This window comes from Electrophorus electricus, chromosome 20, assembly GCF_041902795.1.
Source record: "Electrophorus electricus isolate QZ-2024a chromosome 20, ASM4190279v1, whole genome shotgun sequence".
Classification (NCBI taxonomy): domain Eukaryota; kingdom Metazoa; phylum Chordata; class Actinopteri; order Gymnotiformes; family Gymnotidae; genus Electrophorus; species Electrophorus electricus.
Window position 1 is genome coordinate 7,558,543 of NC_137516.1, and position 108,284 is coordinate 7,666,826.

The 108,284-nt window shown below is 43.0% G+C and overlaps 4 protein-coding genes and 1 long non-coding RNA gene across 11 annotated transcripts in view; 3 read left to right on the plus strand and 2 right to left on the minus strand.

The window, feature by feature from the left end:
- gabrd (gamma-aminobutyric acid type A receptor subunit delta) overlaps positions 1–6,768 on the minus strand; it is a 17,705-nt gene extending 10,937 nt beyond the window's left edge. For 2 of the 4 annotated variants that reach the window (XM_081703394.1, XM_081703392.1), the window contains exon 1: positions 6,370–6,392. Coding sequence is in view for 2 of the 4 variants with exons in the window: in XM_081703393.1 (XP_081559519.1) it covers positions 6,370–6,434 (65 nt within the window). In the remaining 2 variants the exon portion in view is untranslated. Of the gene's footprint in view, positions 1–6,369 lie in introns of all 4 variants that reach the window. The other 2 variants (XM_081703393.1, XM_035536391.2) reach the window with 2 other exon arrangements.
- Positions 6,769–9,776: 3,008 nt separating this feature from the next.
- cfap74 (cilia and flagella associated protein 74) lies at positions 9,777–59,193 on the plus strand. 2 transcript variants are annotated; one of them, XM_035536523.2, is made up of 40 exons: positions 9,777–9,890; positions 10,370–10,465; positions 10,612–10,696; positions 10,784–10,951; positions 12,013–12,111; positions 12,203–12,307; positions 12,714–12,887; positions 13,342–13,452; positions 13,545–13,647; positions 13,829–13,986; positions 14,105–14,315; positions 15,267–15,437; positions 25,411–25,578; positions 25,685–25,803; positions 28,904–28,970; positions 31,824–31,913; positions 32,052–32,228; positions 32,448–32,514; positions 32,694–32,827; positions 33,614–33,736; positions 33,823–33,944; positions 38,062–38,190; positions 43,027–43,114; positions 44,738–44,911; positions 48,327–48,460; positions 49,612–49,888; positions 50,177–50,338; positions 51,208–51,368; positions 51,476–51,610; positions 52,129–52,238; positions 52,354–52,409; positions 52,647–52,766; positions 53,204–53,359; positions 53,913–54,021; positions 55,717–55,871; positions 56,050–56,188; positions 56,898–57,025; positions 57,245–57,379; positions 58,297–58,403; positions 58,692–59,193. In XM_035536523.2, exons 2-40 carry the CDS (start codon positions 10,381–10,383, stop codon positions 58,774–58,776), a joined length of 5,097 nt encoding a protein of 1,698 aa, XP_035392416.1. In that variant the 5' UTR covers positions 9,777–9,890; positions 10,370–10,380; the 3' UTR covers positions 58,777–59,193. The 2 variants fall into 2 exon arrangements, 1 of the variants encoding a protein (XP_035392416.1); XR_014118870.1 differs by lacking the exons at positions 9,777–9,890; positions 10,370–10,465; positions 10,612–10,696; ... (4 more) ...; positions 13,342–13,452; positions 13,545–13,647 and having other exon boundaries at positions 13,834–13,986; positions 56,898–57,116.
- A 4,839-nt stretch (positions 59,194–64,032) lies between these two features.
- gnb1a (guanine nucleotide binding protein (G protein), beta polypeptide 1a) lies at positions 64,033–91,260 on the plus strand. 2 transcript variants are annotated; one of them, XM_027015012.3, is made up of 11 exons: positions 64,033–64,415; positions 79,878–79,990; positions 80,792–80,830; positions 80,954–81,060; positions 82,771–82,834; positions 83,173–83,335; positions 83,967–84,033; positions 84,522–84,723; positions 84,829–85,045; positions 86,136–86,251; positions 89,170–91,260. In XM_027015012.3, the coding sequence occupies exons 2-10, from the start codon at positions 79,934–79,936 to the stop codon at positions 86,240–86,242; spliced, it is 1,023 nt and encodes a 340-aa protein (XP_026870813.1). In that variant the 5' UTR covers positions 64,033–64,415; positions 79,878–79,933; the 3' UTR covers positions 86,243–86,251; positions 89,170–91,260. The 2 variants fall into 2 exon arrangements, with proteins under 2 accessions (XP_026870813.1, XP_081559337.1); XM_081703211.1 differs by lacking the exon at positions 64,033–64,415 and adding an exon at positions 78,148–78,366.
- A 357-nt stretch (positions 91,261–91,617) lies between these two features.
- On the plus strand, positions 91,618–102,456 carry LOC145652582 (uncharacterized). Its single transcript, XR_014118809.1, has 3 exons — positions 91,618–92,912; positions 94,579–94,737; positions 101,694–102,456. It is a non-coding gene; the product is annotated as an uncharacterized LOC145652582 (long non-coding RNA).
- Positions 96,125–106,946, minus strand: dcp1a (decapping mRNA 1A). 2 transcript variants are annotated; one of them, XM_027015013.3, is made up of 10 exons: positions 106,513–106,929; positions 105,944–105,984; positions 105,659–105,786; positions 102,371–102,437; positions 101,030–101,159; positions 100,666–100,776; positions 99,887–100,393; positions 99,711–99,764; positions 98,152–98,361; positions 96,125–97,984 (listed from the first exon to the last, which is right to left on the minus strand). In XM_027015013.3, exons 1-10 carry the CDS (start codon positions 106,660–106,662, stop codon positions 97,904–97,906), a joined length of 1,479 nt encoding a protein of 492 aa, XP_026870814.2. In that variant the 5' UTR covers positions 106,663–106,929; the 3' UTR covers positions 96,125–97,903. The 2 variants fall into 2 exon arrangements, with proteins under 2 accessions (XP_026870814.2, XP_026870815.3); XM_027015014.3 differs by lacking the exon at positions 96,125–97,984 and adding an exon at positions 99,504–99,589 and having other exon boundaries at positions 98,219–98,361; positions 106,513–106,946.
- Between the last annotated feature and the right edge of the window lie 1,338 nt (positions 106,947–108,284).

Below are 108,284 nucleotides of genomic sequence, written 5' to 3' on the forward strand. Positions count from 1 at the left end.
CCATGCAAAACAATTGTGTTCACAGGACTACCGAACAGTTCTCATGGGTATGCTGGACAATAGCACTAATGCTACAACTAATGAATTAGTGCTGTCGTCTTGTTAATAGATCTTGAGTCTTAAACAATTTATGTCTAAAGTTTTAACTGAAAAATTAACTTCAGTTAATTCAAATAATTGATCAGCTTGTACTGCTCTAATTTTTGGTTCTAGGAAATTGATAGGAACAACACATTTATAGCATCTTATGCACAAACAAAGACCAGCCTAAACATCTGGACTCTGGTTATACCGTCCAAAAGGTTATTCATAATGTCTTAGACCCTTGCCTTTAACACAAATAATGTATTTGTTTGGATTTAATCATGCCCCCCCCCCAACACCACTAACTGGCCACAGGGGGGCAGTGTTTATCCAGAAGGCCAACATGCTGAGCTTGAACATTCTATCTTGGGGAATAGTCATCTCAGCTACCTGTCTTTATGAGAATGTTAACTTGCCTCTCAAGAGCAAATGGACACAGACAGACTCACATAAAAATACAATTAGAAGAGAAGTAAGTACAACAAGCCATTACAACCACAAAACTGTAAGAATGGTTAGAGAGGTGTGTAGTGTTGACATCTCTCTGCCCTTACAAAATGTTTATAAGTCTAATATTTGATTCTAAGCTCAGTAGTTGTAAAGGTTCAAATACTGTTACTGTACAATTGCCTTACATAAATATCCACATTTATATGCATTTTACTACTATAATAAATATAAGTATTGGAAAGGTTATGGTAAAATAAATGTTGCCAGAATTCACTTATATAAACTTGGCCTGAATCTTTATAAATAAATGAGTAAACCACTGCAAAGTATAAATTCACTTTACTGGCAATAGTGTGAATAACATTTGAACATTCAGAGCTTATCTTGCACTACTGCTTACTAGCTAGAGTAAGGCTTAGGCATCATTACAGAAAGGCCCAGAACAAAATACAGGTTCTGGTACAACACAGCTGTTACCAGTGCAATTTCCCAAGATTCTACCGGTTCCACAGGGGGTCAAGGCTGAGGCAAGCGACCACACCTGGTCTCAAACTTCGCTCTCTATGTGTCCCTCACACATCTATGTGTCACTCACACCCACGGCCCTCACCAGGAGTTTGCACCGGGCTTCACACCATCCCCTCACACACAGCAGTATTGGGCGGTGGTGGTGGTGGGGGGGGGGGTTCATTTAAACTTGGGCGTGCTCCAAATGGCCTCTTATGACCATCCAACCTCTGACACCATTTGTAGGAAAGGCTGAGGACAACAGCCACACCCAGGTGCTGCAGGCGGTAAACATGTGCTCTGACCTCCAGACCAAAGAACCCGCTCCCTGGTACAGCAGCCAGAACACACGTTCTATCCTCCTGAGTGACAGTCTCACAGCACCTTTTTCTTGTGCATATTTTAACAAGGTGTTTATTTTGACCCTGCTAAAGTAACTGAAGTCTTAATGAATTCAGTTATTTAAAATGAAATTACCTGTGAATTATGAATAAGCAGTGAGATACTATACAATTCTGTTACTGGGGCAAACAGTGGTTCATGTGCTGCAATTTTAAATTATGGGTTGTATAAGACTTCTAAAAAGTGATTAAAATCAGCATGCTTTTTTTAAAAATCAGGTTGCATTTGCATCTATTTACATCTTAGAGCTCTGAGACCTCAATTACCAATATGATTGAATTTCGATACTGAGATGATCCATGTTGTCTTTTTTTTTGGCCAGAGTTCTTCTGAAAGGTTTTTGCTAAGGAGCACTCAATAAAGAGATTGACATGGGAACATAGGATATTGACTCAACATAGGAGCACACAGAAGAATTTATGAGCACCAACTTGAACTTGCCATTCTATTCACAGTGCAGAGAGATAACTATGATTTATTCAGACTATATTGAAAACTGAATCCAATTGCACCAATGCAGTAATTAACCAGCATTCACCTAGAGTACAAAAATTATAGTCAAATGTAATTTTGATTCACACTGAACAGTCCAATCCAGGGTTACTGCGTATACACACTTAGTAGCTTTTGTAACATTTATTAATGTTTCCATATTAATATTACTTGTAATATATTCATTCAGACTAACATATAGGTAGGAAAGCTAACTATTTTCGTGTTCCGTAAACTAACGTATTGGCACTCACATTGGCTTTCGTTTTTATCTAGCATTTATATATGTTACATAACGTACACATTGCTCAATGCACCGAGAACTCTATCCAGTTTTCTTGCCGTGCCCTGCACTTAAAGTTCATCGCTGAACACTTTTGTATTGAGGCTCAGTGCACAGCGTTAGACGGTTCAGGTAAGAACCCGTTGTCGCGCGCGCGTTCCTCGAAGGGCATTTTTTGAAAAGGGAGCGAGTGCGAGCGTTCCCGTCTGCTGCTGTAAATTATCAATAGCTGCCGCAATGTGTGCAGCACAGCACGCCTAAGCTCTCTTCAACATTAGCTAGTTAAGCTATTCATTTAGAGTTTATTCAGGGATTGTATCTGGAGACAAACGTTTTGGTCCATCAAGTGATATGTGGGTGGGGGAAATTTTATATATATATATATATATATGTGTGTGTGTGTGTGTGTGTGTGTGTGAATTCCCTGCCCAAACAAGGCCACACTGAAGGGGATCATAAGAATGATGTACTTATGATTTTAATGATCATTACCCTACAATTCATAACTTGCTCATATATGTCGTTAGTTATCATTATTGTAGTTATAGTTATAAGTATCAAAACATTTACCAAATCTAAGGTCACGTATAAGTTTGAAAACTGCAACATGATTGTTGAGGATCCCACAGAGACCCTGTTTGAGAAAACCAAATCAGCACCGTGGTTTCCAGGTAAGAGGAGAAGACGTCGTAAAATGCTAATGCAGCCGCTTCTGTGATTGGCCCCGCGGGACTCGCTAAACGTCTGGATTCACTGCTCAGCCTCACTCTCTAGAAACCAATCAAAGTTAATTTCCTCCCGACGCCCTTGGCCCTTACCCCTTTTATAACTGTTCATTTCTATAGCTTCCCTCCGGGCTGCGTCGCCTCGCCGTCTCCTTAATGGCAGACTTTGCGCAGCGCGCGAGTGCAAAACGACAGCGGAGACACGCGAGCGCGTGCGAAGGCGGCAGTTAAGAGCGCCACAGTTAATCCGATCAAACGTGATCAGCTGCACACATTTAATTAGTGTTTGAGGGCAGAAGCGCGGCAGCACAAACACGTGACAAAGCCGTCATGTTTGATTTTAAACAACAAAACAGACTGGGGAAAGTGTAAGCAAAACAAAACACTTCAAAACATAGACACGACTTAAATGCAACTACGAGTTTAACTGTGCCTTGCCTGGATTCGTTCAATCATGGCTTGAACCTTTGGATTATCTCTTTACTAGGGTGCCAAACCGTTGTGGATCCTAAAAATGTCTCATTCTACTCGACGTGTAGGCCTATGCCATGTGCTTGAACAGATAATCTAACACACAACCTGAATTTTATACCATAGTGAAGGCCCCCAGACCTGAAGGGGTATGTTGCCCTTCTATGACAATGCTGTAAAACCCCTTGTTGTGAAAGACCGATGCCATAAAGAAACCAATTAAAATCCTCTTCAGTGATATAGGCTAATAGCTGCAAAAGATATAGCCATTTTGGCTAATGACGGACTTGCATTCTGAAAACATATCAAAAAGGTCATCATCAAAGCAAGGAAAGGTATGATCTTGAAGGACCAGTAAGAGCCAATCTTGTAAGATCCAGTAAGGGCCAAATAATGTAAACTGAAGGGGCTTCTACAAATGGCTACGTGGCCACTCTTTGTGTGGCAGCGTGGGAGTTTCAAGGTAGCTGAAGTAGGCTAACATCACTTATGTGGGTCAGGCAGCTCTAAATTCAGTATCATTTTGCCGCTCACAACTATCGTTTTGGGACAAGGGATAAGGAAAATGGGCTATTTGCAGCGCTGACAAATCTATGTTTGCTCCTCAAAAATAAGCAGGAAAAGACTGTTCTGATGTCAGTATGACATAAGGTAAAATTACCCAGCAGGTAATACCCCCCCCCCCCCTTATATTTTAAACTCCATGACCTTTGCTTGAACTCTCAGAAAACAGGTGGAGAAAGCTTTAAAAAACCCAAAAAGTTACACGGAATATCTTTCCATCCTTTCAGCAGTTCAGCTCTGAATCCAAAATCCACTACAATTCTGTTCCTGTAGCCATGTCTACGATTGGTCCTGATATGTCGCAACACTCCGACCAAGGCAAAGCTGTTAAGCATGTGAATAAATGTGTGCTGTTAAAATAGGTAGCGTGGGCTGTAGGTGATGATGTGTACACAGAAGAAATGAACCACTAAATGGTATTATAGACATCAAATCTGCAAAGGTAGAAGGCGGCATTAGGGGGAAACACAAAGTGACATTTCTTTTATCATTTCTATCCCAGTGACTATGAGCTGTAGGACTGGATCTGCTTGGGGGTCTAGATCACAGCAGTATTTGGGCCTAAACTAATCACCATTAGTCAGAGACTCTCATCTGGTACTCAGATCAGTCATTTGTATGAGATTTTAGAAAGTTAATTTTATATAACAATAACGTAGGCCTGATATGTAAACTTGCAGCATACTGGTGCACTAAATATGACGCAGGTCAGCGTGTGTGTGTGTGTGTGTGTGTGTGTGTGTGTGTGTGTGTGTGTGTGTGTGTGTGTGTGTGTGTGTGTGTGTGTGTGTGTGAGAGAGAGAGTGTACCGAAGCAGCATTAAAACATATAGGCCGCGCTTCCTGTAAAACCTTCAGATCGGCTTCCGTGCTGCAGGTTAATTGAAAAGCTGTTAACTGCAGCTTCTGTACACATGGTAACACCGGCTGCTTTCGCACTTTCCTGGCAAGTGTCGAGTCGCACGAAAACGGGAGAGGAAGAGAAAAGAAGAGCGGAGATTTATTTAAAAAAAAAACAAAAAAAACCCTACATATCCGCCAAAAATAAATCACTCGCACACCGGAACGGGGACATAGAAATTAAAATGTGTCAGCGCCAAACACGAAAGGCGAAATACTGTGAAACCGCGCATCGGATATATCTTTAATATCTTCGCCAAATGTGCAGTTTCTGCGTAAGATCGCAAGGGTTCATTGTCTACGACCGAGCTTACTCAATCACATTTATCAGCCGTATGTCAAACAGTATTGTTTCATTTGCATAGCTCCAAATACCTTTGACAGATAATATATAATTTTGGAATCATCTGAATTTAAACGACACTTATGGTAAAATCGAATAATGGAATCGATTCCAATGTGAGGTAAAGACCTTCATAAATGACTGCATTAGCCTAATTAAAGCTTTGTTTGATGATTTGTTGCATTGGCATGAAACATGCTATACGCCTGATCCAGCAATGGTATTACACACTGAATGAACAATGTCCAATTAACACCAGCAGTAATGAGTCAACTTTTACAGTGTTTATCTATGTCCAGCTGGACTTTATAAACACTAGATGCTCATTCCAACACTGCGGACATTGCTGTGTAAACTGTTAGCAGTGAGCAAATGAGGCTATATTATCTCTTTTTGACGATTCAGCACAAAAAAAGCCCGATCTTGACAAAATGGCGTATCATTCTCCATTCTGTAGTTCTGCTGTGGGCCTGATAAAACAAAACAAAACAAAACAAAACGTGTCAACCCACATGGAGCCTATAGTTGTCACTGCTGAAGTGGATTTCCCCAACTCTTCTCATTGTTACAAACAAGCGCGATTCCTCTGCTGCTGGCTGTCATCTTCACTCTCAGAACATGCAGCGACTGGATTTCCAGGACAATATCTTCGTATAGATATTGTGGCGAAAAAAAAAAACTGTTTCATAGCCTATGCATTAAGAACTAACTGAACTATAACAATGCTGAGAACTGGTGAGGTTTATTTGTTGTTTTGTTTTTTGTTTTTGTTTTTTACCGTAAACGATTGTTGATACTGTAAAACTGTGTATCTAACTCGCTTCTTTACTGAGACTGGAATGATCCAGAGTAGATAATCTAGGTTACGGTGGTGTGCATTCCCCTTACCGTATTCTTTCATGTGCAACTCCATGACTCGTGTGAATACAAGAGTTAAATGTTTCTAGGGTAAAGTATATTACATGCCGTAGACACGAGGATCTCAAGGCGTATGTACATTACAACATAAAACTTAGCAGCTCAAACGACACCCGTAAAACAAACGACCTGAAATGTGCCATGCAGTCTGTCTTGGTTTGGGGAGCGCATATCTGAGCCGGTCCGCGTCCGCTCGCCCGAACAGGTGCAATGCAGCGCGCGCAGCCTTACCTGGCGAACTGGGTCTCCCCGATGAGAAGCGAGAAGACTCTCAAAAATAAAGTGAACATTTCCATTTTGGGAAAATGTGAATCCCTGGTTTCTGTTAAGACGGGAGGTTAAGTAAGCGTTGACTCTACGGTCCTATGTGGTAATGTGGCAATTGCGGAAAGTAAACAGCAAGGCGATACATGTTTCAGTCGGATATCCGTCCCCGTCCTGTCCCAACTCGGTGCTCGTGAAGCGCCTCAACCTCAGTGTAAACTCTAGCGGACGATGCGCTCGCTCTCTCTCTCTCTCTCTCTCTCTCTCTCTCTCTCTCTCTCTCTCTCCCCTCCCTCTCTAAGCACAATGACTAGCCGTAATCCCCTCCTGCTTGCTTAGAGAACAACGTCAGGTTAAATCGGCCACGCATGAAAAGCGCGTATTGCATAGGCTCCGGAACGATTTATAGAAGAACATCCCGGGCTCTTATGTAATAGTAAGCTCCCTTGCCAACCCCCCCCCCCCCCCCCCAGCCATCGCAGAACTTAATTTTTATTTCGGAGATAAGTGGGCACAGGGATCACTCGGTACATGGAACATATTTTTAGACTTTCAGCTTTATGTTTCACAGTTTAAGCCTAGGTTTTCGCGACATGTTTACCTCCTAAATAAGCAGCAGAGCCACAACAGAACAAAGTTGCCGCAACCAGCGATGCAAAAACACGGCCAACACCGACATAGCTGTATGCAAACACGAACTAGCGCACATACGCATATAGTTCAACTTTCCCTGGTCGGAGGGCGGAGAAGCTCTGAAATACATGGAGCTGCACAGCAAGTGCAATGAAGAGCCATTGCAGAAAGGCGCTGATTTGATGTGCGTGCGGCGAGAGCCAAAGGGGTCGGTTTAAGTGGGGTGCATGTGAAGAGTAAGTAGCGCAGCTGTTAGGAAGCCGCCAGCCCTTAGACAAAATCCCTCTTCCGCTGAATATCGTTTCAGTGCCGTTTGCGCAGAACGACCGAACGCAGACTGTGCATTCGTTGGTGTGGCTTTCCCTGCTGAGTTCCACCGTATTTGTATTGTGAGTACTATTTACATATTAGTAAAAAAAAAAAAAAAAAAAAAAAAAAAAAAAAAAGGATGGTGTGTGGTCTTAGTATTTAAGACACTGACCCAAGGGTCCCACGTTACTGCACAGAGTAGTGTCTTGACATATCTAGAGCAATCAGGAAAAACATTAAACAGTGTAGTACCGTTTGAGATCTGCATAAGCACGTTATGTTAAACCAGACGCCCTCTGTGGTTTACCTCTGAGAAAGGTATCATGGATGGAAAAACAACCAAGTTACTATTTCAGTGGCCTTTAGGATATTAGGATATTTAACTTATTCATGCTCTTTCAGGAATTTTCTATACAATAAAGGCACCCATGCCACCACACACACACACACACACACACACACACACACACACACACAAACACACACACGACAAATCTTATGACAAACTTGCATAGAAAGGGTCTTCATGAGCTACATTTATAGGGCTGTTGATACCACAGAATTAGGGCGCTTTCCCATACGACCTGTTTCCAGGTGAAATGAAACCAAAGCCTGGCGTATACGAAACGCTGAGCTCAGTGGTCAGGATCGTGGCCCACAGAACCATGCATACGAAACGCTGAGCTCAGTGGTCAGGATCGTGGCCCACAGAACCATGCACATTACATTAGAACTGGGAACGAGCCATGCAGACCGCTTGTGATCTAATTTTGTGTTGCTGCTCATTCTAATTGCACCTTTGTAAATCAGTCTTCAGAGCATCTGAAGAGCATCTGCCAAGAGATTAATGTAAATGTAAATATTTAATCTGGGATGCTAATCCAGCCAAACTATAGAGCCACCCATAGTCGTAATGTACACTGGGTACGCTGGGGACATGTCCCCACCACTTTCTGAAACGGCTTATTTTGTCCCCACCACTTTCTGAAAGTGTACTCTGAAAATATCGCTTCCTATACAAGCGGTCTTTGCTTCACTTAAGTAACCATTCGAATTTGCTTGTTTGGACGAAAGTATCGAAAAGTGTCACGTCCCCAATGACAGAATATTTGCCGATCAAATAAACGCGTAACAGCTAACATTTCTTGAAACAAAACAAATGATTTTTAACCAAAAATAAACATAAAACAATTATACTACAAATAGGAATGACAAGTGTGTCCATAAAACCTTTCTTGAGCCTAGCGCTGATTACCGTTCAGTGAACGCGTTTGATTTCTTAAAGGGGTCCCAAATTTGAGGGGCAGCTGAATTGAATATATCACAGTTCTTTACCCCAGCACTTTTCAAAGCAAAGTTACTCCCACTGAGCCATCACAACGTGCAGGGAGCAGTCAGCTATTAAAATCTGTGTCACTGTTGTTCTCCGGAGGTTTGCAAGCTTTGCAGCGTTACTACCTGCCCTGGTTTCTACATCTCTCCAAGGGAAGAGTGGCTTCTACATCTCTCCCAAGGAGGAGAATTTCCACAGCTGAGGAGTCTTGTCGCTTTAGGACGCTACACGCAAGTCTATCTGGCAACTGTAACAGTGCGTGCGATGCGATGGTCCGTGGTTTCTGGTGCGAACGCTGTTTTTAAAGAGCTTTTTTTTTTTTTAAATTAAAAAATAGTGACGCCTCTCGATTTGAACCCGAAAAGAACAAGCAAACATGCAATCGAGAGATATGATACAATCTTTGTCAGAATATTCAGTCTTTTCCATTGTGTAATTTAGAATCCTGCTGATGGAAGAAGATCTTTATCATTTTGTCAAATAACAGAATAAGCATTAATTTGCCGGTCTTTTTACTTCTATCTGATAGCACAAGCTGAGCCTAGTTTCTCCTTAACTAAATGGAAAACAATGTATTTTTCTCATTCTCTAGCCCATACTAGTCCACTACCCATAAAATATATGAAAACATTACCCATAAAACTGTAATTCATCTTATGAAACGACGCAAGCCGTTTCTTTGCCTCATGAAAGCATTTATAAAGACACTTCATTTATGGATATTGACTCACATACCCAGAATCCAGTTAACAGTTAACTTGCCTATTGCATCCCATTATGCAAAGGACCTCAAAAGGTCTTTATAAAGCCCATGCGGGTCCTTACACAGCATATTTTTCTTACTTTCCTTCTCTGTACGACTTTGACTCTTTCCCAGTAACTTATTTTTCATATGTCCCCTTCACACACTTTGAATATTGGCAATCGACGCTTAGGCTACAGAGCTGTTAGATGATGTCAGTATACAATGCATGATGCTAATTCGATTAAGCTTATTTGTTTGAAATATGACATATGAGAAACGTAATTGCAAAAAGGTTTTGTGTCTCCTCGTGACAGTTTTCATATGCATGAATTTACAGCGAAGGCTGCACAGAGCTCGCTGATGTGCTGCTGTCCCGCGTGGTCGCTGAGAGTAGCGGTGTCTATGGAAACCAAGCAAACACACTGGAGCTGGGCAGAAAAGGAACGACGGCAGTGAGAACTAGTGCAGGTAAAGTTAATAAGAAAACGTCAGCTAGCCAGTAACGAGAGAAAGGTAGCCGTCGATAACGGACTATTGTTAATTTTACAGCTACGTTAAGGCAGCTCGCAAGCTAAGCCTGTCACAGTTGTAGCTCGCTGTCTCATTAACAGCCCGTTAACGTTATTGGACTCATGGGTAACATAGAGACCACAGACTGTATATAAAAGTATTTACAGTATATGCAAGTATATACACTGTGTATATACAGTCAATGGCCAAGACTCTTAACAAATGACACGGGTAACCGCAGATAGTTTGCAACAGTATGATAGATAGTTTGATGGAGATGGCGTTAGCTTGCTGTCAGTAGCTAGACACTAAGCTGGTTGCCATCTAAAGTTAATATTAAAAGTGTTACGAACTGACTGGTTTTGTATTTAGCTAATATTACAGGAGCTAACAGAGCCACCATTGGTTATCAGTATCTGGAAATTCTGTATTTCCAGTCGAAATCACTATGGAGGACAATATCTCTGAGGATTTTCAAGAAACATCAGTATCAGCAACTAAACACAATTTGTTGGATACTCCACCAAATATAGGTATGGAGGGTTAATGTATATATGAAGAATCTAGCTATATATATATATATATATATATATATATATATATATATATATATATATATATATATATATATATATATATATATATATATATATATATATATATATGCCTTCCACTTTAGAAGAAGATGGAACTGGGGAACAGACTTCCAAGGATGAAGATGGCTTTCCTCTGGATTCTTCTGTGGATTTTGAGATCCTAGAATGGTGGGTCTCCTCTTTCTCTTGCCTTGTATAAAAATATCCAGCAGCATATAAATGGTATGTTTTTATGACACACTGGCTTTCTGTCAGGGAAGTGAATGAGCCAGGAGATATGGAGGTTGACGGGGTAGAGAGAGGCTATGTTGATAGGGGAGAGAGAGGCTTCGTTGACAGCACACGGATGTTCATGCTGAGAAAGAACCTGGATGAGCTGGACAGCTTTTACAAGCAGAAGGAGCTCAATGTGCTAAAGGCCAGGTCTGTAAACACACCCACCTGCCAACACACACATGCACACACACACACACACACACACACACACACACACACACACACACACACACACACACACACACACACACACACACACACACACATACACACACACACACACACACACAGAGTCAGAGCATCATTTCTGTGACCCTGCAACCCCTCTTCCCACTCACACTAAAGACAGTTTTTGCTTTATTCAGTGGATGTTTTTAAAACTATGCTCTCAAGCCAAAATTAAAACCACACACCAAAACAAAACCTTATATCACCTGACATAATGTGTTTCCATATGCTTTTCTAGCCTTTAGCACAAGCTCTGGAGAAGCTGTTAGGTGGGTGGACGCAGCAACTCTGAGGTCACATTGTATTTGAATAGTGGTGTGGAACAAATATGCTGTCAGAATTCCGAAACATGCTGGCATGAGACACATGGAGCTGAATGCAGGCAGATGAGCTGGGTTTATCTACTGAATTTTATTTATCATCCTTAGCCTTCAGTGTTCTATCAAGGATACACTTGGATCTTTCTAGAACAGATATTCACCATTTTTGTACATCGCTACCCATATTTCCACATTAAGAAACATTTATTTTTTCACTTTTAGTGTTTTCAGGTATCCTTTGTTGGGTATTTTTGGTGGTTCTTTAGACTTATGTTTTTAAGTACACAGAGTTGAACTTTCTAGAACAGGTTCTAAAATCCACCGTTTACATTTCTCACATCACTTAGATAAAAGAACACTTAAGTCCTTCTAACTGTGCCAACATCCCTTCAGCATCTTTAAGGGATCTGTGTTTAGGCTTTTTACCTTAACAACTAGAACTTCACAATATTCAGTTTTATATAACTGGGGAAAGAAAATGCTGCATTTTCAGTCTCTTCTCTAAATGCATGTTACCCTCTGTGTTGAGCAGAGGTATGATTAATTTTTTGCTCTCCCACGGCTGCTGCTGAAAGAAGCTCTCGAAACTCTCTTGAAACCAATTTGCAGACCATTTCCATCACTAACCAGCTTCCCTTCTTCTCAACTGTGCTTTTGTAGGGAGGAGCTTAAGGTCTGCCGCCTCCACCTGGCCGGGATGGAGAGCGAGAGAGATGCCTTAGAAAAGGACCTAGAGAGTGAGAAGCAGCTTGAGAACAGGTGTGAATGCGAGAGGAGAGCCTCACAGTGGAGGCGGTGGGAATTATGGAGTACGTTGTCTCATCCCTGGTCTGTGTTCTGTTCTGCTCAGTGTGGCCCTGCCCCGCTTACGGGCCCGGCATGAGCTCCTGTGCGTGGAGCTCCAATCAGAGGAGCAGCTGGAGGCACATCTAGTCATGGTCTTGCAGGAGCATGAGTGAGTCCCACACCTTGGCGCTGGCCCCACCTTCAGAGGTTTAGCAGCTCAAGCACTGTCTGCTAATGTTACCAAACTTCATATTTCTTGTCTTTAGCCTATGGGGCCTAATCGCATGTCATCAATTTCAGAGTAAAAATAGTCAAATCCTCACTCTCAGTCATCCAACACTGACTTGTGTTCTATTTTTTTCTTTCCCTCCTTCGTAAGGCAGTATTTCAAAGCTGACTAATCAAAGGTCATTTCATACTCACTGGGCCTTTTCTTTGTTGTGAATCATGTTGTTATTGTAGTCCTCCAGCATTCGCTGCAAAAGACTCACTGTCCACTGAGAGAAGGTGCCATAACTGCTTGGCCACAGACATTCTTTCTTGTACTGTTGTACATCTTGGACTCGTTTGTACAGGCTAGAGCTGTGTCAGGTGGAGGTGGAACTGGGCCGGTTCCTCAGCCTGCGCCGGGAGCTGGAGCAGATGGAGAAGTGCTTCCAGGTGGATAAACAGGAACAGCACAATCAAAGAGTCCAGCGGGAGAAGGATGTCGCCAGGGGAGCCCGACGCAAAGCACTACATGCTAAAAAGTAGTTGCAGAACAAAAATGTCTCACCACATCAGATGTAGCTTCGCACGAAGGGAGTCACATGTTATTAAATACTGATATTAGCTTTCATTTAAAAGGAAACCACTTTTTCTTGTATCTACACTGAGTCTGATTGATTATCTTTTTTTTTTACACAGACCTGAAGGAGCTAAACATATTGTATATTATAGGATTTACACAGTACATTTTTTAATTACACAGTAGAGCTGCATTACATGTTCTACATTATTTTATGACTTGTGTCATTTTATTCTTAAAGCCATTTAACAGCTAGCATAATTTTATTTTACAATTGCTCCCATTTTCTACATCTTTACGTATTTTTGTCATATTTTAATTAAGATTAGATTTTTTCAATCAATAGATTATTTAGCTTTAAGGACTCATCTTTGACCATAAATAAAATATAAGATGGAACAGTAATTGTGTCCCAGGGAACAGGAAAAGGCTCTGGGCGAGCAGGCGTTTCTTGACCAGAACAGACGCGCTCAGGCTAAAGCCGGCCAAAAGAAAGCAGTGTTCTTCCTCAAACAGACTCTCAACAGGTGATCTAAACACATGCCCGTTTGTCACAGTTTTCATGCATTCACACTGGAGTCCTATCTGCCGTGTGCTTATTTGTGTGTGTGTGTTGAAGGATGCGTCAGAAAGAAGCCGAAAGAGAGGCGAGGAGGAAGGAGCTGATGAAGAGGAGGATGGAGGCAGCAGCATCGCTGAAGGCCAATATGGCAGCCATTCAGGCAAGCTATGGTGTAACTGTGGTTTCTCACTTTTAACCAAGATGAGCATGAGCATCTCAAGAGTTCCCATCAAAATAAGGAGTGAAAACAGATATACGTTAAAGAGTCGTAACAATTCCAACGAAGCTCTTCCGAAGTCTCATGAAGCCCACAGCTAAAACCCATATGTCTTCCTGTCTAGGAAACCATGCATTTGAGACAGGCCAAAGAGAAGGCCCGCTTGCAGAAGCAGAGAGAGGATGAGGAGCGTTGGAGGGAGTCGCTGTGTGAGGCTGGGTTAAACAGCACTAAACTCATGTACCAGCGCAAAGCCCAGGAGTGCCTACGCAGGAAGCAAGAGTAGGACTTCTCAAAGATCTGTGCAGGCCTCAAAGCAAATTCTCCACTGACTTCAAATCTCCCATCATGTCTCGCAGGAAAGCTGTGTTAATGGAACTTTTTTTTCCCGGATCCACAGGGAACTCCAGGAGATACAGAAAGCCAGGCGCGTGGAAATTGTCTCCAAGCTGCTCCTGGAGGAGGAGCAGAAGGAGCGGCTGGAGAGAAGCCGAGCGCTCCTTTTCCCCTCAACGCTGCCACATGCGGCCCAGGGCGCAGATCTGAAACGACGGGAAAGGAGGCTGATGAAGAGCCTGCTGACTCCATCACCACCACCAGCAGAGAGAAAGGTACAGGCAAGCCATTAGCGCAAGGCTATGTGAGTGCTACAGGGCTCTGTATAAGGTCCAGTTAGCATTTACCTTCAGGTCTAACTCACATTACTCTTTCAACGGTAATTATTGTGGTTGACAGTAATAATGTATTAATCTGTGATCGATTAGGTGTGTGTTGTGGTCTGTACCACATATTCCAGTTCAGCAGCAGACTGTAATTAGACAGTGTACATTTCATTGTGGCACTGTTCTTGACTGAAATGCAATGCTGTGTATCGTGTTTTGTTTTGGCATGTTCACAGCAGCAGTGGAATACTGCTGAGTTGAGTTGATTGCAATTCAAGGTGGATAAATCAATGTTAAATCAATGCAATGGATCTTTTACTTTTCATTTTGGCATGATTGCTGCCTGTCGCTGTTTAAACGCAATCTCACGTGTGGCTTTTTCGCTGTGTTTATTGTAATGAATGCATTTCACGGAGGCATATATGCTTGAAATGGAAAGCAATATAGCTGTACCTTGATTACATTTCAAGGCGGACTGTATTCATTTCTGACACAAATTCAGTGGTTGGTTTGCTTTTCATTCTGCCACTTATTCTGCATGTTGCTATTGAAAAGGAAGGCCATGTGTGTGTTGCATTTTATGTTTTTATGATTTATGATTGTATGTCAAGGATTTCTCTCCGTGTATCACACAGTAGCATGCTAATAGGGTTTACAGTATTTTGTTGTTACATGTGAAGTACCTCTTGGAACTGGATTGTAACTCACTTACTCACTTACTCATTCACTGAAATATTTACTTAAAAATGTTTACTTCAATTCATTAATAACTTTTATTAAAAACAACATACCCACATCCATAATCTGTTAGTAAAGTTGCCAAATGCAGGTAATAACGCTTAATAACAATGCTTCAGGTGTACTTGATGTTTACAGCCTCTCTTCCTCGCGGTGGTCTAGGTAATTCAGGAGGTGCGCCCAACCAGACGCCATGCATCTTCTTCTGCCAGCTCCAGAATTGACATCAGCTCCTCTTTGGACTCAGCGGCTGAGGAGAGAGGGGGCGAGCCCCAGCGCCTGGTCCAGCCTGAGTTCACTGGCCTCTGGGAGCGCAAGCACAGCGGTTACACAGTAACATGCCATATCACCACACAAGCCCAGTCGCTTACATCATATCATGTACATTCACACTAGCTCACATTTGGACGTAGCAAATCCGATGAGATCACAATATAGGATGCCTTTTATCAGTGCAGTTGATGTTGAAAGTTAGCAACAGTACAAAATTAAATACACTGGGCCCAGATGATTGGAAAATGATTTGATTGATACAAGAAAGGGTAAGTTGAGCAAACAGACAAGAAGAGTTGAGGGTTCCCCTCAGTTCCAGAAGACCCAAAGCAGGCACTTTCGCTCTCTCTTTCTCTCTCTCTCTCTCTCTCTGCCCTGCCCAAAGCCACAGATCTACACTGACACACATCGCTTCTCATTTTGCTGTTCCTGGTGAAGCTTCAGACCAAGTGTCACACATGTCAGATTCAGTCTGCGTGCAGCCTGCCACGTGAAAGCCGTTCAGTGCTGCTGTGTGTTAACCACAGAGCACTGTGTCCAGGCTGTGCGGGCCCTATTGAGAGGCCAGCGTCTGCTAGCATAACCAGTAGCAAGAGTTGAGCTGTTGTTTTAATAGTTGGTGTAGAAAGATAGAAATAATATTCAACTTGATTATTACTGTGAATTGTCCCATTGGTACAAGTTCCTGTAGTGTTTGTTTAATCTTAACCTTATCATACAATCCCAAAATTGCTGAAACAATGGGCTAGCAACAGAACTCTGTGCTGGTGTAGTAAAAATTTTATGTAGTATTAGTTTTGATGCACGTGTTGCTGCATTGTCCTAATGTCACTATGTGTCTTGGTTCTAATGTAGTTTGCCACGCTCCAGCACACAGCACTCATTAGAGGGCAATAAACCCGCCTCTTTTGGCCTCGCTTCTCAAACGTGAACTTTATTGCACCTTTTTTGCAAGGATTTATTACAATAAAGTGACATTCCACAGCCACATTCATTTCCTTTTGAAGTGGAAGCCATTTTCTGCATTGCCTCAAAAACACAAATTCGTGCGTCACTCTGTAATGGGATATGAGTTTTGCCTTCTCTCTCATTTCAGTTAATCGAAGATGACAGTTTGGTATTTCCACATTTAAGGTAGCAAACATTCGCTCTCTTGAAGGAAGGGCCTCAGGATTGGCACTAGACACTTATGCATATGCATATTTTTCACCACCCTGCTAAAAAGATCTGAATATATTATGATTCCATATATTACAAGCTCATTACACTTTTAAATGCCTCTTAAGATATACATCCTCACTCAAGTATGAACCTCTATGAAACTTTTTTTTTGTGCACTCAAGCTGCAGAGACTTACGAGAGGGCAAAGTGTTTTTATGCTGACTGACAGTTGTCAAGGGATTACAGCATATTCATCTTTTAAGAAAGGAATTATGTAAGATTTTTTTTAGGTGCTTGGTTCACGGATTAAGACATGGCATTTAATAGTTAAATGCTTCAGCCTGCGTTTCTGCATGTTTTTTTAAACGTGTTCATGTCAGAGGAGCTCTCCCAGGGTCCCGTCAGCCAGGGCTTTTGGCCGTAGTCTCGCTGGGTAGTAAGGAAGGATGTCTTAGCTTTGACTCTGAGTCAGTGCGGCAAGGACGGTGGGCAATCAAGGGCATCTGTGGGGTAACAGAATTAAGCAGCTGGTGCACATGCTCCCAGCATTTTTCCCCCAATCCCCAGTGCCATTGTACGAGCAACAGCTAAAAACAAACAAATAAAAAAACAAAACAGTGACAAGAACAGAAAATTGTGGTTGGGAAGGAATGAGGAGAGATGGTGTAGGTGGGAACTGTCTAACACTGGGGAGAAAGTGTTGGTGCCATCTAAAGAAAATCCAGGCTTTTTGACACTTTCTGATTATTTTCAACAAAACGTGACAAAGCATTACATTTTGCTTGTATATCAGGGAGACCAAAGTAATGTTCTCCAGAAGTGTAAAACTCTTGGTTGTGCCCAGGGACATCACTAGACATTTATGAACTGGGGTGGGGGGGTGGCTAAGCTTCTATTAGGGGGGTCTTGGGATAAGCCAAGCCTATCTGGAGAAAATGACTCATACCTCTCTTCAGAGTTTTAGGCACGTATCTTAGATGTCTTAGATGCTAAGAGGTACAGATCAAGCAAAAATACAGGCAATGTTACGGGAAGTAGCTGGTCTTAAATATGTTAATCAAACACACAGAACATAAACTGGTACAATCACATTTGCCTTTGCTCTGTAGCTACATTCATGTTTACTCAATATATACTTAATTTTGGTTAAATGTCAACTTGCTGATTTCAGTTAACAGTGGAGTATAGCTTTTTAAATCTAATTTCTCAGCTGACTAAAATTTTTGCTCAGTTCTGCATGTCAGACATGTGAGTGTGTTTTCCATGGAAAATATTTTGAATAAATATTGGTTGAATAATCATAATATTGGCATTTACAGTTACAGCGTTTAGCAGACGTTCTTATGCATAGCGATTTGCTTTGCAAATCGTTTTCGTGCTTTGTCGTTTACTTATAGAATTTTATAACAATTTCATAATGACATCTTAGATATATTGTCTATATTTAAGTTGTTTTCACTTGCAAATATATGCAGTGCACGCATTTGGGCTTTTAAGGTAATTAAAGGCCGATGACTACTATGTGAGTGGGAATATGAAAGAATATCTTCTGTCTTTGATTGTGGCAAATTGGTCTATGATTCAGCAGCTCTAGTATTTTGTCCTCAGTTGATATGTCTGCTAGGCCCTGATGCCATCATTTTACATAACTAGGAGTGCAGCCAGAGCAGTTCCCTCAAAGACCTTTCACAAGGGCAGCTACTCACAGCTATGGTTAGGTCAGCTTGGATGGCTGTCTTTAGACAGCGAAACATCTGGAGGTTGTGCACAGCTAACATTTATTGTGGCAGACATCCAGATTGCCACAATAGAACATTGGGCTAGAACATTTTTGGCCACCAGCACCTCTTCTGTTTTGAGACCAATGCTGTAAAGCACTACAAGTTCAGTTAAATAGAATTCACTCAAGAATAGCCCTGAATTGGGGCTGAATGACTGAACACCTTCTAGTGGGCTTGTGTCTACACCTGAAAATGGCTGTTCAAGCTCACATTGCATCCTGTCCAAGCACTAAGCATCTTGCCCAAAGCAGCAGCTCGGTTTTCAAGGTTCTTGAGTTGTTGGTGTTTCTAAGACAAAATCATCCATTTTTCTCTTTTTATGCCTCTTATAGCATCTGGTTCTGGGATATTGTGAGTGTGACACATGGCCTTGGTTCTGTCACACAGCTCTGAGACACTTCTCAGTGTGTCACGTACAGCTTGTTTGCAGATAAAAGCTTCTTCCAGATCTAATGTCTCTTTCTGTAGGACCTTATGAAATCCCTCGGTTGAAAAAAGTTGAGACTGAAACCTTGGTAGCAAATGCACCTTAGAGACCTTGAGCTTAATTCTCAGACCAACAGCTATGGGTGATCCAATGGCAGGCAGACATTCCAAAATGGCAGGAAAAGTGTCAAAAACTACATTAATAGATTGCAGCTAGCATGCCCAGCGAGCTGTCTGAAAGTTGTGCAAGTTCAGCTGGCGTCAATCCAACTTTGGACTGAGCTTCATTGAACTTGGGGTTGTTAACCAGGGAGGTGCTGAAAAAAGGAACAGACACTTTACAACAATTTGAAAAGCTCTGCAGTATCTGAAACAGCCCTGCAAGTATTGCACAACACCAACTTCAGCTCATGAGGGTAACAATGCAGCTAAATGGCCTCTAAACAGAGTGCTCCGCAATGTGCTGACGCACCCGCAGTGGACCAACTCAGAACGGCTACACCGTCTTATGTTTGTGCTAGCCATTGTAGCGCTGTTAGACCTGCTGAAGGTGACGTTGAAGCTTCTGCTGCAACTCAGTTGCTATAGACCACACATCAGATTGAGGTGACTGTCCCGATTCCCTTCTCTCGGATATCTCACTTGTATGTGCAGATGCTATAATCTGAGTGATATTCCCATGACTGCCAGTTGCCTGGTAGCTATCATAGTCTTTATGTGTTTGTGACATTTCCTGCTTTCCAAAAATAAACAATTTAAATTTTTACAGCTATTAGTGACCAAAGCATCATGGTTTATGCTTTTGCCACACACTTTACACAGAAATCAGAAAGCAGTGTTCTATCAAACTGCATCAAAGCAGCAGTGCACAAATGCCCTGTTATTTGTACAAAAATACCCAGCTTTACACGTCTGGGCCCACTGGCGTTGTCACTTACATCATCTCTGGAACTTGTAGAAGGAGGAGCTGCCTGCTCTCTCGCTTTCTCTCACTGGGGCTGTTTGCTCTTTCTCCGGATTATCCATCTCTGTCTCACCTCACCCTCTCTCACTCATACAGCTCACGTGTGGACCATTTTCTCTGTCTGCCTCTCCTTCTGCCTGACCCCTTAAGATGAGGTCAGACATTTTATAGTGATTAAATGAGTGAAAATCCGAAGCCCTCTTCATTCTTGCTAAATCAGCTGGTTAGTGGATTTCTAATTTAGATGTAAAAATCATCATGAAATACGATATTTAACATTTAAAACTAAAAACGTCAAATGGAGTTTATGCCTAGTATGAGTAAAAGGCTTATGTAATCAGATTCACTATCTGGTTTAAACAGTGCCCACTCGCGTTCTTCTTGACCACCAACCTCCACCAAACCTTCTTATTCAGCCTTGTCAGAGTCTGTTTCATCTTTTTCTCCCTTTTTTGTTTTTAGTAACACATAGTTTCATCAAACACGATTCAGTTTGCTAAAATGTATTATTTAAACTGTAAAAATCCTCCCACCAAATGGGCTTTTGGAAGCACTGCTTGCTTTACACAAAATTATAAAATTGCATTATAATCAACTATTAATTAACTGTAAGCAGATATCTAGAAAATATACAGTCATACATTCAAGAATGAACAAGCCATCCATTCATACCTGCCATAAATACTGCAGTGTTTAATGCAGAAACCATTTTTAAATAGTTACTTTAGCGTTTGTTCATCAGTCATCAGGGTCCCTGTGATATCTTAATGATATTTTCACCAGTGTGTCAAGGACATTTAATTTAAAGCTTATAACAGACGTTAAAATTATGGATTTTCTTTGGTGTCATGTTGAAGTTTCACAGTCTGGTTGACTGTTTTAGCAAAGCAATGCTGAGAAATAGCTAACAGTGTCACACGCCACCAAAACATTTAATGCTTTCAGACTCAAACTGTGTTTTCAGGTTTCTGGGCCGCTGTAGGGTGCCAGCACTCCCCCCACGTCCAAGTGTCCCTTTATCTCATTATATTGTGAATTTGAAGACACGATGGAATGGTTTAATAGATAGAGTGAATGAGAAGAACTATTGATGATTCAACTAATAAGGCATGTTAATTTTGGAGCTGCTAATCAAAATTGGGATGGGGCTAAAACAAGCCTAATATCACCCAAGTACAAGCCTAATGTGACTGGTTATGCATATAACTACTGTTTCCAAAAGAAGAGAAATGAAGTACAACACATGTGGTATGGGATGTCACTCCCTTGTGTGTATGGCTGACGAGACCTTTATTCACACCTGTATGGCAGATGGTGCTTCATGATGAGGGTGTGACTCTGCCCACAGGTTTGTAACCCTTCGTTACAAGCATCTCTCCCCAGTTCCAGATACCACTCTTCACTGAGCTCAACGGTAAGGCGAGGCACCCTTTGTTGGACCTCGTTCCTCTTCTTCAGGGAACAGTTGGAATATCCATAACCCTACGTTTCCTTTCAGCTGATTCACTCGGTACAACACATGTAGTATGGACACATATTCTGGCCCTGCCCAGCTGACAACCAATTGGTTAGAGCCTGCACATTACTGTCTCCCTAACTCTGAAGAGACAAAAGATTGAGCTACTGAAAGAACTGCAATGTCCAAATAATAAAAGCAGACAAATGTGTGTGCTGGAGGGAACAGATACACAAAAGTCTCTTATAGAGACACCCTTAAAGGAAAAATGTCTCCTACAGAAACACCCTTAAAAAAGGCCCACGCCACAGTCATTCATCTTGTGGAACGGGTCCGTACTCGTTCAGGCAACTCCAGAACCTTGCTGTAAGCCAATGAAATAGTTTCCAGATCCCAGTGAGAGAAGCACTGCTTAGACATTGGCCTGCCATGGGCTGGTTTGTCAAACCAAACAAACAGCTGGTCACATATTTGGAAATCTTTGGTACAATTTATAATATTATATTACATTTATTATTGTATGCAGTGCCTGCATAGGACAGAGAATGTGCTGCCTCTGGTGTTCATAACATTCAATTGGAGGTGGAGAGAAAGAAAACAGGTCAAAAGATAGAAAGCTATATGTCAGGTCAAAAGCTAGAGAGACATGAGCTTTGGCATGTATGCTGCATTACTCTTTAGCGTAGCCTTAGAATTGCCTGGTGCAAACTGTTTACATGATGGGATGCACTGACAGTGCTTGGAGATTGCCCACTCGCTTTGCAGAAGCCAAGGCTAAGAGCAGGGCCTTCTTATATGAGCCTAATCTCATATCATCTGACTCCAGAGGCTCAAAAGGAGCATCACATATAGCCTCAAGGACAACAGACAAATGGGGACAGCAGGTCTTGAAATAGACCTCAAATGCCGCTTACCCCGCAGGAAGCGTATGGCAAGAGGATATACTCCTGGTGGAACTCCGCCGAAACCAATATGGCAAGCTGTTATAGCTGCAAAATGCACATTTACCATTGAAAATAAGCATGTTTGCTCTAATAATTCCGGAAGGCATGATAAATGTCCATTATAGAACCCTGGAAGGGAATCAATTTTTTTCCTGATACCAGTGTTCAAATGCATGCCATTTATATGCATATAAGCCCCTAGTAGAAGTGGCTCTTGCATTTTGAGTGGTAGAAACAATATTAGATGGCAAGCCAGCAGCCATTAGATTGGACCTCTCAATGGGTAAGAATAGGACACCATAGCTCTGTTTGATAATGCACTGTTTCTCCTGAGACAGGAGGTCCCTGTGAAGCAGGAGAGCCTAAGCATCACATTCTTGGAAGCTGATTATTTCTGCTCACTACAGTTTTGTAAGCCAGTGGGGAACCACAAGCATCAGTAGGCCCTCCTGACATAGCCCCATCCTATCCGAGAGGCGTCTGTCCACACCACCTGGTGACCCAGAACTGTAATGTACACATTAAAAATAGACCTAATGATATGACCACTGTCATCAGTGCCATTACTCCCAACAGGTTGAGCGTCTTACAAAAATGTAGACTGCATCTTAATCAAAACTGTGTGATGCAGTTGCAAATGCAGACACTCTGCATTCCAACAGAACTTGGAAGAGAGCACATTTCCAACCCCAGAAACGGTCGTTTTGGACAGGGAGTTTGAGAAGTCTTTTTTATTGATTGAGGAACCCAAGCACTGCATGTTTGTCAGTACAGCACCTGTTCTTACCTAAGCTTCCTCACTTGACTGAGACATTATATCCAGATCATGTGGGTCAGCACACATATATCTCAACCGTGGAGGGGAGTAAGAGCCACTCCCACTCTTCCAGAAAGTGCTAGGGAAAGCTAGGAAAAGGACATATTGCTTAATAAAAAATTCATAGGCTACACCCTCAAATGCAAATCTTAGAAATTGTCTGTGATGCAGATGAGGTCCTAAGTGGAAATATGCATCTATAAGATCTATCCAAGTAAACCAACCAAGTGTAGGAACTGACCAAGCAAGTTTGCAGTTGTTATTGCATTCGCCAACCATATTTTGTTTTGAGAAACATAAGACAACTTTACAACAGCACTTTCTGCAAATGTATGTCTTTCCATGCACCCAGACTGGGGACAACCATGAAATGGAGTTTTAAGTTGGAACTGCCTCCCACTCCCACGTACTGCCCCTGGCTTTGGCGATGCTTGTGCTTTGAAAAAACAAGTGCTTTGAGAACTGTATTGGGATAAAAAGTGTCATTTTTGGACATGGCGCCGAAACAAGAGAAACATGACACCTCTTGCCTCCTACTTGACATGAGACTGTGGTTTCCTCAAGCCACTGGTGCCTCCTGACAGCAATGTGTTAAGATAGTAGGAATTTTTCCTCATCACTGGGGCTTAAGTTTCACTTTACACCTGTGCAGAAAAGAAAACAAAGCTTCTACTTATTTCTTTCTGAGATCAAATTTGTCTTGAATGGCCTCGAGTGACTGACCAAATAACCCTGCTGAGCAGAGTGGCTTGTCCCAGTAATTCACCCAGTCTCTGACATATGGGGTTAGCCAACACCATAACTGCCATCCCTCTGCACAATTCAGTTGAGGACGTGATCCAAAGTAATTCTGATCTTGCTAACGAGAACAGTCAATGGATTCCTTTCAGGTAGTATTCCTCCCATCTCAGCTAAACAGATCACCTGGTACATCTGCATTTTCTCCAGCTGAGAAAAGGAGAATTGGCAATCTTTCAAAGGGAGTAAAGTTGGTCTTGCAACTCCTTAGCTTAGTGAGAGAGCAAGGTAAGAAGCCATGGGGGGTTTAGCAATCTTGCCCCATCTAGATCAAAGAACTTTGTATAACTTGACACCATAGTTTGAGTTGACAGCGGTTTAGCCTAGGATGATGTTAAATCGGTTATAAAATCTGGGAACGAACCTCGGAGGGATGACTAACCTGCCGCTCATCCTGGTCATCCTGGTTCGGGTTGACTGCCAGAGCTGACAGCAGCATGCACAAGCATCAGGTTACACCAAAGCCCTCCTGGCATGGATGATTTCCAAGCATGCCAAGTTCTTCTTGGGAAGAGCAAACACACAGCTCTGAGGATGTACGATTCACTAAGAAGAGGTTGCTTGCAAGCTAATTATAGATAGCCGTTAGCAAAGGTAAACAAGCTAGCTCAGAGACTTGCATATGAAACATTTAAACAGCATTCCATGGGGAGACAACTCATGGAGCTACGAAAGCCAACATTTAAGCAATTAAGATAGATGTGAGGCGCTCTTAGCAAAAGAACTGGGGAGACATGCTTGTGACCAAGGGTTATAAGCATGAGGCATTTGCCATGAAGCATCATGTCCCTTACAGGTGTGAATAAAGGGGTCTTTAATCAGTCACAAGAGGGCATGATATTCCAGACTACATGAGTTGAACCGAGTGAATCAACTGAAAGAGAACAGACAGGTATGCTTTTCTGCTGTCTCTAAGTCCTACCTACCTGCCAATAACATTGAAGTTCTGTACTGACATTGTAATTCTTTGCTTCCTTATAATCAGTACTGTACTTTCTCAGAGATCTTATAAAGTACCTGGTGTTAAATGTTCCCCTAAGGTAGTTAATTGGTATTACCTGCTATGTCTATTGTCCTGCCCAAATTTGGCATGTTTTAGATGTGAAGTGCCTCATGAAACTTAATTGTAACTATCACACTCACACAAGGTGGTGGTGTCACAGTGGTGCTTTGCATCAATGACACTGTGTCCATATTTTTAATATAATCTATTTTAAAATAATAATAATAATAATAATAATAATACATTTAATTCATATAACACTCTGATTTACTGTATCTAAACACATTACTCATAGAATGTACCATTACACAAAGAAAAAATACCCAATGCTCAAAATGTATACCAAACAATTATTTGTCATTTATCAGTTGAAGACTATTTGCAAAAACAGTTGGATGGACAAAATGACTTTGAATGAGAGTTTTCCCTGAATACCATTTTAGTTGAACTTATTCATGTTTCAGGAAAGAAGACATGACATAATCCTATACAATAGCTAATGTAATCATCTATTAGCTATCCAAGTTACTGTTTTGATTAGAATGGTTGTAACTTATTCAGAAGAACAGAACATATAATAGAATTAGATCAATAAACCCATACACCACACAAATCACTGAACGGTAAGTTAAGTAGATCCTTTATAATTTATGTATTTATTTTTACAAATCCGAAAATTTCAGAACATACCAGATGAGGATGAAGATGGTCCTCTTAAAGCATCTTCTTTGAAATCCACAAAGATGGGCCTGACTCAAAATCTGGCCTCAAAACCAGCCAAAATACCTACAGCTGGCAAAGAGCTGAAACATCCACCATTTGTCAGCAAACCAGAAATTGTCCTCTTTAAGGTAGGCGCTGCGTGACAGGCCTTATTTAAACTTTCCTCAAGCATACAATAATTGTAAGCTTCTATATGTGTATCTTGAATAAATAGGAAACCGTTCTGTATTGCAGGACTTTGATCTTGGAAGGACATACAAGAAGAAGGTTGTTCTTACTAATGTCTGCCACACCACTAACTACTGCAGATTTCTGGGAGTTTCTCAGAACCTATTCGATTTCTTATCAGTAAGGTGAGCAAAAGAAATAAAATTGTACAGTAAGTCAGATAATCGCCTAATCATTACATAAAGACCAAACATATGTTCACCACCTTCTTCAGATGTTGACTATCAGTGCAAAAAAGCGAAAAAGGCAGAGCGTTTAGGTGATTTTATGGTCACACTGCTTAGAAAAAATGAGAACTGTGTCACATATAGATAAAAACACCCTGGATTTGGGTTTCTTCCACCCTGGAGTGTGATTGACACTATTTGTAGGCATGTTGGGATTTTGAATACTTTGCACTGTTGAAGTTTATTATTCTTGGACATTATTCATACCTGGCTGTCAGGTTTGGTGTTTATGTAATCTGAATCGGTCTGTACTCATGTGGAAGTGAGCAGTGGTAGTAAGATTCTGAACACTCTGCTCTGCTTGCCATATGTCTGTGCCTCCTTTGACGCCCCCAGAATTTCTAAAAATGGCTCGTGCTCTCTCACTCTCTATCTATGTCTCCTTCCATCTTTCTCTCTCCCTGTTTTTTTTGCTTTATGCCAGAGCCCCTTCTCCTGGGTCTCAGTGTCATATACATTTACACACACAGACACACACACACACACACACACGCAGACACTGTGCACGAACAGCTTGCTGTCTCAGTCCACCACACACAGGAAATGGGTTGATGGCACACAAACTCTGATTTTTTTATTTAGCTATATTTATCTGTTTTGGATCTTGATGACAAATGTTTCCATCTTCCCAGCATGCATAGCTCACTTCCTCTGCTACATCATCTGTCTAATTCATTGCAGCTTCCATAAGAACATTACATTCGTAATTTTCACATTTTCAAAGCTTTCTTCCACATTCAAATCAACATTCAGATCTAAATACTGGATTTCTCCATTAATTACATTTGGTATTTTTACAAAGTATCCAAAAACTCAAGTACTCATAAACAATTTATACAATCCTATAATCAGAAAACTGATGCTATGTTAAGGATATGTAATAAATATGTACTCTATAGTAAAGGACATTGCAGTGTAGCTTTAAATAGAATCCACTGCACCTAAAACAGAATTATTTCACATTTCATAGAACTTTGACAGATAATGTCATGAAATTCATTATGGACTGTCCCAAGGTCTCTTTTAATATTGTAATAACTGAACAGTGGACATTACAGAGCAAAGCAAAAGCCATTTCTGAACCTTCAGGCTGGGAGTGAGGTAGTTGATCTCTTTTAACTGAACTCATTATCTTACGCTCACCTGGGATAGATTAGTCATATTTAAGAAGTCTGGCCCTGCGATGTGGTGGCCTAATTTAATTTTGGGGAGACAGACTATTGGCACAACCTGCGTAATGCTGGAAAAAAGACTGAAAGACAAAAGTAGATAAATAGCACCATATAGTAAATTATTTAATTTCTGTGTAATGCTGCTTTTTAACCCCAAACCTGTTCCCTTATTTAAATTGCAGATGCATTTTTGAAAGCATCATGTAGAATGCCCAATTCCCAAAATCTATATATGCACAATGGAACCAATGGCAGCTTTAACACCACATAGTCAAACAGTCTTGAAGCTAATGAGTTTTAGGAGTGTCAGGCTAGTGTTTTCCCATAGTACTTTAGGAGGCTTTAACACACGACGTAGACGATAACTGTGGCACTCACACATAACATTAAAGATGAACATGAATACACACTTAACATCTATTTTTCCATATTCCTAAATATAAATTGTAGGTAGTACTGCAATATATAAAATATTTATGACAAATATATTACAGGCATGATTGCAACACAGTGCAGTAGAGGCAAAAGGTAACTGAAATACATTCTACTCCACTGTATCAACAGAGAAATATCCAGTCAATCACCTGATGTATCAAGGTTGGGCCCGTGTCCTAAGGGGGCATTCCTTCTCCACACATTGGCCTTCCATTTCTCTTTGTTCTTCGGTTTCCATTCGACTCCCTGACTTTGTTTTAGAGAAGCCCGCAGAGGCGTAAGACTAACAAGAGCACGTGGAGAGTTGCTAATGTGTTTAAGCAGCATAACTGTCAAAATATTGATGAGCACACAAACATTTGTAAGAGGTGGGTGAGAGGCAGTTACGGAACACCGTTAGGAGTGCTGATGTATGTCCCGAAAATTCAGAGTTAAATAGTGAGAGGCAAAATGAGAGAAAAAAGAGGGGCAAAAATAAGCATAATGAAGCCTGGGGGAAAATCTGCTGCAGGCAGATGGTGCTTTTATGATACGTGCTGGTGATGGTGCTTTTTTTGGAAAAAAAAAGTCTAGATGCCTGTCTGTCCGTACTTATCGGGTGTCCGTGTGTCCATCCGTCTGTGTGCTTTGCTGCTTACTGGCACTTCGCCATGTGGTGTCGATTGCCTTGTGTTTCGAAAGCTGAGACTCAACCAACAGCTTCTGTTGGGCAAAACCTCCCTTTCATCCAGTTGTATTTCGAAATGTCTGCTGTTCAGTTCCTGTTCTTTTAAGAATCCAGCAAAACCATGTGAATCCAGCAAAACCATGTACCTTATAATGTGCCATATGTACTTTGGTAATCTGTTTCTTTAAAAATACATGATATATTTATCAATTGTTGGATAATTGTTGTGCTAGGGATATGCAATCATATTGGAGTTGATGGAGTTTAAAGATTTGAAACAGGTAGAGGGATGTGGAATGGGAATCATTGAAAATGTGTAGTTCACTTGTGGCAACTGTGATGGCCCGAGAGCCGCAGGGCACGGCGCAGGACGCACAGACTCCCTCAACTTTGACAGACGTTTATTAACGCACAACGCAGACGACAACAGTGGCACTCACACATAGAAAACACATAAATACTTCTCTGAATAACAGATTTCAATTTTTATTTTAATTAAGTTTCAAAACTTTGGAAACATATTCACTTCATCATTGTGGGTGATATTCAAGTTCGATTGCTAAAAGTGGCAATTATATCAGTTCAGCATCAATCCCACAACGCATACGCAACAAGTCAACAGGACTGAATACTTTCTGAATCCGGTGCAGGTTAACATAGACAGTCTCTACCAACATTCAGGGAGTTGTGTATAACCTATCGCTAATCTCTGTTCTCAATTCAGTTTCATGCCACCTGGACCCATATCTGCAGGAATGTCATGTGAACTGGAGGCTGTTTTTAGACCTTTGGTAAGTTTTTCTTATGCTTATTTGCAAAGCAAGTTACAGGAAAACACTGCTTCATCTTCACGGGCTTCTCTTGCTAGTTGTAGACTGGCTGTCACAGACTTCTATTACCCAACTTTTTTTTGGCCCTGACTACTGTTGATCATCAGGGTAAAGGACCACAGATCACAGTTGTGCCAGTTCTTCATCGCAATTCAGTTTATACAAGCTATAAATACTTTCGCTTTATCAAACTGTCATTGTGAATTCTTATCATTTGCAGGTGTGCATTTCTCAGCAGATCCTCTAGTCACACTTGTCATTAGTTTTGGATAGTCTATGATGGCTGGTTTCACTAATGATTCATGGACTGTGGTTTTGGACTTATTTTCCTGATTTTCTATTATTGAAAATACTTGCACATATATCCAGTGCAATTAAAACTAGCATCATCATCATAAATTATTGTCATCTCATGCAGGAAGTTCGATTCAGTCATGTGTGTTAAAGCAGAAATTTCACGGTCGTAAATTTTGGATCAGCGGGTCGTAACTGAGATGATCCCTGAGATTATGTCCATAAACACTTGTCTTGGGAAAATCCAACAATGCCTTATGCCCATTTTTAAAAATCAGGCGTAGAACGACTTTAGCTCTCTTACCTGAAATCGCTCTCCCTCTTTGTAATTCATATGAATTTTTGTGCATCTTACTTAAGTGTCCCTTAAAACATTTTATGCATTCAGGCATAGAAATAGTGTACTCAGATTAACCATCGTGAGCAGGGTGTAAACAAAGGCAAGGAAATAACCAAAACAAACAAACACAAAAAACACCTGGAGCGACTGCCAGGAAAACAAGCAGGGAAGCTAAGGTCAGACTGCGACATGCAAAATAACACGTAAACCAGTGGGGTGGTGGTGGTGGAGTATTTTAAGCAGTGAACAGTTTCACATTTAGATTTATAGTCAACCCATAATGACATAAAAAGCACACGTTTACACGCCGTTACACCGTTCAAAAAGATTAAACTGTAGTCGCACTGGGACGCAATTTATGGCTAAATTCACCTGTGCAGTATTTTTCATGCTGTCACTTATGCAGTGTCAAAGGGTGGCTGAACACAATTGGAGGAGAGTGTTAACTGCCCAGTTCTTAAACATGACCTAACAGATGTCCGATTGACTAGGCTTTCCTTCATATCCAGAGAAGAGGATCAGTTATGCATTCAGCTCTGGTCCTCTTGGTTGGACTCTAGCATAGCTTTTCTTGCTCTATACCATACAATGCTTTTCCTTACCTGAATTGATTCAGGTATACCTGAGCAGAGAGAGCAAATGTGTGTTTTGAATCTAGAAGTGCTTATTAGCCAATCGTTCAAAATCCATCCAATCAATTCTGACTCTGATTTGGGAGCTTGTAAAGTGTGGAAATTGTGTCAAATTAGGCTACCTCAGCACTGGTCCAAGATGCAAAATGGTCAATGCTATCCAGCCGAGTGAGAGTAGTAGATGCCGGTGAATCAGAAGTGTCCCTGTGTACACATCCTTCAGCTGATGTCAGAAGGTGCAGCTGTGTACGGGTTCTCACAGTTGGGAAGAGCTCAGAGTTAAACCTCCCTCCTGGTGACTCACTTCTGAGCTGGAGCTGGAAAGTTTGGTTGTGATCACAATGGATGAGACTCACAGACCACCATGGTCTGAGCAGTCCTCCACATGGGTGCCATTTGGACCTTTGACAGTTGAAGGCAGCGCAACTGCCATCCCATGTTGGTCTTTTTAGTCTAGAGCTCACACGAAGAGACGTTTCCGACTGAATAAAGCTGGATGCTTCCCTCTGTGAGCTCTTGTGTGAAGCAGTAGAAAAGTTCCCTCGCATGCTCCTCTGACATCTTCTGATAACCTCAGTCCTGCTGTCAAAGCAAAGCACGGTCAGGGTTGTCGTGCTGGGATGTCATCCTGCAAGTGCAAAGCTAAATCTTTCACCCCAAACTGAACCTGTGAAATTTGGGATTTCACTTGTGGTTGCTGAATTGCATGCAAAATAAATAAATAAATAAATGCTCTCCACCATGGCACTATGCCAAGTGCCAGAGTACTATCCAAAAAAGCCCCAGCAAATTAAGATTTAAAGTTTGCAGCTATAGGATCTAAAAGCTGTTTCCTGGCAACACGAGCTACTTTTCTAATAACTACTTGCTTCTCTCTGTCCCTGCTATTTCAGCTTACTGTCACCAGGGGCCAGGGCGTGGTGCTTCATGTAGTGTGTGCACATGTACTTTTATTTCATTCGGGTTCCTTGTACCATCAGATTACTTTGCCACGGTTGCCAGTGCTGTACTCCACTTCAGCTGCTTTTGACTCGAGGGGTGTCTTTTCTTCCAATATCCAACTGGGTATTTCATGAACCCTTGTAGCACATCCAAGCCCTCTACATTAATATTATCCAAAACAACAGCTGAGAGAATGTTTAGTTTTGCATGAGAATGCAGCTCTGAGGCACGTCATATGTATATGTGGAATAAAAGTGTTATGAGCTCTCAGTGATTGCCTGATACTTTCCACTGAGTAAAGATGAGCCTCCCTAAGGTGGTCAATCACAGATTAAGGCTGGATTGCCTTCAGTCTTACAAATCAGGGCAAAGCAGAGCTTCCCATTTGCTGGGGGGAAAAAAAAGCTGAAACTGGAAGAAGAAACTGGACATTTTTGACATTCTGTCTGCATCTACGATATTAACTAGAAATGAGAAATTAAAGAGAAAAAGGACAAGTTAATAAGTGTATGTATAGAAATACAATTTCCATACTGTTTACAAAATATACTGGTACTGGGAATCCTTTCCACACATGTATCATTTCTTCTTTTCCTTTCCTTTCAGCTCAATGAGGATTTGGATGGTCGCATCCAGTTTCAATCAGCTAACGGCCCTTTTTATGTGATTGTCAAGTGCAGAAGGAAAAGATGTGAGGTGAGAACTGATGTGCTACTATTCATATTAATATTATATTCTTAATATATATCACAAACAAGAATTTCTTCTGCGGTGGGCGATGTCGAGACTTTCTCTGGAATTGTTGTCTCTTTCTTTTGTCAATGTTTTCCCCAGATGGTTGTTGATAGTAGCCTCATTGACTTTGGCACGCATGTGGTCGGGCAGACAATTTCACGGGTAATCAGCCTGACCAACAGGGGGGCCTTGGGAACTTGCTATGCACTATCTTCCCTCTCAAGCGATTGCCCTCAACTCCACCATCTATCCCAGCATTCCTGCGTTAGCACACATGTAAGTCTAAACTGAGCACTACCTTTTCTAATCTACTAAATCAACTAAGACAACAAGCACTTTAGTCGAGCATTTATCCCATCGATGTTGCCGTGGGGCTTCAGTTAGCACGGTGGTATTTTGGAAGGTGGCACCGATGAGGTGTTAGATGGATTAACTTAATCAGTATGCGTTTCAGTTTACGTTCCTAAATAGTTAAAACAGTACATTTATATTTAGGTACCTGATGAGAGCAGCATTGGTGTTGTGAATCTCACCCCAGAAGTTGTTCAACAAGAGCGAGAAGGTATTGAGCACAAGTTGTAAAGTAAAAGTAAAGTAAAATCAGGTATACTCAATATAAGCATTAGGTTACGTTTTGGTTCACTTCAACCTTTTTTCTGAGGCTGTTGCCAAGCAAAACAGAATTTAAAAGATGGCCGTAACGTTTAGAGGTCTTCAGTTGTGACTAATTGTTGATTTTAGGCACATCTCCTGCCAGCCGTGACAAGTCTTTAAGTTTTGAGGCGACAGGAGGTGACCAGGTTTCAGGAAACACCGGTTCAGAGGAGAGCAGGGTCACACTGGACGTCCAGGCCACTGAAATCAGTATCAGGGCAGTAAGTAGCCAATGTTCATTTGAATAGAACTCTTCCTCGAACACTTTTACTGAGCACTTAACAACAGTTACATCCATGAATACTTTGTTGAAGTTACCAGAAAATGCTTTCACGGCGTGTAGTGTCCGAAATTCCAAGTGTAGAGAACTGTCTTGAAAGAACATGTCTTCAGAAAGGTTTATGGTATTCTCATTCATAAAGGTTGACATTTCCCTAGCTCTCACACACCGCAAATAAGAAATGGAATATTGTGGGTGTATGATAACGTATAGTAATGGTGAAAGCACACCATGCATTTTGGTCCTATCTCCCATGTCCCTAATATCACTCTGCTGGTTGTTTGCCCTGCTGGTGGATTGGGAAGCTTCCCAGTTCTGTACTGTCATAGGTCCATTAAACCCTGCTTAACATCACCTGCACAAGGGACAATAATCTTGGCCAATTGCAGAAAATTGCTGGCATGATTTACTTGGTGATATATAGCATTTGACTAGTCTGAAAAAAATAACTTGATTGAAATTCTGACCAGGGAAGATTAGCATGTGCTTTCATTGTATGGGCTGGCTTTCAGACATTACACGTTTTATTGTCTGAACTACCATGTATAGAAGAGAAATATTGTTTCTTCTTTTTCATCTTTTCTGGCATCTTCTACCCTTTTTCTAGATTGGTCAACAGTGTCAGGTGTTCTATAAGGAGTCCTGTAGTTGAATCAATGTAGGGAAAACGTATTTGAGCAGATGTTGCCATGTCAGCAGAATATTTCTGCTTTCGTCTTCCCCTCAGGCACTTGAGGGCGAGGTGGGCCCGTTTGCGAGCGTCAAACTGCCCGTGGTTTTCACACCGACCCTCCCCGGGGAAACCAGGCTGGATGTCCGGATCACCTTCTCTCAGTCGGACTGTCAGGCGGTATGCAGCATTGCGTGACCAGGAGCCTTTGGCTTTGACATTGCCCACTGTGCAACGGCCACACTTGTGCTTTCTGGAACACGCAGATGGTGGTGTCGGTCCGCGGCGTGGCTGAGAGCACTCCCGTGTGGGTCGCCGAGCCGAGCGTGGACCTGAGGATCTGCGTCTATGACCATCTTTATCAAGACAGCATTGAAGTTCAAAGCAGGTGAGCCTGTCCATTAGCCAAAGCATTCTGAGCATTCTGCATCATAATTTATCGCAATAATCATGACATATTGACACCCCCCCACACACACACACACCTCAATCCCACTTGTGTCCTTTTTTATACTATGTTGGGGTGTGTGTGTGTGTGTGTGTGTGTGCGTGTGTATGCCTTTTCCTTGGACACAAGCTATCATACTTACAGATTGCCCATGATATATTTATTCTCACCGTCACACCATAGTGCTGGTCTTACTGTAAAACAGAAATACACCTTGTATGTCTGTGCACGCGTTCCTGAATACATGCGTGCAATGATGAAGGTATTCAAACTACAGGGGAGGAACTCAGCTCTGCTACAAGATGCAAAAACAGTTGACATGTAGGTCTCTGCTGACTAAATCCAGCTCAAAATAATCCTATGCTCCTGTCTCTTCTGCCTAGCAGTCCAGCTCTCCCACACTCAATGACAGACCAACACCTACACTCTCCATTACATACATGCATGTAGACACAGAGCTATGCACACAAACAAAAACCAGCTCACCGGGGTGATTAATATCCTTTAGAAGCCTTTGTTCCATAACAGCTCACTCAAGCACACTCACACACACACACACACACTCATATATACACACACAGGCAACCACTTCCTCATTGCTCTTTCTATGAGCTGCATACTGCTTCTGAATTTGGGATGCAGGATTCCTAATATAGAGGCATTAAAAAAAAACAAAAAAAACCCTGAAAGTCCTCCAAGTCTTCCTCTCAGTGCTGCCGCCACACTATGTGGGTTGACAGCAGTAGTTTTTTACACAGTACAATATAAGCGTAGAGGTGGTACACTGAAATAGTGGAACAATAATATGGGTGGACTTTTTGGGAGAGCATGAAGGCGTTCCAGAACTCACACACAAGTACACACACGCATGGGTGCACACGCAGGCACACACACGCTAACCGTAGGGACACACACCACGTCTGCCATCTGGACCTGCCAGGCATCGAAAGTGACACCGCTGCCAGAGCTAGGGGGGCCTCGGCCAGTGAGGGAAATGAGAGGCATTAGCGCACTAGGGGTGGAGGGCCAGAGGGGGCGCCATTGCACACCTTCCTCTCCAGTGGGTTTGAAGGCCTTTGCAGCTTATTCCGTCCAACACCAACCTGCGGGGTCTGTTTGTAACTTTCTGATATGGACTCCTACTTACTGGCTGGGGAGGAGGGGTGTGCTTTCATGTTATTTTATATTACACATGCAGCCCAAGCAAAAATGTCTGTATTGATGTTCCCTAATATACATATTTACCAATCTTTTTAAAGTCCATTTAAAAATCTAAATGTATTTTTCAGGTTTATTGATAATTATTAATTTGCTATGGCCACCGCCATGGAAATCAAGATGACGCTCTCTTAGCTAGCTGACTTTCTCTTTTCTGTGAACAGCACTGCTGAATCTCATTAAAGATTCCATTCACAGTTGGTAAAGACTGGTTGAAACCTGCTGATTAAACATTTGTCCAAGAACAGTAGCTGGGCACTGTGTCAAATGAGATAAAATGAGCTTACCCAAATGAGTTCATGCAGCTCTTTGTACCACAGCTGATTTGCTGCAGTACATCATAATTACAAAATGTCCGTGAATGGGATTAAATGGGAAGTGTTAGCTATAGACCGCCATTTGTTTTAATGTTCATCTCTCAAATGGTATCAAACTTTGTAATATGATCATCTGCAGATCTTTCTAAGATATTACTGGCAAAAAATAAGGCTCTGATCTGATTTTGACTTGTTTGTTGGATGATCTTCTTGAAGATGGCAGTTGCAGGCTATGGGGGGTAAGCTGCAGAAGGCTGGGCTGGGGCGCCTCTTCCTCGGGTGGTGCTTACATCACGGCTTCCTCGTCTGAGGCAGCAAGGAAGCCAGAACAGGTCTGCCGGCATGAGATGGCGGCAGTACTGACATCCCCGGCGAGCATCGGGGAACCGTCCGTGCCTCTCGGGAGAACTCCGGGACTTCCTTGCTTACATGTCGATCTTCGGAACGGTCCAAGCCCCCAGCGAGCTCCGGGGAACACCGTTCTCACACAAGCCAGGCAAATGACTCCGTTGGAAGGGGGGAGAAGAGCCGACACAGCATGCAGACGAAAAAGGAGACAAAACAAAAAGGAGACTGCCGTTTCTAAAAATGGTCGTGAGGGTAGAATGTGCAGGAAGGGAAAGGAAGCAAAAGCGAATCCCCAACTGAAGAGTTCAACGAGACTAATGGAACGAAACCGAACTTAAACGGGCATTAACCACAATTAAAGAAAGCCAACATAACTTAATGATCCACATCGGTCATACAGACAGAAACAGCTTATAAAGGAAAGAACATAGTGGCATGATAACACACAGGTCATGCAGTGACTGAAGCAAAACGTGCACTACCTGAGTGGGTTGTGGCAATAAACCGAAACAGAAAATCCGCAACAGAAAATGAAACATAAACAAAAGCCACGTGGAACACCACCACGGGTTGACAGAGGCTGTTGGCACGTGGGGGGGGCTTAATTTCTCAGCATTTTGTTTAGATACTGTAAACTTAAACAGTTTCTCTAAAGATGGGGCCTGTTAGCCTAGACAAACAGCTACAGTCTTTGATGTTAGCAGGGTAGAAATGTTTGTCTGTTTAGATGTTGATATCAAAAGCATAGCTTTCCAGCCAGGATTTTTTTCACAGTTTTGTGAAAGGTAATTATTAGTTTCATTCGAAGCCTGTTCTGAAATCATAGGGGAAAAATGGCAGCGAGCTTTCGTTAAAATAAGCGGCATTAGTGAGTGAAGTCTCTCGGAAGTTGAGACACGGTCCATGGACCAGCACTGCCCTTGCCTGCAACCTACACCATCTGTTGAGCCTTTCACTATGTGGGTCACATTACTAAAGGCTGCAAAATGAGGTGCTGACAGAATAGTGCAATGTCAGGGAATTTCTGGCTTGTCATTGTCTCCCGCTCCCTTAAGGGACGGCCGAGGTGCATGGCTTGAAGGACGCTGAACAGGGACTAAATCACGTATTCACTGTACATGTGCAACACCCTCATCGGAAAGTTGAATATTCCTAAACGTGTATCTAGACAAGAACAGTGAGCTGAGCTGAGCCAGCGTGCTATGTACTGACACTACACAGTTTAACTACTAATTTAACAAACTGTATTCACCCTTTCTAGCATGTCCTGTCAGTAATGTAGGAGTACCATAGCTGTCTTTATTAAAGCCTACTCAATAAAGTACCATGAAAACCTTTCATGGAAGCTGAGAAATTACCACGCAACCGTTCAGGGTGAGTCATAGAGAGCTGAAAGCCCTTGGCATTGTGCTCGGAGTTGTAGGCGTGCGTAGTCGGAATTCTGCGGAGAGTTCCCGGGATGCAACACCATTTATAGCCCCTCGATCTGGAAGTTCCATGCTGCAAGGCGGAACCTGCCTCTCAGATTCCTCCTAAAAACTAGGTCACCTCGATAGTGCTGATGATGGGGACCGTTTCACATTTCGGGGGTCATTAAAATGTATAGAACAATCAGATGATAACCGAGTTCCCTCGCTGAGTGCGCACATCTTTGTGGATGTTCAGCTCGCTAGAAGCAATGTGTGTATTTCTGTTTCTGTATTTCATTACCCAGGTACAGGCATAATTATACTTTTGATATATTCCACACAGAAACAACTGGGGCAAGTATTGCATATTACAAATTAGTGGGCATAAAATGTGAAGTTATAAAGTAAAAGTTTGCCAGGCGTGCTCTTGGTTGTATTCTCAATCGTCAACCATGTAACGGGCTGAAACTATCAATAAGCAATGTGGAAAGCTCGTTGCAATTCTGCTGCTATAAGGCTCAAGGCTGAGTCTTGCTTTGGGTGCAGGTCCAGTTGCATTAGTAGCATAACGCAGATCACCATGTGCTGGTGCCTGACACCCCTGGGCTTGGCTGCGCAGAGCAGACCCAGCAGGGGAGGTCAGCTGTGTGGTCACCTCCTGCAGCGTGTGGCCCTGGCCACTTCTGTGCCTGGCAGTTCAGTTGATTATTATAAGGCAAGTTTCATTTGTTTGTGTGTGTGTGTGGGTGTGTTGGTGTGTTTCAGAGCCAGCACAGCTCTTAGACTGACCTTCGAGGTGTGTAAGGAGCTGAAGAACCACATGGACATCCTGCCTAAGACCGGCTACATCCAGGCCAAGTCGAAATTCCAGGCCCAGCTCAAGTTTCTGCCCAGGTAGCATCAAATTCCAGGCAAAACAGCGTAAGGTGGATACATGGAAGCACTGTTGCACAGTCAGCGTCGAGTGCCATTCTTTTTTTATCTTTTTTTCCCCTTTTTTTGGAAACAGTCACACTGAAAAATGAGGCAAGCGTTCATATGCAGGCTTGTGCCAGATTGGACTGGACTTGTCAAGTACCGCTTCTTTGAATTTTATTTGATGGGTTTGCAATTTAATATATGTGGCATTCACTCATATTCTTGACAGAGACGTTACTCAAGCAGTATTTTACCAGATAAGAAACACACCAATAAGGAGCTTTGGAAAATAATTAAAAATGAAACATATTTCCCCTAAAACAGTTACAGCTTATAAGAGAAAGATTTAATAACTTTGAGGGGCTTAAATTTGAATTAACCTGCAAGATATTTATAATAGCTATAATATTTATATGAACTGCCCCACTCAAGAACAGCCCACAATTAGCCCTTGAAGGCGAGTACGAAAAGTGTCCTTTATCATGGACCCAAACTGGTAACAAAAGCTTTGAGGGCCAATGGTATGGCCGTTGACAAAATTTGGTGCATCTGATCATGGCCGGTGGGCGGATCTAGTGGAAAAATGGAACTTTGGTAATCTGCTTTGGTGAATCAGAGGGGTTTAAAAACATAGAATGTCATTTTTGTTGACTCACCCCCACTCCATTCTCTCTCTCTCTCTCTCTCTCTCTCTCTCTCCCTCTCTCTCTCTCTCTCTCTCCCTCTCTCTCTCTCTCTCTCTCTCTCTCCCTCTCCCTCTCCCTCTCTCTCTCCCTCTCCCTCTCCCTCTCTCTCTCCCTCTCCCTCTCCCTCTCTCTCTCTCTCTCCCTCTCTCTCTCTCTCTCTCTCTCTCCCTCTCTCTCTCTCTCTCTCTCTCTCTCTCTCCCTCTCTCCCTCTCTCTCCCTCTCTCTCTCCCTCTCTCTCTCTCTCTCTCTCTCTCCCTCTCTCTCCCTCTCTCTCTCCCTCTCTCTCTCCCTCTCTCCCTCTCTCTCTCTCTCTCTCTCTCTCTCTTATCTTTCCCTCCTCGCTCCTCTCCTCTGGTGCTCTGAGCCGAGCCGCCGGTTTGCTTTGACTCGCTCGATTGCTTATATAACCTACTGTAGGGTTCTCATTTTCACTGTGACCTTTTTTTTTTTTCCTTTTTTTGGGGGACAAATTTTTTTTTCTTCTCCTCCATTTATCAGTGTTGGCCTGTTATTAGGCACCAGCTCAATAAACGATACTAATGTAAACTGCAAAGGGTCCCGCTTTAGCCTGAGTTTTGTAAAATGGTGGCGTTCTTTTGTCTGGAGTTTTTTATGACCGTGGAGTCGATGAATAATTCCTGGAACCCTGCTGCTTACGCGCTCAGCCAGAATCAGCGTCAGATTCGATTTCCTTTTTTATTCTGTGGTGTCTCTCACCATTATTTCTGTGTCCTGTCGGAAAGTGGAGATAGAACGGACTGATTTTATGCTTCTCTTTGTCTGTCTACTGCCCGAACACACACACACACACACACACACACACACACACACACACACACACACACACACATAACTCCAATGGAAGCAGATACAGCTTGCCTAACCTCTACACACTGGAAATGCTGACACCTATACTGAATTAGCTACATGGACTATATATGATGTATTAAAGCACAGACTGGCCCACCCCTCTCTGGGTTGGTTCTGTAATTCCGCGCAGGGAGTTTTCCCTTGCCACTGTTGCCCTAGGCTTGCTCATTAAGGATATGGACCCAAACATTTGTAAAGTTGCTTTGTGAAAACATGTGTTGTAAAGCACTATATAAATACATTTGTGACTCTGACTCACACACACACACACACACACAGACACACACACACAAACACTCTCACTCTTACACGCACACACAGCCTATTTAGATATTTATATGTACAAAATAATTTTTACAATTGTTTTTATTTATTTTTTATACTTACTCCTTCTAAAGTATTGGAGGAAGTGTATTGTAAAATACACCTGGGTGTTTTTATGGAAGATTATGTTGCCTGGATCATATGGTTTATTTAAATTTTTAAAAAGATTTGTAGGCTGGATTGTCTGGGTGGATGGTTCAATTATAGCTAGTAATTACCAATACGTGAAAATCAAAATATATAATGGAAAGATAATGAAATTAAATATAATGAAAATTGTTATGTTTCATTTCAACCTGATATCGATCTCTTCTACTATTTTTTATGTCCTGTCCCAGGTTTTGTTTTTCTTTATGTGATGAGGAAAACTTATTTTGTCTAATTAATTTGTCTTGTTTTTTTCATAATGACTGTTTTAAAGGACTAGTCCAATAAGAAAACAAAAGATAATTTTCCTCCCATTTCCTACTTAACTCAAAAACAATAATTTGGCCAAGATACGGATGGTATCCAATTTTTCTTCTTTAGTGTTGCCATACTGCTACAAGGCTAATGTAGCTAGCAAGTAATGAAAGTTTATGGCCACCTGTTAGGCTCATGCAAACCCAGATCTGTTCTGAGTTGTTAGGTCATCTCAAGTAGACTTTCCTACCTGATTTCTGACAGTGATAGCTGTAATAAATAAATAAATAAATGAATGAATGAATGAATGAATGAATGAATGAATGAATGAATGAATGAAATGCCCGAGAGCAAGGTGGGACTAACGGCGTCCAAGACATTTCCTTTTCACTGCAAGTGAAAGAGCTTTAGCTTCTTTGTCCTCTAGTGAATCAGAGTGGGAGGAGAGGGAGGCTTCACGGTGGAGCCTCAGTGGTCGAGCATATGGCAGATTGTGAACAGTCTCGTCACTTTGCTTGAAACCAAGGCACATAAGAAAAAAAGTGCCAACATCACCGGATAAGATGGGCCCTTAGATCAGTCTTCAGGTACATGGATTAGGTCTAGGCAGTACATTTCTTTTCATTTATTTACTTTTGGAAGCGTTGAATAATATTATTTATTTGGGTAGTCGCACGGGTCGCTTTCGTGTCACAAGCCAGAACCGAGCTATAAGCAATGTTCTAACAGATGGACCGTGTGCCGTCCCGCGGGGCTTTTCCACAGCGCCGTGCCAAGCTAATTCAGGAACGCCGCTCCCACCGAGACTCCATTAGCCGAGCACAAGCGATTCCTTAAATAAATCACCGCCCGGGCGGGATTGATAAAACGACTCTGGACCCGTCACGTGGTAGCCCGGACGAGGCAAACGTCCTAAGGACCCTGTAAGAGGCCGTCGTTAAGCTATGGCTTAGGGTAACAAGCTCATAATAAGTCCCATTCGCGTTCGACAAAGGCCAGTTTCAGCACTGCCACTGTCGGCTAACTTTTCTTTCCTGCTATTTTGATTTGGACACCTATAGAGCCATGGCGTGCTTTTTTTTTTTTTATCGTGCTGCTCATTACCCGGCGGTGGAGTTCGCTTTCTCATCCTCTCGTGGCAAACTGCTGTGCGGCCACATATTAGTGGTGTACCGCCAGCCCGTCGGGACGCAGTAGTAGTTTGCTTGCATTAAGCAGTGCTGGGGAGAGAGTTCTAGAGCCCTTATAAGTTTCAGTCCCTGCCTAACGGGCCCAACTGCGGCAAGGCCCCATTACCGCAGGTTGGGTTGCTGCGGCAAGGCCCCATTACCGCGGGTTGGGTTGCTGCGGCAAGGCCCCATTACCGCGGGTTGGGTTGCTGCGGCAAGGCCCCATTACCGCGGGTTGGGTTGCTGCGACATCAGAGGATCCACGCTAGGTTCTAAATGCCAGAGCGCACACGATACATCTAAAGGTTTATTTTTAGAAAAAAAAAGTTGAATTCGACACTGCAAAACGGTTTTGCACAAACATGCTTGTTATAGTTTATTGTGTCATTTCCCAGTAGGTCTTGTGTATTTAAAAGAGATTCACAGCATTTAGAATCACCAACCTAATGACCTGCAAAACAAATCCTTCCACAAATAATAAGATGGGGGGGGGGGGGATTCTAAGCCAATTATTTCTTTATGAAACTGGCTGCAAAAAGCGTTCCTGTTTACGTCAAGACTTTGCATCTTGAATGGAAAATTAGGAATAGTAATACAAGTAATACAGCTGTTTCTGAAGCAGTGTCTGTGTGTGCCATTAAATTTGAACTCAATATGATTTTAGTTCAGGGCTGTCCCAGAGCATAGCATATTTGCATAGTGTCAAAGCACAAAGTTGCACTGCAGAATTAGGAGCTACAGTGTTGATTTTTAGTCCAGTTAGACACAAGACAATTCTGTAAGACCTAATTCAGCACTAGAGTTTTTTTCTGTGTTACATAATATGATGTTTGACTGCACGTTGCTCTCTGAATTCCACTGTTCTGCACCCTGCACCCGGAATCACCATGGTTACTGTGTTCTCGTTTGGTAGTGCCATTGGCCGCATGAAACGACTAATACAACTCATCTTTCTGTCTCTCTTTCTCTCTATCCCTTGCTTTCTGTTTCTCTCTATCCGTGCTTTCTCTATCTCACTCTCTTTCTCTGCATTAAGCCTGACTAGTCCTCTTTAATATTAGTGGAAGGGCACTTTAATGTTCTTGCAGGCTTTATGCTTAAGTGGTTTGCTCTGTGAGTTTCAATTATAAAGAAAAAAAAATCTGTGTAGACATGGACAAGCATTGATTTCTCATATATCTTCCATGGATGCATTGCCATTAAATAGTCATTTATAAAATGTCTCAAGGACCTTGAGCTTGAAAGAAGCATAATAGCCTTGTTGAGTTTTTCTTCTTCCTGTCTTCATATTTCCTTCAGTACGCTGATACAAGGGAATGTTTATTTTGCCTTATTTTGTCCTATGTGTCCCTTTTGACAGACGGAGCCTTCCAGGGGATGCCAAGTCCTTTTTTGACCAGGACACTGGAGTCTTGGAAGTTCCTCTTGCTGTACAGGTGGCTGATCAAGTAGGTGCCTTTCAGACGCTCCCCAGATAAGTCCAAAATAGCTTGCGGACTGGTTTTCCCTCTTCCTCTGCTCCGTCACTAATCACTTCCTTCTCCATGCCAGGTTTTCTTTGCCTGCTTTCACGCCACAACTCTTAAAGGAGTACTTTACTCAGAAATTCTAATGCTTCTACCAATGAGGGAAAGCCAATATGCATCCAATTAGCATTATGCAAATTATATTATGCTATGTTGGGCTTACTAGGTTCCATTTACTCTAAGCTGTGTTTGTATTTAATGTATGTGAATGCTACAGTTACTCTGCCAAACCCAAAGGCTAGGAGCTTAGTGTTTGCACAGTAAGCTTTAATGATCTAAAAGTTCTTATTAATATGAAATAAAATATGTTTTAGACCTTTTTGTCCTATGTAGCTTCAAGGTCTAAGAGAAAAGCTACCAAAAATGTATACCTAAAGCATCCAATTTAAAATACGTAGCATCAGTGTAAATTGAATTCCTGAATAACACAAGATGTTTATGTAGCTTATTTCAAGATGCTCTAGTCCCCTTGAGGAACAAACTGGGCTTTGCCACGCTGGATTCCTCTGATAAGAGAGCAGGTTTATTTGTGGTGCGTGGCAAGTGTGTTCGGCAGCGCTTGGCTTATCTGCAGCCGCACATTGAGCAGTGGGTGGCTGGGCGGGGGTTCAGGGAGAGTGCAGGGCGGGATCCTATAATCTGCCGAACTGGATGCCGGTTCATTTTCCCATTCCAAAGCCCGGCCCCCTCCCCTTGCCTCCCAGCCTGCGTACGGGGGAGAGCAGGATCTCGCCCCATCCGCTTGTCCCCTCCCCCGGCCCGATACGTCCGCCAAGCCAGGAGCCGTGCCGAGCTCAAACCTGTGCCCCGGGCCAGAGTGCTGGCGTGAGGCGTCGTCCTGCCACAACCCCCCACCATACCTACCACCAACATCCTCCGTCACACTCATCAAACGCAAACATCGTTTGATTAGACACATGTGTGCACGAACCAACGCCCTACAGCTGAGCATCCTGGTGAAGCCTGTGATCCAGGTCAAAGCTCCCAGGGCCCTAATCTACCTTCTTGCCTTTCAGCACTGGAGACTCAAAATAACACACCTAAATGCACACACATGTTCACACACACACAATCTGTCACTAAGCCAAAGTACTTTCATGGACTCCAAATCCTTTCTGGCTGGATTCCATATTACAGAAACATACACAAAGGAGAAACACACACACACACGCGCACACACTCTCATACATGCACACACTCTCTCACACACAGCTTCACATACTCTCCTTTCTCACCTTGTTCACCACCTACCTGAAACTGTAAATCGCCAGCTCTGTGTGTGTAAACAAGGTCATTTATGTCAAAGTCTTATAGAAACAAAAGCCAACAATTTCAAAAGCAGCCTTTTACTATAAGATTATTTACACATTTTGCATCAAAACATTTTTGGAGTCCTTTTTTTCCGTATTGGCAGATGGTGTCAGTGTGCATCTGTGGCTCATTTTTGAATAGACCCGTTTCATTTCTCATTTGTAACGTGACATTGAACAGGACATTTCCGGCACACTAACGACCCTCATGGCTAATTAGGACCGTTTCCATCAGGCAAAGCCAGTGTGGGTCACGGTCCACGCGGTTGTCACCACCTCTGATCTGGAGTTCCACCACTCCGAGGTGGATTTTGGCCACTGCTCTGTCTTCGAGTCTGTCAAGGCCAGCGTGCGACTCACCAACCGCTCCTTGCTGCCCCAGGACTTCGGCTTTGTGGGGGTCCCCAAGGTGAGTGTAGTATGGTGTGCCAGTCAAGGGCCTGAGTGAAGCTCTGTTTTATGCATTCACTTGGCAGTGATTTATGTGGTGGACATTCCACAGTAATAAAAGGAAATGAAGGCAATGTTTGAGAAATAGTCAAACTGTCCTTTTAAACTAGCAGCCCCTTGCTTTCAACAGAGCCCCAAAAGTAAGGCATTTGGTTAGCAAGTTGGCATTGTTCCTCATCAGCAGGATATCATCATATGTCATCACACTTTTTTCTGACTTGGGCTTCACGACTTATTAATTCAAATATGATTTTTTTTTTTTAATATGATTATGATTATCTTCTTGTATAAAAACCCGTATACGATCATATTTAGCGACTATAAACACATTTATATCATCACTGAAAAGAAAAAACCTCAACCAGGGCCACTCTTGAGTGATTAGTATCCAGCATGATGCAACATATGTGACTGACATATGTTTGTGCTCCCCGTGTTAAAACATGTCATTTAGAGTTAAAGTCAAGACAGGGTGAGAGGACACATCTTTTCAGACACAGTGGAGCATTAGACTGACGCACACAACGACAGCACACTACTACGCCAGGCACTGAATGGGATGAGTATGACTAATATAAAATCAGGTGTGATTAGTCACATTATGAGAGTTTTCCCACGTGCTCTATTAGCAATTTTCAGTACTTTCTGCCCCGTTTATTTCGATTCTGAAAGATCATCTGAGAACTGTTGTCAGATCTATATTCCTCAATCTTCAAAAAATAAATGCTGATGATTCTGAGTACTGGCCGTAGTCTTCTTCAGTTCTACTGTTGTTTTGTCAAAGCCATGTCCAGACCCCCTGTAGTTGTTTGCGCAGATAGTGACACGCCTGTTTTTACTGACAGGATGGCATGAAGGCTTTACTAACGTGATGTGTATTGCGTGAGCTCACTGTTGTTATTTCTCGGTCTCTGAAATTTACATGAAATGCAGTACTTTTGAGACGTTTTTGTGAATTAATGATTTCCTGATGAGCTGATATCAATGTATTACTGATGACACAGTTCTACTATAATAATTCTCTTGGTTCTGTTGGTGATAGTACTAAAAACATTTTTCCAATAATGTATTAAAGTTAAGAAATAAAATATTTACATTGTTAAACAAGTATTTTGATAGTATGATTGATGTGAATAGCATACTTGTAACTATTATGCTGTTATCCATTTCATATACTTTAAACGTAAAATGGATCCCTTAATTTTCCCTGGCTAATATCATGAGTATAGAAACATTATTATTTACTAGGGATGTAAACTCTAGGATTCACCATAATATAATTTTGATTTTTAAGGCAATGATATGAAATATTGTACAAACAGCATCATGTCACATTCACCAGTTTTCTCATTTAAAATTTTTTTTCTTAGCTAAGGCCAAAATTTGTGTGGTCCAGTCCTGCTGAATAAGTTTTTTGGGTTTTTTTTTATAACTGTTCCACAAAGAAAAATAATATGGACTAATGGATTGTACTTATTTCATTATCTTCTACAAAATCTGAGTTTGAATATAGAAATTACACTTGATATATGCTAAATATGTTGCAGTTATAGACAGAACTATTTCACTTTATACTCTGCTATCCTGCCCTGGCTAACTAAATCACACCAGCCATGTGCCACCTTACGTTTTTTAAACTAACTTCAGGTCAAACCACATCTTCATTTCTGTTACCAATAAAAGCTGATCTTTGTGTTACAATCCATTTGGGAAACCCAATCCAGAGCTGTTTACAGCAGTCGAGACAATTTAGTGAACTTACATGCGTTTGATGAATCTTACATGACAGTCACACAATCTAATAAAAGTACAAGAAATTGAGTGTAACGATACAAACATGTTTTTGTATGAGGCCCATGTCACGGTGACCGCCCCATGCTGGTAGTCGCCAGCAGGCGGCAGCAGTGAGCATGTGGCGTTTAGTGATGTTTTGGCCGTCACTTATTCTTGTCTTTACTTAAGCCACACCTACTTCAGGTGGTGGGCGTTAAACCTTATTGTCCACGCCACCTGGGGGTTGTTATGTCGTTATTTTTGTCCCTTTATAACCCCGTTTTGCGTTCGTGACCGGTGTCTTCGTTGTATGTTACTTTGGTTTCGTTTTTTCGGCGTTCGTTTTTTTATGGTGGGCTTCGTTTTCGTTAAACGCTTCGGTTGCAGACTCGCGTTTTCTTCCTCTTCCTGCACATGACAGCCCAGTGATTCTGGAATCTTCTGCAATATACAAGTTTTTACGATATACAGCAACACGATTCTTGTCATTGTAATCGTAATATACGATTGATATGATAAACACAGCTCAATAAGACGATCACCTTTCATCTTTAACCGTAAAACAATGTGAAAGTATTGTATTTTTTAAAGTTTGTACGTTGTAGTTTAATGACCGATGAATGTATAAACACTATCAACAGAATTACACAGCCTTTAAAATTGATGCATAAATCAAAATCAATGTAATGTCTTAGAAATACTGTAATAATGTAACAATGAATCCTTACTTTGTGCATTTTATGCAGATACCAGTCAGAATGCTTCAAGTAGGCTGTTTGAATATGAAAGAAAATAACATATGCAATATTATGCAACAACTATCTAGCATTGTACCTATTACTGCTTCTGCACAGTTTCAAAAATGAATGCTTTGTCTAATGAATGACAAGCAAGTAAGCCAGCTTGCTTGGCTGAAATCTTTCGTCAGGTGTTCTCACAAAGTGCACGTTGCCCCAAAAGTCCCATCTATGAGAAACTGGGTCACAGGGCAGCAGGTGTGCAAAGAGCCCTGAGGAAGCAAGTCCTTCACACTGAGCCAGAATGGCAGTCGAATGGCATTTTTATGCTGTATGAACCCCAACCTTACCAAACACTTCCTGTAAAAAGAGAAGAAGTGCTCGGTAAAGGTCGTTGGTGTGATACACGGCCACAGGCTTTTTTGGAAACAGACCTGCTCCGCCAGCAATGTAGATGTTGGGTCGTGCTTTGCACCCTGGGTGGCCATGGTGCCCGACAGGGGGAAAGTCCTTTGGTCCGTAACCTGGCTGCTTTGGGGAAGGTCCACAGGATCCAAAGGAGTAGGCTGGAATAGTATCCTTGTCCTTCCAGCTCATAGGCCCCCAGTGAGGAGTTCTTCAGTCTTGGTAAAGTTCTGAGGGACAAATGGCCTCTTTTGTCCAACGCCAATATAGGCCTAATCCATGTCCACTAACGACCTTCATGGCTAATTTCCTGGGTTACTAAAGGAAACCAGGCCTTTAGCATTCTATCGTGTCTTTTAGGACATTGATCAAACATGCCATGTTCACGCCTGCAATGTGTACAGGATTTGTGCATTACAGGGCATTAGCAAATGCCACTATTTACCTTCTCCCCTGTAGTTCATTGATGTGCAACCTAACGATGGCTTTGGGACCCTGCTCCCACACCAGACGCTGGACATTGATCTGATCTTCAGTGCTTCAAAGGCTGGTGAATATAACTTCCAGCTCACGTGCAAGTCTGGTACTAACAGGTAAGGCATAACAGGTAATCTGCACTATCAGTGCAGATAGTGCAGAATCAAACTGCCATCTTTTTGAAGATTCTGCATGTTTACATTTTCCCTCTGCAATATACTTTATATCTTAGTCACTGGCCAACATGTCACCATTCTGTTATTGTTGCTTCCAGTTTTGTTTTTGTTTGTTTGTTCGTTCATTCATTTGTTTATTCATTCATTCAATTTAGTCTATAGCCCCAATCCGTTTATAATGGTCCGAGGTAAAGCCCCAAAATATGATGACTGTGCAGATATCAAAATTTAAATATACTCCATAATATTATATACAATATATTAATATATATCCTAAAATTTAAATATATACCTATATATAATATATTTAATATGTCCCAAATATGCTTCAGTGTATTCTTCATGCATTACATTTTGCATGCGTATAATTGATGTGTACAAATGCATTGGCTATACTAACAAAATAAGGGTGATCATGTGGGCTCACAATAGGCCTCTGTATATAAACATCAGTGGCTAAACGGAGTCAAAGCACTGGTCTTTCTTTGTTATTCCTATTCGGCCATGCTGCAATCCTGGCATGGATAGGTAGGGTAAGAACACGATCTAATCTCATTTCCGACAGTTTCCCAGATCACCGTGTTCCCTTTTTATTTCCTCTCCTGTTTTCTCTTTCTGTTTTATTCATGCATTATCGTTGACAAAGCCGTTCTCTGGTAAATGTGAACCTGCTGAGTTGCTGTGAGCGACTGGTATGCAAAGCAATTCACACAAGCAAATTCCATTTAAGAATTCAGCACGAGCTGAACAGCTACTGGGGTGTTGAAACACTGGGTGAGAAATGGCAACACATTAATACATAGGTATTAATGCATTTAATTTTGGCCAGCAATGTTACATATGACAAATGTTAATGACTGACTATAATTTATTTGTTTTTTAAAACTATCATTCTTTTTAACCATTACCATTAGCAACTTGATTTTTTTAGCAACATTTGGAAGAACAAGGATGAACTTATCATATAGTCATCCGATTATTTAGCAAATATTTTGTTCGTTTGTCATTGATCTTTTTTGATAGAACATCTTGGAAGACTGCGCATGCACTCGCATGCCGTCACTGACCAAATCCGTGTCCTTCCTACCCAGAGACTTCCTGCTGGCTTGTCGCGCCGTTGGCGTGCGCCCTTCGCTGGAGCTCTCCGCTTCGCTGGTGCGCTTCAGGGCGACGGCGGTGGGAGATCGCTCCGTGGCCGTTCTGTACGTGTCGAACACCCGCGCCAGCCGGAACGAGCTTTCTCGCAGGGGGCCAAGGGTCGGCGAGGGCCCTGCAGCTCCTGTGGTTCCTAGGCTGTTCTCATTCACCCCACCAGAAAATTCGGGCATAACGGTGACCCCCGCCAGGGGGCACCTGCTGCCTGGCCAGGTAGAGGCCGCTTAGGCAGAGCCAGTTATATGTGCCCACACCCATATCTGCAAGTAACTTAACTACATTGTGACCAAAGCTTCAGATTTAACATGCTTTTAAGCAGCTCATTTATTTCTGTCTTTAATTACATAAATACATGACCGTCTTAATAATACAATAGATAATTAATAGATACTTAATTATTAATAATATTTAATAATGTTTATGCTCAGATTAGGTTTAGGGCTTGTCAGTTTGTGTCCTCCAGTCGGGTTTTGACCCTGAGAAAGTTAATGCCTTCCACAGAAGTGTCTGGTCCAGGTCACTTTCAGCCCGTCACTGTCTGACGACGCCATCAGGACGGAGGCCATGCGGCTCGCGCACCGTAACGCGGAGCGGCGCGCGCAGGTGCTCCAGAAAGCCGAATCTGAGTCTGGCACTGGAAAAGATGCGGAAGCAGAGATACCGGTATGAATTTTGCACTTTACGCACACTAAACTAAATACGCACACTAAACAAAATACGGCTAAATACTTATTGAAAATGAGCCCTTATTGTGAACCAATTTGATCACACCTTTTCCAGGTGATTGAGATCATCTGAAAAGACTTGTTACCTGCAGGTGGAACAAATTAGGGTTGAAACTCTGGCCCTGCAGGTCGGCAGAGGGCTGTTGACTGCTGTTCTAAGGCTTGTTCCCCTTTCTTGCCCTAAGCAAGTGTACATTTTTATGATGTTGTCAGAGGGCAGGTGAAAAGCATGTAAGTGTTCAAGGCTTCGGAGGGTTGAGAGCAGGATTGGGACGTTTTATGCCTCACATCCCTTCACCTTAAACGTCACTGCTGATCAACCGTGGATTTACTGTATTTTGCCACCATGCTGGGATTAACTGTCCCTACTGTTTTTGCTGTGTCGCTCTAAGGACACAAATAGACTGGATAAATCTGACTGTGAATTCCCTTCTTTCATGCAAAGTGATGCCTAAACATCTGCACTGTTTTTCTGTTTAACATTAACCTTAACATTAAACCAAAAAACAGGCTTATTCTCCACACTTATTAAAGCAAGTACCCCGTTGGGGAAAGTTTTAAAAATAGGACACCCTTCTGTGTTGCACACCTAAGCAGGCACATGCAAACGAGGTATGCAAGTGTGAGTAATGGGACGGAATCTAAATAAATATGTAGGCAAATTTAAGTGGTTCCAGTGCACGAAGCTACTTCATCCAGCTACTGTCAAGCACCACAAACGAAAACAGAATAACTTTTTTCACCGTAACAGCCTGGCTCTAACTTAAGTGTGATGCGTCTCCACCCCGCTTCTCACTGTGCCTTCAGATGAAAAAAGAACCGCTGCAAGACCCCAGGAAGGAGAAAAAACCCACCCTGAATGGAGGCTCGGCCAGGCCGGCGGTGAAGGAGAGGCCCAGCAAGGCGTCCCTTGCCCCCCGGGGCGGTAGTCCCTTCCGGCCACCTGACCCGGAAGACGTCCTCGAGGGGTCGGTGTCTGGGAACAACCCGCGGTATGGCCGCCTCTGGACAGGGGTGTGAGATCGGGCAGTGCGTAACTGAAAAGCACGGGTGTCTTGCTCTTTATTCTCCCCAGCTCTGACGACTACGCCCACGGCAGGGCCTCCCTCCTCCGCTCGTTCAAAGACCACGTCAGCCGCTACGTCGTGCCGTGCCACGTGTCTGATGCGGACATCGCGCAGCCGAAGGGGTCCGAGGTCCCCACGTGCAGGTAATGCTCCCACCACTGCAGAGAGATAGAATCAGCTATTGGCCAGAAAGTTTAAAAAAGAGACGAAGCTTCTGAGTGTTCTCTGAATAACCATATGTTCAGAGAGTGTGTTTTTAATTCTGTTTCCTGCACAGATTTGGTTTGATTTCAAATTAACATCTCTTACATTTATGGCATTTAGCTAATCTGTTTATCCAAAGCAACTTACAATTATGACCTAGTACATTTTGAGCAACTGAGGTTAAGAGCCATGCTTAGGGGCCCAACAGGAATGACTTGGAAACGGTGGGGCTTGAACCGGCAATCTTCTGATTACTAGTCCAGTAGGTTCTAATATGCCTTCTTATAACATCGTCAAGTATTTTACTTTTATCTATAAGCATCACAATAAAAACCAGTCACACACATTCCTTCTGCTTTTCCTGGGACCGCAGTCAGTGAAATTTAAAGAATACAATCCTGATCTCAGCACGTTAGCGGCCCAGGCTAAACTAACCAATGAGAAGCCTTCTCTCCAGCCCCTACAACACGCTCTACCTGGAACTGCACTGCCCAGCCATCAGGCCCAAGCTGGTGGTGATCTCTGACAGCGGGCGCACTACCGTCAACTTCAGCCAGGTGGCAGTAGGTAATGCACTGGCAAGATTTGCCTCTGCACAGGTTATTGGTTATTAATGTGTTCCTCCCGCTTGCCTTACCTTCTCTTGGAATGACCTGCGGTTGGATGGTTTGCAATGCTGCAGGTCAGAAGGTTTTGAAGAATGTGACGATCCAGAACATTTCATCAGAGCTTGTGAAGGTATCCTTCTCAAACAAAGCATCTGCCAGTTTCCTGTGTTAAAGTTATCATTGTTTATTATTATTGGTAGTAGTATGGTTGTTTGGTTTTTGCCTTTACTCTATTCAGAATTACTACTGTAACTCTCTTTTTTTTCTTCTCGTTGTATTAACCGCATTCTTGTTGTATTACGTGAGATACGGCACCGTATCTCTTCTTTGGTATTTGAGAGGCGTCAGTACTTAACTCGGGCTGCAGCTGAAGTCTTCCTTGCTAGACCTGAACGGACCGTTCTCCGTGCTGAACGTCTTGAGAGCGGTGAGGCCTGGGGACACCCACACACTACTACTGGCCTTCATGCCAGCCCTGGCCAAAAAAGTGAGTGGTACTGCCCCAGTTGGCGTGGAGTGCTTAGGGCAAAAAACAAACATGAATTGCGCAGATTTGATTCCTGATGTCTTGTGTTGAATGTTGCGTTGTCAGGAGTATCTTAGTGTTGGCTCTGTTGATTGCTTTGTGTCAGTTACACATCTATGAAGTATTTTAGGAATGGCAGCCTCCTCTAATGAGATTTACATATACGGTATTTAGCATGCTCTTGTCCAGAGCCACATACAATAGTCTCCATGTAAGATTTCATGTCTCCATGTACATAAGTGGGGTGACATTGTTTTCTTGGAAGGTGTGAATAGAAGGAAAGTAATCCATATTACAGCTGGAGATTTGCTAACCAGAGAGGTTTTGTGTGTGTGTGTGTATATGTGTGGTGTATATGTGTGTGTGTGTGTGTGTGTGGTGCATGTGTGCTGGGTCAGTACCGAGAGAACCTGGAGGTGAGCTGCAGCCAGACGGCCGTGGAGCTGACACTGTGCGGTGAGGGCGTGGCCCCGCTCGTCACCTGTTCGCTCGAGGGCCAGGTCACGAACTTCGGCCACGTGCTGGAGAGAGAGAGCGCCACCCAGTGGTTCACGGTAATGCCACAACCTGCTTGAGCACCTGCTGTCACGCGCATGCTACGGAACCACACTCCGCATCGATTGTAACGACAGAGTAATCAGGAGGAGAGACGTCTAAAATCTCCCTGAGAGGTCTCCTTCAGTCTCCTTACTTAAATATTATCGCTGGTCATTCACCACTGATCAGTTCAATGACAAATGGGTCATTTATTACGACTGGCCATCTAAAAAAGCGAAAAACAAAACTAAAACAAACAACAAACATCCGGCTTGCTTGAACAGTAGCTAAAACGCATCGCTCCCATTCTCATCATCCTAATTTCCTCATCCCTTCAGTTCTGTGGTGAAAGAGGAAAGTCAATGCGAACACGTTTGCTCAATTGTTCGATGTGAACAAACGTAAGACATGAGTGTGTTCACAATGGCAGAGCTTGGATGACAACATATGAAAGAGTTTTCTATGGATATTAGTCAGTGGTAAGAGTGGCATCATATCTTTAACTTTTATCCTTCATTGTTTCTCTCTCTCTCTCTCTCTCTCTCTCTCTCTCTCTCTACTGATGTACAGCTGCAGAACTCCTCCTCTCTGCGTGTGCAGTTCAGGGTGGTTTTGGGCAGCTCACGCGATCACAGCCCCAAACGCTCGTGCTACGCCTTCATGTCCGCCAGCCCCGCGGGTGAGGCGGTGCAGACGGGCGCCCGCACACCCACAGAAACTCACACCTGCCAAGACGTGCTGCTGTTTAGACAGCTGCCGGCATGTGCTTCACACAGCCCCGAAAAACCCAAACGCACTCGGGAAGACGGCTCGTTCCTGCCGGCGTGCTTTCTTCTCGGCACAGGCTTTAAGGACGCACTTTATGTTGTAGTCGAATTCTAGAACGTAAGCCCAGTTTTGCCAAATCAGCTGTCACCAGATAAAACCTGAACAACCGCTTGGACTCGTCATGGGGGACATAGAATGAAGAACACCTTTTTCCTGCCATTTTTAATTTTCAGTTATTTTTTTTTTTTTACTAAATGAACTATTTTTGAACAGCCCCTGGCATGCGTGCGTGTGTGTTCTATTACTTTGGAGTATTTTTCAGACTTTCCCTATTTTAGGAGATTTCCTCTATTTTAGATGAGCACAATTACTACCACAAATTGTCAGTGCTTTGGCACCATATTTAGTAATGATAAAGAGGGCTGTATCAGAATTCTGCACTTGAAGACTCCTTATGTAGAATTTAGAATTGACTGATCTTGGAGCCTGGAGGCTGTTGGTTATTTCAGTGGCAGTTTCTCTGGGTGTTTTTCCATCCTGAAGAGCAGTTACTTTCCTCTTTACTTTTCATCTTAGACAGTCTTCACATTTGTTAGGCTGTGTGTTGAGCCCTTGCAGAATTAGTAAAGTAAGTCATTGGGTATAAGGGCTATGGAATCAACTGTAACATTTAACATCTTAAAATCATTTAATCCAGCGATTTTCATCTCAGTCTTACCATTTCTGCTGGGTAATACCAACACTGAAAGCTTTTCATGTACGTGTGACTGGCAGCTGAACATGTTCCGTCAATATAGGATTAGAAAACCGCCGGTAATATTGGACGGCGTGGTCCGTATTTTTTGGATAATCCATCTTTCTGTCTTTCTGTAGCAATGGCTAAGCGTGGAATGAAAGCAGGGAGATTGCAGTCTGTTCGCTTCACCACTAGGGGGCAGCGTGTATCCGTTGTTTCAACCTCCGGCGACACGAATATGCTCGACCCGATTGCTGTCTGTAGATGTTTGGTCACGAATGCGTTCCCTCGCCACTTCGCCTCCTCTCCTCGTCGACTAGTTACCCCAGGGAAAGACAGAGAGGGCAACAACCTGACACTGGCGCGATCATCACCTACACGTGATCTAAGATCAACTCGCCGTGTTGCCAGGCAAAAAAATTAAGTGTAGACACAAGCTGATTTAACAAAATAACGTATACGTTCGCTGTCGGAGCAGCGTTTTCCAAGATGGAAATATTCCCAGGTCACAAGGAGACGTAGGGCGGGAGTCAGATCTCGGTGCAGATCTCATCTTGTCCTGCGTAACACGTTTAAGGCGTGTTTTCTTGGCGTATGCCTCCGAGACCCTGGATGTATTTCGGGCATCCTTGGACTGGCCCGTTTTCCGAACAGTGCCGTTGCTCCTGCAGTCGTGCGGGCTTTTGGAGTGCGAACGGAACCTGTGTTATAACTTCAAAAATATATAATCTAGTCCCAGCTAGATTTGAATGTGCAAATTCACTATATCACATTATCCTGTTGGTCTGTCCATGCCGAGGCCGGTGTTAAGGCAGTTCGGGGCTACACGAATGGGGCCCTAATCATCTTCTGTTCCAACCCAACTTCCAGGCACGCAGAACTACAACGGCCAACGCGTGTTCAGTGTGTCACCGACAGAGGGCGCCATTGGCCCCGGAAAAACTCAGGACATCGCCGTGACATTCCAGCCAGACCACGAGAGTCGTCATTACCAGGACACACTCCGAGTGCAACTCATGAATGAAGTGAGATCGCTTTGAACGGCCTGCAGCAAACCTGTTCATAAGTCTTTTAAAAACATAAACAGTATTATGCAACAGGAAGAAAAGATGCATCGCTGTTGATTGAGTGACATGTTACAGGCTTATATAGATATTTAGACGCGTGTGTTTTTGTTTTTTGTTTTTATTTGTGTCTCTGCAGCAGACGGTGTGCGTGGTGGAGTTGCGGGGCGCAGCACGGAGGCACACCGTGTTTGTGTGCGGTGGGGATGCATTAGATGTGTGTGCTGAATCGCTCCTCCCTCGCCACATATATAACACAGGGATGGCAGCTCCTGCAGGTGCACTTTCTGACCTGCCGGCCGTCTCTTAGCACTGCTCACACAGTTATGCACAGTGTTCTCATTTGTCTCATCTTTTCCATTTTATATAATATTAGAAATTTTTTTTTCTATTATATTTGAGTATTTTGCGCTGTACTTTACCAGTTCTTCTGAGTGTAAATATATATTAGGGGAGTATTTTTAATCCTGTATTATATTTTATGTTTTGCGCTGCTAATTTCATTGGGTCTTTTGGGAACTTCAGAGTCTTTTCTGATATGCTCCTCTCTTCGAGCTTCATATTTAGAGCTTCAAGTGCAGAATAAGCTTTGGAGGATTCAGTCTCCCTGTAGTTAGTCAGAATAAGGGTTTATGCCATAATCCTGTATCTGACAAGTTAAGGAAACATCCACTAGCATGGTGTATGACCTGGAAAAAAATATTACTTAAAATACTTGCACGGCCATATTAAAATGAAAGTTAATTAATGTGGTTTGAGATATAACAACCAAAGATATGTAACTGATTGCCTTCAGTTCTGTTGTATGTTGTGTTGTATTTTAGTCTTAAAGTATTTTGTGTTTACACTTGAAGTCATTAATGCTTGAATTATACTCTAAATATATACTAAAGTGTTAGAGGTCTACTTAACCCCTTTTTTTTTTTTTTTTTTTTTGGCTGACACTTTTACACACACACGCGCGCGTGCGCGCACACACACACACAGAGGTTGAGAAGCGGCCCACCCCGCTGTTGCTGACTCTGAGGAGTGTGTACTGTGAGGGCAGAATGGCAACAGCAGTCCGGGAGTTAGAGGTGGGCTGCATCCGTAGCACACAGCCCGCTGCTAAGAAGGTAAAGATCTGCAGACGTACTGCACGCGTGCCACAGCAAACAACTTCAGCCTGTCACAGGTTCTCAAAGTTACGATGCACAAGAATTAAAGGTAGGGTGTTTGTTTGTTTATTGATGTTCTGGGTGGTCATGCAGAATGTAAATGGAACTAGCACTCTACGTCTTGGTTTCGTTACCTCTTCTTTGCTGTTTACATCTCTTCTCTCCTCATTCTGCCAGAACATGGAGTTTTTTTGGGAGAACATGGCTGCTTTACTGCAGCAGGGGTTCAGTGTGGAGCCCACCCGAGGAAGCGTGGACGCAGGCCACAAGCGCACCATCACTATCACCTGGACGCCCCCTTCTGGCCACACTGTGCGTAACAGGATTGAGAGGAATTACAAGGGTCTTGTTGGTTCTGCTTGTGTATGATCTCATTTAATGGGACCATGAGAATACCATCAGTTTTACTTCTAATAAGTCTATCAAACTTGTACCACAATTAAGAACATATAGTGCTGAAACTGTCTGATGACTTCACAGTCAAATGATGACATAGCATGCAGCATGTAGCCAGGCCCAAGAGAAATGTGCTAATGTGAATGACATTCAGTATAACCTTTACACACATGGCAATTAAGTAAAATACAAATAAATTATTTAAGTTTTGGGAAGTCACATTATTACTACTTTCTATAAATGCGTTTGATAGCTGTTTTCACCAATCCTCTGAACTGGATCCATAACCATCATGGTAGTGTAGGTAATTAAGAGTATACACATCACCTCATGCTCAGTTGAAACTGTTAGTCAGTTACTGCTGCTCTGATGTGTGGTCCGCATGGCTTTTACAAATTCAAACTGAGGCTGATTTCTATGTGATGGCGTTACAGGTAATGGCATGTCGTCAGCCTCCTACTTATCAGCTGTGATGACTGAAGCCTTTAGTCTAATGGTTCTTGTAACAGTTTGCCTCCCCACAAGGCTTATAATGGAGTTTAATAAGAGAATGGCTACGTGGTCCTGATGAGTATAGAGAAGCCCCCTCCCTGAAGATCTGAATCAACAAAAAGGAATGCAGTCAGGAAAATGTCTGAGCTGGATCCATTTAACATGCCTGGATATCTCTGGCTTTCTGGAATGTTCTGTGCTTAACACACACAGTTTCCAACAGAATGGACCACCGATTTTGTGTCTGTCTGTGTGTGTCTGTGTGTGTCTGTCTGTGTGTGTCTGTGTGTGTGTGTCTGTGTGTGTGTGTGTCTGTGTGTGTCTGTGTGTGTGTGTTCTAGCCCAACGAGGTGGTTCAGGTGTGTGCTCCGCTGACTTTGAAAGGAGATGAGACTGAGGTCTACAGTGTCACACTCCTGGCCTGTGCATCCCACCACACACACTCTGGGTGTGTACTTCAGTCATCTCTTAGTCTGTAAAGAGTCAGTGTTTACGATGGTACCAATGTTTTAAACAGCCTTTTTTTTTCCTTTTTTTTTTTTTTTAATAAATAGCCTTTATATTAAATAATTTAATTCATAGCTGTTTTTATTACCCTATAGTCCCTACAATAAAAAAAGGTTTACACACTGTATCTGTCACAGAACACATATGCTCACAAACTGATTGTATTGGTTTTCTTGTTTACTTGTTAATGAGACAGTGTGTAAATTTTCTATGTGCTACACCCTTACAGGCAGAAAAGAGGAACCCCACCATCACCATTATTTGCTACAGGACAGCATTGCACCTCTTGGGACTTTAAAGCATTTAATACTTAGAACAAACATTAGCAGGTGACTGGAAGAACTCTTGCATACACCTCATCAGCATCAGGCAGCAATAGTTTTCTTGTGTTTTGCGGATGGGAGGATTAAATCAGTTGGAGGACGCTGGCCATTTGACAGCATTCAAGTGTAGAGTGTATGCAAAGGACATGGCCTGACCACGTCATCTATCATGTCATCATAGCATAGGGAAGTTGCCATTACCAACAGTTGCTTTAAGATTAATAATATAAGAGCTGCACAGTTCATACTAAGAAAACAGATGTGTTTTTATAACAATGAATTAACAATAGCAATAAATTAGTTTTTACATTGTCACAACAGTAAGCCGTAATGAATGTCCATTTTTGTATAGATAGCGCATAACTATCAGTTGTGTGGTTGTTATAAAACTTGATTCATTGATTCTGATTTGGTCTTTTAAGTTGATTTCATTGTTGTTACATTGGTAATTAACATTTATCTTCATAAACGGTAAAGCGTTGTTAATGCAAACCTTCCAGCAAAGTTGCATGTTTGATCTGACCACCATCTGGAATGAACGATATTATTATAGCAGTGTTATGTTGTGGCTCCTGCAAGCTGCATCTAATAATTATGCAATCATCGGAAAATATGAACCACGTCAGGAGAGGTTTTCATCGGGTTTCATTAGGTCGTCTTTCTTCCTCGAGAATCCCCAAAGTCGGGTTTTCATGGCGAAAACATGTAGATAGAGAACAGGTTTCAGCACACTTGGCGTCCTCATCTGCAAGTTGAGACCTAGTCCAGAGTATGGACAGTACAGTTTGAGAGATTTACAGTCATTCTCAATCCTCAAGGAATTCCGAGGTGTCCAAAACAACTTTGGCACCCATTCATCCATGATTATGCTTCCCTCTAATATGCCGTTTTATTAACGTTGACTAGGTAAGAGTATTTGCTACAAAGCTTTACCATGGACATTAGGATAAAATGGTCTAATATATGTCCACTCCTATTCCTGAATTATATAGAAATACACTTGCACTGTTAAACCACCAGCCTTTAACGAACTCTTATGGAGTTAATTTAATCTGGATAAGATAATTAAAAACCTGTTTAAGAAATTGTTCAGGCCAGTGCATTACTCATTTTTGTAGATGAAAGTAACAGTATTTTGGACATTTGTTGAAGGAAGGCAGGAAGCCGTTATTTCCAGTTCCAAACATATAATAAACATTATAATAACTTATTGTAGCCTCTAAAGCTCGTGTTGAGTTTATCTTTGACATTTATCCTTCTCACTTGAACCAAATGAAGTCAGTGAAGCACACTTACTATAAGTTCATCTATGCACACGTCCATAAAGACGGTTAGATGCACATGGGTTATAGACTAGAATATAGATGGAATCTATAGACTGCTTGGGAAGTTGTCGTCCATAAACCTGCCAGTACAGAGATCTGATTGAATGTCAATATGACATGCTCTAGTTTGCCAGCAGATATCAGTAATGCTGAAGCTCAGCCAATAGGAACAGTCCATTCAGAGAGAGCCATGCGGTCAGCATTTATGACAGATTGGAGGAGATTACTCCAAATCAGATTACTGCATCCCAATCCTGCTATAAAAAGCAACGTCATTATAAGATTATCAACATATAATGTCAGATTTTTTTTTTTTTTTATGAACCTCATCTCATAATTCTTAGGTGACATTTGTGCTATTTTGCTCCGTTTTTAAAGACTAATCTAATTTGGTCACTGATATTTTTTAATGCCATATGATACTGCTACTCTCCAGGCTGCAGAGAACCATGCAGTCAAGCTTTGGAGAAAGCTCATCTGCCAGACAGCTCTGCACAGCAGTGTCCTTACACAGCACAAAAACACACTTCTTCATAGGTGCACCTATTGTATAGTTGTAGGGCCAACAAGCTAAACAAACTTTGTTTCATTTCAATCTGAACTTGATCTTTGGATGCACGCTTCGTCAAAGCCCCACATTTGGTTTCATTTGATGAGATTTCAGCTAAGTTTGATTTCATTTCATGAGACTTCAGCCAAATGCCTGCTGCAGTGTTGTGTAGTTTATCCTTTGCTCCACCTGTTTAAAACATGGAAATGAATTATGAGCGCAATATGGCAGTACTTCCCAAGTCCACTTGGTGGACACAACTGCTTGGAGAAAGAGTAGCGCATAACAAGCCAGAAAAAATACAAAATTCTGTCATAAATATACTGTGTGCATTTTAGCTTAACAATTTCCATTGCATATCCTTTGAGCAAGTGCACATTGCTAGGGTGTGATTTAATATATAAAATACAAGTGCACAATGTTAGGGTGCAGTTTAATATATAATATCCAAGTACTGGCTTCCTTCACTGCACCCTACATGTATAGCAGCCTACATGTGTGTGGCAGTAATAACTAGATCGCTTTGCTAATGGGATACCAAGGGACACGTTGCATAGCTGCCCAACATACCAAATACGTTTAGAGGAAGAATCCCAGACAACTCACCATGGTTCTGATTTGCTGGAGATGGCGGTTCTTTCCAGCTGAGTCTTAGTCAGATGTCAGATCTATCAAGTTAGATGTTGGTGCTTCGGTATCATGATTAAGTAAACACTGGTGCATTATTTGAGTATGCTAATTACACTCTCTTATGCAGTGACACAGGTTTTTTGTTAGGTCAGAATGTCACCTGTAATTTAATGGTGTTTACATTTATATTGGGTGAACCATAAGGCTTTTATATATCAGCTGCTTTTCTAGGGACAATAAATAACTGCAAAATAACATTCTGAAAATGAACATTAAATATGTTAATCTTTAATAAAAGTGTCATATTTAGTACAAGTGTCTGCAGTCAATGACTACCTGTGGTCTGTGGTCAATAGACAACACCAGATAGTGCACCAGATATCTTCCCTAGTTAGTGATGGTCCGCCTGGTCTGTAATGGAGCCATTTTCACTTTCTGCTTATTTCAGGGGCTTTTCGCCTTCGGCCTTGTCTTATAAGTGAAATGCATGCTTAATGGGCTTCGGGGTTGGCTCATTGTTTTGCCAATCCCGAGCACCCCACTCTTTGGCCCTGAAAACCTCCACGGTTGATTTTGCAGAGAGTTTGCTGAAGTTATAATGCAGAAGGTAAACTGTTTCTGTGAAATTATCCTGCCATACTGCATCTGTCACTTTTAAAGGTAAATCTAGTTATTGTTGTTAATGTGGCTGTTAGGACTCAATGTTATTGGTTGGTTACTAATCCCAATCATCTTCTTAACTTTTTACCATTTAATCTGCCAGATTTTTTAACATGACACTAAATACATTAGAAACAGTAGTGTAGTCCAAGGAAATTTATATCACCTGAAATTTGCCCACAAAAATAAAATTATGGCCCACATAATTTGTAAGTGTTTTTGTTTTGTAGGAAGATGCTAGGGTTATCTCTTGCTTCTTTCATTCTTTATGTCATACTCAAGGGCCCTTGCACTAAAGGTGATTGCCCCACCCTAAGTAGAGAAAAACTCCTAAAGGAGGTCCCTGTTGATGCTCCCATCTCCTTGACAGAGTGTTTGTATACGGGATGCTAGCAGCCCTCTAGGCCCTCTGGGTAATGAATCGGGGTATATTGTGTTCCAGGTCTCTAAGTAACAGCGCTACCCAGCTCGCCTCTATGTCTCCACGGAGTAATATCTCACTCAGGCTGCTGGCGATAATTAGCTATGGGTTGGAGCCTGACTCCCTCTCCTGCCTCGCTCAGATCGGCCTGTGGTCCCCTGGCTACCTGCCTTACCCTTGTTCCTTTTGTTTTTCTCGCAGGGGTACAGTGTCCCTGGCATGCAGCCCTGTAGCACTCCCCCACTGGGGGTGGGTCAGATTGTGTATTGACATGAGGCAAGCGTGTAACAACACAATTAGACACTTTCAGAGTCGCACATATGATGCAACTAATGTGCCATGTGATGTGTATCTGCTTTTACTGTTCAATGGGGTGCTTTCTGTAACAAACCATGAGACTTTTGGATATGAACCCTTGTGTATGTGAAGCGTATGATCTTAGAGTTTTAAAATTATATTAGTGACATGGTCATGGGAGCTAAAAGAAACTTCATCATAACAATAATTTATCGGTGAGATTACAAATAAAGCAAAACTATAGTTTGTTTGCACACACAATACAGGGCACTGCACCTGTTCAGAACTGAGGAATCACAAACATAGCCAGGAATAACAAGATAACACTGTAACTTTTTCCTCAGACAGTCTATTTCTCAAAACATTGGCAGCTACAAAGTTATAGACATGGACAAATAACAGTTAAAAGAATGGTTAAGATAATCTCTTTTCTTTATATAATTATGGCTAATATAATTTTCTCTTTATATGCTTTTAGCAGTGACAGTACTTCACACTAAAAGAAGATGGGGACACATATTAATTACAAATATTAAAAGCAGACAAGTGGATATAACATGACTAAAAGTGAGTGGGTTTTGATTTTCAGATTGCTTTATTAATTGCTACCTAAATTCCTATCATTGAAAAACATGTAGACTGACCAAAGTGTTGCTGAAGTTGTCTTTGGGAAAGAGATTTTGATGATTCCTACAAGTAGGCTTGAAACAGTATACCAGCCAGTTTATTTATTTATTTTTTCCCATTGTTTTTTCACATAATAAAAAAGAGAAAGGGTGTAGCCTACTGACAAAATGTCATCCATGTAAATCTAGCCATGCCAGAAATGAAATAAATGTCCACCTTAGTAGTTAGTTGTGCTGCCCCAAAACACTTATTCCACTGTATATAGGATATCTATTATTTATTGTATCATCTTTGATAATGCAATAGCTCTTTCTTATGTCAGGCTGTAGGACAGCATTCATTAAAACGTTGGACTATGCAGTGGAAACTCAACTAAGTCTAAGAGTTAGTTCTGGGGTCGCTGTGGCAAGCCTTTTGCAGTTCTTTAGATTAAGCATGTTTATATTCTAGAAGTAACTTGCCAGTTATAAGATAAATTACTGTAGTAGGAAAACGTTTATATTGTTTAGTGATGTAACACTCGCATTTTATTTGTTTTTAAGCAAAGCATACATTTCAGATATGATCGTCAAAGAACCATGAGAGGACCAGTGATATGGAAATTAAATATAAAAGGTTAGGACCACGCTTCAAGTTTTAAAAAGTAGGCCTACATCAATTTGTTTAAATCAGTTTTGGGTTTACGTAGTGACGCAGCCGAAGCGTGGGGTTTCCCAGCTCTGAGCGCAGGGTTACCGCGCCCATCTCTGCTGCTTAATGGCCGGAGGAAGCGCTTGAGATACTGTGGTGAGAAGAAAGAATAGGAGCGAACGACAGTGGGAGAGAAAGGAAGGCTTAATTTGGATAGGGGCTGGACTAAATCACCTTTATCTGAAGAAACTGCTTTACAAGAAGAACTTCCATTTAAGAACGTTTTACTCCCAAAAATTGATATTTTGCTGCCGTGAACTCTGCCCTGTCTCTGCGCCTGTGTGCCGGTGTGTTGAAAGCTGGGTTCGGGGAGTGCCGCTCCTGGGTAGCTTGTTAGCTCGTCTGCGTGGTGGTTGGAGAGAAGGGGAGTCTATCTTCGGTGTTTCCAGTCAATGCGATATAAACAACGGATTCCCACGACTGAAAACGGGTAAGACGTCGTTGTGGACGTTTTAAAATAAACTCAATATTATCCCTCAATGAATTTGCCGCTGCTGAATTAACGTTGCAGAGAGCTAACGCTGGCTAGCTAATTGGGTTGATTGACTTCCCTGCTTGTATGTGCCATAACGGGGGTGGGGGTAGCTGTTGGTAAGATAAGTAAACAGATGGGTAATTGGAAATCTAACGAAATATTTCATTAGTCGCTCGAACATGTAGATAACTTTTTTTTTTTCAATAACTGCTGATCCTTAATATTAGAATCAGCGCGATATCCAAAAGAGGGTTGTAAAATCGTCGTCATGTGCCTGAAATATTTAGCTAGCAAGCGTTCATCCTCGTCGGGTTTACAGGACCTACTGTGTTAGCTAGAGAGAGCCATCCTAACAAGCTCACATCTATATTCATTCAGATTTGAGTTGTATAATCCCACCAGTGTCCGACTATTTTTACATGGGATTGTTTCAGTTCCTGTCAGCAGAGGTAACCTCGTTAACGAGCTACCGGCAGCACACATTTTTAAATATATGCAGTTACACCATTCGACCTTATTCTGGAGTAGAGGTGTTTCCATATTGAAACCAAGTAGGTTAGCCACTCACAGCTAAGACAACCTATCTGAAATGGCAAAGTCTGGCTACGTCTTAAAACATCACCTATACTTTAAACGAGCAACGTTGAAGGCTCAGACAGGATTGTTGTGATTGCAACAACGGTTGACCATTCGCAGACGTCGAATACGGTGCTTAAAGATGCAATAACAATTAAAGCGACGCTGAAAATGGCTACTTCTGTAGAGGAGGAGAAAGCCCAGCACCTCCACCCCCACTTTTTTTTCCTGGTCCTGAGCTTAGCTAACTAGCTAGCTACTCTGTTAGTGTACAGCCTTACGCTACAAGATTTTTGGTTGTATAGAGCGACCAGAATAAGACTGAAATCAGGGCGTGTTTTCGGGAACCTTTTACTGAAGTAGTAACGTTGTAGCTCGCTGCTGGTTGATGGATCAGGTTTTGGGTTTTTGATTTATTTATACGAAATATTACACAAGGGACGCCGCACAGATTAGTCCTCGTTAAGCGCACTCTGAACTGTGCTGATTCCCCCCCCCCTGCCATGTAAAGGGAGCAAAGCAGAGTTAATACTGTAGTGGAAATGGACGGACGTGTCAGTTTATGCAGTTATTGGCCGGATTAGCCACCATATTGCCGTGCCTGTCTCCGCTACATTCATCTTGACCCGCGTTGGACAATTTGAATGTGGAAGTTTATGAAAAGTGTGGACACGGTCGCAGGGATGAACGATCGACCAGAACCCGATCGACAGCTTAAAGTCGGGCTCGTCGTGTATTCAGTGGTCGTTTTAAGCATTCGTCTCGAGGCTGAGTTCCGCCAAGAGCTAGTGATTCAGCGAATAGTCTTGGCGAATTTAATCGAAGCTTAAATCCAGCCTCCGCTTTTAACGATCTAAAAACTAGTTGATTGCATTTCCGCAATCAGTTTAACCTGGGTACAAATCTCTGCGTTGGTGTTGTAACTATTATGTGCTACCTCGAATGCACTGTAGAGGAAACGGGGTATTTTTTTAAATGAGGAAGCAGCTCATCCCGGTGTTATGAACTGAAAGGTAGAAATGCATTGACATGGGAGGGGGAATTCTAACTGGAAGAAGAAAAAATAGTCTGAAGCCAAAACCCTGTTGCATGAATTTGCTACCCGCGATCTCGTTTCTGAGGGTGGTAGTAACACTGTAGCGACCACAGTCATGGGTGTGAAACATTCGCTTGCGCTTGAGCCTGAGCCGTGATCGATCGAATCATATTGGGTCGGTTTTTTAAATACTTGTACTCTTATTTTTTTCCCCCACACATGACTGCGAAACTTTCCCGGCGATGCTGTAACCTAATGTGCTTGTTCACAAAGATGAATTCATCCTGCGTGAGCCCACTCCCAGAATGAATGGGTCCCTGTATTCTCCACCTAAGCAGCTGCAACGAACAAGATGGCGTTTGCAGCGTTTTTTTTTCTTTTCCCTACACCGCTTTCCTCCGCTTGAGGAAAACAGCAGTTAGCCTGGACATTGTGGTTAATTGAATATAATATTTTAACATAATATCCATCGAAATTGCTTTCGATTATTGGGCGAAACGTATTTTGCATCTCTTTGCTAGTCTGAAGGCGAGCGAGCCGTGTTAATGGCAGCAGATTTAGGACAACATGGAGGGACATCGGCGGAGTAATAGTTTTTTAACAGAATGTACAGGCTGTTTTGGGACAATTTCTCTGTTTTTACGAATTTAGTAGTGCCCTTAACAAATCTCTTTGTATATTATTTAGTAGCTTATTGCCTTTTGTGGCGTGAATAAATATAAAAATGTTTTTGCAGCACTGATTTGAGCATTGCACATCACTGTAACTTCTGATTTAGAAAGAGACAGCTAACTTGGAACAGCATTACATAGAATACAAAAGATGTAAAATCCCCCAACTATTTACCATTGTAGTACTGCTAATATGTGGATTTTAAAAAATGGTTTAGGCCATATACGCCAGCAAGATAAATGTATTCAAGATGGGTACAGTTCATTTTCTGATTATCTTTATTATTCCAGGAAGTGACAATTGACACATTTTCTAGTTTTTTCCCTGGTCCATAACAAGTATGCTAAGTCACGCATGACTTGAGCTTCTATACGCGTTTAGACAAGACATTGTTTGCCCAGTAGTTGGGCACTCTCACACATGCAATCATATTGAGTGAGTAGCACCAGGTCACCTATTGGTGTTAATGTCCTTGCCCTGAAATAACACTTGTATTGAAGTGGCTTTAGAGATGCGTCACAATGCCATACGTCTTTATACATTTTGGCATAAGACCTAATCTTTTCCCCACAGTGCATTTACGTCAGACATTTAAATGCTTAGTAATGGTTGTTAGCAAATACACATGTTCCTAGATTGATCCTTTAGGTTCTGCTCCCAGATGTTGGACACTGTTAAGTAAATAAGATTTATGGGAGAAGCATATGCTGCTCAATAATCTGTTTTATAACCTGTCTTTGTTTATTGTTTTGTTTGGGGGGTGGGGGAGGGTTCTTTTACATTTTCATTTTTCGGTCAACAAACCTGAATGGGATTACATTCCTGCTATCCTTGGACCTGGGCAATGATATTGATGAATGTCATTGTTATGGTTTTAATTTTGGAATTGCATTCTTGAGTTGCAGGCCGTGCTTTTGTAGCTCGAGGATCCAAGACGAATTCTGAATGAAATGCTAGGCCACTCCCACTTTGTGTGAATTGTGCATTTCAGCATTTCAGGATAGAGCTCCCATTTGTGGTAGCTCATACTGTGGTGGCTAAGCGGTACATGAGCTCTCAGTTATGTGGTTCAGGAATGTTCTAAGTTTTTGAATTCTCATTAAGGGCTGCCTGTTAGAATATTAATGTGCATCTTTACAAATGCACGTGAGGACAGTTGTGCAGGTAACATTGCAATTTAGACCATAGTTAATGTTGGTTGTTGCAAATTCAATGGAAATCGACAGTGATCTGGACTTGTTCAGGGCTTATACATACTCTTCCTTTTAACTGCAGCCATTTTAAAGAATGGAATCTTAAATTTTAACATTACACTTTGATTTACACTTCTTTTCAGAAGAAAAGAAACACAAGCATGCTATTCATTTTAAAAAGATTTTACTATACTTTGAATACAAACCCTCCTTGCTGGACCACACCAATGCCCATAAGCCATGCCTAAGCGGAAATTTGCCTTACTCTTTTCCAATGTGCAGAAGTCTTCTTTTGCACTTACTGAGCAATTAAAGTGATCTCAGTAGCAGTCTTTGTTACAACGCCCAGCAAAAATCCTGTAGCAGGAAGTGTGCATGCGTTTCCTGTCAGCCATGTTTTGAGAGCGTTCTTCCATGTTCTGTCTTTCCTCGCTCTATGTAGGTGTAACAGATGTGCTCAGGTGCTTACAAAAAGTGGACGTGGTGATGTAGTTTTTTTTTTTTTTTGTTTGTTTGTTTGTTTTTTAAGTACAACACTAATGTTTGATTGCACATTTGGATGTCAAAGGTAAGTAAGGATATGGGATGAAGGTGCAGCACCTATGCTTTATGGTAACTCAAAGGTGCTTGCAGCTCACAGTATTCATTCAAATGCAACTGCTGTTCTGAGCTCAGATTATGACTTTAATTGTGTGATGTTTGGAATATACTCTAAACAAGCTCTCCTTCCCGATCAATGGAAGAAGATATTTGTTCAGAACAGAAATTCTAATAATTCTGAATAATAGTTTATTACTTTGTGCAGAGAATTGGAAGCATTTTGATTTAAAATGCCACTGTGAAATTTTAAAGCTTTCAAGTTTTTGTGCATCTATCTGTGTTTCGAGAGGCCACGTCAAGGTTGGATTGGTCTCCAGTACTGGGTTGATGTGTTGACCAGTGGCCTGGAGAAGCTTTTTAAAGTCACTGAAGCCAGAAACCCTGTCTTGCCAGGATCTGTAGCAACTGATCCTATAGCCAATTTTCTCCTAGGTAGCAGTAATCCAGAATGTGCTTATTCCTTAGTCAAGAGATTTTAAAAATACTTGTTAAAATGTTGTTTGGCATTGGGTGTTCTTGGATGCATCTCTGGAAATGGCTGCAACAAAACATTAAGTTTCAGTAATGAGAAGCTTTCAGTTTCTCTCAGCGGCCTTGCACTAAGTCCAGGTTTGGTGAACCTTAGCAAGTAAATCTGCGTGATGGCTGCCCAAAAGAAGTGGGCAGGCTTTGGCCGCATTGCTGTAAATGTAAAGTGCATCTGTGCAGTGTCTAGACTGGAGACAGCCAGTTGCTAACGCAGCCGCACAGACAATCGGCTAACCGGAAGAGAGCACCGCAAAGCTTTAAGGTGAGAGTGGACCGATGGGTAAATGCAAAATAAAGAATTAACATGGCCGCTATTAGAGTCGCATGTCTCCTGTCCACAGGTCACTTGCAAGCTTTGTCTGGCTAAACTTCAGTAGCTTGAGTCTTTTCAGTCTTGACCTCTGACCCTGGTCTTTAGATGATGCCACACCGTTATACACACTTGTGTATTTTTAAACACAAGGGCATAGTGGTAGCCTGTTCATGTAGTATGCAGCGTCCTTTCCTTTACTTGGATATTTGTTTTATGCAGATGAGGGTGTAATAGCCTCCAATGACAGGAGTGTATTTGAATACAAACAGGTGCTTCTTGACCGAGGTGGGGTATTATTCCGCACTGGTGTGACCAGCAGAAAGCACTAGGTCACCCCCAGCCACACAGGCAGGAGATTGTGCTCACGCACATGCTGGTTTGCATGGAGCTGTTCACACTCGCCTCACCAGTTATCGGCGAACAGGGGCTCACCAACCAGTGATTTTGAATATCCAAACTTTAGGGGGGAAGAGTTGCTTTGCGTGCCACAGTGTAACAAGTGGCCCCTGCCTGACTGAGCGTTTGCATGGCATACCTAAGGAGCAACATTTTGAATAAAGGCTTTGCTTTTTGTTTACAATGTAAGGCTGTAGGTGGACTGGAGGAGGCTAGCTCTCTAACTGGAATGATTAGCTTTAAGTCATGTGACTGCTCACTAGTGCGCCCCCCCCCCCCCCCCCCACATACTTGTGGTAATTCGTGTATTAGTGCAATCGAAGATGAGTTCCTTGAAGGGGGGGGGGGTGAAATCATGCCTTTGCCTACTGCCGTGTTCCGTTAGACCTTCCAGCACCTCTCGTGCTGGCATTTTAAATAGCCGTGTCGTAGCCGAAGCTCGCACTGGTTGCTGTCCAGAGGAACCTGTTTAGCTGGAGGCGGCAGTAAGCGGCCCGTGGGGGTAGGGGTTGGGTGAAGGAGGGGGTCGGCGAGTTTCGCCGCGCACGCTCAGCCTCCTGTCCCAATGATGAGCTCGCAGGGCAACAGCGACGTCTGGGCCCAGTGATTTATATCGAGCAGAACACGGCGGGGCCGGGGCGGGTGGCCCTCGGCAAAGGCCGCTGCGGCTGCACGAAGGGGCCAGCCAATGCCTTGCGCCTGTGATGAGCTGTAGTGTAAACATACCTGTTTGTGGTTGCATACTGGCTCTGTTGCAAATACCACCGAACTGGTCCTGGGTTGCAGTATGGCTGTAACCTTTGTGGAATATTTGGATCTCCGATGGCCAACATCTAAAAGGCCTTTAGGAGTTACAGAAAACTTTAAATGGCTTTAAAGATTTGTGCATAGCCATAGATTTTTTTTATTTACTTATGTCTGTGGAGTGTGTTTTCTTTAGGTTTTTTTGGGGGGGTTTGTTTTGGTTTTTTTGCACTCTGCATGGAGGTCCATTATTGTCCATCACGCTCCTGAGCCTTTATCAAAGGTCAGATCCACAGAGGTGGGTTGGTGCAGTCAGCTGTCCCATTAAGACCTGTAAAGGAGACCTCTTCTTGACCTGTCATTTTGGCTAAAGCGAGTTTACCAGAATCCTCCCTTACAGTGCTGCATGTGGCCTACATAACCACCCATTGGCTTTTCTGAATCCCAACTCCTTCCTTTGATATTGAGGTCTATTTATATATATTGAGTGTTAAAAGTTCTGATAGTAAATGATATCTTGCCCATAAAGAATGGTCTTCCTTATATTTGAAAAAAGACAAATGGCTTTTGGCCTTCGATTTTTCATTTACGATTAACCTCCTGTTGATTTGTAATAATTTGACTCGAAAGCATTTGTAAATGGATTATGAAAGCTTCCATTTCCTTATAGCTTTCAGTTTATTATTGTTTATGAGCGTTAAATTTACCATATAGCCTAATGACAAAAGATTTACTTTTAAGCAGAAGAGGAAACTATCTTGCCTGTTCAGAGACTTCGTTGTTGCCCTACAGGAACTACCTTCTACCACAAGAAATGAAACTGGCCAAGTGCACTGGTCAACATTTAATTTGTGTCTTATGAACTGGTCACCTTCCTGTCCATTTTCCAGAGAAAAAGAGATTCTCTTGGTTGAGAATAAGATGTCAGATATTCAGAACCCATTTTTTCAAGTCTCGTAACAGTCTGGGTGGGACGCTCCATTCACTAATCTTATTTATTTTTCTTTAATTTTTTAAAAATGCATTTATTTATTCCTTGCCCATGTCAAGGTAAACCGCTCCCCCGCTGCTTCATCAAAACGTAATGAATTTTAAACAAATGCGCCGTGCTAAAACAGAAGAATTTGGCGCAAGACGGTCCCCGAAGCCGCCCTTTCCCTCCCCGCACAAGCAGAAGCAGCCGGTTATAAATAGCCCCACCACGGCCGGTGCTGACAGTGCAGCTGCACCCGGAGGGGCAGTGAGCTCTGAGCTCTGATGCGCCATTGCTCCGCTGCGAAATACACAGGCCTTGAAATTTCGCAAGCCTTTCTTTTTAGGACCAAAAGATTACAAGCAGTGGGCCGCGAACCGCCGACCGAGCAGCATGCCTTGCGCCCAGGGCGGGTGGGGAGCTCGAGGCCAGGTCTACTCTGGCCCGCGGAAATCGAGGGCCTCCCCGGCGCCGCGCGGCCCCTGGCGAGGCCTGCGGCTCGAGGGTTTGTGCGTGCCCGTGGCTCACTCAGCAGGGAAGCATCGCCTTTCTGTCCCAACAAAGCAGGCTATGCAATTAATTGTGTCGCAAAGTTAAAATTATTTACACAGTACAGTGTTGGTCCAGCCTGGCCAATTACTAAGCTTTTACTGTGCTTAGGTTGTATTCACTAGGATTGCTTTAATGAACAAATGGGTCTATGCTTTCTCTGTGTGGTGCAGAATAAGGTTCAGAATTAAATCGCTTTCATTCCATTATGAAATCTCAGCTGTACAGAACATGTCCAACATCATATTTCAGTAGCACAATATATTGTTACACCCCTGATTCATAGTTATTCTTAACGTTTTTGTGACAGTTTTTTATTTATTTATTGAGACACCTTCTGGCTAGTGTTTATTTCCAGTACAATGGCAGGAACTAAGGTTGTGCAATATGACTGAAACCTCATAACCCGATATTGATCATTTCACACCTAGATAACAATCATGATGGTGCACAATTTCTGTAAGTTCAGAAAATAAGTAGTTTATGTAAAATGACCACGGGGAAAGACTTGTTTCTTACTACACTTTATTGTGGCATGAACACACAGCCATATGTTGAGGTAGTTTTGAAACGGTGGGATTAAAATTGTTCATAGTGATACAACTGATTTATCTCTTTAGCTTTTGTAAGGGAGGTACACAACTAGCTAAATGTAAAACCTTTAACTAGTTAGCCATTTTTTTATGCACTTCCCACTAGCATTTGGCCAGTTAAAGGTAAAACTTCATGTTGGTAGAAATTGTATCATAGCAGTTAGCTAGCTGGTTCATTAGCTGGCTAAAAAAAAAAACAAAAAAAAAAACTAGCCAACTACTAACACATGCATTCTAGTAACGTGCAGTTCTACATTTAGCTAAAGGTAAAACTGCGTGTTGGTGGGAAGCATGTGCTTGCTATTTTGCTTATGTTGTCTTGGCTGGTAGGAGTCTTTCCTGTTTGTTGTTACCTTCACTATCCTGTTGGTGTTGTCTTCATCAAGGTTCTGAAAAATATTGCCATAATGTAAGTGTGTGTAATATGTAAATTTGATCTATAAATATTTATATATTGCCAAAGGTGGATCATTATTATCAAAAGTGCATCTCTTTGGAACATGCTGGCCATGGGGACAGGGTTAATATCTGGTACATATCTGCTGATTTGCTTCACCTATATTACAGTATTTGGTGGGGGGGGGGGGGGGGGAAGGCAATCTGGTCTCCACAGGAGGTGCTTCTCCCATATCTGAGCCCTGGCCTGAGCATTTACCCATCTAAGTACTGCTAGCACTCAACACCTTCACTTCCTCGGGCCAAATTCTTAGCTGCTCCTGCACAGGTAAAGCGAGCAGCTTTGGCTTGTGTTTATTAGGACAATGACACTGATGTAGTGATGCATGTTCTGAGTGGCAGGACATACTTGGGGGAGATATGGGGATGATGTATATAAGTGTGTGCGCGCGCAGAAAGGGCACCAGATTTCCATGCCGAAGTTGCTGAACCTGTTTAATTTGATCCATCCTCGACCACGTTTGTGTGTAAATTTCTGAAATATTGCTCTCTGCCATACGTATGGGGAGATCGGTAGTCGGCATTAGCTCGCCGTTTGTAAGTGCCGCTCCGCTTTGACAGTGCGTAAGTAAAGGCCTGTTGCAGTCCTCCCGTGGGCTGGCCCAGTCAACCATCTGACAAAAGCCCGCGACCCCTCCCCTCCCCGCCCCGCACGGTGACATCAGCGCATTAGCAGCCTGATTGATTTGGAGCGGGGAACCAGAACCTTGCCGTGTGACGTTGAAGGCCTGCCCACTGTTTGTTTCCATGTCGTTGGCAGGGAAGAAAGGAAGCAGCAGGGCCAGGAGCAGAGAGCAAGAGCGAGCGAAAGGGAGGCAGAGAGAGCTTGGTGAGGGAGAAAGAAAAAGACGCTTAGAATGGGGCTTTTAAGGAGCGCCTCCCAGCAGGTTGCACGCCCTCCGCGCCTCCTCCGTCAGTGACCTCCAGCCTCCTCTTTCCCGGTGCTCTCCGCGACCCCCTTGTGTTTCAATTACATTTACACGCATGAGCTGCTGTGCGCCCTCCAGATACAGGCCACATGGAAGCAGTCCTGCCTGCCTCTGCCGGGGGAGGGAGGGAGGAAGAGAGAGGGGGACCGATCATGAAATGGCAGAGTGGGTGGGTGTGTGTAGAAGGGGGAGAGAATTTTTCTCGCCTGAATCTGGCTTTAAATGGAGGATGCTCTGTAGGGTGGGGGGAGGAGGTAGCTGGCAGAGTGCTGTTAAATATTGCATGCGCCGTCCTGCAGCTCCGCCTCTTCCCGCCCGGCTCCGGCAGCTGCCATTTGGACAGTGGCGAGGGGGGACCAATCGCCTTTTGGTTCAGCCCTTGCTCAGAGCATCCCCTCAGGCCAACGGCCGGGGACAAGCCGTGCAAGCTTGTGCAGCGTCTGGGAACCGACGCGGTAAACCCAGCCCAAACCGAAGGCAACCTGGTGAGTAGTTGGAAGTGTGTGTGCGCGCGTATGAGAGAGCAAGAGAGGTGGGGTAGCTTTTCTGCGGGCTGGAACTTGGCAGTAGTGTTCAAGGTGTAGTCGGTGTGGGGCCCCCCACCCCCACCCCGAACAGGCAGCCGCTAAGAGCAACATCTCCCTGCCAAAGCCTGTCCTGTAGTTACAATGAACAGACCACAGGCAGTTCCAAAGAATCTGAAGATTTTTCCCAACCGTGTGAGCGGCGCACTCTGTCCATCCCCCCCTCACCCCATATGACTCTTGCATTGAAACTTTGCACAACTTTGCACTTGATTTGAATTGCTAAAGACACTGCGGAGTTTTTAAATAACCCTTTAAAAAAAAAACTGGTGTCCTGAAACTTTTAAGAAACTACAAACACACTTAGATGGGCCTCAGACAGGCCTTGCTTGTATGTTTTGACTCAAGACTACAATTGCGACTGCTGTGTGTGCCCTAGTTCTTTGGCTCACTCCACCCTCCATTTCCTGTTTGTAACACACACACAACACATGTACACTTTCGCACACATTCAGCTGACTTTGTGGTCATGTGATGTCACTAGTCGTGAGCGAAGGGACATGGCACAAAATTCAAAACATATGTACTGCCTCCAAACGTTTTAAGACCCAGACCAAAACGTTAAAAAAACAAACAAAAAAAAACCTGTGTTGAAGCCCAAAGCGGAGCCTAAGCGTGTTTCGCTAAGAGGTTTATAACAGAAAAGTCTTGACCTGCACCTCCCTTTGCTAATCTGGCACATGTCGAATGGGAGCCCTGTATTCTTTAACCCTGCACTACTAGGCAGCTTCCGAATGGCAGCTTGTTATCAGGAAGACACAAAAGCCCCGCTGTAAACCCCTCCCCCCCCCACATACCCCTCCGCAGGGCCCAAGTTTTTAGCAGGATGCAGCAATTCTACTTCCTGTTGTGCTATTGCGACAGATGCCCTTAGCAAAGAGTGTCGTGCCCGCCTTTCCGAAACCATGCACCCGACATGTTTCAGACACTCCCATCGAGCCACAGTGTCCCCTCGCCTGCCTTGTTCGCATCGTCCCCGCCCCCACCTGACAGAGGGCCCGGCCCGGATCAAAGTGGATACGCGAGCGACGGGAGGCCCTGGAGGGCTTGGCCGCAGCACGCCCTTCCGAGCCAAATTTGCCGTTTCGGGTGGGAAGGAGTTAACCACCCTGCTGCTACCCGTGTGCCCACGGGGCGGCTGCCCTGGAGGGAGAGGTGTCTTAAATTATTAAGCCCCCACCGGCGGAATCGGGGCGCCATGTTTAATAGATAGCACAGTGTGAGGAAGACTGCGTGTCAAACTTTGAACTGGTTACCTACTGCGCAACACTGATTTAGCTTCTCCTTTGACACAGGCTGCAATTCGGCATGGGCAAGCTTTCAGTCTCTACTTGAGCTAAAGGGAGGGGGAGGGGCTTAAGATCCGCGGGGACCAAGCCATTGCTCATATGGGACAAGTGCTATAAGATGCCCTCGGTTAGTAAAAACTGGCCCCTTAATTTAAGGTTTCTTTTATTTCGAGTTGGTGAACGTCTGTTTTGATGGATGTTTTGTGTTGTAGTCAACAGGAAAAGGAAGCATATACTGTGGAAGCATATGGATTTTAAAACCAAGCGGCGGGCGGGCGCGCGCGTGTGTGTGTGTGTGTGTGTGATGCATGATGCTCTGAAGGTGACCACACCCCAGTACCCTTCACCATAGTCCTCCTAAGGAGAGCTGCGCTCCAACTCATCCTCTTGAGTGACTCCCATTAGGCTAATCTCCCTCTTTAGAGGTAGGTGACGCAACCTAAAAATACCATACTGTATTCATGAATGGAAATGATGATAATATTGATAAGTTATAAAGCTGCTTTGTTGGTGTCTGTCGCAAAATGCGGCATACAAATACAGCTGGATTAAATATTAATCACAGCATGCAAAAGGAATCTGTGAGAGTAATCGGTTTCAAACCCCCACAGCTCGGCCCGTTTTTGGCAGAGGTTAGGGCTTTGGTGAGGGAGGTATTTATAGGCCACTGTATTTGTCACAAACCTCCAAACCTGCTAACGGGGACCAGAGCAGCCCAGTGCTGACGCTGTGGCGAACCGAGCGACCCTGGTGCTGCTCAGCTGCAGCTAGCGCTCATCATTCATGTCTTTGACGTGCACAGCGAAGAGACCCCCGCCAGAGGGGACCCACACGCCCTGGAAGAGGCTGGCCCAGGTTGGAGGTCCGGGGACTCTGGCAGTGACGCTGCACTCAACAGAACCAATTTGCCCAGGCATGAGCGTGGTTCTGTGGCACACCCTGTGTATTTTATAATATTTATACAGCTGTAATCATAATCAGCTGCGCACATAATCTTATATGCTGATGCGAGATCTAGGTTATTTTTAGCTGTTCTGTTAGATAATTATTGGATCCAAGAAGTATGAAAACATAAGTTACAATTTTATAACTTGTGTATGGGTATATATAACCCATTGACAAGCCAGTTTAATCTGCTACCCTCCATCCACTTTGCTTGCCCCTATATAATTGCACCATTGGAGTAAATGGGATACACATTGTAGGTTTACTACAGGAGCCACATGTTAATAGTTGCTTGGCTAGGTACTGATAAAGGCCTTTTGGTCTTAGGCTTTTATATACAGCCATTTTCCATTTGGCAGAAAGACTCCCCCCAAACCTACCCCCCCCCCAAAGTTAGCCCATGCAATCCTTCAAAAGGAATCAATTGGGGTATAAGATGAATTTTGGTGTTTATATGGAGGATTGGATTAATTTCAGTTTGATGATTTGAGACTTTGAAGACTATTTTGGTTTACAGGCAGTTTGCTTTATTAAGGCATCGCCCACCACTGACTAAAGGAAGTCCCTTACAATCCCATTTCCTTCCTGCCTGACTACAGCAGAAAGAAGTAAATCTATCCACCGGCAGCCTATTACTAGCCGCTAATATTCTCAGAGCCTTTTGGAGAAATGAACGAGCGTGACATGGATCTGAACCTTCGTGTTGCCTGTGCGAGCGTGTTTGGTGGTAGAGGGTGCATCATTGTGCTGAGATGACTGAGCTGATATGCATCGCTGGAAAATGTGAAGCCTGCTTCCACCCTCTTCTCTCAAGCCATCCACCACCTGACTAAAAATAGTGCGGGGAGAGGAGAGAGCCAGGGCGCGCGCTCTCTCTCTCTCTCTACCTCTTTACTTGCCTTTTATCTCTTCTCACTCTCTCATTTCTGTATGATCAAGGTGGGTTGACCAGTGCTGCAATCTATATAGACTTAACAAGCCAACACTAAACCGACAGCCATGCGCACCGTGTCTCTCTCTCTCTCTCTCTCTCCCAGTTTAGAGAATGGCTTTTGCTTCTCCCCTCTGTCTCAGTCCTGTAACGCCCAACCAGCCGAAGAGTGGAACGAGCTCCAGCAACTGCACAATAACGCATCGCCAGTCCCCAAACCCTGTTTCCTTCTCCCGTCATACACGCGAATGATTTGACTGGTCGTTAGATGGCCTTTTCGAAAGGAGGGCCATATTCAGGTCGTCGGGGCATCCTGGGCAGGAGGTAGAGGAGAAGCAGGAGTGAGAACTAGCACTAATCCGTGGCACCTTTGACAGCTAAAAGGAGTATTAGCAATATTAGCATGACACATTTTAGCACCTGGATTATGTTGGGTTTAAGTCGCATCGTCTAAATGCAGACGTAGTTAGCCACCTCCGACCAATCAGAGCGCAGCATTTTGGAGCAATGCGGTTGGGTTTTCATTGGATGTGGTATCCATTTAGAATGTCCTTGGCCATCGAACATTAAGGATCCGTGTCTTGTATAAAGGAAGCAAGGTAAGATTTGGTCATGCAAGTTATAATGGATATTAAAAGCTTTAGGCTTGTAAGGGTAGTATGTTGTCGCACAAAGTTGTGATTACTTTTAGTTTTAGCCAGCGTGTAGGTTGGCTGTCGCTACGTGTGGCCTTTGGTTTTGAAGTAATAGCTGGAAAAACTCATTAAGATATTTGAATACTTTTTCAAAAACAATTTTTTTGAATGTTTAAGGAAAGCTGAGAACTACGATACTGTGGTAGTTTTGCCTCGGGTTTTGTTTTAGCTAATGGTTACTAGTTTAGCTAATGGTCAATTACGCAACTAACCAACATCTGACACCTGTTCATTTCGATGACGGTGCATTAGCACTTTCTGTTTTCTGGGATTATAGAGACGACACATGTTTCCAAGCAGTATGGCGTGAGCAAAAGTGTTAGCGGTAAGCGCGTTGGCCTTTGGATTTGGGTCAGCGGGAGAGCCACTGCTTTTGGGATCATCAGCAGATTCGCCATTAACCGGATTTGCGTGGACGAGCTGAATCAACTGTGTCCCTGGATTACTGGAGTGACATTGGAATGAAGGGGCAGAGGACAGGCCCAGGTCTTTACCTGTCCACTGTATGGAGTAGCCTCTCGCTCGCTCACGTTTCTGTCTAATAAGTCCAACGTGGTCCCGGCCCACGTTGTGCAGGGAGCTGAAGGAAGGGTATGCTTGTACTCGGGGGGGGGGGCCCTGCCTCACACGTGTGGAATGGACGCCCATCGCCTGCACCCTCTTATAGGCAGTAGACCCCTGTGGTTCTGTTCAATTGAAGGGGGGGGGGGGAGGGAGAGATGCTCCCCTTCCCCCATCCCGGCTATCGCCAGCCACACGCCAGCTGCTTTGCCCCGCCGGCCGTCCCGCTTCCTAAATAGCCTGCGCTCTGCACCGGCGCAGAGGCTGGCTGCAGAAGCCCTGTTGCTTAGTAACAGCTTCGCGGGTTGGCAGGGACACGGGTGGGTTGTCTCCAGGAGCCAGTAGCGAGAGTGCGAGTCAGCCATGCCTGATTTTTGTCTAAACACACACACACACACACAGTGCAGCATGTTTTCGTGCATCAGCTGTGTGTGTCGTGTGCGGGGCAAGAGAGCAGTGTGCCCCACCCTACACCTGTCACATCATATGTGTTCATGTGGCTCTGGCACATTGTGGCTGGCCAGTTGGTTCACCCAGAAGTTTTGCATTGCTGACATTTCTGTGGAATGTCGTACTCTGTTTTAGTAGCTTTGAGAAGCCAGTCAGTTGATTGGATCCAATCTAGGCGTTACTGTAATGCAGCAAGGCGTTTACTCTATTGGTAGAAAATTTAAAGTGTTAAGGAGTGAAAGGATTCCTTTCATTTTCGAAGGATCATGCCACTCAAACTAATTGGAAATACAAAGGGTAGATTAAGGATTTGTAAGTGGATATTCTCACTGACCACTGCATCTCCTAAAGCTGATGCTATGGGCTCGACCTAACCCTTCGTTCTGTCTCTCTCTCATCCTCAGATCTGTGAGTGACCCAGTGCGCGGCAGGAGTGAAGCACATAATTTAGCAGAGGAAAATGAGCGAACTCGACCAGTTACGTCAGGAGGCTGAGCAGCTGAAGAACCAGATCAGAGTGGGTCCCACACACACACACACACACACACACACACACACACACACACCTCTGCTTATCAAATGTGCCACTGATGACGTTCATAGCAGACTATAACTGAATCTGACCAGAGGATTGTGTGCGGTTATTCACATAGTCAGCTCACCTGGGAAATGCACAGCTGTATTTCATGACTATACTGTAGCATTCCTGGGAGATTCCATCTGTATGTAAATTCATAAAGAAAGTTATAGAAATGGTAATGGCAGCATGGAAGGACAATGTGTTTTTACCGACTAGTACAATAATGTAAACCAGTTTGAACCGTATTAATTGGTTACATTTCTAAAGCGTCTTTCACATACCCAAGGATGCTGTAGGGGGGGGGGGACCTTTTAAAACTGGATTTCCATTGGAGCAGCACACATCGCGGCATGGGAGTATTGGAGCGCCCTCTCGTACAGTCAGGACAGTATCCTGGTTGAGCAAGGAGGAAGCAGAAGGAGCTTTAAATGAAATGCTCAAACTTCCTGGGGCTTTTGTAGCATTACCCTGCTTGCGCTGGGTTCTCACATAAGTACTGATGGCTCCCTCCCCTTCCCACATTGCTCAGTGAGCCCATGAGAACCACAAAGACACTGCAAATGTGTGTAGTAGTGTAATTGTGGCACATTAAGATCTTCTCCAAAAAAAACCCCTACAAATTATATGGTTTTTTAAAAGGTTTATGGCAAAGAATAGCAGAGAATAAAACACAGAGCCTAGAGTGTGAACTTGTTTTGCGAGATCTTGGTGAAGCTGACGCGAGTTTCGTTTCTGCAGGATGCGAGGAAAGCATGCGCCGATGCCACCCTGTCTCAGGTGAGCCCTGCCAGCTGGCCGCACGCATGCATGTCAGAGGTTTGGAGCAGAAATACAGCCTGTCTCATGGATGTCCCCCAACAACACCCTCACACTGTTTGCACTTTCCTCTCGCCCGCACAGATCACAGCTAACATCGACCCCGTGGGGCGAATTCAGATGCGCACCAGGCGGACACTGAGGGGTCACCTGGCCAAAATTTACGCCATGCACTGGGGCACTGACTCGAGGTAATCCCAGCAGTCTACTCCCCTACCCACCAGGCCAGGTCCACAAGCACAAGAGCGCATACATGTGAGAGCCAGCGAACAAAAGGCACAGGAAGCACATTGCATACATATCATTCTACTTCGGACTGCAACGTTGGGGTGGGGTTGTTGAAAGCCTGCCTGAAGGAATAGAGAGGTTTACAAAGAAACAGGAAGTGTCCAGGGCGTTCTGAACTGCGAGATCTGTGCTTGTGTGCAAGAGGTCTCTGTGCTAGAGCCACGCTCGCAGCCCCCCTGTGGCCTCCAGGGGGCAGGTGAGGACCCCCCACTACGTCACGGTGCCATGCCTGCACTAAATGGGTCACATGTGGCCAATGGATCAGGTCCTGCATACCCTGATCCACTGCATTTCCATGCCAAAATGTTGACTTCCATGGGGGGTTTTTAATATGAGAAATACTGAATAGTTGTTTGTTTGTTTTGTTTGCTTACTTTGTCGTGTCTGGAGGCAATGCGATGAGGCCGAAATAGCTTCCTAATTATTACGGGGCCGGTTCTGTGTCATGGACAAGTAGGTTGTGGCCCTGACACTAATTGCACTCCTCCAAAGTTAGGATAGATGTTTTTCTTTGACCTTAATTTGTAATGTTAGACAGGTCAGGTAAGGACAGCGGATAATTAGTCACGCTTTGTTAAGACCAAACGTCGGCCTTCGTTTGGTCTAGGTGGGCTGCGCGCCTGAATCCAGTCAGCGGATCCGAACCGTTCATTCAGTTAGCCTGTTTTAGATGTAGATGAACGTTGTTGGATCCGAACCGTTCATTCAGTTAGCCTGCTTTAGGTGTAGATGGACGTTGTTGGATCTGAACCGTTCATTCAGTTAGCCTGCTTTAGGTGTAGATGGACGTTGTTGGATCCGAACCGTTCATTCAGTTAGCCTGCTTTAGGTGTAGATGGACGTTGTTGGATCCGAACCGTTCATTCAGTTAGCCTGCTTTAGGTGTAGTTGGACGTTGTTGGATCCGAACCGTTCATTCAGTTAGCCTGCTTTGGGTGTAGATGGACGTTGTTGGATCCGAACCGTTCATTCAGTTAGCCTGCTTTAGGTGTAGATGAACGTTGTTGGATCCGAACCGTTCATTCAGTTAGCCTGCTTTAGGTGTAGATGAACGTTGTTGATCTACAGGAGGAGAGGACTGCAGTTTCTCCTTTGTTAGGGGTGTAGTGTAACATGGTTGTTTTGAGTTCAGTGAACCCGACCTTCTCCATGATATTATTGGTCCGGCTCTTGTAGGGGATAGGACGTTGGTGCTGTGCTGAATTGTGGGAAGTTTTGCACTGTAGTCTGGGCCACCTGTTTCTGGCCCCACCCTGGTCCAAAAAAAAATATCATTATGCAGCCAGCTTTGCATATTCAAATTACTACGAGAAGGAAGTTGAATGCGGCCGCATAGTGTGTTGGCGATCCGTACAGTTTCTGCGGCGCAGGTTTCGGATTACCTGCATATTGATGCGCAGTTCAACCGCAGGCACTCTGGGGAATATTGCCACTGAGGCCTGGAATGTGTACGTGTACCCTGGAATCTCTGAAGTCAAGATGGCTAATGACAGGAGCATTTGTTATTCTGCAGCCTGGTTCGATGGGTCCCGGTCCAATCCCGCTGGCCAGGTTTTACCAAGCTCCTGCCCTGCATATGAACTCAGCTAATGTGTCCCTCTCTCTCCCTGCAGGCTCCTAGTCAGTGCCTCCCAGGATGGTAAACTTATTATTTGGGACAGCTATACCACAAACAAGGTAAGCTGGGTTTCCCCCCAGATGCCTCAGTGTGTCTGTTAGTCAGTCAGTCAGTCAGTCAGTCAGTGTGCTGAAACCAAATGCTTTCATGTGATCCTAAGGGTTCCCATTCTGTGTCCTTTTCTCCATTTTTAGTCTTCTATGCTTATCGCTGTACTGATAAACCACAGTATTGGTTTCAAATGTTGCATTCTGATCCCCAGCTTTGACCTAATTTGTTAGATCTTTATTGTTATCTGCAATTTTGTAGAAATGAAGTGGTTAATGTTTTCATTCCTAATTCTTAAAGCTAAGTTTTCTGTTAAGTCTTGTGACTTGTCCCGCCCACCCTCCCGCAGGTGCATGCCATCCCGCTGCGCTCCTCGTGGGTGATGACCTGTGCGTACGCCCCGTCCGGCAACTACGTGGCCTGCGGAGGCCTGGACAACATCTGCTCAATCTACAACCTGAAAACCCGCGAGGGCAACGTGCGCGTCAGCCGCGAGCTGGCAGGCCACACGGGTACAGCGCCCTTACCACACCACCCCGGACCCGCCATATTTCTACTAGATTTGAGCCAAGTCCAGAAACTGGCTGTGATGGCACTTCGTCTCACTCCACTGCCTTGACCGACGGGAGGTCTAATGATGATTATCCCAGTGGTTTAAATCAGGTGTGGCAGAGCAGCTGGTCGAGCATAATCTCTGCGGCCGCACCTCCGGACTACAGTAACGCTGTGGCGCGTCCTACACTGGAATAAGGCGGAGTGGTTCGTCTGCGGGTGAGGGCCTTCAGGGCGGGGCGGCTCGTCCTGCTGCTCGCCCACTGGCCCATGCAGTGCGGTGGGGGCCTGGCCTGGGGATTCCTCTCCTTTTTGTTCTTTATCCCATTTTAATCAGCTCATGAAGGGCTTTGTTATTAGCTGATGAGGACGTGCTGATCTGTGAAACGGACCAAGAGACTGATCAGTGAACCACTGATTTTATGATCTGGAGCATCTCCATGATGGGGAGCAGTTTCCTAATCGTTCTGATGGCATAAGAAACAAGACTAGCCTGTTCCTTTTTATTTTAGATTATGCACTTATTTATTTGAACTTTGCGTCTGGCCTCCTGCATTTTCATCTCATTCCCTGCCTTCTGTTTTCTCACAGGTTATCTGTCCTGCTGTCGTTTCCTGGACGACAACCAGATCGTTACTAGCTCAGGCGACACCTCCTGGTGAGCGGGGAGTAGTGTGCCAACACTGCCTCTTTGTCCATTTGCATCAGAGACAGACACTGACATAGACACGATGCACCCGACTGTGCAGAGTCATGGAAAATCACTTACATCTGCGTGTCTCGACAGTTTGGGTATCTTGGAGAAGAAAGTTGCAGGTTGATTTCCTCAGGTTTCCAAACACTATGTGATTTCTAGGCAAAGCGTCTTTAGTGAGCGCTCTGAAGGATTTAGATGACAACCTATTCGTCATGTAAAAACCTTTTTCTAAGAGGAAAAGGGATGCTTTAGTTTTCAATCATGACCAGTGTATTTAAGGTCAATGCGCAGACTTCGGTGAGCATTGCGTTGCAAATAGTTTGAAATCGTTTCAAACTGAGCTTGCACCGCCCGGCAGCGTTATTGCACCGATGCGGGACGGGCGTTTCCTACCCGCGCGGCCCGCAAGGATCTTTTTCTGAGCCGCCGCCTGTCATCGTCCTTTGCAGTGCTCTCTGGGACATCGAGACCGGGCAGCAGACGACTACGTTCGCGGGCCACACCGGTGATGTGATGTCGCTGTCCCTGGCCCCAGACACCCGCCTCTTTGTGTCGGGCGCCTGCGACGCCTCTGCCAAGCTGTGGGACATCCGAGAAGGCATGTGCCGGCAAACCTTCACTGGCCACGAGTCCGACATCAACGCCATCTGCGTACGTAGCCCGCCGCTGTTGCGCCTACACCCTAAGCGTGCCACCTCCCCATTTGCTGACCCCGCCCCCTTCCTCCTCTCCTGCTCTCCTGCTCTGTCCGTGCAGTTCTTCCCCAACGGGAACGCGTTCGCCACGGGCTCGGACGACGCCACCTGCCGCCTGTTCGACCTGCGCGCCGACCAGGAGCTCATGGTGTACTCTCACGACAACATCATCTGCGGCATCACCTCTGTGGCCTTCTCCAAGAGCGGCCGCCTGCTCCTTGCCGGCTATGACGACTTCAACTGCAACGTGTGGGACACCCTCAAAGCCGACCGCGCAGGTCAGTGTGGCAAGGGCTTCTCCAAACAGGGAGCAGGGGTCCAAAAGGAAACTTCTGTAAACAAGAGATTTTTAGCCAAAAATAAAGCCTTAATGGGCCAAAAACTGCAAAGTTTAACCAAGTGCGAATGTGTGACTGTGAATATGTATATTCACAGTGAAGTTGTTACATGAGCCCTGTAACATGACACATTCTGTACATTAATAGGATTATGGCCATATTCCCAGTCAGTACTGGAACTGTATCTACTAATATGTGCTAGCCAGGCCAGCGGGATATACCAGATATACATAAAAATGCAGTGTAGAGTATTGGATACTACCACATTGAAATACACTACCCTCGCGTTTTATTTTATGATCATTTTATATTTTGTTTTACAAAAGTTTAATATGTTTTAAATGGTTGTGCTTAAATGTTTTTGTTTTTGTTTTTTCTCCCCTTTTCATAACATTTAGCCTAGGCTGCCACTAACATACATTTATGCTCCACTGCTTAAGTCTTAATGTGATGTTGAATTCTCCTATTAAAATGACGTGAGCTCGCATCATTCTGGCCCTTGTCCTCGCTGTCTCCTCGCTCCTCTGCCCACGGAGTACTCTCCTAGCCGCTGGCCACGTCCCAGGCTCATCACCCTTGGTCTGGCCACCACATAAATACTGAACTTACATTGCGCCTGTCTGCCGAGGCGCCATAGCCCCACCCATGTCCTCGGCTCCGCCCGCAGGGATGCTGGCCCATATCTGCGCCACCCATTGGTCCATGATGGCTAATACAAATGCCTAGAATTTGTTACAATCTACGTTCCTTTTTCTTAAAGTTTTATTGGCCTCACCCCTTTTTGATGTGAGTAGAGTGTAATATGCACCTCACCCAGAAGCAGTGTATGTGCTCCAGAGATTTGCTTGGATGAGGGAGGCTTTAATGCTAACAAATTAACATTAACAAGTCAAGATGATGGCTAATAAACACAGCAAAGGTGGCTTACCTGTGCCTCCCACTTGTCATAGCAAGAGGAGACATGAGGAGCCATTTAATCATTTAAACCTCCTCCTTCTATTTATTTTTCTTCATTTCGTGTGTGTTACAGGTGTCCTGGCGGGCCATGATAACCGTGTTAGCTGCTTGGGTGTGACTGATGATGGAATGGCAGTGGCCACAGGATCTTGGGACAGCTTCCTCAAGATCTGGAATTAAAGGCGCAAGGTGAGCCTTCCCCTTGTGAGCGGGAGTGATGCTACAGGAGCGACCCGCCCGGGTCTCTAGCAGCAGCTCTACGCATGCTTATTGCGCCCGGTGCATTAGGCTACGTATCCTGTGGGCCTACCGCAGACAGGTGGAGGAAGAGATCCGGGCCTGACTAGTACCACCTCGCCGGTGCCTTCCCGTTTCCTGTACTCGCACTCGGCAACTCCGTGCCCGCACGCTACAGTGGCCGAAATCCAAATACGGGATGAACGGCCGCTGATGGAGAACGTGAAGAAATGCAGTAATTGAGACAGTGGCAACGTACGCCTGTGAAGGCAGTTTGGTACGGATGGAAGAATGCCTATGGACCCTCCCAGGCAGCTCAGCCCTGCCACAGTTTCACAGCACGCACGTGTTGCGTGCGCTGATGTGAGCAGATGCATGTTTGGGACTGTGCCCTTTGATGATGGCTGTACGTTTGTCCAGTTATCAAAATGCTGCACAGAACGTCTAATAAGTTGGCCTGTGACGGGCTATAGGCTGCTGTTATCTTATTACTCCAGAGGGTGTATCTGCTGGTACTGGCAACGCGGTTGTCCCAGGACACGATTACAGAAGCGGCACTACCAGAGAATCGTGGGTCAATGGGTGCGTGTGCTCTGGTGAAGGAATGCAGTACAGTGAGTGCTTCCTTCACCCTGGGCCACCAGCGCCGCCAAGCCTGCTGTGAAAAGCCCTACACCGGCCAATCGGGTGTGGCTTATATTGGCTGGCTGACGTTGCCTGTTTTAAGCTAATGTGTGAAACCTGTTCTGCAATTAAAAAAGGTGATACTGTAAAGGTTAAAGGAGGCTTGCCCTAGATTAGAGAGCAACTGACTGTGTAAGAGAAACTTGGATCACGATCCCCGTAAACGTTGTACTGCTGAGTTATTGATTCTGTGGGATGGAAACTATTAATAATGCCACTTGTTTTAGACCACAGCCCCATGCATCAGTCCCATATCCCCATGTCTGAAACCCCACTCAAGGCTGCATTCAGCGAATTCATGGTCAAATGTATCACGAATATAATCATACACTGGAGATCAGAAAGCACATAGCGCATATTAAACATTTATAATGAATTCTTTATAAAACATTGCAACTTGCCAATGTCTTTCAATCAATGGCAGGTTCACAGCGCACATCATTGGCAGCAGGCATAATTAATTCTGCGCTGATTAGTGAAGCTTTAGCCGTACGGCTGGCTACTAAGTACCTGCCCTCAATTCAATGCTCTTGCCACATTTTGTGGTTTTCAGTATTTGCTTCCGTTTAGTTGGGTCTTCTTCTTTTTTTTTTTTTTTTTTTCCTACTTCATTCTGAGAACTTGGGGTTTTGTCTTTAAGTGCAGGGTATTTGGATTTGATGTGGCAAAACAAGTCTTGAGGATTTCAGTGTGTCATTAGAGGATATCTCCACATATATACAGATTGCTTGGGGCATACGATTCTCCTGTCGCAATAAAGCCATACTTTTCCTATTTCTTTTTAACAAAGCTTTCTCCTTTTTTCTTCTTTTTTTCTTTTTAGTTTCAGCCACCACAATTTTAAAAAAAAATAAATGAATAAAATTTAGGGCTTTTTATGCTCGTTAGGAAGCAGTAAGCACAGCACATGCTGTTCCAAGTGTGAGTATAGAACTAAACCACGGACTGGAGCTGTATCATGACAGCATATGAGCCAAACACATTTCCCTTCACGTTGTGCCTCCTGTTACAGTGGGAGTGGCTGGGAGTTGTGAGACGAGCTGCAGCACTGATGGAGCTCGCCAAATTCACCGGGAAAATAGCTGTCCACCCTGCAATCTAGTACTTTTTGCTTTTTTCCGAGTCGTTTCTTTGGGTAACCGAAGATAATTTCTCGGGTGACCCGTTGGTTGGGGACTTCCACTCTAGGCCAGGCTGTCGAGTGAACCCTGCAAGCAAAATCCTTTTCCGGGGGGGGGGGGGAGACTAATTTGACTCGTGCTGTATAAAAGCCAGAACATCCTTCCAAATGGCAGTTTGGATTTTACCTATTGCACTTATCCAGACAACTCCAAGTAAACCTGTTGGGAAGTGTCCTCTTGAAGTGAGTGCCATTTCAGAGCTGCAATTCCTGCCCTGTGCTTGTTGCCTTGGCACTGTTGCAGCTGAATTGTCATAAGCTGCTTTGCCGCCACCTGCTGTTGTAAGGTTGTGATGCAACTCCAGGAAGTGGTGCTGGTGTGGTGTAACCAGCGAATTTCTAGATAGGAGGTCCTCCCACTTCCTGAATTTTTCCGGATTTCAGTTTCAGCTCGAGGGAGCTTTTGACGAAATCCAAAATGAACAAGGACCCATGTACCATTTGCAAAGTTATCCAGAAACAAATTTTTTTTCCCCCCACTGCACTAAAGAACATGAAACTATCAACCTTAACTCTAACTTTTTAGTCCAGTGTTTTTAAATTTAGGATTTTTTTTTTTTTTCTAGTTTTGCCATTTTCATACTGGTTTGGTGACATCCATGCACACCACTGTCATGGCAGCCTCTATCTAATCCAGACCAGAAGTTATGAACCTTGGAAAGATGCTGCAAAGTTTGGACCATTTTAATATTCATGTGACCATACAAACCATCAAATACATGAATCTCATTTAAGGCCTCTTTAAATGTGGCCACAAAATTTTAGAAATTAAAGTGAATTACTGCGTTATTAATCAGATTTAGGCTATTTAGTTCATTCCATTCATTGACGACTCTCTTTCCGTACACTGGGATAATTATGAAGTGAGCGAACTACTGGGTCCAAAACAGGGCAGCAGTTGCAGATCTGAAATTTTGTCATCACTGAGCATACTTAAGGATTTTGTGTTTGTGTGTCGAAGCAGTACCTTCACACCCCTCAATGATCACCTCTGCTCTTCTTACAGATGGCGTCCGGACTCCAAAGTTGACTGGAAGACCATTCCAACATCGAAATGTTCGATTTTATTGCATATCCAATCTTCTCAAACAACAGAACTGACCCCGTTATGTGATGACACGGCAAAAATGATTCTCCTTCCCAAGAAAAACAAACAAAAAAAAAAGAGCACAATTGTTTTCTTCGGTTAGATCACACCGAAATCAGTGGGTACAACTTGGCGATGTTGGGGGAGGGGGGTCAAAAGTAATCGTGCATTCCTTCTGGGACCATTTTCCCACATCGCAATGAATGATTATTTAAAAAACAAAAACAAAAAAAAAAAACCATCACACTGCAGGCTAGCGGTATGTCTAACATATGACAACTTATTTTTTTGCCCCCTAAAATGAGCTCTCCTGTGATGGCTTTTTTTGGGGGGTAGCTTTCCTAACCCCCCATCCCCTTCATCCCAAATCTTACACTCAGCTGTTTGGTGGTTAGTGTTTCAGACGAGGATCAAAAGCACTCTCTTATCTCCTAGTCTTTAAATACTTTAGACTCAAGTTTCTAGATGGATAATACTATGTTGAGAAAAATCACTGTCGTTATAATCCAGCTTTATCATGTCAAAGAGGAGGAATTAAAGTGGATGGTTTTGAGCTTGACCAGGGGGGTCCACTAGTCGCAGCCAGACGTGTGTAGTCCCACAGTACTTTGCCAGGGTTTTTTATGTTTCTGTCTAGTCATAAATCTTTGTTTGCACAGGAATAAAACATTGTGTATGTAGAATACTGTTGGAATATGTGAACTAACCAAGCACATACTGATGAATGCTCATTTTTAAGAACGAAAAGTCAAATCTAATTGTGTTTCTCTCTCTCTCTCTCTTTTTTGGCGGACAATATGGAGTAATGATGAAATTTAACCCATCGTTTAATAGTTTTTACTCCTCCATGTCCGTGTTATGTGTTTTTTTTTTTTTTGTTTTTTTTTCCTTTTTCATTTTCCTATTTGAACTTGGCTGGGGGAGGGCGGGGAGGTTGACCAGAGGGTGTGGGAGGGTTGGGGCGGGGCTTGTGGGTCTGGAGCAACTCAGTTTTCATTTTTACCCGGTTTCAACAGAGGTGCCCGTTCCGTGCTTGGAAACCATTTACTACTCTGTGAATGACATGTTGTAAAAATCAATGTTTGAAAATAATGATATTGAAAAACTTTTTAAGTTAAAAATTAAAAAAAAAAATCTTATTTTGGTTGTCTGCCATGGGTGGGTTAACTCTTAGAATCGCATGCTGTAGAATTGCTTAAAAAGAGGTGCATATGGAACTAAGTCCTTTGATGTTTTTCTTTAAGAAAATAACCTGTTATAGATGATCATCAATATTTTTTTTCTTTTTTGCTACTCTGTGCATATATAATTCAATTAAACTTGCAAAGCTATGCACTAGAGAGAAGCAAAAGCATTGACCCAATTTACCCATTCATGGAGTTTCAGAAACACTTGTACACCGACCCTCATGCACACAGTCTCTCACACACACACACACACACACACACACGCGCACACACGTGCACACCCACTTGAATAACTAGAACAAAAAAAAATCATTCTTTCTGTAGCAAAACAAAAATTCCAGACACAAAGAAGAATGCTAGAGACATTTTGTAACACAGGTTTTTTCTGTCCTTTAATAAAAAAAAGAAAAAAAAAAACTTGCAGCATTTGAATGGCAGAATTTTTCTGTTGTTCCTTTTTGGCGTGTAACGAGAGGCGCTCTTTCCTTAGCGGTAGTGGCATATCTTCCATTCTGTTCTCCCTCTGCGACATTCTGTACAAAAACAAAAGTGCTGTTGTTGTGCATTAGGCCTGGAGTTGGCAAAATAAATAAATAAAACAAAAAGGAGTAAAGATTAAATCAGTTCCCCCCCTCTCTCTCTCTCTCGCTCTCCCTCTCCCCTTCCATACAAATAACTGTAGAGCTCTGCACACCCCCACTGTATCCTTATCCATCTTTTGTATTTAATTTTAAATTCAGTGTACAACAGAAAGCTGGATGCAAGATAGAAACTATATTAAAATGTACTGTTATTTAAGCTGTAATAAAGCAGTTTGAGATGACCTCCCTGTGTTGTTGCACTTTATAAACCTAAACTTTGAACTCTTAAGGAGGCCTTGTTACACGAAGCAGTTTCGTCCCAACAATTTTATTTTTGCTGATTTCTCATTTATGCACTTATTCAGTCTTCATTCAATAATAGGAAAACGGCTTCAATCCTGGCACTGGGTCAGCTGTGAAGCTGTCTCCGTAGAGCAGCTAACGTTTAAATTGAGTATTTTCCCCCAAAATTGCTAACGTAGCTTCCAATGAGGTCAAATCAAGCCTATTTACATGTTCTCATTCCATAGTTCTAGCAAGACCCTTTCCAGATTGGGTTAATCAGTAACATTAGCAAAGCTTTTGTCAACAGTGAATCCTACCAGGGCAAATTTGTTAATAATATCCAAAGCCATTCCTCCATACAATCTGGACAAATTATGATGAAAGATATAAATTGCCAAATGCACTTCTCTGACTATATATGCTTAAGCCTGTATGGTGTTTAAAAAACCAACTTGATCGGATGAAGGTGGGCACAGAAAGCACATGTACAGGAGCAGCCCAAAATCTGGTGGCATTTCTGAGCTGTGGAAACACTAGCACATTGTAGGTACTTGACTGCGACAGTGAAGTTTCTTTCAGAAGGTGGTATTACAGTGAATTTGGTATTACAAATTGTGGTATTACAGAGAACCTTGGGGTCAGAATTGCCTAGTTTAATATTTTTCTCTGTTCATTTACACCTGATTCAGCTCATAAATTGCACCTTATGTTCCTCAAATTGGCTGGGTTCAAGTTGCTCTGAGACCAATAAGACTATGCCCCATGTACCAGATGTGCACAGAACACCTTTTGATGCAGGTGTCCAACAGAATTAGAGCTGACTAAAGTAGAAACTACAGTACACTCCTCAGTATTAGCCTATAGATCAGTATTCAAGGAGAAAAAACCAGAGGTTTCAGAACTATTATTTTGTTTAAACCTATCAGAAGCACTTTGTAACCTCAAACTTTTGGCAGTCCAGGAGGTGGTTTGGTTATGCTGTGTGTTAACTAGCATGCAGTGGTCTAAAGCAGGTAGGCTGTATATTCACGTGTCAGAGGTCCGCTGTGACTTCGATTAAAACAATTCTAATCGCCTCTGCCGAATGACAAGTATGATTAAGAATGCTAGGTAATACAGATAGGATAGAGCTGTGCTTGTAGATTTATATGTAGCAATAAAGCAGCATGCAGATCTTTGGAGTAGACTTGAAATGATGCAATAGCGTGCTTGTAATGTGTAGACTAGTACGGTGGACTGTGTTGAATTCAGTGTCTCGGTACAGGCAATGCACTTGCGCGACTTCATGACACATTTGCACAGAAGACAGATAAGCAAACGTGCAGGACTCGCCAGCATCGTAGCTTGTTTCTTCTTTAAATAGCTGCTTAAGTTACACCTGCTATATCTTCAGTGTTTGTTTTCGTCTATGGGCTTTTCACCAAAGCCGAGAGAAGGTCTAGCGAAGGGAAAGGAAAGCATGCTAACTAGTCACCGGGACTCGAGATCGGCTGCTGAGCCATTAACAACGATCGGAACCTCCCAAACCGGGTCCTGCTCGGAACAGGAGCTGATGAGTAGAATCGACTCTTAAGATGAACTCCAAAGAGGACAGATCCCTTAAGTGCAGGTGAGAAATTATTTCCTTAAAGAAGTGAATGGCGTAATCCTTGTCTTTATATGGCTACTTTAGATCGATTACTTAGCCATTTCAGTGCTTAAGAAGTAGCTAAGTAAAATTAATGTGTGTTCGCAGTATTGGCCTCGGGTATACACAAACAAGGACTTAAAGTTATGTTAAGTTTATTTTTTATTGGGCACTAAAAGCATCACTACCTCATGGTTCTCATCGCATCATCTCCGGTACACCACAAGGTGGCAGTGTGAGAAGCTACAGTAGTCATGTATGAACATAGTCCTCGTCTAGAAGTGCTTACGTTATACACACTGTTTGAACGTTTATGATGCCACTAAATCTCCGGGACTGCGACGTTCGCGGACTCCCGTCTCCTGCACTTTCGCAGTGCCTTTGTGACGTAACAACGTCAGCTCGACTCGTTTCCATGGTTCCCCCGGAAGCAAGATGAACACAGATAACGCCGTTAATCTGGTTTACATTATTGTGCAATAGGCAGATAACATCGTCCCCTTGCCCTCCAGTTCCGCTTAGAGGCGCAATTTAGGAAATTTCCTTTAGGAAATAGGAAATTAGCAATTACCTACTCGAGAAATATTTCTGTTTCAAAATAAAAACTCCCCCCAAATTATTTAGATGAAGGTGTCAACTGTGATTTGTTATGACAAGTTAATCAAATACTGATCTTGTCTAAAGATAAGAGGTGATTTTGTACAGTTAGGAACAAATGGAACACTCCGCTATGCATAATGCACTTTTAGCAGTTTTCCGCAAACACGGAAAATACAAAATATTGCATACCATCAAGGCTCATCGTGTAGTTATTAAAATCATGTTGTAATCTCACTCAAACTTATTGGATTTCCTTTTGGCAGTTAACTTTTGTCTAGACAAGTAAAACACATCAGTTAATCTATCATGGAACTGGAATGCAGACCAAAGGACAGTCCAGTTTTGAGTTGTTACTTTCAAATCTTTTCAAGTGACCAAACACACAGTGACAGGAACACTGAGCACATATTGAGTTGTTCCACCCATGGACTTTAGATTCAGACTTTGTATCTTATCTTGTCCTCAGTGGTTTTGGAACCTGTAGCAACAGTAACAAGTAGAATTCCCTTAGCGCCAGAAGCCTTTTTACGTACCTTTCCAGCATCCCTACACCTTTGGCAGTAGAAACCCAACACTCGGTCTTGCGTTACCTGCCCTCACTTCGGTTGTCCTAGTCCTCTATCTGCTCCTTGCACTGCACGTATCCATTTGCTCTCGCTCTGCTTCTTCAGCGCAATAGTTGCGCCTCTCACATCCATCTTCAGTAGTGTTTCACGCTGAGCCACCTGGTCACCCGCTGCAGAAAAATATGTTCGCCTCCCTTAAGCACTGGTTTACTACTGCCCCCATCGTGCACCAGCCTGACCCTCTCTTCGCAACAGAGAGCTGGACCTAAGCTTCCTTTCCAAGAAGGATCCTGGCTGAAATGTGGGGAATCAGGAGTTCCTGGCTATCAAGTTGGCTTATGAGGAGGCGTCATTGAGTGGAGTGGACACTTCATCCCCCCTAGGAAGCTGGAGTATATCTGGGAGGTCCCAACAAATTTATTTCTCGCCACACCAGGAGTGCTCTCTTTTTCCACATTGTTTCAGTTTACAATTTCTTACAGGCTTTGGTCCAAAAAATGGGAAGGTTGATATCGTATGAAGACTCCATGACTCCGCTCTGTCTGCCACCTCTGAACAGCCCATCACAGAGCCTATCTGCTTAGTTGTTCCAATCCTCTGGGAGATCAATCAGGAGATCTCCAACGCAGCAGCAGGACCTGGTAACAAGCAACCCCATAAGCCACCTTACCTGGACACATACTCCCATTTCTAGTGGTCATCCAGGAGTAACCAAAATGGTTAAACTATTTTCAGTATTTGTAATAGTAGCCCAGTCTTCACACTGATGTCTATAAGTTGTTCTGTAAAGCATGTGTACAGTCAAAGATTACTTGGCAACCACTGGCTGGCAAACAAACCTCAGTGACCATACTGACCTCCTAGAATCTGAAAGTAACAACCATATTGGTGGTACTAAATTGGCTCTGGGAGAGGGCTCAGACAACAGCCTACCAGACCACTGAGGCCCAACATAACCATTATTTTAGCCTACTGGTGGACATTGTGTTGGACAGGGGAACCCAAATTATGGGTATGGGGACAGTTTATGGAAAGATTGGGGATCACCATGAGCCTGACCTCTGGTCAGCACTAGGGTCCAAAAGGAGAGACTGAACCAGGAAATCAACCGGCACCTGCGTAGTTATTGTGCAGACTGCCAAAATGACTGGTCTAAGTTTCTCCCTTGGGTCAAATATTCCCAGAGCTCTCTGGTTTACTCTTCCACAGTGCCATCTTGGACATCAAGCACCTTTGTTTCCCTGCATCCCATCCAACTTGGGAGATACCAGGGGAAGATGAATGGCTTCAGCAGATAGATGAAATATGAGTGCGCCCAAGTACATCTCTAGAGGGCTCTTGAGCAACAGAGGACAGGCCAATCGCCACCACAGGGAGGCTCTGGTTTGTGGGCCTGGGGATAGAGTATGGTTATCGTCCAGAAATCTGCATGTCAAATTTGGGCAGAAAGATAATGGAAATGTAGCTACCCTGTTTTTTACTTCCTGTGTGGTGTTTATTATAATTATTAATATTATATTAAAGCATTCCTAGTCTGCCTGTCATCACAGAAATATACAAATGAACCTAGCCCACGTACATGACTAGGACAAAAAACAGTTATATAATATATAACCCACACCAACAGCTTCCAGAACTGGACCTAAAACCAGTTCTCTGTTGTGTCTTCCTCTGGTAACCCCACACACTGCACATTTTAAGGGTCAGACTCCAGCATACCCGACACCTTTTTGAGGGCTTGAAAACGAGCTACATGGTCAAAGCAAACATTTCAGACAAGGAAAACATTGCAATAAAGTTCTAGCTAATCACACTAAGCTCTTATAGCCAGTACCCATGCTTGCTGGTTCTTTGCGTTTGAGGTTAAACAGATCTTGATCTAGAACCGAGTAGCAATGCGTCGTGCTTTGGAGACATATGCATAATTTTCACCTCTCACTTACCATGTATTACTTTATCGCTATAGGAACCGATCACGTTCAAAGCATCCCTAAAAAAAATAATTAAAAAAAACCCTTGAACTTTAAATAAGTTGCTCAGGTCAGAATTTTTATTTAGCATTAAATTACGTTAACAAACCAATTGTGGTGATCTTATAGTGTAGGCTCACCCCTTTTTAAGATCTTTCTAAACTCTAATCTTTCTGATATATTTAGCACATATTTGATAATGGTGTTCCAGAATGTTTGATAATTACCTTATAAACTGCCCCAAAATAAGGAAAGCAAAAAGAAAAAATATATAGAAAAATGAATAAGGGGCAAACCTGTGATCTGACAGCGAACACAACAGAAACCAAACTACTGTACATCACTGCATTTCATGTCACTTTAAGTGGGGGAAAAAAAAAAAAAAGATGAGAGGAAACAGCCGTCATGGTGACATCTAGAAGCTTCCACACAACTGTAGAGTGAGGACAGCTTAAAGATGCTTCTGGTTGCTTTAGTGACATTGCTTAGTGGAGTATTAAAAACAAATCCGTTTGATGCCGTGTTAGTGCCCAGCATCTCTTTTCAAGTGGCATTTTTGTGCAAAACGAAAAGATCTTCCAAGTGTAGTTCATCAAAGTTAGAACTACTTTAGCAAAGAAAAAACAACCCTAAACAAAACCCATATGAATTCACAGTTTAAAAAAGTCATATTGCCTTTGTTTGCCTCTATCTGTCTAGACAGAGAACATGTAAAACATAATACCTAGATTTAGCAAAGCCAACCAAAACAAAATATGCACCACATAGTGGAGGCATTAAACACTGCACTTTACCACAGAAAGAAGTAATACACCAGAATGGTGTTATGCCGCTGCAGATATGTTTACTCTGCCCTGAATGAGCCATTTGGCGTTTGACAAAACATTACAAGGATGCGAACCCATGGTGCTCAACCAGATGCATTGTGTATATGTGCTTTAAAATACATCTCCCTTTTCAAGACAAACTTGTACTAGGCTATGAATTTCCTTTTTGTAAAGCAAAGGTCAACACCACTCTAATGCAGTTCAGCTGAAACTCCTAATAATCAGTGATGACTGGCATGCACCAGGGAACAAAAAAATATTCCTTTATCCATTATGCCTATATTAACATCAAATGAATGCATTACTAAATAATGAGTTGTACTTGTATTGTCCAGTGCATATAAAGCTTATTGCAGTAAAACATACTGCAAACCTCGGCGCTCAGTGCGGACCGTACTGTAACCCGTACTGTAACCCATCAGGGCAGAAACACCATTATTGTATCCGTGCCATAGACCTGGGCCCATGCGTGACTAAGTAAAAGTGTAGGTATCCCTGGCCCTGTTAACCAAAGTGAGCAAAAACCAGCCATAAGTCTGAAAGAAGGGACAGATGTGGCAGGGGAAACACAAGACACACAAGATATTAAGCAGATGAAGAAAAATACAAAACAAAAAAAAAAACAAACGATGATAGAATGAATCTGGTAAAGAAAGACAAAGAAAAAGAAGGGAGGCCGTTCCCCCATGGCTCAGACTGGCAGAAGCTTAATCTGCAGATCATTGTGCCGTGACCAGCTACTCTGGCTCAGAGGCGGAACAAGCCAAGGCGTTGCCGTGGTTGTGCGATGACTGTCCTGTGGCCCGTGTCCCTTTTAGAGCAGCGCTAATAGAAAGTTGCCTGCGCCTTTAAGACAGCCAGAGGCCCAGTGTGGTTCACCCAAAAATGCAGGGGGTTCCACCCTAAATGCAGTCTAGATTCCTTTGCCTTAGAAGCAGAGCCAGCCCCCTGGGCCAGATCCAGGAGGCTGATGATGACAGCGTGCAGTCCAGGAGCCACGGGGTTGCTGGCTATAGCTTGATGTTGTTCAGGTCTTTGGAGAGGGTCTGCAAGTAGGCCTCGTGGATTGCGCTGAGGAAGCGGGCGTCGTGCTGAGAGAGACGGAGCAGGAGCAAAACTCACATTTTGGTGGTTGTGCAAAACTAATGTTAGTTCAGCATGTCAGCAAAGCACACCCGTGGAAATAATCGTTTGAACAACACTCGAATTTGAGCCTCGATTCAGACTCGTGCTCGGTTTGGCATGCGTGAGCGAGTACCTTTATCAAATGTATCAGGACGTCTTGCAGCTGTGTCTTGCTGTACACTGCTGGTGGCAGCTCTCTGCTCCCCAGAGAGGCAGGAGGCGAGGACGGAGGGGCGGGAATTCTCTGCAGTTCTGTTGCCTTCGTAGTGGATTGCTGAAATGCGCTGGGAGAAAGCAGCAGAGAAGACTCCTCCCCTGGCACCACTAGCCCTGCCTTCATTGGCTTAGACAAGACATGCACGTTTTTAATAAAACATTAAAGGGTTCAAAGGTCAGCAAAGTGGAGCAGCTAACAATCATTTCGTTTACCTGCACACACAATGTGCAGTGTTGGGAAGGATGCATTAAAAATCTATTTCATTACAGAGTGCATACCCTTAAATGTAACTGGTAACATAGTCCATTGGATTACTCATTATTACCCAGAGTTGAAGTTATCCAAATGTGTTACTCATTCTGATGGCCTTTAAATCACAAGTAACAGCATGTACTCTCTAATCAATAGTGAAATACATTTTAAAAGCAAACCTCCCGACACTGATGGGACATTAAATCACATCTGACCATACACTATTATAGTAAGTAAGTATAATAGTGATTATGATTTAATAGTAAAAATCAGAGTAATGAGACCGTGTTGGCTCCTCCCATCCCAAGGTCAGATTACTCCATGTCAAGCAGGTAGGAACTATGTAGCTAATGAGAGTATGGATCTAATATACCAGCCATAGACGCCAGTGGCATCTTTCCGAGAACAAGACATAACAGTGGATGATCTAATCTGGTGACAAACCCATAGATTTCCAACAGTGCTACTGGGATCTCAATGTATTAGAGTTCATATTATACCTTACAGTAAAGTACTATGGTCAGTTTTTATAATAGGGTTTCTCTGCTGCAGTGTAATCTGTCAACATGCTTCTAGAAGATTTGATGTTTTTAATTATTATTTTATTTAAAATCGGCTCTAATTCGTCACGCCGCGTCAAAAATGTAATTTTCAATGGAATATAGTTACTGTAATGTGACAAATGCATCCAGTAAGTAAATAATTCTGTAATAAAGGCTGAAGGCAGCACATGGTGTCAGAAGTGCGATGGCCACGAGGACAATGGGATGGTGCTTCAGGTTGATGAACCCACCCCTGCTGTGGGGGACGGTGTAGCCCAGTGTGAAGACCCCTGATGAGGGGCATGGGTGTGGGCCTGATGGACAGTGTCACGCGCAGGGGCGCTCCCGAGCTGAAGGCATTGTGAAGGAGACGGTCACTCCCCGAAGGGGAGGATGGTGTGACGGAGATGGTCACTTTAGGGAGGTTAAATGGGTGATCTGGCTCTTTGGTCCGGTGGTCAGAGCTCAAGTTACCTCCTTTTGGTCCCCGGGTTTGAGTCTCGGATAGGATGGCTGCCTTCAGCCTCCATTACAAATTCAGAAAGAAGAGAAGCAGCATACTGATGACAAAATACACATCAGAGAAGCATTACAGTGAGCAGGGTATTCATGCTAATCCGCTTTCTATGTATAAACCAAAATGTGTCTGTCAGTTCCTAGATCTTTTATGTTTGAACTCACTGGAATTGTTTTGACAAGGGGCTGTGCTTGGGCAAATGTATCTGCATCCATGTTCTGCGAAAGAGAGAGAGAGAGAGAGAGAGAGAGAGAGAGAGAGCGAGAGAGAGAGAGAGATTCCATTGCAAGTCCTCAAAAACGGTCCACAGAATTCCACAGTTAGTTTGAGTGGGCTGTACCTGTCCGCACGGCGAGGTCTTGCTAGTGAAAACTGCTGGAGCTTTGGGCGAGGGCTCCCGGAAGCTCTGTGGCGTGACCAGCGTGGTGGGAATGAAGCCCGGCACTGCCGCTGGCTTGGCCATGCCGTGCCCGTCACCCTTCAGCGGGTTCACATACCGGGGTGCCGCCTGAGGGGCAGGGGCTCCTTGCGGACAGACGAGCGTGGGGACGCCCTCGGCACCACTCGGGGCCATCAGCCTGGGGGGAACGGAGTGCAGCGGATCTCTGGGGCCTCCAGCCTTGAGGAGGGGCACCAGGCCCGGGCCCCCAGGGTCAGCTGTGAGGCGAGGGGTGAGGAGCGGCTCCAGGGGGAGGGGGGGAGGAGCGTAGGTTAGCCCACGGAGGAAGCTATCGGCTGGGGCAGGATCACTGGGATTGTGGCCGGAAGCTAGAGGTGCCGGGTCTTTGGGTAAGGAGCTGCCAAACAGCTCTTCTACTGTGATCTGCTTTATGACACCATGGGCGGCCTGTGGATACAAAGAGGAGGATGTCATGTTAAACTGACAGATCCAGCAAAAATGCCAGTTAATAACTAAGAGGCCTGCAAAGTGAAGCTGCGCAAGTGTGGCTGAAGTAGCATGTTGATATTTGATGTTACTTTGTGTATTTTCTTTGATAGGTTTCAAACCAGCCTAATGTACTAGTGTAAGGATTACTTCAGTGGAGACAACAAACACCTTCTGTCATTTGGGACAAATGCATGTGATAAATGCAGTAAATTTCATTAAAGAAATAGTACCTTCTCATGTTGAGAAGTGATAACCGTGGGCTTCGAGCTCTCTGTTTTGACTGGCTCTGGAGTGTAAGCCACATCTGAGTTTACCTGTAGATCTGTATCAGTGGACTGACTCTATATACACACACACACACACACACACACACACACACAATGTTATTATAACACAACAAAATGTGCACAATTAGCAAGTATGGTTCTTTAAAATACAAACTGAAAAACAATCAGGGAGAGAAACAGAAGCAAGGATATCATCTCGATTACACACCAATCTTTCCTGTGCATCTGCACACCTCTTAATTCATGCCTTCTGGACTTCATTAAAGAGAAAAGGCTGCAAATCAGACCCGAGTAATCCCTGGCCTACCCTGTGGTATTCCTCCTTGGCCTTGCTAAGCAGCTCTAGGATATCCATTGGTCTGGTCTCAATGCACCCATTTGCTCTGCCTCGATTTGGGGAGGCATGTTCAGCCCTTAGCGCCTCCTGCTTCACTATCCTGAAACGGACACACACAGACACACAGAGTCTTTAAAAATAGGCAGCACAGCATGAACAAGACCCATTTCTAAATTCACACCCTACTTTACTGTTTAGGGTTCTATTTAGAGTGTTTCAGCGACAATTCACGTTCCCTATACAGTTCACTATATTGTTACTCACAGTACACTGTATATGTAGTGAACAACTGATGTGCGCTGCTCAAAGGCAAAGGTACCACAATGCTTAGGGGTTTTCTATGGCAGATGTTGGTGCTGTATTTAGAAGGACTGTCAGTATAACAGGCCTGTTTAAAGGCTCAGCACTGCTATGAGCAAATATCTAACAGCCATGAAATGTTAAAGTAACACGAACCAAAACAAACAAAGCTTGTGCTCAATACATACGAATCACAGTACTTCACTCAGTATTTTTAAGATAAAATAGGAACATTGACTAGATATTAAGCCACAGCACAACATATCTGAAACTGTAAAACACTGCTACACGCAAGCTAGTGTGGTTCGAATCCTGCGTCTTGTCTCCCTTATAGGTGCCTACGTGGTGAATGACTAAAACAGCAGACCATTTCAGGTAGAGCCAAGGTGTGACGTTCTGAATGCTGCAGATATGGACCACTAGATGGCAGTGGCGTTTCGAAGGTGAACACTTGCACAAGACGGATCCAGCGCCATACTTGACATGAACGAACGTTTGCCTTAATTTTAAATCCGTAATGGAACATTGGTTGAACAATTAAATAGTGTACGATCAAGCCTAGAGTTTAACAGAGGACAATAAGTCTAAATACAGTCCAGTTTCTAAATGGTCGAAATACTGGTTATAGCTCCAACCAATTATACACACACACACACACACACACACACACACACACACACACACACACACACACACACACACACACACACACTTACACACTTTACAGCCAGCAATTTATTAAAGTGTAGCATTAACAGCACAGGTGCATGTGCCTGAATACACCCAGATGGTCCAGATGAGTGAACCTGGTCGCTATGGTAACATGCACCCATGGCAACAAGCTCAACCTGTTGCTAGGCTCCCACATGGGTTTCTCAGTGACCGACCACCCAAGGACAGATTGCTTTTACCCAGTGCTTTTATACATCAGTGCACTTTACATTTATCCCAGTAAACGTCTATGTTTTTAATAACACGGTGCAACTTACAACTGGACCGTGCGATACTTACTGTACCATCAGCTGTGCTATGCGCTGGCAGTCAGCCTTGTCATAGAACCAGATACTGTAGATGCCCACTGGAGAAAAGAGGAGTGAGGGATAGGGATAGAGAGAGAGAGAGAGAGAGAGAGAGAGAGGCGTGAACGTCAAAATGATCTATATCGGGAATTGTTTCATCCTCATCATATTACTTAAAATATTCACTCTTAAAGACCCTGAACGTGCTCATGCATATGCAAGTTTGCACTGGTAACCCCTCAGAAAGAAATCCCTTTAGCGTTCTTCAACTCTAGTAAAAAAAAAAAAGAAAACGAACAAGGAACCGTCTTCCGTCACTTGGACAGCGAATTCTCCTCGTACATGGCACTCAAAGTCCTACCACGCCAATCTCTCTCTCTCCGAGCACTGCAAAACCTTGGAGACTTCATCCGCTTCACTTAACAGCTTATTCCTTCACCTTCTGTTTGGCCCACAAGAACTTTAGGCACCACCAGCGGTATCGCCGTGCACGATCACGGGAGCCACCGCTGCCTCAAAAGACGAACCATTCCTGAACGGCCTCCCAAGCTACATTCAGCACTTCCCTTCTCCAGTCCATCGCTGCAAAATAGCCATTTTATTGGCTTAGCTCAGGAGTGGCAGGAGCTGGGAAATTAGCGTGGCCTGTCAGGGGAGTTCTTCCCGACCACACGAATCTGACACCTCGACGTCTCCATCTTCAAACAGTCTGCACTGGTACGGACTACATGCTCCTCCAGACAGGTAGTCATACCGAGCGTAGCTCGGACGCCCACCTAACACACCTGATCCTGTAGCATCCCCGACTGCATAGATGCAGGGTAGGAACTCAGTTTTGCAGGTGGATCTCCACTGGACTAACGGTACACCCAAGTATATAGCAGAGCAGTGGGGTCAGAGCTAGGAAGAGAGGATTCAGTTGGAGGAAATGAAAACCTCCTTAGATCTTCATTTTAGAAACCCCCTAGATCTTCATATTGGTCTTAAGCTTGTGTTTCTTTGTACATACATTTGTATATAAATAATTATATAATGCACTGTGGTGCCACATGCCATGGTAAGTTTATAATACTGTAAATGGCTTCATTTATGACTTAAAGTAACACAAAGGATTCAGAGCTGACAAATTATGGCAGTATTAAGATGGCTGACATACTGCTATGGAATTTTAACCTAGACAAGCTACATTTTGTGCGACATGTTTGATTTCTGTTTCACTAATAAGTGTTTAGCACTGGTGGCTGCATGCATCATTTATTTCAAGATCATTTAGTTAGTCACAGAGTTTTCCTTTAGCTAAACCAAGGACTGGCATAACAAAAAATGGTAAGCCTGCTCATTTCTTAAAATACTGAAGGAATACATCAAGGGAGCACTGAACTAACTGTCAGCCATACGGAATCTAAGGCCTGCCATCTTTCAGGATTGACCTAAACCATTCAAGATATTCAGGGAAACCACAAATATAGCCCACAGCCCAGCACAATCTGAATTCTTTTTATACAAACAGCAGCAGAGTGGAGCTGTATGTAGAACCAAAAATAATTTTCATCTCGAGCAGTTTCATAACACCAAAAGACACAAGGTTACAGAAAGTTAGAAAGAACCTAATCTGGGTGTTCTAAAGACGTGCCAGTGATTTTCAGTTATTTAAGAAAATCTCAAATTAAGTCTCCACGGTTTAATGAAATTAACGTTTTGGCTTCTGGTCAGCAAAGAAGACTTCCAAACTCAGCAATTTAAGAGAGTTACTGACAAAGCTTCGGGAAAGCAACTATTTATTTCGAGAGTTGGGGTACAGCCACCCAGGTCCTTACTTCCCAGGTTTAAGTAAGACACTGAATAGCCGGTAAAGTTTAGACTTGTTTCTTACGTTCCTTATTGCCGTGAAAACGGCAGTATTTTCTGGAAACAATTTATTTTTATGCTAATTACTAAATTAACTCTGCAAACTTAACGTGGAAGTAACAACGTAATACGGGAAATCAGAACTAAGCCTGCCAGCATATGCAGTAAGGAGCAAAAAGGGTATTAAAAAACAACAGTCATTTATTCATTAATTACTTCATTAATTAAGTTAGGCACTTAAGCAATTAAGTTAGGCATTAATTAATTAAGGCTTCATTAATTAAGCCTTAAGATTACTTGATCGGTCATACAAAACAACCACAAATGGAATTTCTCCCACTATCTTTCAATGTTTCTAACTTGCACAGACATAATTCACAATGATGAAACTTGATTCATTAGAAAACTGCATTTAGTAAATGAGTAGGTCAATGGTACTGTATCTGTATGTTCTGATTCCATCTTTGAAGCTGAATTAATATCTAAATGGCATCATTTGCAACCCCAGCAAAAAGGTGCACGTATATTTGGGAGGGGATTTATAATGTCTTAGTTCACCGAATATATAAATCTCATAATAATTAAAGATCCTTTCCTGGCACATGGCCTGAACCTTATTCTATGTAAATGCAAAGCTTCATGTCTTAATTACACAAACGAAGAGTAACTGCATGTATCCATATTTGTATAAGGCCATCCCTCACAAGTTGTTACACTGTTCCAGGAGAGTTGTTAAGTATTAGGCCCTTATAAGGCAAAATGTGCTTGTTAAAAATATTCTTTCCTCCAAGATGGAACAAAAACAAATATATGTTAATAGTTGGCTCTAAGTTGATTTAATAACCAAATGTTACTGTCAAAGGCTGACCGATTTTTAGAATTAATTCTAAAACCAAAACTGGATGCACTAATAATAAGAATTATCATTATTTAATTATTATTATGAAATGAATATTTGGCTGGGAGAATGAAATATATATGTGTCCAGAATTTTCAATCAGTGAAGCTATTCCCTAAGGATTGTTGAGGAAAAGTTACTAGTTTATCAAACAGTAAAAAGGGACGAGACACAAAAAACAAAACAGAAAAAACTTATACGAGGTATATAAAACACACAATTACTTCCATCTATGGAAGTAAATCTTTCCAAATAATTAAATAAGAGAGATATATGTTTAGGATTCAGATTAAAATGTTCTAACACACTCTCACATTGTGATAGCGCTATATTATTTACTAATTAAAGCATTAAAACATACTATATATGATAATGTGACCACAAATTAGGTACAAAGAAAACAAAAAGGTATGCAGGTCTATTATTGTTTCAAACACCTAAATGTCCTGATGCAAGGAATTATAAGTGAGTTATATGGTAAGGATACGTTTGATATTTCAAGACAGTTGTAACACTTCTAATGTCGAAACTTACAGCTGGCATTCCGGTAAAGGAGGAAAGGATCCTGAAGTTGGAATTCCAAGTCTTTATTGATTGGTTCCACCAAGTTCTCTGTGCTTAAACGATTCATAATGGTGAAACCATGATGGGGTGATGCTGACCTGCAGACACACATGGTTGGGCACTGGTAGTCTCATAATTACATGCCCACATCCACCAATACAGAACACTTTAGCCTACATTACTTTGAGAGTGTTGAGTCAATGTTAACCACTCGATTGTACAACTGGCATAATATGACAAATGTTCAGACAGTACCTGGCATAAACAAATAAGGTGCCTTCAATGTCAGTTTTTTCCTGTGAAAGGAGAATTACAAATTAGTATACGAAAACGTTTAAATCTTTCAAAACATTAAGTATTAAATGTATGCATCAATGGACTCGGATTAAAAGAGACCTATAATCATACAATAACGCATTACGTGTTTTAAACACAAACAACCAAGCAAAACGTAAACAACCAGAGTAAGAAAGCACGAAAACATTCATTCCCTCATTTTGTTAGCTAGCTAACGTTCACAAAAACAGCGCACCATATTTTCACAAATTTATTTAGCCAACAGTTAGCTAACGGTTGATCGTCTAACTTACTGACTGGTTAGTATAATGACAAATGGCCCGATGCAGCCACCAATAACGCTGCTGTTGTCTGCGACACCGAGTAAAGGTGGAATGATTACGAGCATCCCAGCTTTTAGCCCTCCATTGAATCCTATTGTTCGTAGCTAGCTACGCTAACTAGCCAGCTAACTCATTTGGGAAGCCAACACTGCTGTGATGATTTCAAAGTCAAACGCATGACGGGGAACAGAAAGAATGGCTTACCCATTCATTTGCCTTTGAGTTGAATTTATACAGCGCTACCTGTCCGGTAACGTCGAGAAGCCTGTTAATATAGGGATCATATTGCTGTAGAGCCGCTAAACTCATAAGATGTCCAGCTTTATTGACTGACTCCATCTTGAACACTAGCATGCGGCAGCACGGAAGAAATTCTCAGAAACCGCCCCCGATTCATTTTCTCTCCGGACAGAACTTAGGCACAAACGCTGGTTCCACGTTCTCAATTAAGTTACCCTCACCAGAGGTTATTGATCTTAATGACGTACTTATGGCAGACGTACTTATGGCTGACGTATTTATGAATTTGAACTTTTCAGATAAAAGCAAGAAAACACTGACCATGTTTTAACAGATGTATGCTTCATGTACGGTGCATTTACAAGGCACGCCAACGTCTGCTCATTTGAATTGGTTCAAATATTAAAATGAATTCTTCCGTGAAATCAAGCATATAATTAAGTAGGAGAATTACGAAACATTAAGTCCGAGAATTACGATCTATTGAAAGATTACTTTTCTGTCTAATTTATGTTTTTTTCTGTTTATTTTCTGTTTATTTTGCTAGATTTAAAAAGATTGTGCACAAATAAAAGTGAAAAACAAATAAATGTGACAGGCCATATAATAAAACACTGATTGTGGTATTTAGATAGACAGAAGTGGTAAGGTATGGAGGGTCAAGTATAATTCTTAAAATTCAGTAATTAGCAGATTTAAATAGCTAAATTAATTTACTGCACATTTTTACAATGTATAAATACATCGTTAAACAGAATAACATTTCATTTAATGTTTTTTTTTTAATTAAATAACATTTTAAAGTCACATTTAGCGTGCAGTGTCAGGCTGATGTGCTGAATGACTGAATCTGTGACTACCTTTTTATTACGAAATGACACTTACTTTAGTAACAATGTAGGGTGACTATTCCTTATTTTTTAAGGCTTTAAATTTGAGTAGGGTATGTTAAAACGAATTTGAAAGGATCTGTCTCTGGAACAAGTCTCTTTGAAGATGATTTGTAAGACAAGAAACTACCACAAGATGTCAGTCTGAAATAAAAATATTTCTTTATTTATTTATTAAAGGCCTGAAATAATATAAAACTTTTTATTTCTAGGGTAGGACTATAGAAACCTTGTCGAGTACACACAGATATACATTGTTATTAACATTATCCAGTCCTGTACAAAAGTCACTTATGATATCGAGTGGATCGTTTTTAAATATTACATATAATTTCTCACGGTCTGAAAACCATTTATTATTAAAGGTTGAGGAATCCTTTTAAAAGTTAGACTTTGGGTTGAAATAGGCCAGAGACACCCCGCGAGGTTATTACTCAGGGATTATCACTGTAAAAACGCGCTCATTGCTCTTGAATTCATTACGGAATCAGACGAACTAATGTCGACCTTTGGTTCCATATCTAGAAAAGTTGAATGGCGTTCGTACCTTGCAGATCGGGACGCATATCTAAGACTTTAGAAATATTTGGTTCATTAATCGATACGCTGTCCGTGAACGTTGTTTCTCAACAGTGCTTTGTTTACTCCTAGAATAAACTATTATTCAGAACCTTCTAATGCGAGAAAGGTGTGATAAAAGTTGTTAAGTGCCGAATACTGAAATCGATAAAGCATCAGCTGGTTGAAAGACATCGTCTTTGCTTTTAAATATAAAGCTAAATATTTTACGTATATTCAGAGCACGAAAACCAAGAAAACGACAATAGCCTAATTAAACTCCACACC

Excerpts from the sequence above, each read along its gene's own strand:
- gnb1a (XM_027015012.3), top strand. The coding sequence starts at position 79,934 with ATGAGCGAACTCGACCAGTTACGTCAGGAGGCTGAGCAGCTGAAGAAC. Across the intron at positions 79,991-80,791 it reads AGCTGAAGAACCAGATCAGA|GATGCGAGGAAAGCATGCGC; the intron begins GTGGGTCCCACA and ends TCGTTTCTGCAG. Across the intron at positions 81,061-82,770 it reads CACTGGGGCACTGACTCGAG|GCTCCTAGTCAGTGCCTCCC; the intron begins GTAATCCCAGCA and ends CTCTCCCTGCAG.
- cfap74 (XM_035536523.2), top strand. The coding sequence starts at position 10,381 with ATGGAGGACAATATCTCTGAGGATTTTCAAGAAACATCAGTATCAGCA. Across the intron at positions 12,112-12,202 it reads GAGAAGCAGCTTGAGAACAG|TGTGGCCCTGCCCCGCTTAC; the intron begins GTGTGAATGCGA and ends TGTTCTGCTCAG. Across the intron at positions 13,987-14,104 it reads TGCCTACGCAGGAAGCAAGA|GGAACTCCAGGAGATACAGA; the intron begins GTAGGACTTCTC and ends CCGGATCCACAG.
- dcp1a (XM_027015013.3), bottom strand. The coding sequence starts at position 106,662 with ATGCTAGTGTTCAAGATGGAGTCAGTCAATAAAGCTGGACATCTTATG. Across the intron at positions 100,394-100,665 it reads TCACTTCTCAACATGAGAAG|GCCGCCCATGGTGTCATAAA; the intron begins GTACTATTTCTT and ends TTGTATCCACAG. Across the intron at positions 98,362-99,710 it reads CCCTTGTCAAAACAATTCCA|CCAATGAAGGCAGGGCTAGT; the intron begins GTGAGTTCAAAC and ends GTCTTGTCTAAG.